The sequence below is a fragment of the Salmo salar genome, chromosome ssa07 (genome assembly GCF_905237065.1).
Source record: "Salmo salar chromosome ssa07, Ssal_v3.1, whole genome shotgun sequence".
NCBI classification, from domain to species: domain Eukaryota; kingdom Metazoa; phylum Chordata; class Actinopteri; order Salmoniformes; family Salmonidae; genus Salmo; species Salmo salar.
The window spans coordinates 45,444,728-45,588,108 of NC_059448.1; the positions used below are offsets into that span (position 1 = coordinate 45,444,728).

Consider the following 143,381-nt stretch of genomic DNA (forward strand, 5'->3'; position numbering starts at 1 on the left):
TCAGATTAAGGTACAAATGTCAAATGTCTGTCAACAATCCTTCCTCCAAAGGACTCTTCTATGGATGACATTTCTTGGTTTAGTTTTGTGAGCAACCACCCATAAACCACCCATAAATCTAACTGCCTGTAGCTCAGGACCTGAAGCAAGGATATGCATATTCTTGATACCATTTCAAAGGAGAAACTTTGACATTTGTTGAAATGTGAAATTAATGTAGGAGAATATAACACATTAGAACTGGTAAAAGATTATACAAAGTAAAAAACATGTTTTTTTATTTTTTTATTTGTACCATCATCAAGAAAATGGCCATAATATATTTTTCCAGCAACGGGGCAATTTAGATGTTGTCCACTAGATGGCAGCAGTGCATGTGCAAAGCTTTAGACTGATCCAATGAACCATTGCATTTCTGTTCAAAATGTGGTATCAAGACTGCCCAAATGTGCCAAATTGGTTTATTAATAACTTTCAAGTTCATAACTGTGCACTCTCCTCAAACAATAGCATGGTTTTCTTTCACTGTAATAGCTACTGTACATTGGACAGTGCAGTTAGATAAACAAGAATTACATTTTTCTGCCAATAGCAGATATGTCTATGTCCTGGGAAATGTTCTTGTTATTTAAAACCTCATGCTAATCACATTAGCCTACGTTAGCTCAACTGTCCCGTGTGGTCCCACCGATCCTGTAGAGGTTTTAATTTAAAACCACATTGGATTTATCTCAATTTAGAGCTTTTTTGCAACTCCTTGACAATGTGAATGCTGACAATATGTTTAACAGTTCTCTATTTTCGATAGAGATGCCACAGAAGGAGAACAAATTGTCAGACAGGGCACTTCCTGTATGGAATCTTTTCAGGTTTTGGCCTGCCATATGAGTTCTGTTATACTCACAGACACCATTCAAACAGTTTTAGAAACTTTATAGTGTTTTCTATCCAAATCTACTAATTATATGCATATTCTCGTTTCTGGGCAAGAGTAGTAACCAGTTTAATTCGGGTACATTTTTTTTATCCGTGCAAATACTGCCCACAAGCCCCAACAGGTTAAACGTGTTAACCCTCGCAAGGCTGCATGCCCAGACGGCATCCCCGGCCGCGTCCTCAGAGCATGCGCAGACCAGCTGGCTGGTGTGTTTACACACATATTCAATCAATCCTTATCCCAGTCTGCTGTCCCCACATGCTTCAAGAGGGCCACCATAGCTTTCCTGGGAACAGGAACAAAGGTAACTGAGCTAAATGACTACCGCCCTGTAGCACTCACTTCCGTCATCATGAAGTGCTTTGAGAGACTAGTCAAGGACCATATCACCTCCACCCTACCTGACACCCTAGACCCACTCCAATTTGCTTACCGCCACAATAGGTCCACAGACGACGCAATCGCCATCACACTGCCCTAACCCATCTGGACAAGAGGAATACCTATGTAAGAATGCTGTTAATCGATTACAGCTCAGCATTTAACACCATAGTACCCTCCAAACTCGTCATTAAGCTCGAGACCCTGGGTCTCGACCCCGCCCTGTGCAACTGGGTCCTGGACTTCCTGACGAGCCGCCCCCAGGTGGTGAGGGTAGGTTACAACGTCTCCACCCCGATCCTCAACACTGGGTCCCCACAAGGGTGCGTTCTCAGCCCTCTACTCTACTCCCTGTTCACCCATCACTGCCTGGCCATGCACACCTCCAACTCAATCATCAAGTTTGCAGACGACACTACAGTGGTAGGCTTGATTACCAACAACGATGAGACGGCTTACAGGGAGGAGGTGAGGGCCCTCGGAGTGTGGTGTCAGGAAAATAACCTCACACTCAATGTCAACAAAACAAAGGAGATGATCGTGGACTTCAGGAAACAGCAGCGGGAGCAGCCCCCTATCTACATTGATGGGACAGTAGTGGAGAGCTTTAAGTTCCTCAGCGTACACATCACAGACAAACTGAAATGGTCCACCCACACAGACAGCATGGTGAAGAAGATGCAGCAGTGCCTCTTCAACCTCAGGAAGCTGAAGATATTCGGCTTGTCACCAAAACCACTCACAAACTTTTACAGATGCATAATCGAGAGCATCCTGTTGGGCTGTATCAACGCCTGGTACGGCAGCTGCTCCGCCAATAACCGGAAGGCTCTCCAGAGGGTAGTGAGGACTGCACAACGCATCACCGGGTGCACACTACCTGCCCTCCAGGACACCTACACTACCCAATGTCACAGGAAGGCCAAAAAGATCATCAAGGACATCAACCACCCGAGCCACTGCCTGTTCACCCCGCTATCATCCAGAAGGCGAGGTCAGTACAGGTGCATCAAAGCGGGGACCGAGAGACTGAAAAACAGCTTCTATCTCAAGGCCATCAGACTGTTAAACAGCCATCACTAACATTGAGTGGCTGCTGCCAACATACTGACTCAACTCTACACACTTTAATAATGGAAAAATTGATGTAATCAATTTATCACTTTATTATATAATGTTTAGTTACCCTACATTACTCAACTCTTATGTATATACTGTACGCTATACCATCTACTGCATCTTGCCATCTGATGTAATTAAATGTATCAGTAGCCACTTTAAACAATGCCACTTCATATAATGTTTTCATACCCTGCATTGCTCATCTCATATGTATATACTGTGCTCTATACCATCTACTGCATCTTGCCTATGCCGTTCGGCCATCACTCAGTTATATATTTTTATGTACATATTCGTATTCATTCCTTTACACTTATGTGTATAAGGTAGTTGTGAAATTGTTAGGTTATATTACTTGTTAGATATTACTGCATGGTTGGAACTAGAAGCACAAGCATTTCACTACACTTGCATTAACACCTGCTAACCATCTGTATGTGACAAATACATTTGATTTGATTTAAAGCATACTTGAGAAATGGAAGTTGGAGTATTTGTGACATTTTGGCCTTACCCAGGGCTCCTTTAGGACTCCATAGATTAATCTGTAGGTGCTACAAAGTTAAAGTTGGAGTCAAACGAAGCTTTACCGCATGCTATGTCATGAGTTGTATTTTGATTTCAATAGCAAATTTCTTACATACATTTATGCATATTGAAAAACATGACCATGAATATTAAAAATATATGATTTTAGATTATATACATTGTTCAATATATGATCACTTTATCCATCCCATAAAGCTAATACTAGTAGAGATCCCACTCTGGAAATCTAATATGGATGTAGAATACAGATGATTCAGAAAGTATTCACACTACTTGACTTTTTCCAAATTTTGTTGTTTTACAGCCTGCTTTTAAAATTGATTAAATTAAGATTTTCTTTGTCTCCAGCCTATACACAATACCCCATAATGTCAAAGTGGAATTATGTTTCTAGACATTTTTACAAACTAATTCAAATGAAAAGCTGAGATGTCTTGAGTCAATAAGCATTCAAACACTTTGTCATGGCAAACCTAAATAAGTTCAGCAGTAAACAAGTCACAGAATAAGTTACATGGATTCTTTGGGAAATACTATTGTTTAACATGATTCTGGAAGCGAGTATAGATACCAGTGTTTACTTTGGTTAGCGAGGGGAGGAGCACGGCTGAAGCCCAGAAGTTCTGCAGGGAGTACTACGATGAACTGGCCACCATCTTCAATGCTGAGGACCAGAAAGCAGCTCTGAGAGCAGTGTCAGCACAGAGCCTCACTGACGCTGTCTGGGTCCACTTCCAATACCATGCCAGAAAAGTACATTTAATTTGCATCCCTTCTCCCTTCTACACCAAAGTAATGAAAACACTTTACTTGAAGGGGGATAGTCATTCTTAACACCTTGGTAAAGTACATAGTACATTTCAAATAATGTCACCTTTATGAGTTACTGTATCCTTTGACAAACGTCTAGGCGCATTTATTTAACATCAATGTCCAAGGCTTTAAAAATGACCCTACTTTTGTTTAGTCTGTTGTTCAGAGTCCCTTGTACAGTGTGTTAGGTTTTGCACCCACTGACAGTATGGAAATAAAGTAAGGTGTTCATGAACTAGTTCCAGTGAGAGTCTTTGTACTGTTGTGTTTGTTTTCTAAGGTCAGTGTGGGTCAGGATGAAGAGGACCAGCCATGATGATGCAGCAGGAGAGGCATGGAGGTCCAAGGAAACCAAATTATATATTATATACCTTATAATACAATATTATTTTTGTTAATGTTATTCAAGTTATGATAGTTCAATTTATGAAGGTAAAATATGAAGTCAATTTATACATTTACATTTTTACATTTAAGTCATTTAGCAGACGCTCTTATCCAGAGCGACTTACAAAATGGTGCATTCACCTTATGATATCCAGTGGAACAACCACTTTACAATAGTGCATCTAAATCTTTTAAGGGGGGGGGTTAGAAGGATTACTTTATCCTATCCTAGGTATTCCTTAAAGAGGTCCTTTATATAAGGATTGATTTAGTTTTACTATGTTAGACTAATATAACATCAAATTATAATCTAAGATTTTTGTTGGTTTATGAATGTAATGTAATAATAATGTTTGTTGGACATCAGGGCAATTTGATTAGAGAAGAGGAGTAAAAAGGACATTTCAGTCAGGGACTTGCATTGTAATGAAAAATAATGTTACACACTCAATTATGGATGTGACTGTTGACATTCTTCAATAAAAGATGTTTGATTAGTGACATCAGTATTACCATTATTTTCAACCTCCAGCAAGAATGCTGAGATGGAGGCAGTAATCACAACAGAATTATGTAGAATAATGTGCCAAGATGCAAGCGGCAACCTTCAGGGAACAGTAAATATAGAGACACACACAGACAGACAGACTGTTGTGGGTGTGACAGTATCCATGTTATGAAGCTAATCAACATTTGTATATCATTAGAGTTTTCCCTGGTGTCATGGTGTGTTGTGGCAGCTATTACAGTCAAACACAGACTCATGCATAGCAGGGGAGAGGTGTGGGGTTCTTGCCCTTATTCATGTAGTTCATGGCTGTTATACATAAATCAACTTGATAAACCAAGTCATCATGTAGGCCTAGTTATTTAGCAAATGCTTTTATCCAATTTGACATAGACCAGGAAGTAAAACCACATCCTAACTACTTGTACCGTAGCACTAAACCCCAACCAAATAAGCTATCAGTATGGATTACAACGTGTCCAAACCAGGAACTATGGGCTCTTGTACATCCAGAATTACATTGCACTTTGTTTACACAATTGGGGATTAGGTTGCCATAACCCTGCAGGTACCACATAGAAAACAAAACCTTAATTACAATGCATTGGGCTGAAGGAAGATGACCTGCTTTGCCTGGCACTGGGAGAACTCACAGGTTACAAATCAAATCACATTTTAGTAGTCACATGCACCGAATACAGACCTTACAATGATATATTTGGTGTTTTCTTTGATTCTTTAACCACGTATCTTCATGTCTCGTCAATCAGTGGATATTGTACTGAACCATGCTCTTTAGTGAAGCCCATGTCCAGTGGAAATAATAATGAATTGATTCCTATTTACCAAATGTACTGCAAATTAGATAAAATACATTGAGTCTATTGGTCAGTGTTTGTTTATGTGGAGGGAGGGGTTGGAGCTGAAGTTTCAGCATCTCCTGGGTGTGTTCACCTGGTCAGCAGAGAGGGAGGAGAGAAACTCTATAAACTCATCTCTCTTTCCCCGGTCTCCCCATCTCACAACCAAACTCTGGAGAGGACAGCTAACTGGGTAGGTGTGCCATCATTTCAAGCTGCATTAAAAATGTTTGATCAATTGAAAACATCAAATGATTTTGCACTCTGTGCTTTTCTTTTAAGAGATATTCATATAACAACCTTTTGTAACAGTTTGGTACAGTATGTCTTTTAAATTATTTGAATGGAGCTCTTTGTTAATTTTCTGACTAGAGGTAAAATCTAATATTAAATCAAAGTTTGTGAGTTTCTTTTAATATACAGTGAGGGAAAAAAGTATTTGATCCCCTGCTGATTTTGGACGTTTGCCCACTGACAAAGAAATGATCAGTCTATAATTTTATTGGTAGGTTTATTTGAACAGTGAGAGACAGAATAACAACAAAAAAATCCAGAAAAACGCATGTCAAACATTTTATAAATTGATTTGCATTTTAATGAGGGAAATAAGTATTTGAACCCTTCTCAATCAGAAAGATTTCTGGCTCCCAGGTGTCTTTTGTACAGGTAAGGAGCTGAGATTAGGAACTCACTCTTAAAGGGAGTGCTCCTAATCTCAGCTTGTTACCTGTATAAAAGACACCTGTCCACAGAAGCAATCAATCAATCAATCATATTCCAAACTCTCCACCATGGCCAAGACCATAGAGCTCTCCAAGGATGTCAGGGACAAGATTGTAGACCTACACAAGGATGGAGTGGGCTACAAGACCATCGCCAAGCAGCTTGGTGAGAATCATGTAGTAACCAAATAGTGTTGACAAATCCAAATATATTTTATATTTAAGATTCTTCAAAGTAGCCACCCTTTGCCTTGATAACAGCTTTGCACACTCTTGGCAATCTCTCAACCAGCTTCAGGAGGTAATCACCTGGAAAGGATTTCAATTAACAGGTGTGCCATGTTAAAAGTTAATTTGTGGAATTTCTTTCCTTCTTAATGCGTTTGAGCCAATCAGTTGTGTTGTGACAAGGTAGGGGTGGTATACAGAAGATAGCCCTATTTGGTAAAAGACCAAGTCCATATTATTGCAAGAACAGCTCAAATAAGCGAATAGAAATTACAGTCCATCATCACTTAAGACATGAAGGTCATTCAATGCGGAACATTTCAAGAACTTTGAAAGTTTCTTCAAGTGCAGTCGCAAAAACCGTCAAGCATTATGATGAAACTGGCTCTCATGAGGACCGGCACAGGAAAGGAAGACCCAGAGTTACCTCTGCTGCAGAGGATAAGTTCATTAGAGTTACCAGTCTCAGAAATTGCAGGCCAAATAAATGCTTCACAGAGTTCAAGTAACAGACATCTCAACATCAACAGTTCAGAGGACACTGCGTGAATCAGGCCTTCATGGAAGAATTGCTGCAAAGATATCACTACTAAAGGACACCAATAAGAAGAAGAGACTTGCTTGGGCCAAGAAACACAAGCAATGGATATTAGACTGGTGGAAATCTGTCCTTTGGTCTGATGAGTCCAAATGAGAGATTTTTGGTTCCCATCACCGTGTCTTTGTGAGACGCAGAGTAGGTGAACGGGTGATCTCAGCATGTGTGGTTTCCACCGTGAAGCATGGAGGAGCAGCTATGATGGTGTGGGGGTGCTTTGCTGGTGACACAGTCAGTGATTTATTTAGAATTCAAGGCACAGTTAAACAGCATGGCTACCACAGCATTCTGCAGCGATACACCATCCCATTTGATTTGCGCTTAGTGGGACTATCATTTGTTTTTCAACAGGACAATGACCCAACACACCTCCAGGCTGTGTAAGGGCTATTTGACCAAGCAGGAGATTGACGGAGTGTTGCATCAGATGACTTAGCCTCCACAATCACCCGAACTCAACGCATTTGAGATGGTTTGGGATGAGTTGGACCGCAGAGTGAAGGAAAAGCAGCCAACAAGTGCTCAGCATATGTGGGACCTCTTTCAAGACTGCTGGGAAAAAATTACTCATGAAGCTGGTTGAGAGAATGCCAAGAGTGTGCAAAGCTGTCATCAAGGCAAAGGGTGGCTATTTGTTTAACACTTTTTGGGTCACTACATGATTCTATATGTGTTATTTCATAGTTTTGATTACTCTACAATGTAGAAATTAGTAAAAATAAAGAAAAACCCATGAATGAGTGGGTATGTCCAAACGTTTGACTTGTACTGTATATTACATAGAACTGTATTGGTTTACCCATGTAGAAAATAGATTTACTGTCTTGACTCTCATGTCAGCTCTATGCAATGTATTACTTTATGTAATGCTCTAAATATACCTCCCTATTGAATAAGACCATTTTGGGGCGAGATGTCTTTAACTCCCTCCCTTTAACAGAGTCTAGAATCACTCTACTAGTAATAGTCTTTAGAATGAGCCAAAACATAATGACAAGGCCTGGTCATATAAGATACTGTACATTGATGTCCTCTAATCCTGTGTATGATGTTTCAACAGATCTCCACTAGAGGGCTCTCCGTGTCATTATGGACAGTCTGCAGACAGACACCACACTGATCTGCCAGAAAGACTACCACCTGGTCATTATATTATTACACTACGATTACTAATATTATTACTACTTTTACTTATTATAATCTCTATTACATGATATTGCTTAATGATAGTCTACTTACATATACTAACTCATAAGCATTGTTATTTGACCTATAATTTAATATAATACTTTAATTGTTTAAAAACTGTGTGATCTGTACTTTTTGAGAACGCTATTTAGTTAGAATGTAATTATTTTTAATTTTCCTTTCATCTCTGTTCTGAATAAACAACCATTTAGAGTTTGATCAGTGTGGAATTTAATTCTTCATAGAAAGTGCATTGAGTGATGAATCAAAAGCAATTAAAATGGTCATAATGTAACCTTATTATTTGAGAGGTGTTCAATGATGTCTAGACTAAATCCACTTTATTAATATTTCAAGCAGGACTGAAGGAGTCCATCCAACTGTCAGCGACAACTTTTGACCTAATACTGCCATTCGATTTTTAGGGGGATGAGATGTCTGTGACATTTGTAATGTTGACATACAATTGCACTGATGGGCTGTACTTATGCAACACTGCTTTCCAAACCATAAGCTCAAATCTATTTTTCCCAGGTGCAGCCCCTGATCTCTTCTTCAGCCAGCAGTCCTTGGATGTGTCCTTCAGTGACACCTGAGCAGTCTATCCATGTGAGTGTTTATGCTTATATACTATATCCTTAATGCTTTAGTGGAAATCAATCTAATGTTGTAATATTGAGCACAGACAATCAGCCTCAACTGGGTGGTAGTAACTGCGGCTCTCTGACCCGTAAGGGCCATGGACAGACTGAACACTCCTCTATGGACAATAGAGACTGCTCTCAGAAGAGATTGTTCCTTTGCATTGAAAGTAAGACTATCATATTTTTCTCATCTACGTATATCTTTTTTAACAGAAAGAGAGGATGACAGTAGGGAAAGATAGACAGAGGTTGCATCAACGTGCACTAGGCCAGATTCAAACCTACGCTGACACCATAGATGTGTTCCAGAGGATGTGGCATTACCGTTAGACTAGACAGGCCACAAGACTGCTGTCTTATTGGGGTTATATCTGTAAGACAGGTGAAGGGGTGACATTTTAGCCCCAATAGGGTCCCACTTGAACAAGCACTGTCAGATGCCAGAAACATTGATGCTTCATGTAGACAACACCACTGTCAGCTGCCACCTCTCTCTCCCCACTCTTACCAGGGATTAATTAAAATATATGTGCTCATGTGGTTTCTAATATCGGATAATATTTCCATACTGGTAAACTTAGCCTTTAAAGGACATTGGAAGAAAAGCTTTTTTGTAAATAAACTGAATCTCATTTGAGTGGCTGTCTCATTTTACCAATCCTATGTCCCTCTAGAAAAGAGAATCAAGCAGACAATTGTAAGGATGTCTCTGAAATATAACTTAGGAGCTGACCTCAATGACCCAGTGGTACAGTTGTCCTACATCTCCCACATCAGAAATCAATGTCATGCTCACTCATTTCACTCTTCTCATATGATCTCAAGTTTATATTCCTATTGAACATATTAATAAATCAAAATGCTCGATTAAAATAGGAGGGCTGCTGGCTTTGATCTCATAGATAAGAAAGGAGTTTGCTAAGAATGGGAACTTCATCCTAGGCCTAAAGCAACATTTGGATATAATTTGAGTTTTCCCTGTTATCATTGTTTGTTGACTGTGTCAGCTATTACAGTCATAAGCACAGGCTCATGGATAGCTGGGGAGGGGTGTGGGGTTCTTGCCCTTATTCATGTTGTTGATGTCTGTTAGACATTAAACAACTTGATAAATCAACCACCATGAATCATTTATTGGGTTGTTGGAAGCCGCTGGGAGAACTCACTGACACAGGTTAAAATGATATCAGTGGTGGTTTTCTTATTTAAAAAAAATCTTATCTCATTAATCAGAGGTCAGTGGATATTGTATTGTGCAATGCAGTTGTTTTGTGAAGCCCATGTCCAGTGCAAATACAATGAATTGATTAGTGGTTATCAAATGTAATGTAAATTATTGTGACAAATGTAAACTTGATACACCAACAGAAACGTACATTCAATCAGGCAACATAGATGTACTTTATAAAAAACATGTAAGAAGTTAACTGTAATAACAGAGAAAATACATTAGGCCTATTGGTCAGTGTTTTTTATACATGGAGGGAGGGGTTAAAACTGAACTTTCAGCATCACCTGGGGTGCATTCAGTACGATAGAATGGTGTGCAACGTTGAATTCAATGGAAATGGTACTGTACTGAATGACCAGTTGAAAAACGTTGTGATTACTGTTGCTCAGAGGGCGAGTACCATATGGTGTGCTGAACGAGATGTGATTTCAAATGGTCACACCCATACTGATCAGGCCACACCCCACCACACCCACCAAACGGGAGAAAACATACCTCAAAGGCTGTTGAAGAACTGCTCACCATTTTGGGGAAACATGTTGATCAGTACAAACCGTCACGCAACGTAGCAAACTTTGAATCGAACTGAACGCACCCCTGGTTACCCTGTCAGCAGAGAGGGAGGAGAGAAAGACACGTCTATAAACTCATCTCTTTCCCATGTCTCCCTATTTCACAACCGTCCTGGGGAGGGAAGAGCAAAGCTAACTGGGTAGGTGTGCCATCATTCCAATGATTTTGCACTCTATGCTTTTCTTTGAAGCGATACTTACTCACATATGATTAACAACCTTTTGTAACTGTTTTGTACAGTATCTCTTCTAAATTATTTGAATGGTGCTCTTTGCTTAATATGTGTATTTAAATGAAGTTGAGACTGACTAGAGGTCAAATCTAATACTGGAACAAAGCTTGTGAGTTTTATTTATACCTATTATGCATATCATAGACAATGTGGGAATCAATAGATTTAAATCTCCATCACGTATTTTACTTCAACTTACATTATACATTTAACTGCTATTTTCAAAGTGCGTGTTCAGTTATTCAAAGTTAATGCCATGTAGCTGTTCCATAGAGTAACTGCAATATTACTTTGGTAGTCAAATCACCTTATCATAGCTTCCTTGTCGTTTTGTTTCCCTTGAAAGGTACAGCACTGCCTGTGTACTCTCAGAAGGAAATTGTGCACATTAGTTCAGACTTATTGAAATGAACAAAATGTGGAAAAAGTCAAGGTGTCTGAATACTTTCCGAATGCACTCTATCTTGATTATATCAATACGTATTAAAGCCCCTACGTCAATACATGTTAGAATCACCTTTTGCAGTGATTACAGCTCTGAGTCTTTCTGCGTAAGTCTCTATCCACACATGGAATGTGCAACATTTGCCCATTATTATTTAACAAATTCTGAAATTCTTTGTTGATCATTGCTAGACAACCATTTTCAGGTCTTGCAGTACATTTTCAAGCAGATTTAAGAGAAAACTGGCAACTCAGGAACATTCACTGTCTTCTTGGTAAGCAACTCTAGTGTAGATTTGGCCTTGTGTTTTAGGTTATTGTCCTGCCGAAAGATGAATTAATCTCCCAGTGTCTGGTGGAAAGTAGAATGAACAAGGTTTTCCTCTAGGATTTTGCCTGTGCTTAGCTCCATTCCGTTTATTTTTTGTCCTGAAAAACTTCCCAGTCCTTACCGTTTACATAACATGATGCAGCCACTACTATGCTTGAAAATATGGAGAGTGGTACTCAGTAACGTGTTTAATTGGATTTGCCCATAACATAACACTTTGTAATCAGGAACAAACGTTTGCAACAATACTTTAGTGCATGTTTTAGAATATTTTCATTCTGTACAGGCTTCCTTCTTTTCACTCTGTCAATTAGGTTAGTATTGTGGAGTAACTACAATGTTGTTGGTCCATCCTCAGTTTTCTCCTATTACATCCATTAAACTCTGTAAGTGTTTTAAAGTCACCATTGGACAATCCCTGGGCGGTTTCCATTCAATGTCTGGAAAGGTACAACACTGCTTGTTAACTCTCAGAAGGAAATTGTGCACATTAGTTCAGACATTGAAAAAAAACTTAGACAAAGACAATTCTTTCTTAGATATTTTCTTCCACATGAAATCTTTCAAACAGGTCTGGATTGATAAATGATTGTGTTTTAACATTTGTTCACAACAACAATGCTTCTCTTGAGTTACAATATAAGGGTTGGGAGCATTAAACCATAATCTCTTCACAGTGGCCATGATTCAGCCAGCACTTCTACTCCTGCTACTGGGTAAGAGATCAGATGGGATGAATATTCCTCTCTTGGTATTATAAACCAACCTGCTATGACTTATCTAGTTGACCATGTATTCAAAGTAGTTGGGTAGTGGTTCAGAACCTGTCAACATCTATTTATGTACAATGAGCTTCAGTTTAACCAACATTTAAGATGACATCTACAGAACTCTCTTCTTGAGTTGACACAGAATTTTAGTACAGTGATTATGAAGTTGAAATGCTAGTCCTAAGGTTGATGTCGGTGTCACAATCTAAACAGAGAAAGAGACTGACCACCCCAAAAATAACATCTTTCTGATGTGACATTTATCCCCACAGCAGCCATGTCCTCACCAGTGTTTGGGACTGAGATATCAGTGCATCACTATTGTGTATCAGTTTGTTCTCTCACTACCAAAGTCTGCACTACTGGTAATATCATTTTGCTACCTAGTTGTACTTTATCCTGTGTCCCTTTCTGATGGTCTGTGTGGTGAAATACAGTATGTCTTGGTTACAGGTTGTGTGAGGGACCTACTGGACGAAGTCAGTTTTCTGGGGAACAATATTGCGAATCAGCCATTTACAACCGAAAATGCAAGTCAGTGCAGGCAGGAATGCACCAAAAATGTCACGTGCCAGTACTTCACATTTGTTGATGAAAATGCAGGAATAGAAGTCCACAGGTACATGCTCAAAAATTATCTTTATTATGCTTGGGCAAATAAAGACAGCAATATCATTTTTGAATCGGCACCATTCGGATAACTACTACCACATTCTTTGTGATATTTATCTGACAGAAACAAATGTTTCCTGAAGGCCTCAACTGGTGATACGCCCGAAATTACAATACAGCACCTCCAACATGCAACCTCAGGCTACTCTCTGAGAAACTGCAGTGGTAAAGGTGAGTACATACAATGACATGATTTGATTCATAATTTCTTTTGGCCATTGAATATCTAGCCAATATCTAAAAATCACAGAGGTAGACTTTGTTAATAGGCCCTCTTAAACAGGATAACATAGACATGGATATCAAACTTTGTCATGTTGTGTTTCTGTTTATTCCATCATCTCTGTTGAAGGTGTAACTTATTGAACGTCATCAATCAAGCATCAGAGCTCTTAAAATAGAGCCTTTACAGACCAATGACGTGTAAAGTCTATATTCTGTATTCTATTGAATACTATGCAGTACTATCACTAATATGTATTCACTTTTAGTCATTGATGCAGAGTACACATCTATATTCATAAAACAAATTGGTTGGAGGTTTGAATGAGTTTGCAAATGAATGAATTTGCCTCTGTCACGTCTATATTACTCTGCTATCAAACATTGTGTTGCCTTTATTTTAGAATAAATAGTGGAAGCTAAAGATGGTAATGTTTTCCAATCAACACAACAAGCATTTTCTCTGTATTTCAAACAGTCACCTACTCAGCCAAAAAGTACAGCCTTGTCCCTGAGAAGAAAAATTGGACCGAAGCACAAGAGTACTGCAGACAACACTACACAAACCTCGCCATCATACGCACAGAAGAGGATTGGAAGGCAATTCAATCCTCTTTGGGTAATTTCAGTGGTGATGTGTGGATTGGGCTCCATAGGTCTGGTCCAACTGAAAAGTGGAAGTGGTCTGATGGAGAGGACTTCATGTTCTTTAACTGGGAAAAATCTTTTGGTGTCCACACTGAGGGTCATAACTGCGTCTTTTCCCTTTCATCTCATTGGCAACCAGTGGATTGTGCAGCTCAAAGACAGTATATGTGTCAACGAGGTAAGGACTGACTCATTGTCTCCTTTTATCAATGGAAAATCCAACTTGTCATTTAACAAATGGGATTGATTGATTGCACAACAATCAATCAATAATACTGTATTCTTCATCTAATCCGATCTCAAGCACTTTATTAATTAGGTTAAGACCTGTGACTTCCGGGTTTATTTCTTATTGTGCGAAGTCATTAACTGTCTCATGAAATCTGATGTGTCACTTTTCACCTTCCCTCCTATAAGTTCATCATGGTAATGGAACAACAGAGAAGGTGTATGATCTGATGCCTGGGCCAAAGACTCAGCAGGATGCTGAGACAGACTGCAGGACAATAAACGGCAGAGAACTGGCGAGTATCTGTAACCAGAAAGAACAGGAAGCCTTTGATGAGTTGACTACAAAGGAGACCTGGATTGGACTTGAGCACAACAAAAACAACACACTATGGGAATGGTCAAACGGAGAACCATTTCAGCAAAGGGAACTTACCTGGGGAGATGGAAACTGTCAACAGCTGAACTCAGACAGAAAATGGACTCCAAAAGATTGCTCTAATCAAAGTGCTTTCTTTTGCTATGCAGGTGAGTTCAACATTGTAAGAGCGTTTTCAAACTTTTCAAACAGTCAATGATATGACTAAGTTGTATATAATCTCCACAAAGAAAATCCTAGTTTACTAGCAGTACTTTGTTTTTGTATCAATGATAAAAATGACAGGAAACTTCAAATGTACTTAAATGTATATGTATTCTACTTCATTGTGACAGATGAACGTCCACTTAACACCACTGGGGATTTGACCATTCCTGTTACCCCTGAAACCACCAGCCCTACTTCAACTGGACCTACCTCTATCAAGACGTCCACCACAACACCTACCACTTTACTACCTACTACTACAATTGGACAGTCCATCACCTCACCACCAACCTCAACTTCCAGTGGACAACTGACCTCATTAGGTCCTAACTCCCCAGACAGGAATTCCACATCCTCCCCCAGTTGTACAACTTCTCCACTCCATCCTGGTGAGTGTCAGACAAGGAGCTACATTCTGTACCAATCTGCACAAAGGTGTACAAGTGACAGTTGTTGGGTTTTTAATGACAGACAAGTCCTTGAGAGAATTTGTGGTTCTGTGTTAGTGCACTTCCATTAACATGTGTGCAATTTCATGTTTGTGTCTTGTCCATGCAGATTACCTGCACTACTTCAACGAGTCCAAGAGTTGGATCAATGCCCTGAAGATCTGTAAAAGTCGTCACTCCAACCTGGTACACATCACCAACCAGACTGTGCTGACTGACTTGACCCAGCTCCTGGCTAATGTGGAGCTGCCATGTGGGGGGGTGTGGATTGGTCTGGAGCGGTCCATCTTTGAGTGGAGCGCCCCCTGGCTGTGGACCAGTGGGGATGTTGATAAGGTGGTGAAGTACAGTGAGTGGCACAGCTGCTTCCCCCTCAACCCCATCAATTACCACTGTGGTAAGATGGTCTGGGTTGGTAACGGAGAACTGAAGTGGCTGGATGCTTCCTGTCATCAGGAATTACCCTTCATCTGTCAAGGTGCGTTGCTTAACTTTGGAGCTCCTATGTTGGGGCTTGTTCATTGGGGTGGTACATTCAGAACGTAGCAGATAGACAAATTATTACATAGAAGTGTCATGGTTTACTGCGGAAGAGAGATTTACTGTCTTGACTCTCATGTCAGCTCTATGCAATGAATTACGTTATGCAATACTCTCATTATACCTCCCTCTTGAGGCTCAACATACATCCCAGACACCCCCTCTCTACTGCTGGCTACTATCTGAATTTCTCTTTTCTCCCTTTATCTCCCTCCCTTTAACAGAGTCTAGAATCACTCTTCTAGTAATAGTCTTTAGAATGAGCCAAAACATAATGACAAGGCCTGGTCATATAAGATACTGTACATTGATGTCCTCTAATCCTGTGTATGATGTTTCAACAGATCTCCACTAGAGGGCTCTCCGTGTCATTATGGACAGTCTGCAGACAGACACCACACTGATCTGCCAGAAAGACTACCACCTGGTCATTATATTATTACACTACGATTACTAATATTATTACTACTTTTACTTATTATAATCTCTATTACATGATATTGCTTAATGATAGTCTACTTACATATACTAACTCATAAGCAATGTTATTTGACCTATAATTTAATATAATACTTTGATTGTTTAAAAACTGTGTGATCTGTACTTTTTGAGAACGCTATTTAGTTAGAATGTAATTATTTTTAATTTTGTATTTCCTTTCATCTCTGTTCTGAATAAACAACCATTTAGAGTTTGATCAGTGTGGAATTTCATTCTTCATAGAAAGTGCATTGAGAGATGAATCAAAAGCAATTAAAATGGTCATAATGTAACATTATTTGAGAGGTGTTCAATGATGTCTAGACTAAATCCACTTTATTAATATTTCAAGCAGGACTGAAGGAGTCCATCCAACTGTCAGCGACAACTTTCGACCTAATACTGCCATTCGATTTTTAGGGGGATGAGATGTCTGTGACATTTGTAATGTTGACATACAATTGCACTGATGGGCTGTACTTATGCAACACTGCTTTCCAAACCATAAGCTCAGATCCATTTTTCCCAGGTGCAGCCCCTGATCTCTTCTTCAGCCAGCAGTCCTTGGATGAGTTCTTCAGTGACACCTGAGCAGTTGATCCATGTGAGCGTTTATGCTTATATACTATATCCTTAATGCTTTAGTGGAAATCAATCTAATGTTGTAATATTGAGCACAGACAATCAGCCTCAACTGGGTGGTAGTAACTGCAGCTCTCTGACACGTAAGGGCCATGGACAGACTGAACACTCCTCTCTGGACAATAGAGACTGCTCTCTGAAGAGATTGTTCCTTTGCATTGAAAGTAAGACTATCATCTTTTTTTATTCTATGTATATCTTTTTTAACAGAAAGAGAGGATGACAGTAGGGAAAGATAGACACAGGTTGCATCAATGTGCACTAGGCCAGATTCAAACCTACGCTGACACCATAGACGTGTTCCAGAGGATGTGGCATTACCGTTAGACTAGACAGGCCACAAGACTGCTGTCTTATTGGGGTTATATCTGTAAGACAGGTGAAGGGGTGACATTTTAGCCCCAATAGGGTCCCACTTGAACAAGCACTGTCAGATGCCGGAAACATTGATGCTTCATGTAGACAACACCACTGTCATGACGTTGGCCTGTGGGTAAGGTTTATGACCCCCCCCCTCCCCATAAATACCTTTCTCCCTTCCCCTCTCTGAATCTACTGAAGGACTTGAATAGCCTGTGTAAATATAGAGAGTCTGGGAACATCAAACAAATGGGGAAAGGTACCACATATTTTGTTAATAAAACCAGTTGGAAATATGCTTGATAACGTAATGAGTATGGATTTCATTTCAGTTGTCATCTGAGACATTATGATTGATGACAGGACGACATAAACTGTACCTGAGAAAGTATACGCCCTCTAGTTATCAGAGTCACATGGAATTGTTATGCAATTGAAATGTTTGATATTGAAAATGTTTGTTAGGAGATGAAATGTAATTTTAGCTTCCAAATGAGAGAATTGGGTTTTCATAAGGAAAGTGCCCTGCTCGATCAGTGGCCCAACCCTGTGAAGAGACAGGGGTTATAAACGATGAAACACCTCCCTCCCCCTCTCCACTATATAAGCCTTTGACGAAAAGATAACCAGTGGTTCCAGTACGGGAGGTCTGCAGCCTCTACGTTAGAAGGACACACATGTCAAGTACAGAACTAAGCCAACCTCGGCGTGAGCTCTGGTATGAACTGGTATGAACTTTGAGCTTATTCACTACAGAAGTGCTACTTCCTAGCCGTTGAGTTAGCAGCGGCCGCTGTAACGTGGGCTAGGAAAGGACGGACGACGGATCCAGTCTAACAGACGGACGAAGATACCACCACGTATCCAATTTACCACCAGAGACATTCTTGCGAGGACAGGAAGGTCTGTTGGCCAACCCGGCCAGCATCTACGACCAATCTACCGAAGCGCAGATCAGAGTAAATATTTATTGCATTTTCCTTTTCGAAATGGGCGGTAATTTAGAATGCATAAGATAATGTATTTACGATAGCATAGCTGCTGTTTCTGTGTTCCTAAATCTTCCCGCTCTTTCATTCAAGCCCAACCCCCTTTCCTTTGTGTAACCAGCTTTCATACAGGTTCCGTCCACCAGGACGTTTTCTGTATGACATCATTGTATTCTGTGTATTTGTAATTCTGTGTAATTAGTTAGGTATTTAGTAAATAAATAATTAAACCCAATTTTGTATTGCTGATTCAACTTGTTAGCCAGGGTTCGTGAAGATAACCAAGAATTTACAACTTTCATTATGAGACTGAAAATAAAACAAGGGTTAATATTGACTGCTATCGATGTAAAATATTACAAAGTATTTTAAGAGTTTATTCGGAAGATAACGGCTCTATAAACGTTCTTCCGTGGTGCCCCGACTTTCTAGTTAATTACATTTACATGATTAGCTTAATCAGGTAATATTAATTACAGAGAAATCATTTTATAAGTTAGCATGTCATATCACTTAATCCGGCATAGCCAAAGACACGACATATGGAGCCCCCGTGCGAGGAATCTAAAATAGGATGAAGCTTTCATTTTGATTCAGCATATATAAAATTGAAAAGCAGATTACATAATATACCAAGTTGATTATATACATTATGGGAATTGTAGACTGGAATTATTGGTGCGTGTGTATTCCGGAGAATAGCCTCCGTGTTGTGCTCTGACGTAGTCAGTGGGTAGCATAAACTATACATGTATGTATGATGGCTGATAAAGCTATCTGAGAAATAGCGCGTTTGGCCAAACGCTGGGCTATTTGTGCCTCGCGCGTTTCAGACGCGTGTTGGCTAGGTCATTATTAATTTATCGAGCGAGGACAAAGAGCCAGCCGATTGAAATTTAGGAGAGATTAGCTTGACCAGCGATAAGTATCTCTCTGTCTCTCTCGCGTTTCGATGCGAGTAGACCACGGTGCATTTTGTTGTTTCCCGCGAGTTCCGGTTAAAACATCGTCAAATATCGCCGAAAAGGGTTTGAACATAATACGTTATAAGTAAAACCTTTCCCTTGCCAAGGGAATCCTATGTTGAGCATTTTTCAGGCATAAAGTAGCATTAGCTTGCTCGAGATGCTAAGCTAACAAAAGGGAAAACAGCCATTGTGTTTTGTGCCACATTGTAAATCATCCGACTTGCGGAACGAAGTCCCGCCCTGGGTACTTCCGTTTGATTTCAGTGTGTGCCAGCAGGGACCTCTGAAGAAGTCACCAATACTTTCCTTCAAATAATTAGTCAGGTGACACTCAAGTCGTTACTCGTGATATCCAGACGGATATCGATGTCTTTTTCAATTGAACTAATAAGTGAAATTGCCAGATTTACATTCTCAAGTTTAAATAATATCCAAATTGATGAGTTTTCTAAATGAGACATTGTAATCTTTTTCCACATTAACCTAGATGAATAAACCTCTCAGGTTAATTAAAGTTTAAATCCCAAATAGCCTATACAGGTTTGATTTATCGTTAAAATGGATCAATCAGAAAAATTTGGTTTTTGCAAAACCCATTCAGTAATCCAGTACTGACAGAAGTCCCGACCCCGCGGGAATCCCATGTGGCTTCGGCCCAAGGAAGAAGTGTACCATAGTGGGGAGTGTTCCCAACATTTGATCTACTGTTTACACTTATGATATCCAATCAATGGAGATTGTATGGATTATCGTCTCATTCAATTTAATAAGTTAAATTGTTGAACATACCTTAATGTTCTTCCAATCAAATGAGACACTTTTAAACTTCCCATATTAACCTGGATGAAGCAACCTCTCAGGTTAATTCAAGTTTAATACCCAGATAGCCTACCCAGGTAGGATTAATCATCCACATTGATTAACTAATTCAATTTGCTTTTGCAAATTCATTCACGTCCAACTTCCACATTACTGGTACAGTACTGATGGTTCGTCAACATCTATAAATAGATTAAACTTGTCTTTGCAGCTTCCAATGAATTCCAAACCCAAACATAAAAAATAAAAAAATAGGAACATTTTTCCTCTAAATTTTTCTAATAATGTGCAAGCTACCAAAGGAGGTGGTCACCACTCCTCTGCTAATTAGTGAACCTCCACCCATAAAAGGATTGATCTCTGACCTCAGCAGTGATACCAACCCTAATTATGCCATTAGAAAAACAACAGCCGAAATTGCGAACGCTCTCCAAAATCAACCATCAAATACAGGCTTTGTGACTGTTCTCTCCACTTTAGCACTTATGTATCGCCATCAGAGGTTGGCATCGGTCCAATACCACAGTGCACAGCTGAAGCACGTGCAAGACATGGCTAACATGAGGGCACAGGTGGAGAGAACTGAGCAACTATTGACAAAAGCAGGAAATGAAAACATTCTGCTAGTCGAGGAACTGCGTTTGAAATCGGAACAATTAAAAGTAATTGCAAATACTTATGACGATGAACGAGCACAAACTCTCCAACAAAATCGTCATCTGCAGGAACAACTCGATTTAGCCAAAACTAAATGCGATGTAGTCCACGCCAAACTAGATAAATCTGTCGAGTTATCTACAAACAGGAACGCGCAATTTGATAACATGCAGGCAGTTTTGTTGAGCGTTACTCAAGGTAACAATGTTCTACTCCAAATTCTGCAGACCAAAGACGATCAGTTGATGAACACAATGACAAAGTTGGATGACAAATCAGCAGAATTATTGAAGTCGCTGACCAAATGAATGATGAGAGAACTCAGGTGATGAGGATGGAAATATTGATTTCTAAGCAAGCAAAGGAAATCTCATCACTGAATCTCTCGCTCCGTACTCGAGACCTCTATCTGCAAACCATGACAGATAAGTTTGAGACCGAAAGGAGCAGGTGTGACACTCACGTGTCCAAAATTGGTACTCTAAGCACTCAAGTGGACTCTGCAATGCAGCAGAAGACCACCCTTAGGTACCATCTGGAGGAAGTCCAGAATGGTCACGCTCGACAGCATGACTACCCATCCAAGCAACCGGAGTCCGGTACTCAAAGGAGTGAAGATGATAGGTTTCAGACATTGCCTCCATCATGTGTCCCTCAGTCTTCTCCTCTTGGCCATTCGGCACTGAGTAATATGGAGCCTCTTGGCCAACAAAGCCAAAGCTTGGCTTCTCCTCTTGGCCTGTCGGCCCCAATTTCTCCACAGGATGAAGCCAACCCTCTCCGCCCGCTTGGCGCGGAATACCTTGACAAACTCGTCAAGAATTTCCCCACCTTTGACCCCGTTCCAGGTCAGCCAAACGATACTGAGACGTTCCTAGCTGACATAGAGGACGCGTTGGGTGGCTACCCGATTGCTACGGGTTCTGACAGGGTTTACCTATTGAAGCGAACGTCGAATAGACACATGACGAGGTTCATTCGCCTACAACAGCAACACGTGCTAAATGACTACGCTAAACTTGCCACAGCTTTGAAATTAGAATTCAGTGGTTCTGCGACTCGCAAACACGGTAGCTCACTGGCTAACACGGTCAAACAAGCTCGGAACGAACACCCACAAGCTTTCTATCATAGGCTTCGTTCAGCTTACTTTGGCCTACTCACGGAAACAGGAATGGAAGAGCTGTTACCATTCAAACAAATGTTTCTGTCGAACATGTATCCCACCTTCATTACCTTCTTGGGCCCTGCAGCCCACGTTGGCTTGCCTATCTTACAACTCAGAGAGCTTGCAAGCACAGCTTTTGAGGCATCAAAAGCTCGTAACGCTAAGAGCCCTGACCACTCGGTTTTGAAGTTTAACCAGGAGCACTCACTCCAGTTAGAGGGTGCATTATCAGGTATTTGAGCGTCGAGAGATGACGCACAACAACAGTTTCTACCTCGAAACCATGATTCCAATAACCTCCGCGGTCGAAATAACTGTAAAGTACGTAGCCATTAACATGACTACCGCTACAAACGACCCGTTCGCTACGTTCCTGCACCCAACCCACAAAAAGTGTCAGAGCACAAGGGTAACAAAGGGTTGAAGGACGATCAAAACGTAGACCAATGTTCTCCAGAAGTCCCACTACGGGAAGAACTTAAGCGAGAACAATTTGAGAAAAGGGTAAAAGATAAGTCACAAGGACTAGACGGGGAATTACCGGACACCAGGTCCGCAGGAATTAACACCCATAGCAAGGACGTTAAAGTTCAAATTTCTCCCGCTCTCATTCAAGACCCTATCCAGGGCCCGCTTGATCAAGAAACAAGCCCCGGGCTCTGTCTATAGACTCTGATACAAAAGTTGCGAAGAAAAAGGTCAAACGCTTCGTTAAAGCCAAGCCCACTCAAAATCGGAAAAGTCAATCTGCTTCCACCTTGAACAGAAATGGCACATCACGTCGTTGCGAACGACCACTCCACTTTGTGGGGAATATGTCCACTAACCACGAATCTAAACGGCCATACCTGGAAACAGTCCTGGAGGACTGCTTAGCTTGTCATGCGCTAATTGATTCGGGTGCGACAATATCACTCATCTCTCAAACATTGTTTGATGATCTCAAAAGGGCTTTGAAGCCAACTAAACGTTGGTTAAAAGTGGAACGATGCGACACTACATTTCGAGGGGTCACTCAGACTACCTCACCTCTCACATTGAGAGTCATGCTGAAACTACACTTCCAGGACGTATCGCTCGTTCACCCTGTGTATGTTACCAGCCTCGAAACTGTAACCCTGCTACTTGGAGCAGACTTGATGGATCGGTTACTCCCATTGATGGATTGGAAAACCAACTAGGTATGGTCACAGGCCACAGTGCCTTCTCCACTGACCACACTGTCTTCCCCTAACGCTAGCTGCAATGCAGTCATTCACGAGGGGTATCTGTCGAAAGCACCCCTTTGGGAAAAGATATTTTAGAAACCTCTTGGTACAAAATCCGATCCAAGGAGATATTACGATATCTCGACACATTCCATCAGCCAATCTGATTGACCAGTCTTTTCATGATTTCGAGCCAGCTGTCTCTGTGAATGAGCAACTTCCCTCCTCCTTGCAGTTGTGCAATACGGTAGTTGAGATGAACTTCTCTTGCTCTTCGGACACTTCCGCAAGCACTGCGGCCGTCTCAGCAAGAAAAACATTGATGCGCAGAGTACACGCTGCTTCCGATGATACACCTTCTGCTTTGTTGGGGACTGTCACCCCTTACAATGACACTAATGGCGTCAGTCCAGCAACTGACCCGATGACTCCCACTGGTGAAACACTTTGCGATATCACAGACCGATATCCTCGTCTCAGTTTGCAGGTACTGAAGAGGTTGCCACACGCGGACGCGGTGGTGACTGACAGACCTCGACAGCCACTGAGGGTGTTGAAGCACAAACACCAGGAGATTTGGTTGAAAGGCTACAGCCGTTCTCATAATAACGCGGCCACGGACAACTCGTACATAGGGTCCGACCTTTTCGTTTGCGCCTCAGACACCAACACCACCCGCTGGTGGGGGGGTCCCGAGACACAAAGGGGGGAATAGTAGCCCAGACCCATGATGAGCCTCATCGAGGCCGGTGGGGGGGTCGAGACTACGGACAACACCGTACAAGGCCGCCAGAGCATAAATCAAATCTAGTTGTAAACTCCCCTATGAGAACAGTGAGGAGCAGACAGGCCCCTAGACGGGGATTATCTTAGAACACGTCTAAGATAGTACTGAGGTGTACCACACTGGTCGTAAAGGAAGTCCAATGGACTTGTCCACCTCCAAAACAAATGGCAACAATAATCATTCCTTGCCATGTGTAGGTTCAACTACAATACAACTAGTAATATGCTCCAATCATGTGTTCCGGTAAATAATAGTTCAGAATAAATCGGTAGGACAACTGGACCCCTTGAATACCAGTACCAATACCACAGTCAGTCCAGCAACACTCAGTAAGAGGATTAGTAACCTCACAAGTTAAATTGCTATTGATAATAGCGACATAGGAGTCACTCAGAGTGCAACACGGGGAAGGGAATCTCCATTGCACTCTTCCAATGGTTAACACATGCCACTAATAAATAGAACCCTCCGTTCAGGAGAAAATTATTAGAAGTCATGAACCATGATCACACCACGTACGACTGGTCTAATACTTAGAGTACTTCCGTCGTGAGGTTAGCTCCTCCGTGGATAACATAGCTATGAAATTGACTTCATACCTACTGCCACTACAATAGTGGAAGACACAGTGACTTGTAGAAAATTACTACAGACTCCCTTGACACCAATTCTGACTGACCTCCAGGCATTGACCTGAAATTTACCTGACTACGTCAGACTCATTCTGAAGAAGTTGTAGTCTGCCAGGATACTTGGTTTTCTTCCCTTGACATGCGCGATTGTGTAAGCATAAACGCACATGCACAACGGAACTTCCAATTAGGATTTATGCTAGGATCACTTAAGTGTCCAAGCAAAATACCAGCCTTAGTAAAGTTGAACATTTACTTCTAGGCCTTTGACTCTACAGCACTCACCAGTTTTCTAACCAGAAGTCCATAGGTCATCCTGTAGACTGCCCAAAACTAGTGCCTTACAGCTGTAGACTTATCATATAGTTGTCAACTTAGGATAGTACCCTAAGCGCCACATCGCAAATTAGGAAAGCCCTAGATATGACATTAGACAATGCCATGATAGGGTCATTTTGCCAAGACCATGGACGTAGATAGAATACAGTCCAATTAGATGATTAAGGTGGCATAACTATATTTTGTTTTGTTTATGCTTTCATTCATTTTGTTTCATTTTCTTCGGCACATAGAAAGTGATAGAGCCATAAACAACTCCCCCATACAACCATCAGTTAGTGCCACAACGCCGCTCATTTGGGGGGAAATGTAATGATATATTTCATGAGTGTGTGTGCGTTGTTAACATCTGCCTAAGTTACTGCCTAGATATTCCAGTCTGGACGACCAGACGACGGGTCCGGAACGGCGATCCCAATCCGGACATCCGCTGCCGAGCCATGGAACGGACTTCTTTATTTGCAGAGACCCTACCCGGGTCGACCACCAGAGGGGGGACTGCAATAGCAACCACCAACTGGACATCTGCTGCCCAGCCTTGGAGCGGATTTCTTCATTTGCAGACACCCTACCCGGGTCGACCACCAGATGGGGACCACAACGATGATCCACAACCAGGACAACCCATGTTCATTGTTATGTTGGTTTATAACATGCAGGTTAATCGCAAGATTGAACCCAACATGGGGGGGACTGTCATGACGTTGGCCTGTGGGTAAGGTTTATGACCCCCCCCCCCCATAAATACCTTTCTCCCTTCCCCTCTCTGAATCTACTGAAGGACTTGAATAGCCTGTGTTAAATATAGAGAGTCTGGGAACATCAAACAAATGGGGAAAGGTACCACATATTTTGTTAATAAAACCAGTTAGAAATATGCTTGATAACGTAATGAGTATGGATTTCATTTCAGTTGTCATCTGAGACATTATGATTGATGACAGGACGACATAAACTGTACCTGAGAAAGTATACGCCCTCTAGTTATCAGAGTCACATGGAATTGTTATGCAATTGAAATGTTTGATATTGAAAATGTTTGTTAGGAGATGAAATGTAATTTTAGCTTCCAAATGAGAGAATTGGGTTTTCATAAGGAAAGTGCCCTGCTCGATCAGTGGCCCAACCCTGTGAAGAGACAGGGGTTATAAACGATGAAACACCTCCCTCCCCCTCTCCACTATATAAGCCTTTGACGAAAAGATAACCAGTGGTTCCAGTACGGGAGGTCTGCAGCCTCTACGTTAGAAGGACACACATGTCAAGTACAGAACTAAGCCAACCTCGGCGTGAGCTCTGGTATGAACTGGTATGAACTTTGAGCTTATTCACTACAGAAGTGCTACTTCCTAGCCGTTGAGTTAGCAGCGGCCGCTGTAACGTGGGCTAGGAAAGGACGGACGACGGATCCAGTCTAACAGACGGACGAAGATACCACCACGTATCCAATTTACCACCAGAGACATTCTTGCGAGGACAGGAAGGTCTGTTGGCCAACCCGGCCAGCATCTACGACCAATCTACCGAAGCGCAGATCAGAGTAAATATTTATTGCATTTTCCTTTTCCAAATGGGCGGTAATTTAGAATGCATAAGATAATGTATTTACGATAGCATAGCTGCTGTTTCTGTGTTCCTAAATCTTCCCGCTCTTTCATTCAAGCTCAACCCCCTTTCCTTTGAGTAACCAGCTTTCATACAGGTTCCGTCCACCAGGACGTTTTCTGTATGACATCATTGTATTCTGTGTATTTGTAATTCTGTGTGATTAGTTAGGTATTTAGTAAATAAATAATTAAACCCAATTTTGTATTGCTGATTCAACTTGTTAGCCAGGGTTCGTGAAGATAACCAAGAATTTACAACTTTCATTATGAGATTGAAAATAAAACAAGGGTTAATATTGACTGCTATCGATGTAAAATATTACAAAGTATTTTAAGAGTTTATTCGGAAGAAAACGGCTCTATAAACGTTCTTCCGTGGTGCCCCGACTTTCTAGTTAATTACATTTACATGATTAGCTTAATCAGGTAATATTAATTACAGAGAAATCATTTTATAAGTTAGCATGTCATATCACTTAATCCGGCATAGCCAAAGACACGACACCACTGTCAGATGCCACCTCTCTCTCCCCACTCTTACAAGGGATTAATGCAAATATATGTGCTCATGTGGTTTCTAATATCGGATAATATTTCCATACTGGTTAACATAGAATACAGAGGCTTGCTACTACACAGTTCCAAAGTAATTTACAGCCTTTATAGGACATTGGAAGAAAAGTTAATTATTTTTTGTATATAAACTCAATATCATTTGAGTGGCTGTCTCATCTTACCATTCCAATGTCCCTCTAGAAAAGAGAATCAAGCAGACCATTGTAAGGTTGTCTCTGAAATCTAACTCAGGAGCTGACCTCAATGACCCAGTGGTAAAGGAACAGATGTTGGACCAGGTACAGTAGTCCTACATCTCCCACATCAGAAATCAATGTCATGCTCACTCATTTCACTCTTCTCATATGATCTCAAGTTTATATTCCTATTGACCATATTAATAAATCAAAATGCTCGATTAAAATAGGAGGGCTGCTGGCTTTGATCTCATCGATAAGAAAGGAGTTTGCTAAGAATGGGAACTTCATCCTAGGCCTACGCTGGAGAGAACTGCCGAGTGGAGACGGTTTTCTCAAAACAGTTGAACTTGGAAGGCCTGAAGAATGTACACACTTTTTTCCCATATTTATGAAAAGTCTGTTGTTCAGTCCCTTGTATAGTGTCTTGTTAGATTTTGCACCCATTGACAGTATGGAAATGAAGTAAGGTGTTCATGAACTAATTCCAGTGAGAGTCTTTGTACTGTTATGTTTGTTTTCTAAGGTCAGTGTGGGTCTGGATGAAGAGGACCAGCCATGATGATGCAACAAGAGAGGGATGGATGGTCCAAGATAACTAAATTAGACCATTATAAATAATATATTCAATAAGATTAAATCATTTTTGTTTGCGTTATTCAAGTTATGAAAGTTAGCTTTCTCTTATGAAAGAAATATAGGAAGTATATTTATATTAGACTAGATTTGACAATGTTTTACTGTTGGTGTTTGGATGTATTGTGATAATATAGCTTGTTGTACATGAGGATAATTTGATTAGTGAAGAGAAGAGGATTTTCAAGTTTGTAATAAAACATGTATGGTGACATCTTTCAGAGATTTTCAGAGAGTAAAAATCTTCATAATGAGAACAATGAAGTTACACACTCACTTATGTATGTAACTGTCGACGTACTTACATAAAATATGTTTGATTAGTGACAACAGTATTACCATTATTTTCACCCTCCAGCAAGAATGGTGAGACGGAGGCAGTAATTACATTTACATTACATTTAAGTCATTTAGCAGACGCTCTTATCCAGCGACTTACAAATTGGTGCATTCACCTTATGATATCCAGTGGAACAACCACTTTACAATAGTGCATCTAAATCTTTTAAGGGGGGGGTTAGAAGGATTACTTTATCCTATCCTAGGTATTCCTTAAAGAGGTGGGGTTTCAGGTGTCTCCGGAAGGTGGTGATTGACTCCGCTGTCCTGGCGTCGTGAGGGAGCTTGTTCCACCATTGGGGTGCCAGAGCAGCGAACAGTTTTGACTGGGCTGAGCGGGAACTGTGCTTCCTCAGAGGTAGGGGGGCCAGCAGTCCAGAGGTGGATGAACGCAGTGCCCTTGTTTGGGTGTAGGGCCTGATCAGAGCCTGAAGGTATGGAGGTGCCGTTCCCTTCACAGCTCTGTAGGCAATCACCATGGTCTTGTAGCGGATGCGAGCTTCAGTGGAGAGAGCGGAGGAGCGGGGTGACGTGAGAGAATTTGGGAAGGTTGAACACCAGACGGGCTGCGGCGTTCTGGATGAGTTGTAGGGGTTTAATGGCACAGGCAGGGAGCCCAGCCAACAGCGAGTTGCAGTAATCCAGACGGGAGATGACAAGTGCCTGGATTAGGACCTGCGCCGCTTCCTGTGTGAGGCAGGGTCGTACTCTGCGAATGTTGTAGAGCATGAACCTACAGGATCGGGTCACCGCCTTGATGTTAGTGGAGAACGACAGGGTGTTGTCCAGGATCACGCCAAGGTTCTTAGCACTCTGTGAGGAGGACACAAGGGAGTTGTCAACCGTGATGGCGAGATCATGGAACGGGCAGTCCTTCCCCGGGAGGAAGAGCAGCTCCGTCTTGCCGAGGTTCAGCTTGAGGTGGTGATCCGTCATCCACACTGATATGTCTGACAGACATGCAGAGATGCGATTCGCCGCCTGGTTATCAGAAGGGGGAAAGGAGAAGATTAATTGTGTGTCGTCTGCATAGCAATGATAGGAGAGACCATGTGAGGATATGACAGAGCCAAGTGACTTGGTGTATAGCGAGAATAGGAGAGGGCCTAGAACAGAGCCCTGGGGGACACCAGTGGTGAGAGCGCATGGTGCGGAGACAGATTCTCGCCACGCCACCTGGTAGGAGCGACCTGTCAGGTAGGACGCAATCCAAGCGTGGGCCGCGCCGGAGATGCCCAACTCGGAGAGGGTGGAGAGGAGGATCTGATGGTTCACAGTATCAAAGGCAGCAGATAGGTCTAGAAGGATGAGAGCAGAGGAGAGAGAGTTAGCTTTAGCAGTGCGGAGAGCCTCCGTGACACAGAGAAGAGCAGTCTCAGTTGAATGCCCAGTCTTGAAACCTGACTGATTAGGATCAAGAAGGTCATTCTGAGAGAGATAGCAGGAGAGCTGGCCAAGGACGGCACGTTCAAGAGTTTTGGAGAGAAAAGAAAGAAGGGATACTGGTCTGTAGTTGTTGACATCGGAGGGATCGAGTGTAGGTTTTTTCAGAAGGGGTGCAACTCTCGCTCTCTTGAAGACGGAAGGGACGTAGCCAGCGGTCAAGGATGAGTTGATGAGCGAGGTGAGGTAAGGGGAGAAGGTCTCCGGAAATGGTCTGGAGAAGAGAGGAGGGGATAGGGTCAAGGGGGCAGGTTGTTGGGCGGCCGGCTGTCACAAGACGCAAGATTTCATCTGGAGAGAGAGGGGAGAAAGAGGTCAAAGCACAGGGTAGGGCAGTGTGAGCAGGACCAGCGGTGTCGTTTGACTTAGCAAACGAGGATCGGATATCGTCAACCTTCTTTTCAAAATGGTTGACGAAGTCATCCGCAGAGAGGGAGGAGGGGGGGAGGGGGAGGAGGATTCAGGAGGGAGGAGAAGGTAGCAAAGAGCTTCCTAGGGTTAGAGGCAGATGCTTGGAATTTAGAGTGGTAGAAAGTGGCTTTAGCAGCAGAGACAGAAGAGGAGAATGTAGAGAGGAGGGAGTGAAAGGATGCCAGGTCCGCAGGGGAGGCGAGTTTTCCTCCATTTCCGCTCGGCTGCCCGGAGCCCTGTTCTGTGAGCTCGTAGTGAGTCGTCGAGCCACGGAGCAGGAGGGGAGGACCGAGCCGGCCTGGAGGATAGGGGACAGAGAAAATCAAAGGATGCAGAAAGGGAGGAGAGGAGGGTTGAGGAGGCAGAATCAGGAGATAGGTTGGAGAAGGTTTGAGCAGAGGGAAGAGATGATAGGATGGAAGAGGAGAGAGTAGCGGGAGAGAGAGAGCGAAGGTTGGGACGGCGCAATACCATCCGAGTAGGGGCAGAGTGAGAAGTGTTGGATGAGAGCAAGAGGGAAAAGGATACAAGGTAGTGGTCGGAGATTTGGAGGGGAGTTGCAATGAGATTAGTGGAAGAACAGCATCTAGTAAAGATGAGGTCAAGCGTATTGCCTGCCTTGTGAGTAGGGGGGGGAAGGTGAGAGGGTGAGGTCAAAAGAGGAGAGGAGTGGAAAGAAGGAGGCAGAGAGGAATGACATTAATCACATCAATGTAGAATGATGTGTCCACTTCCAGGTGGCATCGTTCAGAGAACTGTAAAGATGGAGACAGACAGACTGTTGTGGGTGTGACAGTATGACAGCATCCATGTTATACCTACAGTAAGCAACATGACTTGTTAAAGGTTAAATAAAATAAAAAAGCAACATTTGGATATCATTAGAGTTTTCCCTGTTATCATTGTTTGTTGACTGTGTCAGCTATTACAGTCATAAGCACAGGTTCATGGATAGCTGGGGAGGGGTGTGGGGTTCTTGCCCTTATTCATGTTGTTGATGTCTGTTAGACATTAAACAACTTGATAAATCAACCACCATGAATCATTTATTGGGTTGTTGGAAGGCGCTGGGAGAACTCACTGACACAGGTTAAAATGATATCAGTGGTGGTTTTCTTTATTTTTTAAAACACATCTCATTAATCAGAGGTCAGTGGATATTGTACTGTGCAATGCAGTTGTTTTATGAAGCCCATGTTCAGTGCAAATACAATGAATTGATTAGTGGTTATCAAATGAAATGCACATTATCGTGACAAATGTAAACTTGATACACCAACAGAAATGTACATTCAATCAGGCAACATAGATGTACTTTATAAAAAAACATGTAAGAAGTTAACTATAATAACAGAGAAAATACATTAGGCCTATTGGTCAGTGTTTTTTATACATGGAGGGAGGGGTTAAAACGGAACTTTCAGCATCAACTGGGGTGCATTCAGTACGACAGAATGGTGTGCAACGTTGAATTCAATGGAAATGGTACTGTACTGAATGACCAGTTGAAAAACGTTGTGATTACTGTTGCTCAGAGGGCGAGTACCATATGGTGTGCTGAACGAGATGTGATTTTAAGTGGTCACACCCATACTGATCAGGCCACACCCCACCACACCCACCAAACGGGAGAAACATACCTCAAAGGCTGTTGAAGAACTGCTCACCATTTTGGGGAAACATGTTGATCAGTACAAACCGTGACGCAATGTAGCAAACGTTGAATCGAACTGAACGCACCCCTGGTTACCTTGTCAGCAGAGAGGGAGGAGAGAAAGACACGTCTATAAACTCATCTCTCTTTCCCATGTCTCCCTATTTCACAACCGTCCTGTGGAGGGAAGAACAAAGCTAACTGGGTAGGTGTGCCATCATTCCAATGATTTTGCACTCTGTGCTTTTCTTTGAAGAGATACTTACTCACTTATGATTAACAACCTTTTGTAACCGTTTTGTACAGTATCTCTTCTAAATTATTTGAATGGTGCTCTTTGCTTAATATGTGTATTTAAATGAAGTTGAGACTGACTAGAGGTCAAATCTAATACTGGAACAAAGCTTGTGAGTTTTATTTATACCTATTATGCATATCATAGACAATGTGGGAATCAATAGATTTAAATCTCCATCACGTATTTTACTTCAACTTACATTATACATTTAACTGCTATTTTCAAAGTGCGTGTTCAGTTCATCAAAGTTAATGCCATGTAACTGTTCCATAGAGTAATGGCAATGTTACTTTGGTAGTCAAATTTCCTTATCATACTTTCCTTGTCGTTTTGTTTCCTTTGAAAGGTACAGCACTGCCTGTGTACTCTCAGAAGGAAATTGTGCACATTAGTTCAGACACATTGAAATGAACAAAATGTGGAAAAAGTCAAGGTGTCTGAATACTTTCCGAATGCACTCTATCTTGATTATATCAATACGTATTAAAGCCCCTAAGTCAATACATGTTAGAATCACCTTTTGCAGTGATTACAGCTCTGTCGTCCGCGTTAGTCTCAATCCACACATGGATTGTGCAACATTTGCCCATTATTATAAAAAAAAATCTGAAATCTGTTGTTGATCATTGCTAGACAACCATTTCCAGGTCTTGCAGTACATTTTCAAGCAGATTTAAGAGAAAACTGGCAACTCAGGAACATTCACTGTCTTCTTGGTAAGCAACTCTAGTGTAGATTTGGCCTTGTGTTTTAGGTTATTGTCCTGCCGAAAGATGAATTAATCTCCCAGTGTCTGATGAAAAGTAGAATGAACAAGGTTTTCCTCTAGGATTTTGCCTGTGCTTAGCTCCATTCCGTTTACTTTTTGTCCTGAAAGACTTCCCAGTCCTTACCATTTACAAGCATACCCATAACATGATGCAGTCACTACTATGCTTGAAAATATGGAGAGTGGTACTCAGTAATATGTTTTATTGGATTTGCCCAAAACATAACACTTTGTAATCAGGAACAAATGTTTGCAACAATACTTTAGTGGATGTTTTAGAATATTTTCATTCTGTACAGGCTTCCTTCTTTCCACTCTGTCAATTAGGTTAGTATTGTGGAGTAACTACAATGTTGTTGGTCCATCCTCATTTTTTTCCTATTACATCCATTAAACTCTGTAAGTGTTTTAAAGTCACCATTGGACAATCCCTGGGCGGTTTCCATTCAATGTCTGCTTTAAAAATGTGTACCCATCTATCAATAGGTACCTTTCTTGGCAAGGCATTGGATAACCTCCCAGGTCTTTGTGGTTGAATCTATGTTTGAAATGTACTGTACTGCTCTATTGAGGGGCTTCTTTGGTAGTCAAATCACTTTATCATCACTTTGTCATTTTGTTTAACTGGAAAGGTACAACACTGCTTGTTAACTCTCAGAAGGAAATTGTGCACATTAGTTCAGACATTGAAAAAAAACTTAGACAAAGACAATTCTTTCTTAGATATTTTCTTCCACATGAAATCTTTCAAACAGGTCTGGATTGATAAATTATTGTGTTTTAACATTTGTTCACAACAACAATGCTTCTCTTGAGTTACAATATAAGGGTTGGGAGCATTAAACCATAATCTCTTCACAGTGGCCATGATTCAGCCAGCACTTCCACTCCTGCTACTGGGTAAGAGATCAGATGGGATGAATATTCCTCTCTTGGTATTATAAACCAACCTGCTATGACTTATCTAATTGACCATGTATTCAAGTATTTGGGTAGTGGTTCAGAACCTGTCAACAGGTTCAGTTTACCAACATTTAAGATGACATCTACAGAACTCTCTTCTTGAGTTGACATAATATTTTAGTACAGTGATTATGAAGTTGAAATGCTAGTCCTAAGGTTGATGTCGGTGTCACAATCTAAACAGAGAAAGAGATTGACCATCCCAAAAATAACATCTTTCTGATGTGACATTTATCCCCACAGCAGCCATGTCCTCACCAGTGTTTGGGACTGAGATATCAGTACTAGAGGGAACCGCTGTTACCCTTGTCTGCTCATACCTTTGGGATAGAAAGCTTGAGACATGCTGGGGCAGAACTTGTGGAACATTTCAGTGTACTGATCCCATAGAGGAAGATCAATCCAAATATGAAGTTAATGCTGGAGATCGAACAGTGAATCTCACCATTTTAAACCTAAAGCCTGCAGACAGTGTGAGCTACTGCTGCAGAGTTCATGTCCCTGGATGGTTCAATGATCTTAAACAGTCATATAGCCTGAGGGTAGTCAAAGGTAAGTGTTGTTCACTTCAGACTATAGGTTATCAATGGGTTTTGCTCAGTGCAGATGTCACCTTACAGTAGGACGGGACATGAAGGGTTAAAAGTCTTCTCCATGTTCAGTGGGGGAAAAGGTTTTTGATCCCCTGCTGATTTTTTACGTTTGCCCACTGACAAAGAAATTATCTGTCTATAGTTTTAATGGTAGGTTTATTTGAACAGTGAGAGACAGAATAACAACAAAAAAATCCAGAAAAACGCATGTCAAAAATGTTATAAATTGATTTGCATTTTAATGAGGGAAATAAGTATTTGACCCCTCTGCAAATCATGACTTAGTACTTAGTTGCAAAACCCTTGTTGGCAATCACAGAGTTCAGACGTTTCTTGTAGTTGGCCACCAGGTTTGACCACATCTCAGGAGGGATTTTGTCCCACTCCTCTTTGCAGATCTTCTCCAAGTCATTAAGGTTTCAAGGCTGACGTTTGGCAACTCGAACCTTCAGCTCCCTCCACAGATTTTCGATGGGATTAAGGTCTGGAGACTGGCAAGGCCACTCCAGGACCTTAATGTGCTTCTTCTTGAGCCACTCCTTTGTTGCCTTGGCCGTGTGTTTTGGGTCATTGTCATGCTGGAATACCCATCCACAACCCATTTTCAATGCCCTGGCTGAGGGAAGGAGGTTCTCACCCAAGATTTGACGATACATGGCCCCGTCCATCGTTCCTTTGACGCGGTGAAGTTGTCCTGTCCCCTTAGCAGAAAAACACCCCCAAAGCATAATGTTTCCACCTCCATGTTTGATGGTGGGGATGGTACTCTTGGGGTCATATGCAGCATTTCTCCTCCTCCAAACACGGCGAGTTGAGTTGATGCCAAAGAGCTCCATTTGGTCTCATCTGACCACAACACTTTCACCAGTTGTCCTCTGAATCATTCAGATGTTCATTGGCAAACTTCAGACGGGCATGTATATGTGCTTTCTTGAGCAGGGGGAACTTGCGGGCGCTGCAGGATTTCAGTCCTTCACGGTGTAGTGTGTTACCAATGTTTTCTTGGTGACTATGGTCCCAGCTGCCTTGAGATCATTGACAAGATCCTCCCGTGTAGTTCTGGGCTGATTCCTCACCGTTCTCATGATCATTGCAACTCCACGAGGTGAGATCTTGCATGCAGCCCCTGGCCGAGGGAGATTGACAGTTCTTTTGTGTTTCTTCCATTTGCGAATAATCGCACCAACTGTTGTCACCTTCTCACTAAGCTGCTTTGCGATGGTCTTGTAGCCCATTCCAGCCTTGTGTAGGTCTACAATCTTGTCCCTGACATCCTTGGAGAGCTCTTTGGTCTTGGCCATGGTGGAGAGTTTGGAATCTGATTGATTGATTGCTTCTGTGGACAGGTGTCTTTTATACAGGTAACAAGGTGAGATTAGGAGCACTCCCTTTAAGAGTGTGCTCCTAATCTCAGATCGTTACCTGTATAAAAGACACCTGGGAGACAGAAATCTTTCTGATTGAGAGGGGGTCAAATACTTATTCCCCTCATTAAAATGCAAATCAATTTATAACATTTTTGACATTTTTGTTGTTGTTGTTGTTGTTATTCTGTCTCTCACTGTTCAAATAAACCTACCATTAAAATTATAGACTGATAATTTCTTTGTCAGTGGGCAAATGTACAAAATCAGCAGGGGATCAAATACTTTTTTCCCTCACTGTATGAATGTTGAATTTATGCATCACTACTACTAATTTTGCTGGTGCCTAGTTGTGCTTTATCCTGTGTCCCTTTCTGATGGTCTGTGTGGTGAAAAACAGTACATCTTTGTTACAGCTTGTGGGAGGGACCTACTGTATGGAGTGGATTTCCGGGGGAACAATATTGAGTATCAGCCACTCAAAACTGAAAATGCAAGTCGTTGCAGGCAGGAATGCACCAACAAAGACAACTGCCAGTTCTTCACATTTGTTGGGGAAAAGGCAGACATAATAGACAACAGGTACATGCTCAAAAAGATAATTGGGGCTGGGCCGGTTTTATGACACCTCACGTCAATCATAAATCTTATGCAGCAGAGAACCCTCTCATGCTCTTCAGTACCAACCAAAGGAATGCCTTTGTCCTCCAGGAAACTTTTGCCGCCCAAACTATAACTTCCAAAAAAGTGAATATTTCAACATTATCTCTAAGATAGGAATGTTAAGAATGGTCAGTGGGGATCTAAAGTACAATCATGTCATATTGCTTTTAATTTTGTGATGTTATTAAAAACTCTATGAACCAAATAATGTAATTTAGGAAGGAAACCCCCTTCGGCTGTTAAGTTTCCATCCAATATGATGTTAATACAGTATGAAGAACAATGAAACTTTTTTTGTTAAGATAGGAATGTGATTGTAGTTTTCTAACGAGATCATATTTTTCATGTCCCTTGCACATTAACTAAGCCATGCCCCAAATGAGGTCAGTAGAGCGTGTCAGTGTGATGGTACCGTCCTTTTTGGCCAGAGTGCTTAAAATGACTCGCTAAGAATTAACATGTAGCCCAGCAGACGTGAAGCTGTGGCTACACGTTGAAATGGTTGGAAACTCTGAAACTCAACACGAGGTGAAGAAAAACTCACTAGACCAAAACATTGACAGTCTGCAGCTGTGCATGTAAAGGGATCTAGAACTTTGACTAAAGACACGAGGTGGGAAGGAAGAAAACCGCATCTCAGTCAATCACGGAGTATCTGTTCTATTTGAACATTCTACTACAAGACCAAAACTAAGACTCTGACCTCTGGTGGACAACCAGAGCCTTACACCCATTGAGTGAATCCGCATAGAAGGATCGGTTGGTTTCAACAGAGAGACGAGAGATAAAGACATATACACGTAAATACATTGCATTTCTTACCCAAATGGTCGTTGGCTCGTGTGCAAGGTACAGTTGAAGTCAGAAGTTTACATACACCTTAGCCAAATACATTTAAACTCAGTTTTTCATAATTCCTGACATTTAATCCTAGTAAAAATTCCCTGTTTTAGGTCAGTTAGGATCACCACTTTATTTTAAGAATGTGAAATGTCAGAATAATAGTAGAGAGAATGATTAATTTCAGATTTTATTTCTTTCAACACATTCCCAGTGGGTCAGAAGTTTACATACACTCAATTAGTATTTGGTAGCATTGCCTTTAAATTGTTTATCTTGGGTCAAACAAGCATCCCACAAGCATCCCACAACTAGATGGGTGAATTTTGACCCATTCCTCCTGACAGAGCTGGTGTAACTGAGTCAGGTTTGTAGGCCTCCTTGCTCGCACACACCTTTTCAGTTTCACGTTTTTTTGCTTTTTCAGCCCACAAATTTTCTATGGGATTGAGGTCAGGGATTTGTGATGGCCACTCCAATACCTTGACTTTGTTGTCCTTAAGCCATTTTGTCCATTTGGAAGACCCATTTGTCACCAAGCTTTAACATCCTGACTGATGTCTTGAGATGTTGCTGCAATATATCGACATAATTTTCCTCCCTCGTGATGCCATCTATTTTGTGAAGTGCACCAGTCCCTCCTGCAGCAAAGCACCCCCACAACATGATGCTACCACCCCCGTGCTTCACAGTTGGGATGTTGTTCTTCGGCTTGCAAGCCTCCCTTTCTTTCCTCCAAACATAATGATGGTCATTATGGCCAAACCGTTATATTTTTGTTTCATCAGACCAGAGGACATTTCTCCAAAAAGTACGATCTTTGTCCCTATGTGCAGTTGCAAACCGTAGTCTGGCTTTTTTATGGCGGTTTGGAGCAGCGGCTTCTTCCTTGCTGAGCGGCCTTTCAGGTTGTGTCGATATAGGACTCATTTTACTGTGGATATAAATACTTTTGTACCTGTTTCCTCCAGCATCTTCACAAGGTCCTTTGCTGTTGTTCTGGGATTGATTTGCACCAAAGTATGTTCATCTCTAGGAGACAGAACACGTCTTCTTCCTGAGCGGTATGACGGCTGCGTGATCCCATGGTGTTTATACTTGCGTACTATTGTTTGTACAGATGAATGTGGTACCTTCAGGCGTTTGGAAATTGCTCCCAAGGATGAGCCAGACTTGTGGAGGTCTCCAATTTCTTTTGTGAGGTCTTGGCTGATCTCTTTGATTTTCCCATGATATCAAGCAAAGAGGCACTGAGTTTGAAGGTAGGCCTTGAAATACATCCACAGGTACACCTCCAATTGACTCAAATGATGTCAGATAGCCTATCAGAAGCTTCTAAAGCCATGACATAATTTTATGGAATTTTCCAAGCTGTTTAAAGGCACAGTCAACTTAGTGTATGTAAACTTCTGACCCACTGGAATTGTGATACAATGAATTATAAGTGAAATAATCTGTCTGTAAACAATTGTTGGAAATATTACTTGTGTCATGCACAAAGTAGATGTCCTAACCAACTTGCCAAAACTATAGTTTGTAAACAAGAAATTTGTGGAGTGGTTGAAAAAGGAGTTTTAACCTCTGGACGGGCTCGTCCCGTATGCGGGATCAACATCCAGCGAAAAATCCTATCGCCATATTCTTAACAGAATTGAATATTTTTTTTTCTTCAAATATAGGACTATTTTATATCGTTTTATAGATACACCTCTCCTGAATCGAACCACGTTGTCCGATTTCAAAAAGGCTTTACAGCAAAAGCAAAACATTAGATTATATCGTAAAAGTAGCCACATAGCCATTTTCCAACCAACCACATCCATCACAAATAACCAAAAAACAGCTAAATGCAGCACTAACCTTTGACAATCTTCATCAGATGACACTCCTAGGACATCATGTTACACAATACATGCATTCTTTTGTTCGATAAAGTTCATATTTATATATAAAAACAGCATTTTACATCGGCGCGTAACGTTGACTAACTATTTTCCCTCAAATGCATCCGGTGAAACAGCGCTACAATTTACTAAATTACTATTCGAAAACATTTTTAAAATGTACTATTGTCATTCTAAGATTTATAGATTAACATCTCTTGAAAGCACCTGCAATGCCAGATTTAAAAATAACTTTACTGAGTAATCACACTTTGCGATAAAAGGGGATGCGATACTCAGAAAAATAGGCTACCGTTACAGGTCAGCGCCATCTGGGAACAATCGCATATCAAATCTACTCTTGTATACTATTGTCAATAATCCCTTACCTTTGATTATCTTCATCAGAAGGCACTTCCATGAATCCCAGGTCCACAACAAATGTATTTTCGTTCGAAAAAGTTAATCATTTATGTCCCAATAGCTTGTTGTTGTTAGCGCGTTCTGAAGGCTGCACCAAAAGTACCGTCATCCGCAGGACTCCTCTCTTACCAAAATGGAAAAAAATATACTTAAGTTCGTTCAAACATGTCAAACGTTGTATAACATAAATCTTTACGGCCTTTTTCAACCAGAGCTCCAATAATATTCAAGGGGGACGGTTGCATTGTCTTTCTAAACGTTTCGAAAGGGGAGGGTAGCCAGGGGCGCCGGCGTCATAATGGTGATGGCCCTCCCCATGTGACCACGTTCCACAGACTCTCATTCTGTCAGTTTTCACAGTAGAAGGCTCAAACCACTTTGTAAAGACTGGGGACATCTAGTGGAAGCAATAGGAAGTGCTCAATGAACCATAGCTCACGGTGTGATTTATAGGCATAGTGATGAAGTTGAGTCCGCAATTCAGAATTCCACATCCTGTTACGATCTGTCTCAGGGTTTTGACTGCCATATGAGTTCTGTTATACTCACAGACACCATTCAAACAGTTTTAGAAACTTTAGGGTGTTTTCTATCCACAAGTATTAATTATATGCATATCCTAGCTTCTGAGTTTGAGTAGGAGGCCGTTTAACCTCTATGGGCTAGGTGGGACGCTAGCGTGCCACCCGTGGTGCACTCCATCAACAGCAGGTGCATTTCAAGAGCGGCAAATTTGAATCCAAATAAATGTCAAAATTCAAATTTTTCAAACATACAACTATTTTACACCCTTTGAAAGATAAACATCTCCTTAATCTAACCACGTTTTACGATTTCAAAAAGGTTTTACGGCGAAAGCATAAATTTAGAGTATGTTAGGACAGTACATTTACAAGAGTTGTGTGTAATGTTTTGTCAAGTCAAAGACAGGGTCACCAAAACCATAAAACCAGCTAAAATGATGCACTAACCTTTTACAATCTCCATCAGATGACACTCCTAGGACATTATGTTAGACAATGCATGCATTTTTAGTTCTATCAAGTTCATATTTATATCCAAAAACAGCGTTTTACTATGGCATTGATGTTGAGGAAATCGTTTCCCTCCAATAACCGGCAGTCAAGTCAGCGTCACAAATTAAATAATTAAAATTAGAAAACATTGGTAAAATATTATATTGTCATTTAAAGAATTATAGATTTACATCTCTTGGAAATCACACTTTGCAATAATCTGAGCACTGCGCCCAGAAAAATACGCGTTGCGATACAGACTAGACGTCATGTTGGGGAGATCTAAAATCGAAAATACTATGTAAATAATCCATTACCTTTGATTCTCTTCATCAGATGTCACTTCCAGGTATCACAGGTCCATAACGAATGTAGTTTTGTTCAAAAAAGCTCATCATTTATGTCCAAAAATCTCCGTCTCGTTAGCACATGATGTAAGCCAGCCGGACTTCTCGTCATGAACGAGGGGAAAAAATATATTTCCGTTCGTTCAAACATGTCAAACGTTGTATAGCATAAATCATTAGGGCCTTTTTAACCAGAACATGAATAATATTCAAGGTGGACGAATGCATACTCTTTTATAACGTATTGGAACGAGGGTACACAACATGAACTCGCGCGCCAGGTGTCTAATGGGACATCATCGTTCCATGGCTCTTGTTCGGTCAGATCTCCCTCCAGAAGACTCAAAACACTTTGTAAAGGCTGGTGACATCTAGTGGAAGCAATAGGAAGTGCCAAAATATTCCTAAACCCCTGTGTTTTTCAATGGGATAGGTTTAAAGTCAATACAACACATCAGGTATCCACTTCCTGTCAGAAAATGTCTCAGGGTTTTGCCTGCCAAATGAGTTCTGTTATACTCACAGACACCATTCAAACAGTTTTAGAAACTTTAGAGTGTTTTCTATCCATATATAATAAGTATATGCATATTCTAGTTACTGGGTAGGATTAGTAACCAGATTAAATCGGGTACATTTTTTTTATCCAGACGTGCAAATGCTGCCCCCTAGCCCTAACAGGTTAACCTCTCTAGGGTCGGTGGGACGAAATCGTCCCACCTACTCAACAGCCAGTTGAATCCCGTGGCGCGTTATTCAAATACCTTAGAAATGCTATTACTTCAATTTCTCAAACATATGACTATTTTACACCATTTTAAAGACAAGACTCTCGTTAATCTAACCACATTGTCCGATTTCAAAAAGGCTTTACAACGAAAGCAAAACATTAGATTATGTCAGCAGAGTACCCAGCCAGAAATAATCAGACACCCTTTTTTCAAGCTAGCATATAATGTCACATAAACCCAAACCACAGCTAAATGCAGCACTAACCTTTGATGATCTTCATTAGGTGACAACCCTAGGACATTATGTTATACAATACATGCATGTTTTGTTCAATCAAGTTCATATTTATATCAAAAACCATCTTTTTACATTAGCATGTGACGTTCAGAACTAGCATACCCCCCGCAAACTTCCGGTGAATTTACTAAATTACTCACGATAAACGTTCACAAAAAACATAACAATTATTTTAAGAATTATAGATACAGAACTCCTCTATGCACTCGCTATGTCTGATTTTAAAATAGCTTTTCGGTGAAAGCACATTTTGCAATATTCTGAGTAGATAGCCCGGCATCACAGGGCTAGCTATTTAGACACCCACCAAGTTTAGCCCTGACCAAAGTAATAAGAAAAATGTTATTACCTTTGCTGTTCTTCATCAGAATTCACTCCCAGGACTTCTACTTCAATAACAAATGTTGGTTTGGTTCAAAATAATCCATAGTTATGTTCAAATATCCTCTGTTTTGTTTGTGCGTTCAAGACACTATCCGAATGGTAAAGAAGGGTGACGCGCACGACGCATTTCGTGACAAAAAAATTCTAAATATTCCATTACCGTACTTCGAAGCATGTCAACCGCTGTTTAAAATCAATTTTATGCAATTTTTCTCGTAAAAAAGCGATAATATTCCGACCGGGAAAGCGTGTTTACGTTCAAAGAGAGAGAAAGTAAAAACATGGGATCCCCTCGTGCACGCGCCTGAGTCTCATAGTACTCTGACCGGCCACTATCCAAACGCGCTAATGTTTTTCAGCCAGAGGCTGGAATTACATCATTCAGCTTTTTCCCGGGTTCTGAGAGCCTATGGGAGCCGTAGGAAGTGTCACGTTACAGCAAAGATCCTCAGTTTTCAATAAACAGAGCCAAGAAGAACAAGAACTTGACAGACAGGCCACTTCCTGTAAGGAATCTTAGGTTTTTGCCTGCCATATGAGTTCTGTTATACTCACAGACACCATTCAAACAGTTTTAGAAACTTTAGGGTGTTTTCTGTCCAAAGCCAATAATTATATGCATATTCTAGTTACTGGGCAGGAGTAGTAACCAGATTAAATTGGGTATGTTTTTTATCCAGCCGTGCAAATACTGCCCCCTATCCCCAACAGGTTAAAATGGGCACAATTCTTTTTCAAAAATCGCTGTAGCGCCCCCTATCCTAGGCGACCGTCAAGAGGTTAATGACTCCAATCTAAGTGTATGTAAACTTCCGACTTCAGCTATATATGGTTACTGTGAGGGTAGTTACCAAATGTACGATACATGTCCCTTTCTCCCTATCTCTCTGTTTGCCCCAACCCATTTTCCATCTCTGTGTAATAAGCTATCATATCTTGTCAGTCCACTAGGGAATTTTGTCTCATGTAAGTGTGCATGTGTATTCTGTGTTATTATTTATAGTCTGTAAATAAATAATTAAATCAATTTGTGGAGAATTGAATTATCAGAAAAGGCTGGGGTTCTTGTGGATTCAAGAAGTTTGCGACGTTCAGAATGAGACAAATATGAGGTGTCGTGACGTGACAATCATTATTGTGATGACTGTTATTTATCGAATCAACAAACGATCTTAAATTGTTACCCGATTTAATTAATCATGTTAGAATTAACTCATTAGGAATTTGGGGCACCACGGAATAAGTTTTTTAACGAGTTACCATCTCCTGAATTAAACTCGAAGATATATATAAATTATATATCGATAACAGCCACTTATTAGTCATTACCTCATATCAGTCTCATTCTGAATGTTGCATAATCCTTGGATCCACAAGAACCCCAGCCTTCCTGAATATTCAGTACTACACAAATTGATTTAATCATTTATTTACTAACTAAATAATAACACAGGATACACATACACACTTACATGAGATAAAAGTCCCTAGTGGACTGACAAGATATGATGGCTTGTTACACATGTGGAGAGGGAGGGGTAGGTAAAGAGAGGGATATATTTGGATGCTACTCTCATAGGACTAGTAATAGTTTGCACATGAACCACCGCTCATTCAGATAAAAAATGCAATGTATATATTTACGCGTAGATGTCTTTCTCTGTCGTCTCTCTGTTGAAACCAATCGATCTGTCTATGGGGAGTGGCTCGATGTAAGGATCTGGTTGTCCACCAGAGGTCACAATGTCCTTCTTAGTTGTAGAGCTTCTCTGGTAGGGAAGTGTTTGTTAGAAAATACCCTTCAGATGCACCAACGGTTGTCTGAGATGGGATTCTTCCTTCCCACCGCGTGTCTTTTACATGCACAGCTGCAGACTGTCAAATGTTCCGGCCTAGTCTTTATCTTCCTCACTCGTGTTGAGAGTTTCTTACCATTTCAATGTGTAGCCACCGATCCACGCTTTCTGGTCTGGTAGTTTCAACCATTCGTAATGTCCGGCTCACCGTCCGTCTGCTTGGTATAGTGTACATTTCCTTACCAAGGCTTTTATCCTTGGGTAAAAAGGAGGCGTTCCATGACGCCGACACAATGACTGTGTTCACTTGGTTGTGGTTACTGACTGAGCAAAAGTTTATATAAAATAATTCTCATTAGAAGAATGAAATCCCATTGCTATCTTCACAAAAGTACTCTCATACTTAATCATATATTTTCTACAACATTTAGATGTAAACTTGATACATAGAACGTGTACACTTTCAGAGGTACAGTTATTTAGTTATATCATCCTTAATGACATCACAAAATAATAAACAATATGACATGATTATTCTTTAGATCCTCACTAACCACTCCAAACATTTGGATGTCAGGAATAATGTTCTAATGTTTACTAAAATAAAAAGTTTTGGCGGCAGGAGTCTCTCAGTATCAAAGGATATTTCAGCCTTCCAATACTAGAGACCAAAAGGAGTCCTTTTCTGCAAACTATTTATAATCGGGTGTGGGGGGGGGGTCTGGCTATCTGTCAGCCATTTGCCAAGCTGATCTGGCACCTTTGATCCTTACCAAGGAGAGAGAGTCATGACAGAGGTAATGATTAATAAATGACTGTTATCGATATATCTTGAGTTTAATTCGGGAGGTGGTAACTCATTAAACAACTTCTTCCGTGGCGCCGCAAATTCCTAATGAGTTAATTGTTACATGATTCATTTAAATCGGGTAACAATCAGACATAGTTAGTTGATTCGATAAATAACAGTCATCACATTAATCAAAGTCACGACACGACAGGGAGCAATATAATTTTTAAACCAGCACTATTCTGATAACTACTACCACATACGTTGTGATATTTATTCCACAGAAACAAGTGTTTACTGATGGCCTCAACTGGTAAAATTACAGTACAACCCCTCGAACATGCAACCTCAGGCTACTCTCTGAGACACTGCAATGATAAAGGTCAGTACATACAATGAAATTATTGGATTCATCATTTGTTTTGGCCATTGAATATCTAGTCAACGGGTGTTTCTCAATATACCTTTACAGACCAATGATGTGTGAAGTTCATTTACTGTAGTCTATAGAATACTATACAGTACAAGATAGTGGAAGCTAAAGATGGTGGAAGCTAAAGATGGTGGAACATAAAGATGGTCATATTTGCCACTCAACACAACAAGCAATCTAATAAACATTTTCTCTGTATTTCAAACAGTCACGTATTCAACCAAAAAGTACAACCTTGTCCTTGAAATGAAAAACTGGACTGAATCACAAGTGTATTGCAGACAGCACTACACAAACCTGTCCATCATACACACAGAACAGGATTGGAAGGAAGTTCAATCCACTCTGAGTCATTTCAATGGTGGTGTATGGATTGGGCTCCATAGAGATAAACCTAATCCAGATGAAATGTGGAGGTGGTCTGATGGGGAGGACTTCATGTTCTTTAACTGGAAAACGGGCTATGGTGGCCAGAACAATCATGACTGCACCATTTCTTATTCATCTCAATGGATGACAGTAGGGTGTACAGCTGAATATCAATACATGTGTCAACGAGGTAAGGACTGACTCACTGACTAACCCACTGTCTTTCTTTAACTCACTCACTCTTTCATCAATGGAAAATCTAAATTGTCATTGAACAAATGGGTTTGATTAATTGCACAACACCTACTCTAATACTGTATTCTTCATCTAATCAGTGTCATGTCTTGACTATCATTAATGTGATTAACTGTTATTTTATAAAAATAATTACATACCACGTTAAATTATTACGTGATTAAATTACTCATGTAACAATTAATTAACTAGTAATCTGTGGCACCATGGAAAAGTTATTTAACGAGTTACTATCTCCTGACTAAACTCTAAAGATATAAACATCTCTTACATCAGTCACAGTCAATTAATGAATTGTTATTTACCTTCTATCAGTCTCATTCTGAATGTCGCAAAATCCTTGGATATCTGCACGAACCCTAGCATAAAATGATGAATCAGCGATATACAAATTGGCTTAATTATTTATTTACTAACTAACTAACTAATCACACAGAATTACATAAACACACAAACAGAATAGCTTACACATTGATTACTACATAATTCAATGAAAAGTCCCTAGTGGACTAAACCCGATATGACGGCTTGGTAGACAATGGAAAGGGGTGGGGACAGATAAAGAGAGGGAAAGACAGAATGGACCCACTACATACATACAGCTGAGAACTATGCTCCTGGAAATGTGAATACTTTGCACATGAACGGCTGCTCATTCGAAAGAATTGCAATGTACATATTTACATGTGTATGTGTTTGCTGTCTCTCTATTGAAAACACTCGATCCGTCTGGGGAGTAATTCGACAGAAAGTCTCTGGTTTGTCCACCAGAGATCAAAGTCTTTAGTCGTTGTAGCTCTGTTATAATGTCTACGTCAGACGTACCAATGGTCGTTTGATAGGGAAATGTTCTTTAGAATGAATCTTTCAGAGTACCACCCAGTGATACTCAGTTGAGGTTACTAGACTAAAGTACTTATTAAACAGCTGCAGACTGAATGTTCCTTTGAAGTCTTCATCTTCTTCACTCGAGAAAGTTTCAGAGTTTCTAGTAATTCCGTACCTTTCAGCTCACGTTGTCGGTCTCGCTGGCCTATAGAATGGTAACCATTTCAGTGTGGGGACGCACGTTCTCTAGTCTTTAGTTTTGTAGATTTCTTAACCATTCGTGATGTCTGGTTCACACCCTCCGCCTGCTTGGTTTTATGTAAATGTAGGCAAAAAGGGCGTTCCCTCCTTTTGTCATAACGTCTGTGCTCACGTGGGCGTGGCCACTGACTTGGTTCAGACTTCACATGAAAAACAATTATCTCATTTAGGTGTATATGATCCTCACCCAAAGGGCAAGTCATGACATCAGATCTCAAAGCACTTTATTCATTAGTTCATCACCTGTAACTTCCAGGTTTATTTCTTATTGTGCAAAGTCATTAACTGTCTCATGAAATCTGATGTGTCAGTTTTCACCTTCCCTCCTATAAGTTCAACCTGGTAATGGAACAGCAGAGAAGATGTATGAGCTGATGCCTGAGCCAAAGACTCAGCAGGATGCTGAGACAGACTGCAAGAAAATAAACGGCAGAGAACTGGCGAGTATCTGTAACCAGAAAGAACAGGAAGCCTTTGATGAGGTGACTACAGGGAACACCTGGATTGGACTTGAGAAGAACGACAAACTATGGAAGTGGTCAAATGGAGAACCATTTCATCAATGGAAAAATAACACGGGAGATGGAAACTGTACAGCTGGACTCAGACAGAAAATGGACACCAAAAGATTGCTCTAGTCAAAGTGCTTTCCTTTGCTATGGAGGTAAGTTGAACCACGTGAGACTGTTATTAAACTGAAGCGTTTTCAGTCAGTCATAATCAATGACTAAATTGTACATAATCTACACCAAGAAAATCCTAATATATGTTTTAATATGATGACATTTTATATAGAGTAGGCCTACTTTGTTTTTCTATCAATTATAAAAATGTGCCTAAATGTATATGTATTCTACTTCATTCTGACAGATGAACGTCCACTTAACACCACTGGGGATTTGACCACTCCTGTTACCCCTAAAACCACCAGCCATACTTCAACTGGACCTCCCTCTATCAAGACATCCACCACAACACCTCCCACTTTACTACCTACTAAAACTACTGAACAGTCCACCACCTTAACACCCACCACTACTAATGGACAGTCCACCACCTCACCACCTACCACTACTAATGGACAGTCTACCACCTCACGACCTACCACTAATGTACAGTCCACCACCTCAACACCTACCACTACTAATGGACAGTCCATCACCTCACCAACTACCACCACTAATGGAAAGTCCAGCACCGCAACACCCACCACTACTAATGGACAGCCCACCACCTCACCACCTACCACTACTAATGGACAGTCCACCACCTCACCACCTACCACTACTAATGGACAGTCCACCACCTCACCAACTACCACTACTAATGGACAGTCCACCACCTCACCACCTACCACTACTAACGGACAGTCCATCACCTCACCACCTACCACAACTAATGGAAAGTCCATCACCTCACGACCTACCACTACTAATGGACAGTCCATCACCTCACGACCTACCACTAATGTACAGTCCACCACCTCACCACCTACCACTACTAATGGACAGTCCATCACCTCACCACCCACCACTACTAATGGACAGTCCATCACATCACCACCTACTTCTACTAATGGACAGTCCATCACCTCACCCCCTACCACTACTAATGGACAGTCCAGCACCTCACCACCTACCACTTCTAATGGACAGTCCACCACCTCACCACCTGCCACTACTAATGGACAGTCCATCACCTCACCACCTACCACTACTAATGGACAGTCCACCACACCACCACCTACCACTACTAATGGACAGTCCACCACCTCACCACCTACCACTACTAATGGACAGTCCACCACCTCACCACCTACCACTACTAATGGACAGTCCACCACCTCACCACCTACCACTACTAATGGACAGTCCACCACCTCACCACCTACCACTACTAATGGACAGTCTACCACCTCACCACCTACCACTACTAATGGACAGTCCACAACACCACCAATCTCAACTTCCAGTGGACAACTGACCTCATCGTGTCCCACCTCCCCAGACAGGAAGCCCACATCCTCACCCAGTAGTACAACTTCTCCACTCCATCCTGGTGAGTGTCAGACATGGAACTACATTCTGTACCTATCTGTACAAAGGTGTACAAGTGACAATTGTTGGGCTTTTAATGGTAGATAATACCATAAGTGTATTTGTGGTTTTGTGTTCATGAACTTGCATTTACATTTGTGCAATTTCATGTTTTTGTCTTGTCCATGCAGATCACCTGCACTACATCAACGAGTCCAGGAGCTGGATCAATGCTCTGGAGTTCTGTAAAAGTCATGGCTCCAAGTCCAACCTGGTGCACATCACCAACCAGACAGTTCAGGCTGACTTGACCCAGCTCCTGGCCAATGTTGAGCTGCCATGTGGGGGGGTGTGGATTGGTCTGGAGCGGTCCATCTTTGAGTGGAGCGCCCCCTGGCTGTGGACCAGTGGGTATGTTGGTAAGGTGGTGAAGTACAGCGAGTGGCACAGCTGCTTCCCCCTCAACCCCATCAATTACCACTGTGGTAAGATGGTCCGGGTTGATAACGTAGAACTGAAGTGGCTGGATGCTTCCTGTCATCAGGAATTACCCTTCATCTGTCAAGGTGCGTTGCTCAACTTTGGAGCTCCTATTTTGGGGCTTGTTCAGTGGGGTGGAACATTCAGAACGTAGCAGATAGACAAATATTACATAGAAGTGTCATGGTTTACTGCGGAAGAGAGATTTACTGTCTTGACTCTCATGTCAGCTCTATGGAATGTATTACTTAATGAAGTGCTCCCATTGAATAAGGCTCAACATACATCCCAGACACCCCCTCTCTACAGTTGGCTACCATCTGAATTGCTCTGAGGGGCTCAGAGTCTATACTCACTACACTCAGTGGTATACTGTAGCTTAATAATCTAAAACAAAATGCAAGGCCTGGCAATATAAGATACATTGATGACCTCTCCTCCATGTCCACCCATACTGTATATGATGTTTCAACAGATCTCCACTAGAGGGCTCACCATGGCAGCCTGGACAGTCTGCAGACAGACACTATGTAACACCATAGCTGATCTAATCTACCAGAGAGACTACCACACTCAAGGTCTGGAAGGAACCTGCATTTCAATTCATTATATTGTTACACTACTATTACTATTGTTATTATTATTATTACTGTTATTATTATTTATATTATTATTATTATTATTATGATGATTACAACTTTTTATTACTTGTATTTATCATTTTCACTATTCGATTGTATTACTTAATGATACTGTATGTTCACTCATAACCATTGCTATTTGACTGTTATTAACTGTACTACTTTGTTTGTTTAAAAATAGAGTAGATAACTCTTGTGTGATCACTATAGCCTACTGTAGAAGATGACTAGTTAGCCAAGTGGTTAGAGCGGCAGGTAGCCTAGTGGTTAGAGCGTTGGACTAGTAACCGAAAGGTTGCAAAATCGCATCCCCGAGCTGACAAGGTAAAAATATGTCGTTCTGCCCCAGAACAAGGCAGTTAACCCACTGTTCCTAGGTCGTCATTGAAAATAAGAATATGTTCTTAACTGACTTGCCTAGTTAAATAAAGGTAAAATAAATAATTACATTTGGTATTGTGTTAAGATGTATGCATTTCATGCGACTTCTGTGAAATTGACACTGATGGGCTGCTATATTGATGCAACAATGTGCCATAAACTCTGAGCTTTGCAAAAACATGCGTTTTGGAGACATAAGAAAAGGGAAATGAATAAGGTTATGGGTAAGAATATTATTTGCAGTAGCCTATCCTAATAGATCAATAAGAGGAATCGCTCCCCTATCTCATCCCCCCTTTCCGCTCAGCAACCCCATGTCTGAGACATCGTGCTCAGAATCTATTACCAGCTCTCTCTCTCTACTTACTACCCCCTTCTCAGAAATATCGAAAGAGATAGAGAGAGAGAGCAAGAGAGAGAGAGAGAGAGAGAGAGCGAGAGAGAGAGACGGCCAAGCAGCTCCCCTCTGTGCATCAGTTACCGCGGATTGTGCAGACAGAGCTATCAGTCCAGTTCTAAAAAATTTATTCACGGTAAAAATGTCGGCCAGACCAGGCTACTATCGGCAGGAGCTGAACAAGACTGTATGGGAGGTTCCCGAGCGGTACCAGAACCTGACTCCCGTGGGCTCTGGGGCCTACGGTTCGGTATGGTGAGTAGGCTATATGAAAGAGGGAGGGGCGAGGCTGTCCATACACACAATACAATGCAGATGGAAAACATAATTTAGCCTTATGATTTGTATTATGAATATGCATTATTGGATAATATTGGAAAAACAACAGGCCTATTTATAGCCTATTCTCATTATTATTGTGCAATTGCCAGCATATTATCATTATTATTACTGAGGATGTTTTTATTGTTATTAGGCAGTTATTAGGCCGATTTAAATTCAAATAGTCTAATATAATTCATGTTCATGTAGCCTAGTTATTTTAGTTGTTATGCACGAGAAAATCCTCAATGTTATTTTCATGTTTGTTAAATGTGGATTTACTAGACTACTCTATTGGTATCAATATGATGCTGTCATTTAGGCTACGTTTCCAATTGTATTGGTTTATCTGTCGTTGACACCATTCCCAAATAGTGGGCGTCATCAGTCCAACGGCAGACTGTCTACAGTTGTTGCCTCTCGGTGCGGAGACTTTAAACACCTTAGCTGATTCAGTCTGCCCCATACGATTCCTGTACCGAAAGGAAACAACAAGGAGTTATCGGAGCATCGCACCTGCAACCACGCGCTACGGAAGATCCTCTCAATCGTGACAGTTCTCAATAGGATACATTTAATTTCTATAAGGCTTTTTGAGCTACTGATAACAGGGACAGCACTTCGGCGGGATCTGCACTGAACAACCGAAGGATGCATGACACATCTGTATAGCCATGGGCATGTGTAGGGGCCACCTCAGTGTTGCTGACTGCAAATATGTTGAATTTTTTTGTTTTTATTCAGACATTTATGCTGTTATGGACTTTTATCTTTGATATGTGTATGTTCACTTCAGATAGTGAAGAGGGACCTACGGAAAAGATCTCAACATCTCATCTCAACATCTCAACGGAAGAGATCTCAACACACACACACACACACACACACACACACACACACACACACACACACACACACACACACACACACACACACACACACACACACACACACACACACACACACACACACACACACACACATCTGTCTAGTCCATTGAGGTGCTTCTTATAGGCTACATTTCCACATGAATGAGTTCCTCTTTTCTCACAAGTGGGTTGGGCAATATTTCCTTGTTTTAATTTTGGATCTTTGTCTGTTGCGGGAGAATAGACACTGTTGCCATGGCGAGGTGTCATGGTGATGTGTGCACCTCGGCTTGAGTGTCATACACGCAATCCATATTGATCCATGCATGGGAAGGGAAATGAAGTGCTTGCCGGTTTCAAAATCAACTTTACTGTAACAGCACTGGTAGATAGATTAGATTTACATTGTGGGCACAGCTCTCTTTGTTGTTTATATGCTGGTAAAACAGCCAACAATGGCCTGTCAATCCAAGGCTTTTGCATCTCCTAGGACAGAGGGATGTGAGGATGTGATCTTCTGAGGATCAGCCCAGGGAGACAAACAACAGACATCTGTGATGCAGCAGACATGGAAGAGAAGGAAGGCACAGAAACTACATGTTAGCAATATCTAAGCCTTTATTGGTCAATTAGATTTAATGGAAGCTTAGCCTAGCTGATTGATGGGAAGAACTGCAGTGTTTTACTACTCCACTGAGGAATCATGGTGAAATCGGCACAGTTATGTCTGTTTGATTTGATGAAGACCTTGGAAGCTGAGTAGATAGACATGATTGCTCTAGCATTGCATTGCTCTAGCAACAATGCAAACAGCAACAATTCAAAGACTATCCCTGTGTCTGCTTCTTTTGACTAATACAATTCTCAACAGTTAAAAACAAAACTCATTATTTATGTGGATTCACAAACACATCTAATACACCATCAACCAAGATGCAGAGCAATGCAGTCACATGATCTGTTAAACCTACAAAATGGCACCACTACTCATAGTACCAGTCTAGCAAGCAAGGACACTCACATTCTTGCACACAATCTCCCTCTCTCTCTCTCTGAGACCTGCATTGTTCAGGCTGAGCTCCAGCCATTGTCACCGTCTTCTCCATGGCAGAGCTGATTGATTAGCAGAGGGGTGGGGGTTTGTGAATTGGGGAGGTATTTTATAGGGGGTTGGGACTGGGAGAGCCTTGGGGGTCCAGGGACATTATTTCTGAGGAACTAGAGGATTGAAGAATTGGAGTCATTATATTAATCCTTGCTGCTCCTCAATCTCTATGCACAGCCTCCAAAGGATTGTTTGCCTGAGGTCAAGGATCTGATCAGAAAGGCTCATATAATGAATATCAGATCAAATCTAAATCAAATATTTGTCACATGCGCCTAATACAGATGTAGACTTTACTGAGAAATGCTTACTTACGAGCCCTTTCTCAACAATGCAGAATTAAAAAGTAATAAAAAATATATACAAGGAGCACCGGTACCGAGTCAATGTGCAGCGGTACGAGGTAGTTGAGGTAATCCAGTATGCACAGTACATGTAGGTAGGGGTAAAGGTGAATAGGCAATCCGGATATATGATAAACAGAGTAGCAGCAGCATATGTGAAGAGTGTGAAAGTGTGTCTATCCGTGAGTGTGTGTGTGTGTTTGTGTGTGGCGTCAATATGCATCGGTGTGTGTTTTGTGTGTGTGAGCGTACGCAGTGCGTGTGTGTGTTGGAGTGTCAGTGTAGTATGTGTGAGTGTGTGAGTGTGTGGTAGAGTCCAGTGAGTGTGCATAGAGCCAGTGCAACAGAGTCAGTGCAAATAAAAAGGTGATCAATGCAAATAGCAGTGGTGGGAAAAGTACCCAATTGTCATACTTTGAGTTAAAGTAAAGAACCTGTTAGGGACAGACGTTCCGCTAGCGGAACGCCTCACCAATATCCAATGGTATAGCGTGGCGCGAAATACAAATACCTCAAAAATGCTAAAACTTCAATTTCTCAAACATATGACTATTTTACACCATTTTAAAGACAAGACTCTCCTTTATCTAACCACATTATCCGATTTCAAAAAGGCTTTACACCGAAAGAAAAACATTAGATTATGTCAGGAGAGTACCCTGCCAAAAATAATCACACAGCCATTTTCAAAGCAAGCATATATGTCACAAAAACCAAAACCACAGCTAAATGCAGCACTAACCTTTGATGATCTTCATCAGATGACACTCCTAGGACATTATGTTATACAATACATGCATGTTTTGTTCAATCAAGTTCATATTTATATCAAAAACCAGCTTTTTACATTAGCATGTGATGTTCAGAACTAGCATACACACCGCAAACTTCTGGTGAATTTACTAAATTACTCACGATAAACGTTCACAAAAAACATAACAATTATTTTAAGAATTATAGATACAGAACTCCTTTATGCAATCGCGGTGTCAGATTTTAAAATAGCTTTTCGGTGAAAGCACTTTTTGCAATATTCTGAGTACATAGCCCGGCCATCATGGCTAGCTAATTTGACACCCACCAAGTTTGGTGAGGGCCAAACTCAGATTTACTATAAGAAAAATTGGATTACCTTTGCTGTTCTTCATCAGAATGCACTCCCAGGACTTCTACTTCAACCACAAATGTTGTTTTGGTTCGAAATAATCCATAGTTATATCCAAATAGCTCCGTTTTGTTTGTGCGTTCATGTCAGTATCCGAAGGGTGACGCGCGGGTGCATTTCGTGACAAAAAATGTCAAAATATTCCATTACCGTACTTCGAAGCATGTCAAACGCTGTTTAAAATCAATTTTTATGCGATTTTTCTCGTAAAATAGCGATAATATTCCAACCGGGCGACGTTATATTCATTCATAGACTGAAAGAAAAACATGGAGTCGTCTCGTGCACGCGCACTCCATTGTCATTGTTCCCTGCCTGACCACTCACAAAAACTCCTGCTTTTTTTCGCCCAGCGACGTCATTCCGCTTTCTGGCACCTTCTGAGAGCCAATGGAAGCCTTAGAAAATTTCACATTACAGCACAGATGCTGTATTTTTGATAGAGATGCCCTAGAAGGAGAACAAATTGTCAGACAGGCCACTTCCTGTATGGAATCTTCTCAGGTTTTGGCCTGCCATATGAGTTCTGTTATACTCACAGACACCATTCAAACAGTTTTAGAAACTTTAGAGTGTTTTCTATCCACATCTACTAATTATATGCATATTCTAGTTTCTGGGCAGGAGTAGTAACCAGATTAAATCGGGTACGTTTTTATCCGGCCGTGAAAATACTGCCCCCTATCCCAAACAGGTTAATAGAAAATGACTCAAGTAAAAGTAAAAGTCACCCAGTAAAATACTACTTGAGTAAAAGTCTAAAAGTATTTGGTTTTAAATATGCTTAAGTATCAAAAGTAAATGTAGTTACAAAATAATACTTAAGTATTAAAAGTAAAAAGTATAAATCATTTAAAATTCATTATATTAAGCAAACCAGACGACACTTTTCTTTTTTTAAATTTACGGATAGCCAGGGTCACACTCCAACAGACATAATTTTAAAAAAAAAGCATTTGTATTTAGTGAGTCCACCAGATCAGAAGCAGTAGGGATGACCAGGGATGTTCTCTTGATACGTGTGTGAATTGGACAATTTTCTATTGTAACGGTCGTCGTACGGAGTGGACCAAAATGCAGCGGGTATATTTATCATCTTCTTTTTTTATTGAAAGACAAAAAAACACTTAAACAAAACAAATGACGAAAACAGTCCCGTAAGGTGCACAGACTATACAGGAAACAACCACCCACAAAACACAAGTGAAACAAACCCCAACTAAATATGGCCTCCAATTAAAGCCAACGACAACCAGCTGCCTCTAATTGAAGGTCCTACCAAAACCCCAACATAGAAATAGAAAAACTAGATAAACACACAGAAATATAAAATGTAGAACATAAACCAAAAAACCCGAACCATACAAAACAAACACCCCCTGCCACACCCTGACCAAACTACAATAAGAAATAACCCCTTTTACTGGTCAGGACGTGACATCTATCCTGCTAAGCATTCAAAATGTAACGAGTACTTTTGGTGTCAGGGAAAATGTATGGAGTAAAAAGTACATCATTTTCTTTAGGAATGTAGTGAAGTAAAAGTTGTCAAACATATAAATATTAAAGTAAAGTACAGATACCCCAAAAAACTACTAAGCGTACTCTAAAGTATTTTACACCACTGGCAAATAGTCAGTGTAGCCATTTGATTAACTGTTCAACAATCTTATGGCTTGGGGGTAGAAGCTGTTCAGGATCCTTTGGTGCTCCGGTACCGCTTGCCCTGCGGTAGCAGAGAGAACAGTCTTTAACTTGGGTGGCTGGAGTCTTTGGCAACTTTTAGGGCCTTCCTCCTACAACGCCTAGCTTGGCCCCAGTGATGTACTGGGCCATACACACTACCCTCTGTAGCGCCTTATGGTCGGATACCAAGCAGCTGCCATACCAAGCGGAGATGCAGCCAGCCAAGCTGCTGTCAATGGCGTAGCCATCAGACAGATGTATTATCGTACCTGCACTAAAGCAGACTCATATCACACATTCACTGCATACCATGCAGAACATCACATAGACACACGTATTAGTTTTCCATCATTATACCAGCAGACATCAAAAATCATATATAAGTGAAAATGCACATTTAAAATGCATTGGAATGTCTGAGATTTTCACAAATGTGGTTGCTACTTAAAATAGACTTTATTCCAATAACCGGAAAGCTTTTCATAGACTGCAAAACATCAGTCACACGTAATGACAACAGTTGTCATTCTTGAGACATCGTACTGCCACTTCCCTTCGCTTTCCCAAGTCGTATCATTTCTCATTTCCCGCTCAGCATGCAGACTGCAAAGCCCTAATTCAATCTCAATGCTTACTTCTCCTTCCATCTGTCTCCTGAAAGGAAGTTGGAACGTCTTGGCCAGTAATATAACTCTAAATCATTCTGACTGATGGGTTTAGAACTTGTCCATGATACAGAACATATTCTTCACAATGGAACTGGGAAACTCTCTGTTGGTGTAACGTTATGTAACAGTAATTTAGCGTTGTGCAAATGTTTGCGCTTGCATCATGAATGTTTCATTTAGTCAAAAGAACTAATTTCGATGTGCCTATTTCAACTGTTGCAGCAACACTATGCAAATCATGGCTACTGTGAGTGTGTGGTTGTCGTAGGATGAAGGAGCGGACCAAAGCGCAGCGTGTGTATCGTTCCACATTTTCTTTATTAAACTGTGAAACTATGCAATAAATAAACTGAATGAACAAAACAACAAACCGTGACGAAGAGTTACAACATACACTTACTCAAAAACAATCTCCCACAAACCCAGGTGGGAAAAACAACTACTTAAGTATGATCTCCAATTAGAGACAACGATGACCAGCTGCCTCTAATTGGAGATCATCCCAAAAAAAGCCCAACATAGAAATACAAAACTAGAACATAACCACATAGAAAATCTAAACTAGAAAAAAAAACTGTCACGCCCTGACCTACCCTACCACAGAAAATAACAGCTTTCTATGGTCAGGACGTGACAGTGGTATTTGTCAGCACATTGTGTAACCTTGGAGATGGCATATCCATATGAATTTGTTTGTAGGGGCTCGGCTGCTTAAAGTGCTATTATCATGTCACTTCGGTGCCATTTAGCCGACGCTGTTGTGCAGAGTTTGTTTACAACGTGAGAGGACAAGCGATGGCCACCAAAGCTCTTGGATGAAAGCACACATGAAATATAATATCAAGTACATGGAACTGTCTAACAGTATTAACAAGCTGCTGTGGGGAGCAAGATGCTGGAGAATAAAAGCAAGCATCCTTCATTTTGAATTTTAGGTGCAAACAAGATGCTCTGGCAGATGCTTTCATGTATGCCCCACTATTTCCTTTGAATGATTGTATATGCATAAGACTAAAGTCAATATAGATAGCTAGATTACGAGAGAGAGAGAGAGAGAGAGAGTGAGATAGAGAGAGAGTGAGATAGAGAGATAGCAAAATTACTTTGCATCAGATATTGCGTTGCCTTTGACGCCACCCTTCCCCCTCACCCACTCTTTCTGTTTTTGAAACTTGAGGTGCATTAATGTAACAGCTGATAAAACATTCTGAGATGGAAGACAGAGGCAGTTGCAGAAATCGATGCATAGACTGCTTATGGAGTTGTTGGCAGTGAGGTGGACAGTCATGTATGGAAGATGAGATGGCAGAGGACTTGTGTGTGTGTGTGTGTGTGTGTGTGTGTGTGTGTGTGTGTGTGTGTGTGTGTGTGTGTGTGTGTGTGTGTGTGTGTGTGTGTGTGTGTGTGTGTGTGTGTGTGTGTGTGAGACGGAAATGTCTGGCTTGTGTCATGGAAAGATGATGGTATGCTAGCTGCCTGTTTGGCAAACATTTAACACGGGCATCTGGGGTAGCAGCAGGTACTTCTGTGGCTGTGAATGAAATGAATGCACTTGGCCTTGTCTGAAGGCGATGTGGTCTGGTTATGGTGTGTACATGGCCTTGTGTTGTACACATGGCAGGCCCCAGGTAAGGACATAGTAATGGTGTAGCGCTCCTCACTATCTGGTTAAGGGGTTAGCGGTCAGGTTGATAATGACAGTGATTTACATGAATGTTGTTTTAGCTTCTTGTGGCGTTGTGGCTCTGTGCTGCCTCTCCTTCCTCTTTTCTTCACACTTCCTCTTTATCATCTCCTTTACTGCTTCTTCTTTCCTTCCGTCTAGTTTCTTTCGATTTCTCAAACACTTTTATTTCCTGTCTGGTACTTCCTGTCCCCTCCCTCATCTCTTGCTCTCCCTCAATCTCTCTCTGACCTCCTCTTCTCTTTCTACACTCCTTTGTCTCTTCATTCCTCTATAATGTTATTGCCTAGTCTCTTTTTCATTTCCCCTAACACTCCTTCTCTCTGTGCAACATTGGAATTGAGTAAGATGTTGCTCCAAATGCTGCCGAAGTAGAAATAACACTGTCAACAACGGAGACGGCAGCGCAACACCAATACACTACCCAGACATACATTTGCACTAATAATGAATCTAATAATTTAATGAGCAACATGTTTAGAAGCAATGCATTTCATTTTGTAATCTGCTGTTGCTCATCTTTCTGTCTCCCTCTCTCTCTTCTTTGCTCCCCACAGCTCAGCGTATGACGTGCGGCTACGGCAGAAGGTGGCGGTGAAGAAGCTGTCCCGGCCTTTCCAGTCCCTTATCCACAGTAGGCGCTCGTACCGCGAGCTCCGGCTACTCAAGCACATGAAACATGAGAACGTGAGTAAGCAGTGGTTGAAGACCTCCCATTTTGGCTAGTTGACCTAAATTGCCTTGATAATGCACAATAGAGTTGTAACTATTTGGCATCAACCTTCTCCCTGAACAGGTGATAGGACTACTGGATGTATTCTCCCCTGCTGCATCGCTAGAGGACTTCCATGAAGTGTGAGTGGCTACTGAACGAGCACTAGGATGTCCAACATAACCCATACAGTAATTATACTGTCATGATTATTCTGATGATGACATATTGCATTTAAATAGAGCTTTTCACCAGGATTCAAGGCGTGTACTGTATAACTGAATTGGAACATCACCACGCACGGTTCTAAAAGTCCCCTCCTCCTCTTTCCAGCTACCTGGTAACCAACTTGATGGGGGCAGACCTGAACAACATAGTCAAATTCCAGCGTCTCTCTGATGAGCATGTGCAGTTTCTTATTTACCAGTTGCTCAGGGGCCTCAAGGTAGTTAACCCCCCAACGTATCATGTTTAGACATATTTTTTTTACATACTATCCCATACACTCACAGTACAAAGCAACCTTCCCTGATTATAATTGTTTTTACTCACAAAGACAACTGTTACGTATTTCAAGATGCCACAATTAAACCTCAAACACCATCATGATCATTTTTATACTATAAATCTACTGGCTATAATTTACTAGAATATCCCTTAACATCCTCTGAAATGGTATATACTGTACCTTCACATTTGATTACAAACTCAGATATACTGCTAAGTTTGAAAGCTACATTATGCCTGCCTCACTAGGCAACACAGTTAACAGGGACTGACCAGCCAGCCTAGTAGCTAGCAAACCTAGTTACCAAGGAATGAACAAAAAAATGTAGACCCTTTTAGACAGGGGCCAATGTTAGAATACACTGTTGACCTCTCTCTCTCTCTCGCACTCCTTTCTTTCCTCTCTCCTCCCACTCCTCCCCCCATCCTGCTGCCATGTCCCTTTTCCGTCTCCCCCTGAACAGTACATCCATTCAGCAGGACTGATCCACAGAGTGAGTGGTGGCTTTCCTCTTTTCTTCTCTTCTTGCCCACTCTTTTCATTTTTCCTCATCCCCTCTTTTCATAAAGGCAGTCTTCTGGAGAGCAATTGCCTCTCCTGAGTGCTTTGTTGTCTTTAAAGGCAGTTCTGTATTTAGAATGTACCGGTATGTGTGTAAGTAGATAATATCATATTGTGTGAGTGTGTCAGAGAGAGATTGTGTGCTGAGAGCTTCTTGTTGCATGTGCCTGTAGGCCTTACACCCAGCTTGTAAAACCCAGTATATATATATATATATATATATATATATATATATATATATATATATATATATATATATATATGTCTGTCTGTCTGTCTGTCTGGCTTTCTCCCTTTCTTTTCCCCTGTCCTTCAGACAGTCTTTGTGTTGACCGGTCTGTCTTTTCATGTGTCTTACTCACAGGACCTGAAACCAAGTAATGTGGCAGTGAACGAGGACTGCGAGCTGAGGGTAAGACCAGTGACCCAGCCGCCCAACTCCTCAACGCCTCAGACTATCACAACACAACCTTCCCCCACTCGGAAATGGCTATCACCATGACAACCTGTGTCTCTCTCTCTCTCCCCCAGATCCTTGACTTTGGATTGGCCAGACAGACGGATGATGAGATGACGGGGTACGTGGCGACTCGCTGGTATCGAGCGCCAGAGATCATGCTTAACTGGATGCACTACAATCAGACAGGTACAGATCCACACTCACACAACCCAAGAAGGATCATAAACCCAAAATCCTCATTTCACACCACATCTTGCCAAACACCTAATATTTCAACCAAACACATACTCTATCATCATACAGTTCTATCCAGAAAGAAAAAGTATCTAGCTATATCTGTGCTGTTATGGCTAATCATAAAATCCTGTTGTTATGACGACTGAATGTTAACGCCTCTGTTACAGTGGATATCTGGTCAGTGGGATGCATCATGGGAGAGCTGCTGAAGGGGAAGGTCCTGTTTCCCGGCAACGACTGTATCCTTCACTAACACGGACATGGCTTGAAACGGAGTGCACTACACTCCCCAACCACTCTCCTGCGCTGTTACCACCAATACTGCTGTATGGACACATATCAGCTCCTCCCAGATTTGCATCACAATCCCATCTAGAGATATAGCCTTTCTGTCTGAAGGGGAGGTGTATTGAGAGTGACTGAAAGGAAAGGAAGTTCACAATGGACTGAATTGTATTGGCTGTCACTGTACAGAGTCAAAGACTGAAACAAATAGGAATGTGATTTCGTGCTTTGTATGTATGTATTGGGTCCTCAAATGTTGGAGTATGTAGGAGTATGTAGGAGTCTGCTGTCTGCATAAAACTAACACTAGAACACTGTTCTAGCAAAGTCAAGTATGCCTAACCTCAGTCAGTTGTTCTACCTAAAGAGTTGGTCCTGCCAACCAAATGACTTTTTCACAACCATGATGACCCTTAATTAACCCTTCCTGATCTAAGATATCGACCAGCTGAAGAGGATTATGGAGGTGGTGGGCACCCCGGCCCCTGACCTTCTACAGAAGATCTCCTCTGAACATGTGAGAAGATGGAGAAATAGAGGGAGAGATGGGAAAGTTGAATGGATCATTAGCTATATCAATGCAAATTGCTTTAATGACACTGAAGATCCCCTGACATGCATTGATAGGTGTAATTGATTGACTAATTTGATGATCGATTATTCAATATTTTGCTTGTAGCATGATTGATTTCTCAATTGATGGATCAATTGGCCCTGCAATGTACTGTACACATTGTCACGTGTGTTGTTGTACATTGCTTCCTATTCATAGGCTCAGAAATATATCCAGTCTCTACCCTTCATGCCCCAGCAGGACTTGGAGAAGATATTCAGAGGAGCCAACCCAATGGGTGAGACTGAGTCATACCCGATAACTGAATTTGCTGGAGGCTAATTTTAACCCAAGGCTATAGTCATCCAAGGCTATGGATTACATAATGCAGCTTTGTTAGTATTTTTCACTTTGTGCCTGCATCTTAATCTCGGTCTCCATCATTCTCTCTGCATCTCCATTCTTCTCTCTCTCCCTCTCCCTCTCTCCCTCAGCTGTGGATCTACTGAAGCGCATGCTGGTTCTAGACTGTGACGGGCGTATCTCGGCCAGTGAGGCTCTCTCCCACCCTTATTTCTCCCAGTACCACGACCCGGACGACGAACCAGAGGCCCTGCCCTACGACCAGACGCTGGAGAGCAAGGACCGCACGCTAGAGGAGTGGAAAGGTGAGAGAGTGAGAGAGAGAGATGGATGGTGACTGGAGTGGAGGAGGTTAAGAGGGATTGTCTTTTTTAAAGATTCAACCGTTATTTTCTGCTATGTTCTTGACCAGAACTAAACGTTCTCTCTTCCTCCTCACCTTTTGTTCATCCCTCTTTCTTCACCTCATCTTCTTTCTCTTTCTCTCTCTCTCTCTCTCTCTCCATCCCCCTATACAGAGCTGGTGTTTGAGGAGATGAATGGAATCAAAGCGCCTGTCAGCGAGACGAGCAGTCTACAGGTGGAACAGTGAAAGACAAACCCTGCCTCCTTCTGCTCCGTCAGCTGAGGAAGGACCGCCGCCTTGTCTCCGTCTGTCTGCCGGCGTTGGGGAGGCGGGAGGATCCGAGAGAAAGAGAGACTTCGGGCCAATCAGAGACAACCCTGTGTCCCCTAGAGGCATGACACCCCTCCCCTTGCTCACTGTGACTGGCTATTTGACTGCCTGTCATGAGTTTTGTAAAAGGGGAGCAGGGAGAGGGGAGGTCTGGTTGAACTGATAGGGATGAGAATACGCACATTACGACGATTACAGGGAGCATGTTTTGATAGGTATATGTTTACAGTCTGTTGAAGAGAGGTAGGAGAGAGAGACAGAGAGAGAGAAAGTAGCACTAGGATTTTCAAACCTACCTAAGGGTCCAACTGATAAATAGGCATTGGCTACAGGTCACTGGAAATCTTTGTCATAAAGACATTTTATAAGTAGTCATAATGGATGTCAGTTTAAGTCTGCTTATAACACCTGTAATGTCATGGTAATGACAGTTTAATGACAGAGGGTTCTAGTGAATTGTTGTCAAGAATTGTCCACGCATTTCGCTGTCGTAAGTGTTCAGTTGGGTTGAGATCTGGTGACTGAGACGGCCATGGCATATGGTTTACATCGTTTTCATGCACATCAAACCATTCAGTGACCATTCGTCCCCTGTCGATGGGGGCTTTGTCATCCTATGGGGGCATAGTCATGGTGGCCAAAATAATGGCCAGCCCAGAATTTTTATACATGACCCTAAACATGTTGGGATGTTAATTAATTAACTCAGAAACCACACCTGTGTGGAAGCACCTGCTTTCAATAAGATTTGTATCGCTTATTAACTCAAGAGTTTCCATTATTTTGGCAGTTACCTGTATGTAGGCTATGCATTTGTTGCTGGTATCACCCATTTCAGATTCCACTAGGCTCTAGTCCAACAGGTTTTACTAGTCCCTGGCTCTGTTGAGAAACCCAAACCTATAGCTGAAGTTTACATCTGAACATTCAGCAGATACCATTACCCACAGTTACTCCCACAGATACCATTATCCACAGTGATTCCCACAGAGATACCATTACCCACAGTGACTCCCAGATGCATTATGCAGTTTAAATTGGATTTACAATAGGTCTGAATGTTGTAGTTTCAGAGGTCTAATATTCAGCATGTTTTAAAGGGGCGTACTGAGGTGAACGAATTACAGGGGAATAAAATAATTACATTTTTTTATAAAAAAACATGTCCTGGAATTGCAACATATATTACCCCAAGAACTACAACAACAATCATATACACAATGCCTCAATTACAGTAGAGATAATCCAAAATACTCTTTCTCGGTTGATGTTTGACTATTTACGGTCCTGTATGTGTCATGTACAAATGTTGATATTGGAAACTTGGTGGATTTAAATAGAACTGCAAAAAAGATGAATGTATACAAAACTGTATGTTTAAAAAAACAAGTGTCTTTTCATTCTATGGTGGCATGAATTTTAACTGTAAAATTTATGCCATATGCATTTCCAATCAATAACCAAATGTCAACTCTGTGTCATAATGCCATGACAACTCATGACAGTTGACGTCAACCAGCTCAACTCTATTACAACAGTTATTACACCATTATGCAAGCATGAACAAGTAAACATTTGGTTACACATATTCAGGATAAATCAAATCGATCTATTCCCTGTCTTGTTAACGTCATGAATGCATGCATCAATCCAGCCTTGTTTACTCCCAAAATGATTAAGTCTGTTGTTGTATGGATAAATTCCTTTATGTTTTCCAAGTATCACGCATCAGCCTATCAGCCGGTATGCAGCACTATGTCAGTGGTGAGAATCTGTCATGGGCATAGCATGTTGTGGCATTATGAAAGACCACTTTACTCCCGAGTTATGGCCTACTCATTCCTCCTCCACATCTATACTCCCAGCCCACACACACAGTAGCTTTCCAGTGCTTTATGGGTTCCAAGTCTGAGTATATATGGCCTTTTGTGTGTGTGTGTGTGTTTGTGTGTGTGTCAATTTGCCTTCAAGGTCCATTCTTGCATGTTTCCAACAAACATGCCTGCAGGCATCGAACTATGCCATAATCTCTCAGCCACAGAACAGAGACAGTATTATGAGAGACCACCCTTCTGATCATCATGACGAAGCATGTATCCTCTTCTTCCTCTTGTCATCAATAAAAGCTCAATTCCTCACCAGTTATCTTACTGTGTGTGTCATAGACTTATATAATAATTGTGTGTGTGTGTGTGCGTGTGTGGCCTACATGTACATTTTTACTTCTGAGCCTGCATAAAAACAGCATCAACACTATCATCAAAGCTTAAAGGAAGTGCAACCATGGAGGCCAGGAAAATACTAAAATAACTTTCATCCCTATTTTTAGGCTAGGCTAGCTCTCTTTGCTATCTCATGGCAACAGACAGCATTTTGGCAACATTATTGTAAGACAATAAGGAGCCAGGGCGGCAGGTAGCCTAGCTGTTAAGAGTGTTGCTGGTTCGAATCCCTGAGTCGACTAGGTGAAAAATATGCCAATGTGCCATTGAGCAAGGCTCTTAACCTTAATCTGGATGAAGAGCATCTGCTAAATTACTAAAATGTAAAAATGAGTCTGGACAAAGACACACCCATCAATAGCACAGGGGACTCTAGTGTTTACCTTTTTCCGACAAAAGACAGAGAGGTCATGCCACCAGGCGATGGTGTGTTCACCAGCGATACCATTGATGTATAAAAAACGAGTGAGACCAGTCACTGGTTACGGTTCTTCAGTCGTGTCACTGGAGACCACTGTCGGACAACAGAACGCATTGCGCATTTGCCGGGTGATAGAGAGTGTGTAGGTGGTGGTGACGGCTACATGAGAGCAAGTGAACGAAGTGTCTCGTGCACAACAGCGGGTCATTATCCCTGAATTAAGAGTTAGCTGGGGATACATTGACCCCCATATCGATTTGGATATGTCGGTCCGCACGCGGGCAGGATTTTACCGTCAGGAGGTAAACAAAACGGCATGGGAGGTTCCAGAGCGATACCGCGAGCTAAAGCAGGTGGGGACTGGCGCCTATGGGACAGTATGGTGAGTTTTATACGAGTTTAATCATCAAACATGGGTGGTAGGCTACTCTTCGTAAATGTCGAATTTGGAGTTTGGCAATACAAACCAAGCCACAACAAGACGTGACTCGTTCTTAAAATAAGCATCGCGGTTGTTTTTTTTAGGAACTGTTCATCTCATTCATTCTTCATGTGGTTATATCAAAATGAAGTTTTTGTGCAGTGGCGCGCTGGATTGTGTCCGAATTAAGTCATCAACAAACATCGGTGCCATTTGATGAATAGTGAAGACATAACTGTTACATTATGCGGTTTATGTTTCTTTCCTAAGCATAGCTTAAACGGCAGGGACTTTTTTGGTTTTGTTTAGTCGGGAAAAGCATAACAAAGAACCCCCATTGGCCTCATTGTTTGTTGGATTTTAGTGAGCAGAAGATTTAGATTTAAGTGCATCGGCCTACAAGGCTACATCTGTTCTGGGTCTTTGCGCAATGTTTCTTGGGATATGCCTACCCCAAATGTTTCTACTTGAAATACCCAAGAATGTCATTGTAGTATGCATAACCACTTGATTATAAAACATGATATTTGGATGTAAATTATTTTAAATAAATAATTAATCAAGCACTTAATAAAACATAAGAGTTGGGTCCTTCTTCAGTAGGCTACCACCAATGGCCTACATTGCTTAAATGTTTTCTTCCCTGTACCTATATTTCTTGCTGCAGCTCTGCCCAGGACCGCAGGACTGGGGTGAGGGTGGCCATCAAGAAGCTCCACAGACCCTTCCAGTCAAAGCTCTTTGCCAAGAGGGCCTACAGAGAGCTCAGGCTTCTCAAGCACATGAAGCACGAAAATGTGAGGGCCTTTCCTGAAATACGCACCTCATGATTAATGCACATAAATAGAAAAGGTGTCTGTTTCACACCGCTAATTAGGCCTTGTCTAAAAATGTAAGGACTCAACTCTACAGTACTGCATTTAAAACTCACTTTTGTCCATAGCAAACAGTTAAAATCCTTATGGCCTAGGCTGCATGCAGAGAGCAGTAACATTTTTTTTTTTGCACTCAGTGAGATAAACACAGCTGTTCCTTATGATTGGCAATTAGTCAGTAGCAGAGTTGTCAGAAAGATCACATTGGTAATATTCACATCACAACCCATAATACTAAACAGAAACACATCATATCAAGATTATAGAGATGTTCATTTGAGGCAGGCACAGGTTCTGAGTCTTGATTTGAGAAGTTGAATCAGGCATTCAACTTGGGGCGGCAGGTAGCCTAGTGGTTAGAGTGTTGGGCCAGTAACCGAAAGGTTGCTGGATTCAAAACTCGAGCTGACAAGGTAAAAATCTGTCGTTCTGCCCCTGAACAAGGCAGTTAACCCACTGTTCCCCCGTAGGCTGTCATTGTAAATAAGAATTTGTTCTTAACTGACTTGCTTAGTTAAATAAAGGTTAAATAAAAAAAATATATATATTTTTTTAAACATGTACACGTTGTAGCTCTCCTGGGCCAGGGTTGGACTTGGTATACTGGGTATACAGGGAGTAGGTAGAGTTTAATAAGGGTACACAAGGAAAGTCTGAGAAGGAAGCCAATCCGTGTTGTGGAAAAATTGCCTCATAGCAACATCTACTTTAGTCAGTGGCTCACACTATAATGACAGAGACACACCCCATATCACAATTGTGTGTGTGTGTAACTTCAAGTGGGAATCATTTCCTGATACTGTAATTGAGATACATGATGCACCAAAAAAATTCTCCAGTTAATCTATAATTGAGCTATTCTATTTATTTTCTGTTATTCTTTGATTGGCTTGGATTAGGTGATTGGACTGCTGGATGTGTTCACTTCTGAGATCTCATTGGACAGGTTTCATGACTTGTAAGTACCTCTTTGTCCAGTACCCTTCCTGTTCATATATTGAATGTTTTTATTCACAATAAAGTATTTTTTTTGCTTTTCCCCTGTCATTCTCAGTTACCTAGTAATGCCATTCATGGGTACTGATCTGGGGAAACTGATGAAGATGGAGAGATTGTCACAGGATAGGGTGCAATTCCTTGTCTATCAAATCCTGAAAGGACTCAAGGTTAGAGTTGCATACATACACATGCACAAAAAAAAAGAGATATACTTAGAAATGCTAATTTTATCTCCAACATTCAAATATGATACAAAGTTAAGGCAGTTTATACAGAAGGTTTAAATGTTTCCCAGAATATACTTGAATACCAACCTCTTTTTCTAATTTTATGACTTTCTCTTTCTATGGTCTTTCGTGTCTCCCCACAGTATATCCACTCTGCAGGGATCATCCACAGGGTGTGTAACCCTTGACCTTTCAACTATGTGCATTGGGGTTGGGGCCCTTGCACTTTTTCACGCCCACTGCTATTCATGCCATTTTCCATATCATAAGGTCTTTGTGTGGGTGCTTGCGTGTGTTTGCGTCAGTCTGGCAGCATGATAATGTAATATTTCTAAATACCAACAGGATCTCAAACCTGGAAATTTGTCGGTCAACGAAGACTGTGAGCTGAAGGTACTACATATACGTATTGCTACCAGACCTGTGATAAGCACTGTGCTCTCCCTGTTCAGTCTCACTCTCTCAATTTAACTGAAAATCACTTTATTGCAATGGAGGCTGCTGGGTGGGGGGGACAGCTCAACAGCTCTTACTAATGGCTGGAACGGAGCAAATAGAATGGCATCAAACACCTGGAAACCATGGATTTGATACCATTCTACTATTCCGCTCGTGCCATTACCACGAGCCCGTCATCCCCAATTAAGGTGCCACCAACCTGTGCTTTATTGTCATGAAAGGGACAATCCAATGAAGCCAAACCAATTCTCTCTCTGTCTGTCTCAGATCCTTGACTTCGGGCTGGCTCGGCAGACGGACACAGAGATGACTGGGTACGTCGTCACTCGCTGGTACAGAGCCCCAGAGGTAATCCTCAATTGGATGCACTATACCCAGACTGGTGAGTCTCTCTCATAAACTTATTCGTGGCTGCCTTCTTTGTCCACAAGATGGCAGTACTTTCTAATGTAAAAAACAGTGTTATCGCCATGATTAATCATGCTATTGTATACAGAAAAATATCCTAAAGTATGAGGTCCTATGGAGATCTATCTCTTTGTACAATTTGTGTACAGTATCTTTGTAACTGAACTCACTGGTATGGTAGCAGTTTGGTAGCAACGTGATACTGAAAGACCATTCAATCCTATGGCAATCCTATGTATGTCTGTCCTCTATCCTCAGTGGATATCTGGTCGGTGGGCTGCATCATGGCGGAGATGCTGCTGGGGAAGCCGCTGTTCAGAGGAAATGACCGTATCCTTTTTCAGTGTTTACTACTCTCTGTCATCACCCCACACACCTACTGCAGAGAGAGAGACACTAGTCTTTGTACTTATAATGATCCTGCCAGGCAAGTCAGCGGGTGCATTAGTCATAATTATTTGTTAACGACCAGTCAAAGACTAGTTCTGTAAGCTTATTATGGCTAAGCATATATAGTATGAGCAGCATGTGAATGTGACTTCCTGTACCACATGAGCTATGACACTTGACCCCTGGGTGAGCACAGACCTGGACCAACTGAAAGAGATCATGAAGATCACTGGTACACCAACTGCAGACTTTGTTACGAAGCTACAAAGCCAAGATGTAAGTCATGTGGGCACTCAAAATACAGTTGAAGTCGGAAGTTTACATACACCTTAGCCAAATACATTTAAACTCAGTTTTTCACAATTCCTGACACTTAATCCTAGTAAAAATACCCTGTCTTAGGTCAGTTGGGATCACCACGTTATTTTAAGAATGTGAAATGTCAGAATAATAGTAGAGAATGATTTATTTCAAATTGTATTTCTTTCATCACATTTCCAGTATGTCAGAAGTTTATATATACTCAATTAGTATTTGGTAGCATTGCCTTTAAATTGTTTATCTTGGGTCAAACATTTCAGGTAGCCTTCCACAAGCTTCCCACAATAAGTTGGGTGAATTTTGGCCCATTCCTCCTCACAGAGCAGGTGTAACTGAGTCAGGTTTGTAGGCCTCCTTGCTAGCACACACTTTTTCAGTTCTGCCCACAATTATTCTATGGGATTGAGGTCAGGGCTTTGTGATGACCACTCCAATACCTTGACTTTGTTGTCCTTAAGCCATTTTGCCACAACTTTGGAAGTATGCTTGGGGTCATTGTCCATTTGAAAGACCCATTTGCGACCAAGCTTTAACTTTTTTAGGATAGGGGGCAGCATTCGGAATTTTGGATGAAAAGCGTGCCCAAAGTAAACTGCCTGCTACTCAGGCCCAGAAGCTAGGATATGCATATAATTGGATAGAAAACACTCTAAAGTTTCTAAAACTGTTAAAATAATGTCTTTGAGTAAAACAGAACTTATTTGGCAGGCGAAACCCCGAGGACAAACCATCCAGGAATGTTTTTTGTTGTTGAGGTGACTCAGTTTTCAATTAGGTTTCTATGGGAACCTAGATTTCTGTGGCACTTGGTTGCAGTTCCTATTGCTTCCACGAGATGTCAACAGTCTTTAGAAATTGGTTGATGTTTTTCTTTAGAGAAATTAAGAAGTACGGCTATTCAGAACGAGGGTCCAGCCTAGTGGACTATACTGTTTTGATGTGCACTGCAGGTCACGCGCTTCACGTTGTTTTTATCCGGTATTGAACACAGTTTATCCCGTCTTAAATTTTATCGATTATTTACATTTTAAAATACCTAAAGTTGGATTAGGAAAGTTGTTTGAAATGTTTGGACAGCGTTTACAGGTAACTTATTGGATATTTTGTAATCATGCTGGGCGAGTTGGAACCGGTGTTTTTCTGAATCAAACGCGCCAAATAAATTGACATTTTGGAGATATAACGACGGAATTAATCGAACAAAAGGACCATTTGTGATTGACTCAAATGATGTCAATTAGCCTATCAGAAGCTTCTAAAGCCATGACATCATTTTCTGGAGTTTTCCAAGCTGTTTAAAGGCACAGTCAACTTAGTGTATGTAAACTTCTGACCCACTGGAATTGTGATACAGTGAAATAATCTGTCTGGAAACAATTGTTGGAAAAATTACTTGTGTCATGAACAAAGTAGATGTCCTAACTGACTTGCCAAAACTATAGTTTGTTAACAAGAAATTTGTGAAGTGGTTTAAAAATGAGTTTTAATGACTCCAACCTAAGTGTATGTAAACTTCCGACTTCAACTGTACATTCAGATAGTACACATTCAAAGCAAACACAGCCTACTGGCGTACATACCAACAGAATACCATATACACTCCCATGTAAATCTGCTCCTCTTCCAACAGGCCAAAAACTACATACGGAGCCTTCCCAAAGTACCAAAGAAAGATTTGCACTTTCTTTTTTCCAAAGCTAGCTCAGACGGTGAGCAGACATTCAATACTATGATGTGAACACGCAGTTAGTTGAATTTGACAGTCTATTACTAAAGGATAAAAAAAAGTGGTTTACAAAACAACAACTGTTTCTAACTATTGTCAGGAGTGTCCTTCTGAACATAACACCACTAAAGACAATGTATACCTCTGTGTGTGGCAGCGGTGTGTGTGCTGGAGCGCATGCTGTTGCTGGACCCTGAGCGGAGGGTGAGTGCGTCGGAGGCGCTGGCCATGCCTTTTTTCAGCGAGTTCAGAGAACCAGAGGAGGAGACTGAGGCCCAGTCCTACGATCACTCCATGGACAACACAGACCTGCCTCTGGAACAGTGGAAACGTGAGAGATGGATGGATGGATGGAGGGAAGCTGAAGAAAGAGATGGAGAGCACAGGGAGGGAGGAGGAAGAGATGGGGAGAGAGAGATGGCTGGGGAGCAGGGAGGGAGAGAGAGAGATACGGGCAGAGGAAAAAAGGGGCAGAGATGGAGGATGGGGTGGCAGGTAGCCTAGAGGTTAAGACCATTGGGGATGTAACTGAAAAGTTGCTGGTTCGAATCCCCAAGCTGGCGAGGTAGAAAATGATGCAATTCTGCCCGTGTGCAAGGCAACAACTGCTCCCTGGGCGCCAATGACATGGAAGTCGATTAAGGCAGCCCCCTGCAACGCTCTAATTAAGAAGGGTTGGGTTAAATGGAGAAGACGCATTCAGTTGTGCAACTGACTAGGTATCCCCTTTCCCTAGGAAGAGGGTTTAAGGAAAAAAATTCCTTTGCTCATTCCACATGATAAAGGGAGAGAAAGATGACAAGGAAGAGATGAGGGAGATGGATGTGTGATAACACATTCAGCTTGAGAGAAAGAAAGGGGAAGAAAAAGCTATACAGTACAGAGTAACTAATTAGTAATTTCTTGTGATATCTCCTACAGGTCACACATTCACAGAGATTCTGTCCTTCAGGCCTGCAGCAACAGAGACCAAGGACCCCAAAGAGACATCACTCTGAGAGTACACCCACACCTGTCAATTATTATTATAAGGTGTTGTTGTATTGTGCAGATAGATCGAATGCAATGTACAGAATGTAGTTTATTGATTATAAATAGATTTTCTGCCAAATAAACATTTTCAAAGATATTGTCAATCTTGTGTAATTGTGGAACTACTGTAACAGCCAACCAATGAGCCCCTGGGAAAGAAATTCTTACTTGCTTCCCCGTAAACCATGACTGTAAACTGAGAGTTTAGAGGGATAGTTCATCAAAATGTCGTCAAATGTTAATCAAAAACAAAAACCCTTTCTTGTGAGATGTTGCAAACTATACTGAACAATAATATACTGCTCAGAAAAATAAAGCGAACACTTAAACAACACAATGTAACTCCAAGTCAATCACACTGGTACAGGGCACTGTTGCCGGAAGTCCTAGACAGGGAATGCGCACTGGAAGCCTGGTGCGTGGTGCTGGCTTTGGAGGCGCCAGACTGGAAACACGCACTACAGGGCTAGTGCGAGGAGCGGGAGCAGGACGAACTGGACTATGGGTAAGCACTGGAGCGCACAGCCTGCACAACCCTTCCTGGCTGAGTGTTCAATGTAGCCTGGCCACGCTGAGGAGCTTCCACCGATCGCACCGGCCTTTGAATGCTTCTTCTCACTACAGTGCGCATATCCCCATAGCTCGGTGCTTTCTTGACTCGATGCTCCCCATAATAAGCACGAGGAGTTGGTTCAGGTCTATTGCCTGACTTTGCCCAACTCCCGTGTGCCCCCCCCCTGGGGCTGCCTCTCAGGCTCCCGTAGCTCCCGTAACTTGTCCTCCCATAATTGCCGTTCCTTCAGTCAGGTCCATCCTTCAGGCCGGTGCTCCAATCCCCGCTGCTTGGTCATCTTGTGGTGGGTGGTTCTGTAACGGCCATCGAAGGGAGTAGACCAAGGCGCAGCGGGTTGAGTGCTCATTTTTTACTTTTATTGAACACGAAAACAAAACAAGAAATGAACGACAGCTGAACAGTTCCGTCAGGTACAAAACACTAGACTGAAAACAACCACCCACAAACACAAGCTGAAAAACCTCTACTAAATAGGACCTCCAATCAGAGGCAACAAGAAACAGCTGCCTCCAATTGAATGTCAAACAAAAACCCTAAACATAGAAATAGAAAAACTAGACACGGACATAGAAATATACTAACATAGAACATATACCAAAACCCCCGAAACACATAAAACAAACACCCCCTGCCACGCCCTGACCAAACTACAATAACAAACAACCTCTTTTACTGGTCAGGACGTGACATTGTCATCTAAAACACTCATAAACTTTTACAGACGCACAATCGAGAGCATCCTGTCGGGCTGTATCACCGCCTGGTATGACGGCAATTGCACCGCCCTCAACCGCAAGGCTCTCCAGAGAGTAGTGCGGTCTGCACAATCACCGGGGGCAAACTACCTGTTCTCCAGGACACCTACAGCACCCGATGTCACAGGAAGGCCAAAAAGATCATCAAGGACAACAACTACCCGAGTCATTGCCTGTTCACCTCGCTATCATCCAGAAGGCGAGGTCAGTACAGGTGCATCAAAGCTGGGAACGAGAGACTGAAAAACAGCTTCTATCTCAAGGCCATCAGATTGTTAAACAGCCATCATTAACATAGAGAGGCTGCTGCCAACATACAGACTCAAATCTCTGGCCACATAAATAAACAGACTTAATAAATATATCACTAGTCACTATAAATAGTGCCACTTTAATAATGTTTACATATCCTACATTACTCATCTCATATGTATATTCTGTATTCTACACCATCTACTGCATCTTGCCTATGCCACACGCCATCACTCATCTATATATTTAAATGTACATATTCTTATTCATCATTTTACATTTGAGTGTATTTGTGTGTATAAGGTAGTTGTTGTGAATTTGTTAGATTACTTGTTAGATTTTACTGCGTAGTCGGAACTAGAAGCACAAGCATTTCGCTACACTCGCATTAACATCTGCTAACCATGTGTATGTGACCAATAACATTTGATTTGATTTGATATGTAAAGTCCCTCAGTCGATGAGTGAATTTCGAACACAGATTCAACCACAAAGACCAGGGAGGTTTTCCAATGCCTCGCAAATAAGGGCATCTATTGGTAGATAGGTAAAAATAATGTAAAGCAGACATTGAATGTCCCTTTGAGCATGGTGAAGTTATTAATTACACTTTGGATGGTGTATCAATACACCCAGTCACTACAAAAAGCCAAGCATCCTTCCTAACTCAGTTGCCAGAGAGGAAGAAAACCACTCTGGGATTTCACAATTTTTTATTTTACCTTTATTTAACTAGGCAAGTCAGTCAAGAACAAATTCCTATTTACAATGACAGCCTAGGAACAGTGGGTTAACTGCCTTGTTCAGAGGCAGAACGACAGATTTATACCTTGTCAGCTCAGGGATTCGATCTAGCAACCTTTCAGTTACTGGCCCAATGTTCTAACCACTAGGATACCTGCCATGAGGCCAATGGTGACTTTAAACATTTAATGGCTGTGATAGGAGAAAACTGAGGATGGATCAAGAAATATTGTAGTTACTCCACAATACTAACCTAATTGAGTAAAAAGAAGGAAGCTTCCAAAAACATGCATCATGTTTGCAACAAGGCACTAAAGTAATACTGCAAATAATGTGGCAAAGCAATTAACTTTTTGTCCTGAATACAGTGTTATGTTTGGAGCAAATCCAATACAACACATTACTGAGTACGACTCTCCATATCTTCAGTCATCATGCTGGGTGCATCATGTTATGGGTATGTTTGTAATTGTTAAGGACTGGGGAGTTTTTCAGGATTTTTCAGTCAAGATGCTCTCAATGGTGCAGCTGTAGAACTTTTGAGGGATTTTAGGGCCCTTTCCAAACCTTTTCAACTTCCTGAGGGGGAAGAGGCGCTGTCGCACCTTCTTCACGACGGTGCGCATGTGAGTGGACCATTTTAAATCCTTAGTGATTTGGACACCAAGGAACTTGAAGCTCTTGACCTGCTCCACTGCAGCCCTGTTGATGTTGATGTGGGAATGCTCCCACATGAGATGTAGTCAATGAACAGCATTCTCACATAGGTATTCCTCTTATCTAGATGGGTGAGGGCAGTGTGGAGTTCAATTGACATTGCGTCGTCTATGGACCTATTGGGGCGGTATGCAAATTAGAGTGGGTCTAGGGTGTGTGGGATGATGGAGTTGATGTGTGCCATATTCAGCGTTTCAAAGCGCTTCATGATTACAGATGTGAGTGCTACAGGGCGGTAGTCATTGTGGCATGAAGCCTTAGATTTCTTGGGAACAGGAATGATGGTAGTCATTTTAAGGATTACAGATTGGGACAAGGAGAGGTTGAAAATGACTGTGAATATGCCTGCCAGCTGATCTGCGCATGTTCTGAGAATGCACCCTGGAATATCTCTCAAGGGCACATTCTAGCAGCTTCTCTCTGTGCGATTCTCCGCATGATCCTAATGCCAGCCGATCAGTACGCCAAACAGCCGTTGCATTTTAACCTGTTTGGGCTAGGGGGCAGTATTGAGAATTTTGGAAAAATATGTGCCCATGACAAGGTTTCATGCAGGAAGTGGCCTGTCTGACAAGGAGTCGTGCGTCTTGCATCTGTTTATTGAAGAGTAAGGATCTTAGCTGTAACGTGACAATTCCCAGGGCTCCAATAGGCTCTCAGAACCCGGGAAAAACCTGAACGATGACGAGGCAGATTATCGCCTTATCCAAGTGGCCGATCAGAGGACCATTGAATGAGGCGCGTGCACGATTCGCCCCCGTGGAGAAATTTCATTCGGCTGTTTAGCTTATTGCAGATTCCCGGTCGGAATATTATCGCTTTTCTACGAGATAAATGGCATAAAAATTGGTTTTAAACAGCGGTTGACATGCTTCGAAGTACGGTAATGGAATATTTAGACATTTTTTGTCACGCCATGCGCCATGCGCACGACCGTTATTTACCATTCGTATAGTGTCTAGAACGCATCGAACAAAACAGAGGATATTTGGATATAACGATGGATTATTTGGTACCAAACCTACATTTGTTATTGAAGTAGAAGTCCTGGGAGTGCATTCTGACGAAGAACAGGAAAGGTAAGAACATTTTTCTTATAGGAAATAGGATTTTGGTGAAGGCTAATCTTGCCGGGTGTCTAAATAGCTAGCCGTGATGGCTGGGCTATGTACTTAGAATATTGCAAAATGTGCTTCATCCGAAAAGCTATTTTAAAATCGGACATATCGAGTGCATAGAGGAGTAATGTATCTATAATTCTTAAAATAATTGTTATGCTTTTTGTGAACGTTTATCGTGAGTAATTTAGCAAACTGTTAGTAAATTCCCCGGAAGTTTGCGGGGGTATGCTTTTTCTGAACGTCACATGCTAATGTAAAAAGCTGTTTTTTGATATAAATATGAACTTGATTGAACAGACATGCATGTATTGTATAACATAATGTCCTAGGTGTGTCATCTGATGAAGATCATAAAAGGTTAGTGCTGCATTTAGCTGTGGTTTGGGTTTTTGTGACATTATATGCTAGCTTGAAAAATGGGTGTCTGATTATTTCTGGCTGGGCACTCTCCTGACATAATCTAATGTTTTGCTTTCGTTGTAAAGCCTTTTTGAAATCGGACAGTGTGGTTAGATTAAGGAGAGTCTTGTCTTTAAATAGCTGTAAAATAGTCATATGTTTGAGAAATTGAAGTAATAGTATTTCAAACGATTCAAAAATCGCGCCACTGAATTCAGGTGGCTGTTACGTAGGTGGGACGAATTCGTCCCGCCTTGCCCATAGAGGTTAATCCAAACTGGAATGATTTGTTTGTTAAGACACAAACAATATAGCTCTGTGATATTTAACAAGTAGTGTTTATCTGTCCTGTGTGGCTCAGCTGGTAGAGCATGGGTGTTTGCAACGTCAGGGTTGTGGGTTCAATTCCCATGGGGGACCAGTACGGAGAAAAAAATGTATGAGATGTAAGTCGCTCTGGATTAGAGTGTCTGCTAAAATGTCAAATGTATTGTCATGACGTTGGCCTGTGGGTAAGGTTTATGACCCCCCCATAAATACCTTTCTCCCTTCCCCTCTCTTTCTGACCCTACTGAAGGACTTGAATAGCCTGTGTTAAATATAGAGAGTCTGGGAACATCAAACAAATGGGGAAAAGCAACCATATTTTGGTAATAAAACCAGTTGGAAATATGCTTGGGAACGTAATGAGTATGGATGTCAGTTCGGTTGTCATCTGAGACATTATGACTGATGACAGGACGACATAAACTGTACCTGAGAAAGAATACACCCTCTAGTTATCAGAGAAACTTGGAATTGTTATGCAATTGAAATGTTTGATATTGAAATTGTTTGTTAGGAGATTAAATGTAACTTTAGCTTCCAAATGAGAGAATTGGGTTTTCATAAGGAAAGTGCCCTGCTTGATCAGTGGCCCACCCCTGTGAAGAGACAGGGGTTATAAACGATGAAACACATCCTTCCCCCTCTCAACTATATAAGCCTTTGATGAAAAGATAACCACATGTTCCAGTATGTGAGGTCTGCAGCCTCTACGTTAGAAGGACACACATGTCAAGTACAGAACTAAGCCAACCTCGGCGTGAGCTTTGGTGGCGAATGGTATGAACTTTGAGCTTATTCACTACAGAAGTGATACTTCCTAGCCGTTGAGTTAGCAGCGGCCGCTGTAGACGTGGGCTAGGAAAGGACGGACGACGGATCCAGTCTAACAGACGGACGAAGATACCACCACGTATCCAATTTAACACCAGAGACATTCTTCCGAGGACAGGAAGATCTGTTGGCCAACCCGGCCAGCATCTACGACCAATCTACCGAAGCGCAGCTCAGAGTAAATATTTATTGCATTTTCCTTTTCCAAATGGGCGGTAATTTAGAATGCATAAGATAATGTATTTACGATAGCATAGCTGCTGTTTCTTTGTTCCTAAATCTTCCCGCTCTTTCATTCAAGCCCAACCCCCTTTCCTTTGTGTAACCAGCCATCATGTATGACATCATTTGTATTCGGTGTATTTGTAATTCTGTGTGATTAGTTTAGGTATTTAGTAAATAAATAATTAAACCCAATTTTGTATTGCTGATTCAACTTGTTAGCCAGGGTTCGTGAAGATAGCCAAGAATTTACAACTTTCATTATGAGACTGAAAATAAGATAAGGGTTAATATTGACTGCTATCGATGTAAAATATGACTAAGTATTTTAAGAGTTTATTCGGAAGATAACGGCTCTATAAACGTTCTTCCGTGGTGCCCCGACTTTCTAGTTAATTACATTTACATGATTAACTTAATCAGGTAATATTAATTACAGAGAAAGGATTTTATAGGTTAGCATGTCATATCACTTAATCCGGCATAGCCAAAGACACGACAGTATCTTAAGGAATGTAATTCATTGACCACTAGATATACAGTTGCTGTTGGAAGTTTACATACACCTTAGCCAAATACATTTAAACTCAGTTTTTCCATTTTCCTGACATTTAATCCTAGTAAAAATTCCCTGTTTTAGGTCAGTTAGGATCACCACTTTATTTTAAGAAAATGAAGAAGATAATGATTTATTTCAGATTTTATTTCTTTCATCACATTCAAAGTGGGTCAGAAGTTTACATACACTCAATTAGTATTTGGTAGCATTGCCTTGAAATTGTTTAACTTGGGTCAAACGTTTCGGGTAGCCTTCCACAAGCTTCCCACAATAAGTTGGGTGAATTTTGGCCCATTCCTCCTGACAGAGCTGGTGTAACTGAGACAGGTTTGTAGGCCTCCTTGCTCGCATATGCTTTTTCAGTGCTGCCCACACATTTTCTATAGGATTGAGGTCAGGGCTTTGTGATGGCAACTCCAATACCTTGACTTTGTTGTCCTTAAGCCATTTTGCCACAACTTTGGAAGTATGCTTGGGGTCATTGTCCACTTGAAAGACCCATTTGCGACCAAGCTTTAACTTCCTGACTGATGTTTTTTGTAAGTTACTCTGGATAAGAGCGTCTGCTAAATAACGTAAATGCAAATGTAAATGTAATGATGTCTTGAGATGTTGCTTCAATATATCCACATCATTTTCCTCCCTCATGATGCCATCTATTTTGTGAAGTGCACCAGTCCCTCCTGCAGCAAAACATCCCCACAACATGATGCTGCCACCCCCGTGCTTCACGGTTGGGATGGTGTTCTTCGGCTTGCAAGCCTCCTCCTTTTCCCTCCAAACATAATGATGGTCATTATGGCCAAACAGTTATATTTTTGTTTCATCAGACCAGAGGACATTTCTCCTAAAAGTACGATCTTTGTCCCCATGTGCAGCTGCAAATCGCAGTCTGGCTTTTTTTGTGGTGGTTTTGTGGCAGTGGCTTCTTCCTTGCTGAGCGGCCTTTCAGGTTATGTCGATATAGGACTCGTTTTACTGTTGATATAGATACTTTTGTACCTGTTTCCTCCAGCATCTTCACAAGGTCCTTTGCTGATGTTCTGGGATTGATTTGCACTTTTCGCACCAAAGTACGTTCATCTCTAGGAGACAGAACGCGTCTCCTCCTGAGTGGTATGACAGCTGTGTGGTCCCATGGTGTTTACACTTGCATACTATTGTTTGTACAGATTAACGTGGTACCCGTTTGAAAATTGCTCCCAAGGATGAACCAGACATGTGGAGGTCTACAATTTTCTTTCTGAGGTCTTGGCTGATTTCTTATGATTTTCCCATGATGTCAAGCAAAGAGGCACTGAGTTTGAAGGTAGGCCTTGAAATACATCCACAGGTACACCTCCAATTGACTCAAAATGTCAATTAGCCTATCAGAAGCTTCTAAAGCCATGACATAATTTTCTGGAAATTTCCAAGCTGTTTAAAGGCACAGTCAACTTAGTGTATGTGAACTTCTGACCGACTGGAATTGTGGTACAGTGAATTTTAAGTGAAATAATCTTTCTGTAAACAATTGTTGGAAAAATTACTTGTGTCATGCACAAAGTAGATGTCCTAACCGACTTGCCAAAACTATAGTTTGTTAACAAGAAATTTGTGGAGTGGTTGAAAAACAAGTTTTAATGACTCCAACCTAAGTGTATGTAAACTTCCGCTTTCAACTGTATTATCTTACATTAAGTGCTATTTGAATATGCAGATCATATAGAATGCACCCTGAAATATTGTTCTATTGTTTTTGAGGTGACAGAAAACATTCGATTTCATAGTTCATATTTTCAATTGACAATAAAATACTGTATGTGCACTGGGTAGATTATTTTATCATTGTACATTTAATGTTTATTACAGTCATGTAGAATGGCTTAAACTTCAGAAAGTTTGCATAGACGGAATCAACAACAAAAAAGTGTGCCACTTTGTGTGGTAAGTTACTGGCTTGATAAGATGGCTCATGCAATGTTTATTATACAACAGATGCTACTTCGCATTCTTCAAAATGTTGTCACAGGTATGTAGCTATGCCTTCTTGCCTTTTACCAGAGATATCTGATCTATCAGATGATTGGGTAAGTAGATTTAATCACATATGTGATTATTACCTAATGTAAGGGTAGAAAATACCATCCCTTGTCTGAGGAGACAACATTCCCTGCAGAGGGCCAAACATAGAGAATCCCTTCATCAGGCTTCACATCTCTCTGCTTCTTATCCTTATGACAGGTAAGAGCAGTCATCTCAATCCATTTCCTGTAGTGTATGGATAACATTCCCAATGGTTATGTTCCAATGTCCATACTAGCAGACCACTTAGAATGAACAAATTCATTTGACATGCATTCTAAGTAGTATGATGGTGTGAATTTTGGAACAGAGCTCTGGTGCCAACAAATTGGTCTTTCCCAGCAGGATATAGAGTTGCAGGGTGGGATAATGACTTTGATGCACCGTTTTTGTCCTTCCAAATCTATGTAGTTAATAAGGTAAAAGGGGTGACTGGTAGGAAATATGTGTGTTTCATGTGTTATGGAAAACATTATTTTGCCCCAATTGTAACTGTTGTGCTGAAGAGATGCTTAAATCAGTATCAGCCATACCTTTTGTTTTATAGTGATGTTTGATGACTTATACCATCTGATATTGTTTTGTTTCAGTTACCACAGTAACCACCACGAGCACAGGAGGTGGGCCTCTTCTTTTTCAGTATTTAGAATAATCACATTCAGATTCAGGCATTTAGTGAATTTCTTAGGAACACAAATTTCAATTTGAGCAAGGCTGAGGAACAATTTACATTGTAATAAGTCAGATGAGGCCTAAGAAACATTACCTTCTTTACTCATTTTCATTATTATCCTCAGTTACAAATGTCTGAGAATCCTGATCAACTACCAACAAGATCAGTGCCCTCATGTTACTGCAAAGACAGATTTAGCCACTCTCCAGTACTTAACTGCCAAAATAAATGTTGAATGAAGGGAGAAAATAGTCAATTAACCAACATTAATATGGATTTATTTTCTGTCCCTTTTCAGATGGAGGTTTTACTGCTGTGCTGTGCTGTGCTGTCCTTGGGATTTGTACCTTTGACTTCCATATTACACCCTGGGTCAACTGAAGTACACTACTGGGTTGAGGCATTCACCTACAAAGCCACCGGTGCCAAGTGTCACGTTGCATAAGGATGGGAGACAGGTGCAGGAATATGTAATAGGGTTTTTAAATTCTCGACCCAAAACATAAGAGAGAGGTGTAAACCTCTAATATAATTCACGGGATGAAACCTGAGTGGCGCAGTGGTCTAAGGCACTGCATCTCAGTGCAAGAGGTGTCACAGCAGTCCCTGCTTTAAATCCAGGCTGCATCACATCCGGCTGTGATTGGGAGTTCCATAGGGTGCCGCACAATTGGCCCAGCGTCGTCTGGGTTTGGCTGGGGTAGGCCATCATTGTAAATAATAATTTGTTCTTAACTGACTTGCCTAGTTAAATAAAGGTTAAAAAAATAACAAGTGCACAAAAATATACGTAGCACCAAAAACGGAATAAAACAGAGCACAGGTACTCACAAGACCAATGGACATAGGACAATGATCGACAAGGAAAATGGGTAACAGAGGGCACATATATGCACATACTATCAGGGGGAATGGGAACCAGGTGTGCGTAATGAGACAAGACAGTCCGGGGTTGGGGGTGATGATCCAGTTCAGTGACACCTAGAAGGCCAGTGACGTAGACCTCCGGAGCTGGTGAATGGAATGAGCAGCAGTACCGGGGGAATCCGTGACACCAACGGTCTCATTATTCCACATTTTGTTGTGTTACAGACTGAATTCAAAATTTATTAATATATTTTTTTTCTCACCAAACTAACTACACACAATATCCCATAGTGGAATTATGTTTATAAAAATAACAAAAATCTATAAAAAAGGAAAAACAGAAATATCTAATTTACATAAGTATTCACATCCCTTAGTAGATTTGAATATACCCTTGAATATACCCTTGATTACATTTTGGATGGTGTATCAATACACCCAGTCACTACAAAGATACAGGCGTCCTTCCTAAGCTAGTTGCCGGAGTGGAAGTAAACCGTTCAGGGATTTCACCATGAGCCCAATGGTGACTTTAAAACAGTTATAGAGTTTAGTGGCTGTGGTAGGAGAAAACTAAGGATGGATCAACAACATTATAGTCACTCCACAAAACTAACCTAATTGGCAGAGTGAAAAGAAGGAAGCCTGTACAGAATACAAATTTCCAAAACTGCAATAAATGTGGCAAAGCAATTCACTTTTGGTCCTGAATACAAGGTGTTATGGTTGGGGCAAATCCAATACAATTACAGAGTACCACTGGTGGCTGCATCATGTTATAGGTATGCTTGTAATCGTTACAGACTGGGGAGTTTTTCAGGATAAAAATAAACGGAATTGACCCAAGCACAGGCAAAATCCGAAAGGAAAATCGAAGTGGTTCAGTCTGCTTCATAAAGCTAAAGTAAAAGTATGTTTCATACACAACTTTGAGGTCAAATGTAATTACATTAAAATAACAAAAGGTATGACATCATTGCACTCTATTTGACTTTCGATAAGAGATTCTGGTAAAAGCCATGCCCTGAAACCAAGTTCTTGACACTCCTATATTTGTCATACACTCATGTTCTACACATATGGTCTCTAATCTTTCCTCCAATTGGTTCTGTCTATTACAAATAGTGAATTAATTGACTTCAGCTCTCAAGGACCAGGGAAAGAGAGTTGGAGACCACCAATTTTATACCTCAGTACATTGCCCTCTACATGTTAGTTCACAGTAAAAGCTGCCAGTTCTGTTGCACCCTATTTAATGGTCACTACAGAAATAATGTATTTTAAATGGGCAGGTTTAAATGGGCAGGGCAGGTTTGCTCCCAGTCTGTTCTCTCTGATAAGATGTGTTTGTTTACCTTCTCACTCTACTACTTGACTCTGTAACAGTCCCAAATTTCCTGGTGTCCATTCAATTCACTCCATCGCTGCGAGACAATGAAGGATACACACACCCTGCTCATTCTGCTTCTGCTGCTAGTGTACCTAGCAGGTAATATGATTTAAAAAAATATATAACAACATTGTTTTATGATAATATTTTGTGAACATTTATTTTTGAGGATGCAAAAGTCGGTTTGATATCAGTCAGTAGGTCTGGACACTTCCTGTTAAGCTTTGTAATTATATATACCTTCAATGTCTACAGAGGTCCAGCTTTTGTTTGGGTGAAAATAGTGAAAAACATTATAATGTGTTGATGATAGACTGTGGCTATTTTAATGAACTTCCAGGATCAGCTTTTACCACTGATGGAGGGAGTGGCAGTACCAGTAAGTAAACCACATCACATAATAGCCAGCCAAATTATACAGGATGGAACACATCGCTGCATTGATGGGAATGTTGGGTACTTTGAATAATGACTGTGGTAGTAGGGTAGTACTATCACCTATCAGCTAACTACAGAAGTGAAGGCCTTTTGTTGGATTATCGTTGAAGTAATGTATAACTGTTACAAGAATACATTTACACCCTGTATCAAATAAATCCTTCATTCTAAAACCGGTAGGCCTACATTGCCTGATTGTGCACTGTAATTTTCAGATGGTCCCTTGGAACTAACCATAGTGGGACCTGACTTTGTTAAAGTGGGCGTGCCACGCAGCTTTGACTGTGCCGCCCAGTGCTCTCCCTCCTGCAGCTACAGAATGAGTATCTACGGGCAGATTTGGCAGGGCAACAAGCTATTGTTCACAGCTCGCCAATGGGAGGAGTCCCTAAACCTTACATGCACTGCAAGGAATGATGACTCTGGGAGGTCCTCTACAGTATCAAAGATACTCCAGGTTTTAGGTGTGTGGGTGGTTGTTGGTTTTTATGCCACTTCACCTGATATTAGGAATGGATTGATAATTCAATGTGTTGTAATTTACTCACAAGATGTCTGGATTACATGATTAGTGCTAAATTAAATGATTTTGCTCACGTTATTTACATTGGTTGTAGGATCTAGACTATTATCTAAATGTGTATGTGCTCCTCCATTTAGCTGGACCAACAAACGTATCGATCACAGGCCCTGCCCTGATGACCCCAGGGGCCCCTCAACGCTTCCAATGTAACGCCGACTGCCGTCCCTCCTGCAACTACACCTGGAAGATAAAAGGCCGATGGCTCGGGGGACAGGGGAACGAGATTATCGTAACTCCCGAAGAGTTGGCCACATCTGTTACCCTGAACTGCAAGGCCATCAACAGTGTGTCTGGGTTCTATGCCATGGCAACCAGGAAAATACCTGTGACATGTAGGTTATTGGGAGATTTAGAGTTTCCTCTAACAATTGTAGTTTCCCTCTTGTTGTTAGTGTAATGCAATTGTCCATCTCCACATCAATAGCTTCATCTATCAATATACACACGTTCCCTTACATAGTATATAGTGTATATTTGATGATTCAAGAGTGATGTTGGGGTTTTGGTGGAAATTATATTTGAACCAGTTTCTTCCTTTAATTTTTGTCTCCTACCAGCTGGTCCATCAGAGGTCCACATCATAGGCCCAGAATCTGTTGCAGTCGGCTTCAAGTCCATGTTTCAGTGCATTGCCAAATGCACTCCCGCTTGTGACTACCACTGGACCATTGATGGTCACACTGTCCATGGCAGTGAGATGGAGATGACGGTCGAGCAACATGTGAAGCCAGAGAAGATTATGTGCCACGCTCAGAATACGATCTCAACTCATTTTGAGGTGGTCACCAAGACCGTACGAGTGGAAGGTACAACAGAAATCTCATGATTATACGTTTTAGCAACTACCTTAATTTTAGGAGACTAAATCTTTAACTGATGTATATGGTCTTTATGATGCTGTCATAAACATTATTTGTCCTAATATCATGGTTTTTTGTGTTCCTTTTGGAATGTTTTTGTGCGTGTGACAGACAATGACAAAAAAAAGATCCTCTCAAAACAATATGCTTGTCAAGCTGTGTCCAGGTTGTGTTTGTACAACCAGACCATCTCTGGGAGGAAGCGTCAGCATTGGACAGCAGCTGAAACCGGGTCCCGATTGAGTACGAACACTCCTTGCTGACAACAACACCAGGCTCCAAAGCATTAAAGCTGTAAAACAGGAAAATAGACTGAAAATAGACAAGACATTATAACCTTGCATACCAGCTACAGTGCCTTCAGAAAGTATTCACACCCCTTGACTTTTTCCACATTTTGTTGTGTTAGTCAGAATTTAAAATGTTATACATTTACATTGTTTTGTCACTGGCCTACACACTACCCAATAATGTCAATGTGGAATTATGGTTATTTGTATTTTTTTTTAACTAATTATTTAAAAATGAAAAGATTAGATGTCTTGAGTCAATAAGTATTCAAACCCTTTGTTATGGCAAGCCTAAATAAGTTCAGGAGTAAAAATGTGCTTAAAACCTCTTGGGGCTAGGTGGGACGCTAGCGTGCCACCCGTGGTGCACTCCATCAACAGCAGGTGCATTTCAAGAGCGGCAAATTTGAATCCAAATAAATGTCAAAATTCAAATTTTTCAAAAATACAACTATTTTACACCATTTGAAAGATAAACATCTCCTTAATCTAACCACGTTTTACGATTTCAAAAAGGTTTTACGGCGAAAGCATAAATTTAGAGTATGTTAGGACAGTACATTTACAAGAGTTGTGTGTAATGTTTTGTCAAGTCAAAGACAGGGTCACCAAAACCATAAAACCAGCTAAAATGATGCACTAACCTTTTACAATCTCCATCAGATGACACTCCTAGGACATTATGTTAGACAATGCATGCATTTTTAGTTCTATCAAGTTCATATTTATATCCAAAAACAGCGTTTTACTATGGCATTGATGTTGAGGAAATCGTTTCCCTCCAATAACCGGCAGTCAAGTCAGCGTCACAAATTAAATAATTAAAATTAGAAAACATTGGTAAAATATTATATTGTCATTTAAAGAATTATAGATTTACATCTCTTGGAAATCACACTTTGCAATAATCTGAGCACTGCGCCCAGAAAAATACGCGTTGCGATACAGACTAGACGTCATGTTGGGGAGATCTAAAATCGAAAATACTATGTAAATAATCCATTACCTTTGATTCTCTTCATCAGATGTCACTTCCAGGTATCACAGGTCCATAACGAATGTAGTTTTGTTCAAAAAAGCTCATCATTTATGTCCAAAAATCTCCGTCTCGTTAGCACATGATGTAAGCCAGCCGGACTTCTCGTCATGAACGAGGAGAAAAAATATATTTCCGTTCGTTCAAACATGTCAAACGTTGTATAGCATAAATCATTAGGGCCTTTTTTAACCAGAACATGAATAATATTCAAGGTGGACGAATGCATACTCTTTTATAACGTATTGGAACGAGGGTACCCAACATGAACTCGCGCCAGGTGTCTAATGGGACATCATCGTTCCATGGCTCTTGTTCGGTCAGATCTCCCTCCAGAAGACTCAAAACACTTTGTAAAGGCTGGTGACATCTAGTGGAAGCAATAGGAAGTGCCAAAATATTCCTAAGCCCCTGTGTTTTTCAATGGGATAGGTTTAAAGTCAATACAACACATCAGGTATCCACTTCCTGTCAGAAAATGTCTCAGGGTTTTGCCTGCCAAATGAGTTCTGTTATACTCACAGACACCATTCAAACAGTTTTAGAAACTTTAGAGTGTTTTCTATCCATATATAATAAGTATATGCATATTCTAGTTACTGGGTAGGATTAGTAACCAGATTAAATCGGGTACATTTTTTTTATCCAGACGTGCAAATGCTGCCCCCTAGACCCAACAGGTTAACAAGTCACAAAATTGTTTAACATGACTTTTTGAATGACTACCTCACAAATACAATTATCTGTAAGATCCCTCAGGAGAGCATTTCAAACACAGATTCAACCACAAAGACCACAAAGGTTTTTCAACGCCTTGTACAGAAGGGCACCTATTGGTAGATGGGTATAAATGAATAAAAAAGCAGGCATTGAATATACCTTTGAGCATGGTGAAGTTATTAATTACACTTTGGATGGTGTATCAATACACCCAGTGACTACAAAGATACGTGACCTTCCTAACTCAGTTGATGGAGAGGAGGGAAACCACTCAGGGATTTCACCATGAGGCCAATGGTGACGTTAAAACAGTTACAGAGTTGAATGGCTGTGATAAGAGAAAACTGAGGATGGATCAACAACATTGTAATTAACAAAACTAACCTAATTGAAAGAGTGAAAAGAAGGAAGCCTGTACAAAATAAAAAATATTCCAAAACATGCATCCTGTTTGCAACAAGGCACTACAGTAATACTGCAATTCACTTTTTTGTCCTGGGGCAAATCCAATACAAGTAAAGAACAAGACGGCCCACACACTGTTGAAGCTCCCAATTCACCGCTTTATTGACAATGTTTCGATCCGAAACGGATCTGTCAGGTCAAATCCAATACAGCACATTACTGAGTACCACTCTCCATATTTTCAAACATAGTGGTGGCTGCATCATGTTATGGGTATGCATGTAATCGTCAAGGACTGTGGAGTTTTTGCAGCTAAATAAAATCATGGAATGGAGCTAAGCACAGGCAAAATCCTAGAGGAAAACCTGGTTCAGTCTGCTTTCCACCAGACACTGGGAGATGAATTCACCTTTCAGCAAGGCAATAACCTAAAACAAAACTAAACAAGAGTTGCTTACCAAGAAGACATTGAATATTCTGAGTTAAATCTGCTTGAAAATCTATGGCAAGACCTAAAAATGGTTGTCTAGCAATGATCAACAACAAATTTGACAGAGCTTGAAGAATTTTGTTGCACAGTCCAGGTGTGGAAAGCTCTTAGAGATTTACCCAGAAAGACTCACAGCTGTAATCGCTGCCAAAGGTGATTCTATTGTATTGAATACTTATCTAATCAAGATATAAGTGTTTTATTTTCATATTTTATTTGCAAATGTAGAATTTCTTCCCGACTTTGACATTATAGAGTATTTTGTGTAGATCGTTGACAAAAAAAGTACAGTTAAATCAATTTTAATCTCACTTTGTAACACAACAAAATGTTGAAAAAGTGAAGTTAATCTGATATGAATAAGCTCATACAATGCAATGACAATGAAAATGACTGGTCCTGCTTGGTCTGTGGCATCGGCCTGAAGTATGGAGTCAGTTGTTGTTGCCAATCCTAACTTTCCACCAGTGGTGGAAAAAGTACTAAATTCTCATATTTGAGTAAAAGTAAAGATACCTTAATAGAAAATGACTCAAGTAAAAGTGAAAGTCACCCAGTAAAATACTACTTGACTAAAAGTCTAAAAGTATTTGGTTTTAAATATACTTAAGTATCAAAAGAAAATGTAGTTGATAAAATATACTTAAGCATCAAAAGTAAAAGTAAAAGTATGAATAATTAAAATGTCCTTATATTAAGCAAACCAGACGGCACAATTTTCATGTTCTTTTATTGGATAGCCAGGGTCACACTCCAACACTCAGAAATAATTTAAAAACAAAGCATTTGTGTTTAGTGAGTCCGCCAGATCAGAGGCAGTAGGGATGACCAGGGATGTTCTCTTGATAAGTGTGCAAATTTGACCATTTTCTGTCTTGCTAAGCATTGAAAATGTAACAAGGACTTTTGGGTGTCAGGGAAAATGTATGGAGTTAAGATAACATAATTTTCATTAGGAATGTAGTGAAGTAAAAGTAAAAGTAAAAGTTGTCAAAAATATGAATAGTAAAGTAAAGTACAGATACCCCCAAAAACTACTTAAGTAGTACTTTAAAGTATTTTTACTTAAGTACTTTACACCACTGCTTTCCACCAGCACTGTACTGCACTGTACCATCCTCCGGTCCAACCAGCTGTGGGATATTGAGCACAATGATTTCTATAAACCCTGGATTGCTGATGCTACGTATTGACCATTGAGAGGCTATGAAGCCATCGGTCGGCCATATTGGCACTCCCCAGTAGGAGCAGTCCTCCATAGGAATGAATGGAATTTACTGAATATATAAATAATTGGTCTACCCCTGTCACAGTGCTGTCCTTCATCACGCCAGCAATCTCTCACAAAGTGTTCACTCTGGTCTTTCTGCTGAAAGACAAATTCCAGAACAAAAAAATATTTTGTAAAATATGAGGCTTACCCTGACACACATGGGTAAGTTGATGGGTCATGTAAACAAATTCAATAGAATGTTATATAGATAGGGGATACAATCATCCCAGCTCTGCAGATTTTGCTGCAAAGAGACAGAATTATTAGATCATTTGTTTTGTTACTGTCCATATGTACAGTACTGTAGCTTGTTTCGGTTGCAGGTTCAGGAATGGCTGAAGAATTGCAACATTTACCGGTAGCTAACTCTGCAAATAGAACTGCTGGGTGATTTAAAAAGTCATAGTCAATCGATCAATAATATAATAATAATCTTAGCAAAAATGTTTATCTTTAATTTACAATCTGTATAAACTATGAGAATAGAAAGATTCTGAACTTTTGTGAAACATCACAGCACAGTTAAAAAATATATGCCAAATAGAAATCAAAACTGTTCAGAAATAGATCGGAGGGGTGGAGTGGAGCTGAAGGTTGGGACTAAAAACAAACAAAATATAACTATTGTAAAAGATACTGTGTCTGTAAAATGTAAACGCTGGAAGTAGTAGCCTAAGTGTTGTTGTCCATTAGTTTACTCCAATTAGGGGAGGGGTGGTAGGGTTAGGGGAAAATAACAAAGGAAAAAACAAACAAAAAAAACATATATATATATATATATATATATGATTATATATGATTATATACACTGTATATTTACAAAAAATATATTTATGGGGGATTGGAAAGGATGCAGACAATTACATTGATGGAAGCCACAACCTATCTGTAATATTAAAGCTGTCAGATATTCCAGTGAGTTTAATTAGCTCCCAATTAGTGTAATTTGTTCAGAAATAAAGTAAAATAAAAATCATTTGAAATAAGTTCCACTGGATATCATAAGGTGAATGCACCAATTTGTAAGTCGCTCTGGATAAGAGAGTTGGATATTTTTCTATTTTAGCAGACACCGATGCAGCACCCCAGGTTGAATACCCCTGATCTAACCCGCTGGCTTCTGAAGCCCCCATGAGCTCCCGAGTCGAGAAGCAGTCTAGCTAATGAGCTAGTGTCGCAAATTAGCATTTTGCTAGCTAGTTGAGCTGGTTTACAAGAAAACATATTTTTGCTAACAGATGATGGGGTTTCCTTGGTCGCCGGTTTGCCTGGTCCCTGGGCATGAAAAGGTTGACGACCTTGGGTTAGATGATTCCCCCAGACACTGTAGCTAGCTAGCAAGACCTGCTCAGCAAAAATGTTATTGGGATGCGGCAATGTTGGATTAGTCTTTTAATTTTGAGTTAAATGTAATTGAAGTAAGTGGTTACTACTGGTTCAAATCCGAGGTGAGAGAAACTATCATGTCCTGTATTTTGGTAAGAGCTCAGAGTGATGTCACACACCCAATTCTTAATAGTTTCCTTATTAGGGGTTCACAGTGAAGCTACCTATTGTTATTCTTAGATTTAATTTTACTTTTACATCTTCAAATATTTCAAGCATAGATTGGTAACTTTTTTCTAATTTGACACACTGGAGCTATGTTGGCCTATAGGTGGTGCTGTTAAAAGTGGTCCCATTTAAACCCTCATATCCACCACCCCGTTTGATTTAGAGACTTGAAACTTTGTATGTAGGTGTCTTTCCTTACACTGAACAAATTTGCCTCAAGGACAGTGGTGGAAAAATAACTCAATTTTCATACTTGAGTAAAAGTAAAGTTACGTTAATAGAAAAAGACTCAAGAAAAAGGGAAAGTATCCCGGGAAAATACTACTTATACATCAGGTTTTAATATGCTTAAGCATCGAAAGTAAATGTATTTGCTCAAATATACTTTAGTATCAAAAGTAAAAGTATAAATAATTTCAAATGCTCCTGATGAGGTGGCGGATGGTCTCCTGAGGGATCTCCTCCCAGACCTGGACTAAAGCATCCGCCAACTCCTGGACAGTCTGTGGTGCAACGTGGCGTTGGTGGATGGAGCGAGACATGATGTCCCAGATGTGCTCAATTGGATTCAGGTCTGGGGAACGGGCGGGCCAGTCCATAGCATCAATGCCTTCCTCTTGCAGGAACTGCTGACACACTCCAGCCACATGAGGTCTAGCATTGTCTTGCATTAGGAGGAACCCAGGGCCAACCACACCAGCATATGGTCTCACAAGGGGTCTGAGGATCTCATCTCGGTACCTAATGGCAGTCAGGCTACCTCTGGCGAGCACATGGAGGGCTGTGCGGCCCCCCAAAGAAATGCCACCCCACACTATGACTGACCCACCGCCAAACCGGTCATGCTGGAGGATGTTGCAAGCAGCAGAACGTTCTCCACGGCGTCTCCAGACTCTGTCACGTCTGTCACGTGCTCAGTGTGAACCTGCTTTCATCTGTGAAGAGCACAGGGCGCCAGTGGCGAATTTGCCAATCTTGGTGTTCTCTGGCAAATGCCAAACGTCCTGCACGGTGTTGGGCTGTAAGCACAACCCCCACCTGTGGACGTCGGGCCCTCATACCACCCTCATGGAGTCTGTTTCTGACCGTTTGAGCAGACACATGCACATTTGTGGCCTGCTGGAGGTCATTTTGCAGGGCTCTGGTAGTGCTTCTCCTGCTCCTCCTTGCACAAAGGCAGAGGTAGCGGTCCTGCTGCTGGGTTGTTGCCCTCCTACGGCCTCCTCCACATCTCATGATGTACTGGCCTGTCTCCTGGTAGCGCCTCCATGCTCTGGACACTACGCTGGCAGACACAGCAAACCTTCTTGCCACAGCTCGCATTGATGTGCCATCCTGGATGAGCTGCACTACCTGAGCCACTTGTGTGGGTTGTAGACTCCGTCTCATGCTACCACTAGAGTGAAAGCACCGCCAGCATTCAAAAGTGACCAAAACATCAGCCAGGAAGCATAGGAACTGAGAAGTGGTCTGTGGTCCCCACCTGCAGAACCACTCCTTTATTGGGGGTGTCTTGCTAATTGCCTATAATTTCCACCTGTTGTCTATTCCATTTGCACAACAGCATGTGAAATTTATTGTCAATCATTGTTGCTTCCTAAGTGGACAGTTTGATTTCACAGAAGTGTGATTGACTTGGAGTTACATTGTGTTGTTTAAGTGTTCCCTTTATTTTTTTGAGCAGTGTATTAAGCAAACCAGGCTGCACGATTTTCTTGTTTTAGGGATGACCAGGGATTTTCTCTTGATAAGTGCATGAATTGGACCAGTTCCCTGTCCGGCTTAGCATTCAAAATGTAACGAGTACTTTGGGGTGTCAGAGAAAATGTATGGAGTAAAAAGTACATAATTTTACTTGGAAATGTAGTGGACTAAAAGCAAAAGTTGTCCAAAATATAAATAGTAAAGTACAGATACCCCAAAAACCTTAGCACTGGGATTAAAATGTCATTTTTGTAAACATATATAACGGTTTTAAACACACAAAATAAAGGAGTCTAGTGATTAAATATGTAGACATTGAGTGTAGATGCATGAAGACACATTGACATTTATCTTTTTTGAATACTGTGGAGCTCCAAGGATTCAGGGTTATTGTATCCAGAGTCCACTTCCAACACGACAACTAGTATAACTTGTGATGGGCTCTACAATGTGAAAAGCATTACATGGATGATGGAATACAACTGCAAGAAATGGTTGTGTGAAATGTTTATGCGAAATTAGGTTCAAACCAGAGTTCCTGACACTGTTGACACAACCAAGTCAAAGACTATTTCATACTGTCACGTCCTGACCAGTAAAGGGCCTATTTGTTATTGTAGTTTGGTCAGGACGTGGCAGAGGGTATTTGTTGTACATGTTTTTGGTTATGTGTTTATATAGAGGGTTATTTTGTGTAGAGTGTTTCTGGGTTTAGTGGTGTATCGATGAGAAAGGGTATTTGATTTAAGTGGTTCGTGGTTTATTAGATATGTATTTATGTAAGATGGGGTGTTTGATTTAGGTGTTCCGGGTTGTTGGGTATGTTCTTGTATTGTATTTCTAGGGGGCTGGTCTAGTGTTGTATTTCTGTGTTGGCCTGGTGTGGCTCTCAATCAGGAACAGCTGTACATCGTTGTTGCTGATTGAGAGTCATACTTAGGTCGCCTGTTTTCACCTGTTAGTTTGTGGGAGATTGTTCTTGTTTAGCTGTTTGCGTGACAAGACTGTCCAGTTCGTTTGTGTTTTGTATACGTTTCTTGTGTTTTCCTTCTTCACCAAATAAAAAGAAGATGAGTATATATTTTCCCGGTGCGTCTTGGTCTCTAACCTACGACACTCGTGACACATACAAAACTGTGTGAGGTTAAATGTAATTACATTAAAAGAACCAAAAGTATGACATCATTGCACTGTATTTGACTTTGACTAACAGATTCTGGTACAAGCCACGCCCTGAAACCAAGTTCTCGACACTCCTATATTCGTCGTACACTCATGTGTTACACATATTGTTTCTAATCTTTCCCTCCAATTGGTTGTCTATTACAAATAGGGAATTAATTGACTTCAGCTCTCAAGGACCAGAGATGGAGAGTTGGAGACCACCTATTTTATACCTCAGTACATTGCCCTCTACATGTTAGTTCACAGTAAAGCTGCCAGTTCTGTATCGCCCTATTTAATGGTCACTACAGAAGTAATGTATTTTAAATGGCGTGTTGAGGTGGACAGGCTCAAGGCAGGGCAGGTTTGCTCTCAGTCTGTTCTCTCTGATAAGGTGTGCACCTTCTCACTCTACTACTTGACTCTGTAACAGTGCCACATTTCCTGGTGTCCATTCAATTCACTCCATCACTGCGAGACGATGAAGGATACACACACCCTGCTCAATTTGCTTCTGCTGCTAGTGTACCTAGCAGGTAATATGATATGAAAAAAACTACATATTTGGGTCTAAGCTTAATGATATTTTTAGTGTTACATATACATTATAATGTCTTGATGATAGACTGTGAGGCTGTTTTTATGAACTTCCAGGATCAGCTGTGACCACTGATGGAGGGAAGGACAGTACCGGTAAGTAAACCACAGACACATACCAGTCAACGTATTACAGTATGGCAACATCATTATTTGGAGTGTTGGGTCCTCTGGATTGTACCTGTGGTAGGGCGGTAGTGCTAGCAGCTAGCAGCTAACTACTGTACAGAAATGAGTGGTCAATTTGAAATGCCATGACTTTTTATTTTGTTATCGTTGTAGTAATTTATCCCTATTACAAGTAAATTTACACACTGTGTGCCGAAAATCCGGTAGGCCTACATTACCTGATTGTGCACTGTAATTTTCAGATGATCCCTTGGAACTAACCATTGTGGGACCTGACTTTGTGACAGTGGGTGTGCCATGCAGTTTTGACTGTGCCGCCCAGTGCTCTCCCTCCTGTAGCTACAGAATGAGTATCGACGGGCAGATTGGACAAGGCAACGAGCTGTTCTTCACAGCTCGCCAATGGGAAGAGTCCCTAAACCTCACATGTACCGCAAGGAATGATGACTCTGGGAGGTCCTCTACAGTATCAAAGATACTGCAGGTTTTAGGTGGGTGGGTGGTTTGTTGGTTTGTGTTTATGACACTTAACCTGAAATTAGTGGTGCATGGTCTTTGTGATATTTGGAATGGAGTGATAATTCAATGCCTTGTAATTTACGGACATGATGTCTGGATTACTGGATTAGTGCTAGATTCAATTATTTTGCTCATGTTTTTCACATTGGTCGTAGGATCTAGACTATTATGTAAATGTGTATGTGTTCCTCCATTTAGCTGGACCCACCAACGTATCGATCACGGGCCCTGACTTGATGACCCCAGGGGCCCCAAAAAGCTTCCAGTGTTACGCCGATTGTCATCCCTCCTGCAACTACACCTGGGGGATAAAGGGCAGATGGCTCGGAGGACAGGGGAACGAGATTACCGTAACTCCCGAAGAGTTGGCCACCTCTGTTACCCTGAACTGCAAAGCCATCAACAGTGTGTCTGGGCTCTATGACATGGCAACAAGGACAATACCTGTGACATGTAGGTTATTGGGAGATTTAGAGCTTACTCAAACAATTGTAGATTCTCTATTGTCATTAGTGTAATGCAATTGTTCATCTCCACATCCAGGGCCAGATTAAGAAATCATAGGCCCCGGCGCTTTGTTTAATAGGCCCCCTGGTAGGATTTTTTGGGGGGTCCTCTCGAACCCCATACAGGCTTCAGCCCAGGGGCTTCGGCCCAGGTAAGCCCCTGCATTATTCCGGTAGGCCTACATTACCTGATTGTGCACTGTAATTTTCAGATGGTCCCTTGGAACTAACCATTGTGGGACCTGACTTTGTGACTGTGGGTGTGCCATGCAGTTTTGACTGTGCCGCCCAGTGCTCTCCCTCCTGTAGCTACAGAATGAGTATCGACGGGCAGATTGGACAAGGCAACGAGCTGTTCTTCACAGCTCGCCAATGGGAAGAGTCCCTAAACCTCACATGTACCGCAAGGAATGATGACTCTGGGAGGTCCTCTACAGTATCAAAGATACTGCAGGTTTTAGGTGGGTGGGTGGTTTGTTGGTTTGTTTTTATGACACTTAACCTGAAATTAGTGGTGCATGGTCTTTGTGATATTTGGAATGGAGTGATAATTCAATGTCTTGTAATTTACGGACATGATGTCTGGATTACTGGATTAGTGCTAGATACATGAGAGTACATGAGTACATGGCCATTAAGGCTAGATTGTTCTTCAAGATGTTCATTCATAGATCACCAGCAAGTTCAAATAATAATCACAGTGGTCGTAGAGGGTGTAGCAGGTCAGCACCTCAGGAGTAAATGTCTGTTGGCATTTTGGTGTTCCTTTTGTAATGTATTTTTTTGTGTGTTACAGATGATGAAAAATCCATGGCCACACAGGCTGAACAGACTATAGACCTGCTTCTGTTCACCTTCACACTCTCACTCTACACCGTAATATCACCATAATCCAGGAGAAGGTGGTTTTATACAAGGAAGTGATCTGTTCTCCACACGCATATCTGAATAATTTGAAAACATGTCATCATTATTACAGACAGTGATGGAACATGTGGTTTATTGGTAAAGAACAAAGAACAAACAGTGCCTCTCATATCAGGATGTTAACCATATTTGCTGATGATAAGTGAAGTGGAAAGGCTTGGCTGAATCTTTCACTATCAAAGCACTATGTGTGTTTGTGCAAGCATCATCACGTGTATAGCCTATCTGGATTAAATATTTAATAAAGAAACATTTACATTAATTTAGTAACATGTCTTTTTTGCAATGTGTAACTTTTTCCAGACTTGAGATGGAGTTGAAACCTGCAAGCATGCCATCTTCATGGAAGGCACAGACTTTGAAGTAATGTATTTTAAATGACGTGTTGAGGTGGACAGGCTCAAGGCAGGGCAGGTCCAGATCAACACACCCTTTAAAATACATTACTTCAAAGTCTGTACCTTTGGAAAAGAAAAGTTACATTTATATAGATCTTGTTGCCCAAATAATTTACACTCCCAATATTTGTCTACAAACTGCATTACTGCAATAAACTACATGACAAACTGTTTTTGAAATTCTTAGTATTTTCTCTCAAATAACTTCTGAAACAAGTACCTTAAATCAATTACCATCATAGTGAATTAAATATTTGAAATGTGAGATAGTTCCGGATTGTTAGTTGAAGTGCTATGTTCACATATCGTCTGACTGATGAGTAGCATTAACTTCTCAACAGATGAGGGCCCCACCCTGCATCTACATCTACATTTTGCTCTTGAATGTAATCAACACGAGTAAATATTAAAACACACTTGACCATGGAGTGCGATTAGTCCGTTTTTGATTATCACTGATTATATATCACGAGTTTCTTTTATGGTACATAAGAACAATCAATGTTCCAGAGAGGCAATGGTATCACCTACACACACACCCTCTCTATCTTTTCAAGTTTTTCCATGCATAACCCTTTTATCATCTTGAATTACAGTTATAGTTACAGTGAATTAATGCATTTTAAATGGAAAAACAATAAGTATCCTTTACTAATATAATTATTATACCAACAACCTCTGTATCTACATAAGAGCTATTCTACATACTTTCTTTTGTCTGTAACCTTCACCTGTCTGAATGGACGAGAAGAAGACAAGGTGAATGCTCCCTAGCTCAGAGACATGTCACTTGGCAGTATCAAAAGGCTCAGTCGCAGTAGATCAACGCCTATGAACACAAGAAACTAGCACGCACACCCTAACCAGAACACAATGCCTTGAAGCTGATAACCCACATAAAGGTCCAAACACTAGCGGCGCTTTTCTGGCACTGTTGGATAATGTCTTGTTTTTGAATTGGTTCCTGATAAGATTGTCAGCCAGTTTTTTCTGAGGTATAAGGGTAGAACAGCTGTTGGGTGGACATTTCAGCCACTTAGTAACCTGGATCTCGGCAGCAGAACCATGGTTCTCCTCTGCACATTTAGTCTGTCTCTGCTGCTCACCTGCCTGGCAGGTAAGATGCCACATTCAACTGAATCTGTTAGTGTTGAGGTCAAATCTTCTTCAAGTCAGGAATTACATTTGCTCATGCAATTTGTATTGTAAAACAAATTCTGAATTTTTCTGAATTGTCAAAGTAGCCAATAACAAATTGTTTTGTAATGAAAATCCAAATGTTTTAAACAGTAAACAGCATGTAATGTGGATCTCGGGCCTAGGCCATTTAAACGTTATTAATGCTTTATAAGATAGTTCATGTAAGGTGAACCATTGTGATGGCATGGGATTATTTTTCTTTATGTGTTTCTGTAGGAACACTTGCCAGTGAGAGAGAGCAGGGCAGGACATCGGAGGAAACCACACCATGTAAGATACATTAGGTTTCTGGCATAATTTCTAAGTGTACAAAATAAATGTATGCCATAAATCTATATGCATTCATCACCCATTGTTTATCCTTACGCTAACATTATAACATTATGGTGAACAATAAAACATTCAAATCCACTTCGTCCTAATTTTGTTCACATTATGTGTATGACTCAGGGGCTTGTTTTCCATTCTGTCAGATGGGCCGTCCTTTGTGAAGATCAGTGGGGTGAACACAGTGACGGTGGAAGTTCCTTATGGCTTCCAGTGCTCAGCCAATTGCTTTCCAGCCTGCACCTTCACCTGGACCAGAGGAGGGCTCACCACCCAGGGCCCAGAGCTCAACCTCCAGCTGAAGGAGCAGGTTCCTCCACAGGTCCTGATCTGTACGGCTATAAACCCCACCACTGGGAAGTCAGTGACGGTCAGCAAAACAGTCAACGTGACGGGTAGGCTACTTATAATCAGTTTTTATCAATCTAAACAAATATTTAGAAATCATACTATGCCAACAGATGTTATGCTTTTGAGCCTCTGTACTGCACATGCAAAGTTTGCGGAGCTCTGTTCTACACTCTCCAACCTAATTCAACCCACGACAATTATCTATTTTCTAGCTGGACCGTCCAATATAAAGATCACAGGTCCTGATACACTGTCCAGTGGAGTGACGTCCAACTTTTCCTGCTCTGCTGATTGCTACCCGTCCTGCTCCTACACCTGGACAATTAGTTCTGAAGCACAAAGCACAGTGACAACCAAATATGGTCAAACCATCTCCGTCACACCTGACTCCTGGGAGATTGCAGAGGAATTGATCTGTGAGGCTCAGGACACTGTCTCACTCCTCTTCATCTCAACCTATGTTACACCTTATGTGGCCCGTGAGTGGAATTGTCATTCTTTTCAACTTTGGAGTGGTCCATTGAAGTCACATTGGATAATTATTACTTTATTATGTTAGTCATATATTCTGTGTAAACTGTATTTTTAGAAAGTTCTAAGAGTTTACAATTAAACACACAATCAAGTGTTTACTTCTTCCTCTTCCCAGGCGGACCGGAGGCCATTTTGATCACGGGTTCCAGCTCAGTGACAGTAGGAGACACTTACAACTTTGTGTGCCTTGTTGACTGCACCCCCTCCTGTACGTTTACCTGGACATTCAATGGAAAGATCTTCAATGGCGACGAGATCCAGTTGCCCATTTTCCATAAGGGCGATAAGCCCATGGTTGGCAGTAAACTGGTGGTTACTGTTGATGAGTACAGGCACAATGAGGCACTGACGTGTGAGGCCAAGAATGTTGCCTCAGGGGTCACTGCTGTTAGCACCAAGATCCTGACCGTCACTGGTAAGTCAGAGTTTTTGTGACAAAAGAATTGTCACAAGTCATTATTTAGAATCAGATGTTTGAAGGTGAAACCCACCATTTTATAAAAGCCAACTCAAAAGCATTTAACTTGGTATCTCTCTGTTTAACTTCTGTCCTCTTCACCTCTTTTCCACTCCCCTGTCTTCCAGATCCTATCTCTGTACAGCCGGCATCCCAGAACAAGCCCTTGGCACACCAGCCCTTCTCACTGCAGTGTGTGGGCTCTCAGAATCCAGCCTCCATTTTGTGGTTAAAAAATGGCCTCCCTATAGCTGTGTCCGGCAGGGTCAGTCTCTCCCCCAACAACATCACTATGTCTTTTAGTCCTCTGCTCCAGTCTGATGGTGGGCTGTACCAATGCATCGTTTCTCAGGGGGGAGCACCCATCAAAGGGGTTGGGTACCAACTGAATGTAAATTGTGAGTATGAGTATGCAGAGATAAATTATATTTATACAGACATTTTTGCTCACCATACACCAGTATTTCAAGAAAGATCATAGAAGAGATCCAGAAACTATTTACAGGAGCAATTAGGGGTTAAGTGCTTTGCTCAATGGCACAACACAATTGTTAACCCCTAGGCTACCTGCCACCCCTGTGTGTGTGTGTGTGTGTGTGTGTGTGTGTGTGTGTGTGTGTGTGTGTGTGTGTGTGTGTGTGTGTGTGTGTGTGTGTGTGTGTGTGTGTGTGTGTGTGTGTGTGTGTTTACAAGCTAATCATAAAGATATTTCATTACATTTTCCAGATGGACCACTTCAAGCTGTTATCATCCAATCTGGCAAAGGCCCAGTAGGTAAAGTCCTGTATCTCCTGCCTGGATCAAAGACAGACCTTCAGTGTTCGGCCCTGTGCTACCCCACCTGTACCTACACCTGGATATACGAGGGGAGGCTGGCAGAGATGAACGCCTCCTTCTCCCTCACACCTGAGACCACCATGGACGGAGGACCACTCAGCTGTGTGGCTTACAATTCAGTGACCAATGACAACAGCACTGCCAATACCTCAGTTGTGTTAATTGGTGAGCAGCAGTTAGATTGTATTTGTCAAAAAATATTTCTGTGCAGACCTTGAAACTGAGTGGTCTTGTCACTGTTGTATGACGTATGAAATGAGGTAGTGCAGAACAAATGAGCCATGCTAAACTCAGCAAAAAAAGAAACTGACCTTTTTCAGGACCATTTCTTTCCAAGATAATTCGTAAAAACAGATCTTCATTGTAAAGGGTTTAAACACTGTTTCCCATGCTTGTTCAATGAACCATAAACAATTAATGAACATGCACCTGTGGAATGGTTGTTAAGACACTAACAGCTTACAGACGGTAGGCAATTAAGGTCAGTTATGAAAACTTAGGACACTAAAGAGGCCTCTGAAAAACACCAAAAGAAAGATGCCCAGGGTCCCTGCTCATCTGTGTGAACGTGCCTTAGGCATGCTGCGAGGAGGCATGAGGACTGCAGATGTGGCCTGGGGAATAAATTGCAATGTCCGTACTGTGAGACGCCTAAGACAGCGCTACAGGGAGACAGGACGGACAGCTGATCGTCCTCGCAGTGGCAGACCACATGTAACAACACCTGCACAGGATCGGTACATCCGAACCTCACATCTGCGGGACAGGTACAGGATGGCAACAACAACTGCCCGAGTTATACCAGGAACGCACAATCCCTCCATCAATGCTCAGACTGTCCGCAATAGGCTGAGAGGCTGGACTGAGGGCTTGTAGGCCTGTTGTAAGGCAGGTCCTCACCAGACATCACCGGCAATAACATCACCTATGGGCACAAACCCACCGTCGCTGGACCAGACAGGACGGGCAAAAAGTGCTCTTCACTGACAAGTCGCGGTTTTGTCTCACCAGGGGTGATGGTCGGATTCGCGTTTATCATCGAAGGAATGAGCGTTACATCGAGGCCTGTACTCTAGAGTGGGATCGATTTGGAGGTGGAGGGTCCTTCGTGGTCTGGGGTGGTGTGTCACAGCATCATCGGACTGAGCTTTGGCCGCTCCCCCCAGAAATGTCAGGGAACTTGCAGGTGCCTTGGTGGAAGAGTGGGGTAACATCTCACAGCAAGAACTGGCAAATCTGGTGCAGTCCATGAGGAGATGCACTGCAGTACTTAATGCAGCTGGTGGCCATACCAGATACTGTTACTTTTGATTTTGACCCCCCCCCCCTTTGTTCAGGGACACATTATTCCATTTCTGTTGGTCAGTTCATGTTCAGTTTGTCTCAGTTGTTGAATCTTATGTTCATACAAATATTTACACATGTTAGGTTTGCTGAAAATAAACATAGTTGACAGTGAGAGGACATTTATTTTCTGCTGAGCTTAAATCTAATGTTGACCTTTCTTTCAGATGGACCATCTAACGTGACCATCTCAGGACCAGGTGCCCTAGAGGTAGGGATCAAGGCCAGCTTCAAGTGTATTGCCCAGTGCTCTCCCTCTTGCAGCTACACCTGGAGTGTGTATGGTCGGACCATGCACGGCCGTGTGGTTGATATAACCGTCAACCGTTACGTGGCCACTGAGTCTTTCAGCTGCGAGGCACACAACACGATCACCGGGAAGACAGCCACAGCCAATGAGACACTCAGTGTCACAGGTATGGTCAAACTACTATGACTCATCAACTTAATTGGTCTTATAACACTTTCTACTACTCTATTCAACTGGGGACGGCATCTCAGGTAACAACTGTCATGCAACCGGCCAGTTACTGCCATAATTGTCATTTTAGTAGAAAAATGTTTTGAGCTTGTAATGAATCATAAAGCATGTTTGAAAATGAGCTAAAACAAACCTAATGAATACAACACAGCTTTGGTGAAACCGGCATCTCAATAACTAATAGTTGACTGCTTGGAACTTTTGGAAATGAAGCTTCTCCCGACCGTGCCGTTCTGCTCGTAAAATGATTATCAACTTCCCCCACTTTATAAAAATGAAAAACTGCCATTGGGTAAACTATTACCTGAGAAAAATGTTGAATCCCCCCATGCTAAAATATAGGCATTAAGACGATGACCATTTTTTTTTGTTCACGGTTATTCGCCATTATTGTCAGTTACACGCTAATACAATTATCATGTGTAGTAGACATGCCACAAAGTTCAGCCAGCTATTAACATTTCTCCCCTTATTCCCAAAGATTCTCACTGGTGTGGATGTTGAAAGTCAAGAGAAGAATTCCATTCAATGGCGGTGGGACAACAATGCAATCTAACAGTGTCTTTATTATCTTGTACTGCTGTTTGGAAAATGTGTGCTTTATTAATGAAGATCGACAGACTTCCTGTAATTGGTTTACTTTCCACAGTCTATACTTTCGTGCCAACCTTAGTCCATGTGTAGAGGACACAAAAACCTATATTTTACAGTTAATGTGTGAAAATGCTATTTGCTGAAAAGTATCTTTTCCGTATCTGCACTTCCAGTGATCATCAATAAAGATTGTCAATTTATTAGGTATTCACACTCATTCACTGCAATTAACGTCTTGAACATGAGATGGACAGTCCTGGACAGAAGAATTGAAAATAACAAACAAAAATTGTATTGGCAATCAGAGAGAGCGCCAGATGCATATCTGAACTATTACCCCTATGGTTCTGTTGGGCCGCAGTCAGAACATTCTTGTTTTGGCCATGCATAGTAAATGCTGTTCTCATACGAGGATGAAACTTTTACATGTTTTGAGCAATAGAAGAAAAAAAACAGTATAGCATTACATCAAATGTTATAGACCTTCCAATATGGCAGGCAAAATTAAGTGATGCATTGTGTACATACAGCAATGTTTGAATTAGTAACATGTACTAGAGCATTGAAAAACTACTTCAATCGACTGCTTGCTTAAGAAAAAAGCAATTTTGCTGTCTGTGGGGATGTCCATTTTTAGGGTTCGGCACTCACGTCACACTCCATACTTCTTTTGCAGTGCTCCTACTGAAGCGTCCTCAAGTCCTGCTTGACGAAGAAAGTCAAACAATTCTTGTAGAACTAGAAAAAAAACAAGAGTTTGCAGTTATCAATATCTGTTAATCATTTTGTATTGGGGTTAAATAATGTATCACAAACTGTGCCAGATCAACAACCAATCGGTACCTTTCTTCTCAGGGATGGACATGAACATGACAGCCATGTCGAACCGCCTCACACTGGCCAGATTCCTGAGGATCTCCAGTATGACAGATGGCTCTTCATTCCTTAATTTGATAAGGACAATGTGATAACAGTCACATTTCTTGTATGAGCTATAACAGTCGTAATAGCATGGTATTCGCACAGTACTTACTTGATGTAGAAGCTTTGTAACGTCCTTAGAATCTGATTGAGCATGTCTGGCTCCAGAGAGCTCTGGAAGATCTTTGCGTATGCCTGAGGCTGGATTTGCTAAAACAGAACACAGACACACAACAAATAAACATCAGTCCTTGGTGGCATCTACATGTTTTTCGTTGTATGGTGATTTGTTAGTGTACAAATAGAACCCCAAACAAGAGATCAGGTCTCTGTTGAAGAGTAGATGATCACAATAAGACAGGCATCTATATCTTATTAGTAGGTCACATGTCATTAGCAACCGTTTTGTATAGGCTATAAATAAAAGGTTACATAAAAAAAAGGACAGTAATAAAACCCATATTGTTTATTTTCCCCTTGGTACTTTATTTGCACATATGACATTTGAAATGTCTTTATTCTTTTGGATGTGTAATATTGCGTTTTTCATCATATTTTAATTCCACACCCACCTTCAAATACTTGTAGATAACTTCAGGGCCATTTCCAATCTTCCTTAGGTCTGCCTCTAGCTGGAAGCTGTTGGTGGGGGCAGGAGGTACGACCTCAGTTGAGGGTGTAGCAGGCGGTTCTGTTGGTTTACTGACGGTTTCCTCCCTGTGCTTCTGTGTCTGTGCTCTCACAGCATCCCCCTCAGGCCCTCTGAAATAAGAAAACAGCCTCAGTGGTGCTATTGTCAAAAGCCTAACTGTTGACAAAAGTTCTATTCAAAACATGTATCAAAATCCTCAAACTGTTCGGCTTGAGATTAAGCAATTAAACAATATCACTTACTTGACAGGGGAATGTGAGGGGATGTTTGATATTTCTTCTATCTTCAGGATCTTAGCGCTGGGGGAGGTAGAGGGAGGTGAGGCCTCTCTCACGGTGTCTGCGATGGATGTGGTCTTCTGGGGCCTAACACAGGGGGCTGTGGTTGAAGTGAAAACAGCTGAGGGCTCCTTCTGGACAAGGATCTTTCCACCAACCTCCTCAATGTCCACTCTCCTCAATGGTTTCTGAGATACAAAGAAATCCAATAGCAACATTGTTGTGTGAATCTTTAAAGCAAAGTTCAGAAACAGCCTACTGAGAATATTTTTACTGTTTTATCTGAGAGACTCACAGTTGACTGCAGGTGAGGTGGTTTGTTAACTGGCAGTATTGTTCTCCGCTGTGCATGCTCCTCTGTTGCCAGCAGACCACTGGTGCCCATGTCCTACACAAGAGCAGAGATGCTATGTCAAGGATTTGTCAACAAAGACAACAGGTGTAAGAACATTAACACAAAAACCTTAGTGAGCAGGGAACCACATACGTACAATTGCAATCTTCTTCATCTCATGAAATGCCTGCTTGTTTCCTGGTTCTAGCTTCAGGACCTCCTCAAAATCTAAAAAAAACATGGACATAATAACAGTTCCATGACTACTGCTACCATTCACATAAAGACTTCAACCTGCTCAAGGTAGTTACATAGAAACATGCCTAACCTACAAAAAATGGTTGCTAATGACATGTGACCTACTAATAAGATATAGCCTCTTGGATGCCTGTCTACTGTACCTTCTTTAGCTTGTTTTAGCAGTCCCAGAGCAGCCCTAGCTGTCCCTCTGCGGGCAAAGGCCTTTGAGTAGGTGCCATCCAGGGCTATGGCTTTACTGCAGTCCTCTTCAGCCTCTTTATATCTAGGGAGACAATCAAGCTTAATCAATGCACAGCTTTGACAGAACTTATACTTATCCAATACTCGCTTATCCTGCCTTCCCTGCTGCTTACCTCTGCAGCTTTAAGTAAGCCATGGCTCGGTTGGCAGGCAGGAGGACATTGGTGCTGTCTGCTTCCATGCCCTTGGTGTAGTACTCTACTGCAGCCTCATACTTCCCCTCTTTGAAGTATGCGTTCCCCTGAAAGAGTCAAGGTTTAGTGCCGTGGTAACCATTTAGAAAACAATGCACTTAAACACAGGCAAATAGCATGCTGTAGTACACCTGCGGTATGTCTTCAGCGCTGCAGTGTCTCAGAGTCACTGGGAAACTGGTTCCCAATATGTAGGGGGCCTACTCTAACATCGAAAGATACGTGTAGCTGGTGGCTCTACCCTGTCTTTCTGCACCACCGCCTCCTGTCTCCTCTGCTGTTCCTCCATGAGCTGCTGTTGCTTGACGTCCACCACAGGTGGCGTCACCACTGCAGCCTCTGGGCTTTCTGCCTTTCCACCCAGTTTAGCAATGACCTACCGATAGAGGAGAGGTTAGATACAGAGGTAGGCGGGGATACAGAGGTACAGTAATAGATCCAACACCAGATAATGTCTCACCTCTTTGCATTTCATCACTTCATTCTGTGCCTCCAGGTTCCCAGGATCCAGCTTGAGCACCATTACATAATCTAGTTATGTAGAGGAAGGAAGCAGAAATTGTTTTAAGTGACCAATTATTCTAAGATAATACAGCATATAAAAACGATACATCCTCTGCCGGCATTCTACCCATTTGAAAACATGTTTTGTTGTGTTACTACTCCTCACCTTCTAGGGCAGATTCATAATTTTGCAGGGCGAATCGAGACGCTCCTCTTCGTGCAAATGCTTTGAAGTAGTTACTGTCCAAAGCGATGGACAAGTTGCAGTCAGACTCGGCAACAGCAAACCTGACAGATATAGGTTCTCACGTTAATGTTGTCATTTAAAGTGTTACATATGTTGCTTATTTCCTTACATGTTGCTTACTTTTTGAGTCTGAAGAAGCAGGCAGCTCGGTTTGTAGGCAGAATGGGGTTATAAGGGTCTGCACCCATGCCTCTGGTGTAACACTCAATGGCATCCTCATACTTCCCTTCTTTAAACAGCTGATTACCCTGAAAAACAACCGTCAAATTCAGTACAGCAAATATAAGAATTTGCAATCTCTACATACAATAAAGTAGTAACATCTACTGACTACAGGTGACTACTGACTGAGTATTACTGACTACTACCACCAATGACTGGTGATAGTTGCTAACGAGGCCCCGATGGTGGTATATAGTATGGGTAATTGTCTAGGATCAAAATCACAACATACTGCAAACAAATGCCCTTCAATGGTGGTCCTTGTGTCATAATAATAATAAGTAATATTTTAAAATGACAACATTTACGTGGGAATTCATATTTCTGCATGTCTGTCAGGTTTGGTGTTGCTGAGTCTGACTTCAATACTAAAGGGTGAAGCCATACTTTCTCCTTCTCAGCAAGAGCTTTGTCTTGGTCAGTAGCAGGAACCCCAGAATCCTCAGATTCAGAGTCATTGGACTCAGCAGCGCTGTCCTCTTTATCCATGGACTCCAAAACCTTGTCCTACCAGAAGACAAAAACATTCCAAAAAATGTTTAGTGTAACAGCAAGCAGTACATACTGTTTAACAGGGTGCACTGCTGCCATTCAGCTTAAAACCAGAGACTTAGTTTAAAAACTCACTATTGAAATCAAATGAGAAACAGGCAAGATCCACCTAATCCATTACCACATCAAATTTGTCCCATGACTGATAGTCATAAGACTTTATCCTGGGTACTTGTTTTGGTTCAGTCTTTGCATTGTTGTCTGATGCCTTCTTTTTCTCCCTCTTCTTTTTGTAGTCCTTGTTTCGCACTGGTGGGAGGCTTTTCTAAGGCAGGAATACATAGTTCAGGATCTTTCTAACATAGCACAATCTCAACTCTATAGCTAAACATAAAACATACACATTTTCAAGTGTTACATACTTGAGACTCGACAACACTCCCACTTCTTAGTTGCTCATCCTTCTTCTTTATGTCAGTTTCCCAGCTGTCAAGATCTTTCATGAAGTTATGCAGGTCCTCTGCATTTTGTCGCATTTGCAGTTGGAGTTCAATGGCTTTGTTTTCAGACATGCCTACCTGTCAAATACATTGAATATACTAGGTTGACAAAACAGGAGATAGGATCACTTTAATTTAAGATGTTAGATAGCTAGCTGACTATCTAGTCAACGGCGACAGATATTCAATAGAAACACTAACTTAGTTAGCTAACAGTGAGTTCTTTGAGTTTACTCAAAAACGGTGGCGCTAGTAACGTTACGCTGCTGTTGACTAACTACTATAACACCAAGAAGCTAACGTTAGCTACAGTTGAGAAATGTGCTAGTCAGCTAGTCACGGCTGTCTCGCAAAAGCAGTAATTTATAGATGGTAACTAGCTAGCTAGCTGCCTAAACTAACGCAACGCTTTTAACGAGTTTCGACCTGCCAATAAGAGCTGATTACATTATAATATTTGAGTACCTGTCCCTTGCGTCCCAAATTGATTGTAATTTATCAGTTTAAGTTTAAACGAGGCTTACTAGCATTTAATATTAGCTACAAACTATCACCATTCTGTCGTTTTCTGTTTGTGTTGGGCGCCATGACAGCGTGTCTTCTTCTACTTCTTCGTCGATGAGGTTTAACGGCGGTTGACATCCAATAAATGTTGCATTACTGCCACCTACTAGACTGGAGTACTCCCTTATACTTTGCTTTAAAAAGTAACAAAAACACTACACTCACCAAAAAAATAAAACCACACTACTCCACTATTTAAATACACTGCTCAAAAAAATAAAGGGAACACTAAAATAACACATCCTAGATCTGAATGAATGAAATAATCTTATTAAATACTTTTTTCTTTACATAGTTGAATGTGCTGACAACAAAATCACACAAAGATAATCAATGTAAATCCAATTTATCAAACCATGGAGGTCTGGATTTGGAAAACCACACTACAGGCTGATCCAACTTTGATGTAATGTCCTTAAAACAAGTCAAAATGAGGCTCAGTAGTGTGTGTGCCTGTATGACCTCCCTACAACGCCTGGGCATGCTCCTGATGAGGTGGCGGATGGTCTCCTGAGGGATCTCCTCCCAGACCTGGACTAAAGCATCCGCCAACTCCTGGACAGTCTGTGGTGCAACGTGGCGTTGGTGGATGGAGCGAGACATGATGTCCCAGATGTGCTCAATTGGATTCAGGTCTGTGGAACGGGCGGGCCAGTCCATAGCATCAATTCCTTCCTCTTGCAGGAACTGCTGACACACTCCAGCCACATGAGGTCTAGCATTGTCTTGCATTAGGAGGAACCCAGGGCCAACCGCACCAGCATATGGTCTCACAAGGGGTCTGAGGATCTCATCTCGGTACCTAATGGCAGTCAGGCTACCTCTGGCGAGCACATGGAGGGCTGTGCGGCCCCCCAAAGAAATGCCACCCCACACCATGACTGACCCACCGCCAAACCGGTCATGCTGGAGGATGTTGCAGGCAGCAGAACGTTCTCCACGGCGTCTCCAGACTCTGTCACGTCTGTCACGTGCTCAGTGTGAACCTGCTTTCATCTGTGAAGAGCACAGGGCGCCAGTGGCGAATTTGCCAATCTTGGTGTTCTCTGGCAAATGCCAAACGTCCTGCACAGTGTTGGGCTGTAAGCACAACCCCCACCTGTGGACGTCGGGCCCTCATACCACCCTCATGGAGTCTGTTTCTGACCGTTTGAGCAGACACATGCACATTTGTGGCCTGCTGGAGGTCATTTTGCAGGGCTCTGGCAGTGCTCCTCCTGCTCCCTTGCACAAAGGCGGAGGTAGCGGTCCTGCTGCTGGGTTGTTGCCCTCCTACGGCCTCCTCCACGTCTCCTGATGTACTGGCCTGTCTCCTGGTAGCGCCTCCATGCTCTGGACACTACGCTGACAGACACAGCAAACCTTCTTGCCACAGCTCGCATTGATGTGCCATCCTGGATGAGCTGCACTACCTGAGCCACTTGTGTGGGTTGTAGACTCCGTCTCATGCTACCACTAGAGTGAAAGCACCGCCAGCATTTAAAAGTGACCAAAACATCATCCAGGAAGCATAGGAACTGAGAAGTGGTCTATGGTCACCACCTGCAGAACCACTCCTTTATTGAGGGTGTCTTGGTAATTGCCTATAATTTCCACCTGTTGTCTATTCCATTTGCAGAACAGCATGTGACATTTATTGTCAATCAGTGTTGCTTCCTAAGTGGACAGTTTGATTTCACAGAAGTGTGATTGACTTGGGAGTTACATTGTGTTGTTTAAGTGCTCCCTTTATTTTTTTGAGCAGTGTATATTTAGTCCTTCCTCAGGCCAACAACCTGAAAGGATTGGACACCACCACTTAACACACCCTGTAAGTCTTCTGATGTCTTGCACACCCAAATACCTCTTTGCAGCTGCCACCACAACCTCAATTTTCTGCGATTTACATTCCATCCCTGCAGTACAGTTGATAACCATTGCTATATATGCAAAAAATCTAATCTTACTGAAAAATATATCACTTGTTGGCCTATCCATCTGTACTGGTACAGATCTACTACTCACACCACTCCTCTCAGGATCTGTCCCCCTTCACTGCCTCAGCATATATGACAGCTTTTCCACTACTCTAAACCTGGAAACCTAAACCTGTCTTTCTCGCACAGGACATTTCTGATCCCCAGCCCCATGGGCACCCTTACAATTAACACATACCACTATTTTCCCAATGCTACACATTCCTTTGTCTCATGCCCTTCTGCACACTTTCACACATAGGAACCTCCCTCCTACTCACTGCTGCCACATGCCCATAAGCTTGACACCTGTAACAACGTAATGTATTTGGCACAAAAGCTAGTACAGGATAACTTATATATCCTAACATCCCTTTGTCGGGCAAAGACTCAACATCAAAACACAAAAGAACAGACAATGACTGTTTCACCACTCACGCCGCCCTGTATGCGTCGCACCAAACGACGAGCATCACAAACACTGGGAATCTTTCTCTTCAGTTGGTCAACTTTTACATTTACTGCTACCCCAGTAATCACTCCTTTCAATGGCACCCTTTTCTTGAGCAAAACAATTGACATTTCCTGCCCGCATTCGTTTTAACGCGGAGTGCCTTCTCCCTCTGACCAGCAGAAACAAACAATTATCACAAGACCACTTCTGGTTACCTTCACCAATTCCACAGCACCCAACTCTGTTTTCATCCACCCTGAAACCACAAATGGATCAGCCAAAAGGCAAGGGTCCCCTTTTTCCAAAAACTTCACTCCTACTGTCAGACTCATCTTTATCCTGACCTTCGGTGCAAGCCTCGGCTGCGAGAACTTCCCCACACCTACCACCTCCAATACTTCAACCTCATTCACTTCCATTTCTCCTCAGTTCACGCTTTCTACCATTCTTCTTCAACAAACCATCTCCCTTATCCGCACCATTTTTAACAGACTCAAGCGCTCTCTCTAAGTATACATCTCCTTATGATAATACTGCACTTCCCCTGACATACATATTGTAACGACCCTGGGTTTATAAGCGCGTATATCGACTCTGCTGCTCGAGCATGCTTTTGCGGCACACTCGATAGCGCGCTGGACTTCTGCCTAGAAGGGCGAGGGTTCGAGACATGCTCCCTGCCTGTTTCATTACAATATTGTTCTTGCCTTCTCAAAGGACGCCATTTAACCGACTGTCACAATCTCCATACAATCAGCACGAACTCCTCGGGATGTAGCGCTCATCTTATAAAGCAGCTGCTTCATCTTGATGTTCTTCTTTATCAAAAGCTACCGCGACGCTTTTCCATTTCAAATAAGCGCGCTCTTCCAACCACCATCTTCAGTCTCGCTTCATCCGACTCTCCCTTTGACAACACCTCCCAGCAGCGAACGTGCACACAGTCAATGTCACTTGCCAATGCATGGAGTAATGTGTTTCAATAAACCTTGTTTGCAATTATATTAGAAAAAGCTAATGTATTTTCTGTTAAAACTAGCTAGCAACAATGTTGTTGCAGACATTAATTGAATCGTTCACCTCTGGCTTACAAGGTAAAATTAGTTTTATAATAGATATTCTGTTTTCTCTTGTCAATAGCTATTGATCCAAGCATGCCGTGCCTATGAAAATGGTATATTCTGAATCAGCATGGGTGGATAGAAAAAAAAGGTGTGGGTTTTTCTCGATATATATGATTTGAAAAATACAGTATATCATTATCATAGTCATGGCACACTGTGTAAGAGCTATTGAAGATTGAAATACGAATCGCCACCGAATATCCCGTAAAAACTAATTTGACCTCGGTCTGGTTTACCACGTGATTTGAAAAACAAAGAATGACCCCGCGAAGCTAGGCAGTGCTTGTTCCTAGAAGCAAAAGTGGCTATTTTAGAAACAATTTCCATGCAATGGATCAAACTAAACAGCAAGAAGAGGACTATGGATATAACCTATTCCCGGAGAGGAATTCGGGAAAGTTCCAAAAGGGATCGATAGCAGAAAGCTTGTTCACTTTCAATCACAAATGTCAGGTCATGCTACAATTCGCAATGGAAACAAGTAAGCGAACAGGCTAGCAAGCTGATATGTCTGTCATCCTCCAAAATATATCTCATGGCAGTAGTTAGCTAGATGACCGTGTAACCATTGATGCCGTGTTTACATTTGTCATATACGTCATAGCCATGTTTCTAGCAAGCTTAGCTAGCAATCGTTGAACAATAAAGAGACTGTCATGAGTAAGCGAGTTAGCAATACGCTAACTGTTGAATTACCTGATTGCTGTCATGGTGCAGCACTGATTAGGCCTAATCTCATTCTATCTCCCTTTCAGGTCCATATGCAAAGCTTCTCCTTGGAGCCATGAAAAGTTCAGGATGGTAAGTGTCAGCCAGCCACAATCATCATCAATCACAACTCAACACAGCTGTCAGCTGCCATAATTCTTCTTCTTCCTCCTATCAGTTTTTGGCAGACTAGACACTGTAATGCGTATTGCTGCCTTTCTCAGGCTGGAGTGTGAAAAACACACTTAATTATCTAAATAGCCTAGGTGCAAGCCGGTGGAATAAAGAAACCACAACAGCTATTTTGCTCTGCCTGTCATTTGAGCCCAAAATAGTTACAAGTGAAAATGTGGTTACACCCAACTCAGTCAGCTCACAGAAAAATATCATCCTATCCTCAGCATACTGTCTGCTATAACAGAACATGCTTCACAGTAGTACAGTCTCTACCTCCCCACATTCCTCACACTTGCCATCTGGGTGTTTCTCCACTAACAATAACCCACTTCCCAATCCACAATGCCCCAACCTCAGCCTCGTCAACAGAACCCCATCCCTCCTTTCCCTTTCCGGATACCTACTGCCCTTCCTCACAGAATTCTGGATAGAGAAAAACTGCCTACCCCGCTCCTCTCTCTCCCACTCACATTGCCACTCCTGGGTCAACCCCTCTGCTATGATGCTCCTACATTCCATCCCCCCTAATGGGACCACCACATCTCCCTCCTCAAAGCGGCCTTTGCCACCATATCGGCTGCCTCATTTCCCCCTACCCCAACATGAGTTGGGACCCACAGAATACCTACCTTACACCCTTTCTGCCCCACTTTATAAAGTGCCATCATCAGCTCTATTATCAGGTCTGGGCGTGCCTTTGACTTCCCTTCTCTCAGTGCAACCAGGCTAGCTGCAGAGTCTGAACACAAAATTACAGTTTAGTCCCCACTTCTTCCACTCATCCCAATGCCTACACCAGTGCTAGCATTTCAGCAGAGAAGACTGAAACTCCATCAGACAGCCGCCTCCCCTGATGTATCCGAAACCGGGGAACATGTATCCCAAACTCTGCTCTCCCATCTGTGAAGATGTGCAAGTAGGGACCCCAGGCCAATGGCAGATGGGCCTCAACCACCAGAGAAGGCTCTCTACAGTCCTTATCCCTTATTACATCAAGAATGGTCATGTCAACATCAGGCTCTGGCAACAGCCACCGAGGAACATACGGCCAGCAGACAGGGACCCCCACTTCCAGACCTCCCATTGCCGACTCCACCCCCCATTCCTGCACTTGGGGCACATAGATTGGCCTACCTCTTCTCACTCCAGTTCCCTCTCCTCCCCATTCCCATGCCTCTCCCAACAGACACCTTGCAGGGTGAGATGATACATGCCCCTGCACTTTCATCCCATAGCGCATGGCCAGCTTAGCTTGTTGCAACCTCCTCCATTTCAATCAACAATGCAGGGATAGGGGTAGTTGGAAATGCCCCACAGCACAACTGCAGCGCAATTGCCTGTACCACATCCAACATCTGCAGTGTTGTAGCTGCTGCCGAACCAAATTCCGGCTCCCATAGTCCAGCACTGAGCGGATCATTGCTTGGTAAATCATTTTTATGGAGCGTCTGTCTGCTCCCCAAGATATCCTTGACAGGCACCATATTATATTAATAACTTTACCGTACCTTTCAACTATTTTTTTCCCCCCACATGGATCCTCTAGGTCATTCTCTTCCAACCAAACCCCCAGGAATTTGAACGCCTTGACCCGTTCCAGCGGTGAACCATACATTTAAAGCCCTTGCACCACCTTCTTTCTTTTATATCCCAAAATTACAAACTTGGTCTTTGCTGCTTAATTTCTAAATCCCCACCTATCTACCCAGTCCACCACCTTTTCCAATGCCTTTTGCACCTTCTGGACCACAAACAGGATATTCCTTCCTCTTTTCCAGAGCACCCTATAATCGAAAAACAGGAAAAGGCCAAAACCAGGCCCAATATCCTGGAACATGGAATTCACCGTTTATGTTAAACAAAACTGGACTAATTACACTTACCTGCGGTGTCCCTTTCTCTATCCCCACTAACTCAGAATAAGCTCCACCAACTCTGACCTGTATGGTCCGGTTCTTCAAGGAATCCTGGATCCAATTAAACAGCAACCCCTCACCCCAGCAGAATACAGCTCCAGCAGGTGTCCCCCTTACCAGAGCATGTCGTATGCCTTTTCAATGTCCAGAAACACCGCCACCACTCCCTCCTTGTTGGCCAGCTTGTTGGCCAGCACCTTCTTTATATCACAGTCCAGTGCTAGCACTGAGTCCATAGCACACCGTTCCAACCTAAATCTGCTCTGGTGTGAGGAAAACATAAATGTACTCTCAAACATATGTACTAATTTGTCTGTGACCATTCTTTCCATTACTTAACACAGTACAGAGGTCAACGCTATGGGTCTGTATGAACCCGGGTGTGATGCTTCTTTTCCCGGTTTTACAATTGGCACCACTATGGCATGTTTCCACACTGCTGGTAATGCCCCTTCTTCTCTTTCTGAGGACCCCATTTTTTTCCCCCCAAGAAAATTCAGATCAACAAATAACCTTAAATTCATTGCATCATCATCTCTTATCAAAATGAAAATAAACCAATAAAAACATTTACTTAATTGTATCTTTCAAATGATCTTTCTCCAAAACGTTTGTACATTGTCCCATACAATAATCTGTGCTCTTAATATTTGTATTCATTATTTATTTATTCATTTTTAATTGGCGACCACACTGCAGTTCGCCTAGTGGGGTCGCAACCACGACCTTGAATACCACTGATCTACGCTGATGTGAATTTAACAAGTGACATCGAAAAAGGATCAAAGCTTTCACTTGGTCAGTTTGTAATGGACAGAGCAGGTGTTCCTAATATTTTGTGTACTCACTATGTAATACAGGGGTGTAAAACTCATTCTATGGAGGGCCGAGTGTCTGTGTTTTTTTTTCTTCTTTTTTTTCTCCTTTCGATTAAAATCTAGACAGTCGGGTGAGGGGAGTTCCTTACTAATTACTGACCTTAATTCATCAGTCAAGTACAGGGGTTGAGCGGAAACCCGCAGACACTCAGCCCTCCGTGGAATGAGTTTGACATGTGATTTAATAGCTATGTCATGCCATTATATTGTTCGTTTTTTATGCTAATGTACACTTTCATGCTAATGTACATTTGACCTCATTATGGCGCCCCTTAGTAAAGTATTATCCTGTCTCTTCAGTGCAGTGTACAAAGACAGACATTTCTCCTGTGAAGACTGTGATGGGACTGTCAGTGGTGGTTTCGATGCAACGTCATCACAAGTAAGAAAGCTAGAACCGTTACCTTTGTGTACAGGTTCACATGCTACACTATGTACTTTGTATCACATCTGTAAGATACCATTTTTTTTCCCACTCCCAATTCTAGATTGTTTTGTGTCAGAATAATATTCACCAGCAGTCCCACATGAACCGAGTGGTTACACATGAGCTCATCCATGCCTTTGACCACTGCCGGGCGCATGTGGATTGGTTTAACAACTTCAAGCACTTGGCCTGCTCAGAGGTGAGACCAAGAGATAAACGTGCATGTTATGGGCGTTGTGTTTGTGCTCAGTTTTAATTGTGTTTTAAAGGAAGTCGTTAATTGTTTGGTTCTTATTTTTCAGATTCGAGCAGCCAATCTCAGTGGAGATTGCTCCTTCCACAATGAAGTATCCAGGTTCAACTTTGGCCTCAAGAAGCACCATCAGGTAATATCTGGAGATTATGTGAATTCACTGCAAACAAAATTACATTCTTACTTGCATGTATTTCAGTCAACTAGTATCCTTCATGGTATAGCATAACATGATTTTTCCAATCGTGTGAATTGGTATGTCTGAATTGACAACTGGTTTAGTTGAAACTGTAGTTGAATGTAATGTCAAGTATAGCACTGCCTTTTTCAGTGCTTAGCGATTAACAAGAAGTGTTTATGATGGCCAATATTCACATGAAGAACTCGCTACCTAACCCATCCACTACTACCTATCAGGAATGTGTTCGGGGACGTGCCTTGCGCTCCATCCTTGCTGTTAGGAAGGTGAGCCGAGAGGAGGCAGAGAAAGTGGTGGATGAGGTATTCGATACCTGCTTCAATGACCACGCCCCCTTTGGCCGCATCCCACATGACAAGAAGGATGCCAATTTTGCCTACAGAGATTTTGAGAACCGAGATCGGTATTACGCAAACCTTTAATGTGTTGTTACATGCACAAATTAATTGTAATTTAATTTCCATGGGTGCTATTGTGAGGATCTTTGCAGAAAGCTGGGCAACCTACCACTGCCCTCAGCCGAATGACTATGTCAAAAATGGTATGAAATTACCTCCTGAAGGGAAATATTCAGAGTTCTTTCTCTCTGTCATTTAAATAAATCAAAGGATATAATAAATTATATGTTTTTATGGCACACTTTTGTGGACTCTAATGCTATAACTAAAGAATGTGATGGAGTGGTTTCCTTTTGAACATTGATGTGACCCAAATATTTTTTTTGTCATCCTTTTAGAGAGGTTCCAAAGTTTGGTGTTTATGAAGGGTATATTATGCCTCTAAAACTTATTTCAAGACTGAAAGGTGGGGACAAATTTCCAAGGGGAAATGTGACTGAACATGTGACTGAACTGGGAGTTCACTGTAAATAGATTTTATTGTACTGTACTGAATAAGTCAACCTGTTGAAATAAATATGTGATTATTATGAATAATATGATATTGATCCTTGATTATTATCGCATTAGCATTTATGAATTGACAAAGACGTTTCAAAAACGAATTCTACAAAGTGCTCAGTTAATACCCAAGTTACATTAAACAGACACAGCATTCCCGAAGACGGTATGAAATCTAAATAAGCATGTTTTATGTTATCAAGAAATATGTTATCAAGAAGCATGCATTAGTCCATGTTAGCATCATTCCTTTATCCATCAAATGAGCAAATCATTTCTTGAACAAGTTGGGCAAGTGATGTTACTTCTCAAGACCTTAATATACAGTGCCTTCTGAAAGTATGCACGCCCTTCGACTTAAAAATAAATAAAATTGTGTTCCAAAGTAGGATTAAAATGTGTAAAAATATGAAAAATAAAACATTACTTATGTATTTATTAACCCTTTGAGTCAATACATGCTAGAATCACCTTTGTCAGCGATGAAAGCTGTGAGTCTTTCTGGGTGAAAGACGCTGCATGTTGAATCTGCATTGGCCGTGCAGAATTTATGGTTATATGGCCTCTGCAGAATCAGGGCATTCATACTTGCGCTTCGCCGAGCAGCTCCGAGCTGTTGTCAAGGAAGTGAGTTTGTGTTTATACAGGACCTCCTGCCCTCACCTACTGTCAACCAATCATGTCAATGCGGAGCTATACGGAGCCCTCAGTGTTGTTATAACATTTGAGGGACGCACGCCGATGCAGTACAGAGCTCAATTTTGCCTCCGCCAGGCTCCGCAATTGCGTCACACAAGCCATACTGCGCCTCCGACCACATCTTTGGAGCAAGGATAAATTGTCCATAAATCTCGAATAAGAGTTTTGCATCCCTGGATATCACAATATTTGCGCATCATTCTTTTGAAAATTATTCAAGCTCTGTCAAGTTGGTTGTTCATCATTGCTAGACAGTCAATTTTAAATCTTGCCATAGATTTTCAAGCAGATGTAAGTCAACGCTTTATACTAGGCCACTTAAGAACATTCAATGTCATCTTGGTAAGCATCTCCAGTGTCTGTTGGAAAGCTGACGGAACCAGGTTTTCCTCTTGGGTTTTGCCTGTGCTTAGCATTATTCAGATTTCTTAAAAAAAAATACTTCCTTGTCCTTGCAGATGGCAAGTACGCCAATAACATTATGCAGCCACCACCATGCTTGATAATATGAAGAGTGGTAATCAGTGATGTGTTGTGTTGGATTTGCCCGAAACATAACGCTTTGTATTCAGGACATAAAGTTAATCTCTTTGCCAATATTATTGGCAGTTTTACTTTAGTGCCTTATTGCAAACAGGATGCATGTTTGGGAAAAATTTTATTCTGTACAGGCTTCCTTCTTTTCCCTCTGTCATTCAGGTTAATATTGTGGAGTAATTACAATGTTGTTGATCCATCCTCAGTTTTCTCCTATCACAGCCATTAAACTCCGTAAATGTTTTAAAGTCACCATTGGCCTCATGGTGAAATCACTGAGCGGTTTCCTTCCTCTCCGGCAACATAACAAAGGGGTTGAATACTTATAGACTCAAGACATTTCAGCTTTACATTTTTTATTCATTTGTAAAAATGTCTAAAAACATTATTCCACTTTGACATTATGGAGTATTGTGTGTAGGCCAGTGACAACAAAATCTAAATTTCATAAATGTTTTGTTCGGGCTGTAACACAACAAAATGTGGAAAAGGGTGTGTGAATACTTTCTGAAGGCACTATAGAGACAATTCTCACCAGTGGCGGTCAGTCCCGTTTAAGATGAGGAAGGACGATTATTTTTTCATGAACCTGGCCTTATTTCTATTACAGAATATTGGATGACTCTCATTCATATTTCATTCACCCAGTTCAATGTAACAGCGATAGGTTTAGGCAACTACATGATACTCAAATTTTCCCTGTACCCATCACGAGGTTGCTACAACCTAGCCTATGAATTAAAGTTTACAACGTAGGTGCACACAGGTCGAGAGACAAATTTGAGGTGACAGACAGTGACATTCAATACAGCGTTGTACACTCTTGCCTACATCTAGCTGAGTTTCTATTGGACAAATTCAGGAATGTTTATCCTCATTTTATTCCGTTTGCGTCCGTTAATTTTTTTTTTTTCAACAGAATCGAGGGAAGAACACACCCCTGATCATGCGTAAACAGAGTACACTCTCATAACAGCCACGTTGTATTCCTTCTCTTTCCTTCGTTTGTGGACTTCGATGCATATGTACATGAATGTATAGTTAAAGTGACTGTGCATATATGATAAACAGAGAGTAGCAGCAGCGTAAAAGAGAGGTTGGGGGGGGGGACACGATGCAAATAGTCCGGGTAGCCATTTGATTACCTGTTCAGGAGTCTTATGGCTTTGGGGTAAAAACTGTTGAGAAGCCTTTTTGTCCTAGACTTGGCATTCCGGTACAGCTTGCCATGCGGTAGTAAAGAGAACAGTCTATGACTGGGGTGGCTGGGGTCTTTGACAGTTTTTAGGGCCTTCCTCTGACACTGCCTGGTGTAGATGTCCTGGATGGCAGACAGCTTAGCCCCAGTGATGTACTGGGCCGTACGCACTACCCTCTGTAGTGCCTTGCGGTCGGAGGCCGAGCAATTGCCATACCAGACAGTGATGCAACCAGTCAGGATGCTCTCGATGTTGCAGCTGTAGAATCTTTTGAGGATCTCAGGACCCATGCCAAATCTTTTTAGTTTCCTGAGGGGGAATAGGCTTTGTCGTGCCCTCTTCACGACTGTCTTGGTGTGTTTGGACCATTCTAGTTTGTTGGTGATGTGGACACCAAGGAACTTAAAGCTCTCAACCTGCTCCACTACAGCCCCGTCGATGAGAATGGGGGCGTACACGGTCCTCCTTTTCCTGTAGTCCACAATCATCTCCTTAGTCTTGGTTACGTTGAGGGATAGGTTGTTATTCTGGCACCACCCGGCCAGGTCTCTGACCTCCTCCCTATAGGCTGTCTCGTCGTTGTCGGTGATCAGGCCTATCACTGTTGTGTCGTCTGCAAACTTAATGATGGTGTAGGAGTTGTGCCTGGCCATGCAATCGTGGGTGAACAGGGAGTACAGGAGGGGACTGAGCAGGCACCCCTGGGGGGCTCCAGTGTTGAGGATTGGCGTGGCAGATGTGTTGCTACCTACCCTCACCACCTGGGGGCGGCCGTCAGGAAGTCCAGGATCCAGTTGCAGAGGGAGGTGTTTAGTCCCAGGATCCTTAGCTTAGTGATGAGCTTTGAGGGTACTATGGTGTTGAACGATGAGCTATAGTCACTGAATAGCATTCTCACATAAGTGTTCCTTTTGGCCAGGTGGGAAAGGGCAGTGTGGAGTGCAAAAGAGATTGCATCATCTGTGGATCTGTTTGGGTGGTATGCAAATTGAAGTGGGTCTAGGGTTTCTGGGATAATGGTGGTGATGTGAGCCATTACCAGCCTTTCAAAGCACTTCATGGCTACGGACGTGAGTGCTACGGGTCTGTAGTAATTTAGGCAGGTTGCCTTTGTGTTCTTGGGCACAGGGACCATGGTGGTCTGCTTGAAACATGTTGGTATTACAGACTCAATCAGGGACATGTTGAACATGTCAGTGAAGACACCTGCCAGTTGGTCAGCACATGCCCGGAGCACATGTCCTGGTAATCCGTCTGGCCCCGCAGCCTTGTGTATGTTGACCTGTTTAAAGGTCTTACTCACGTCGGCTACGGAGAGCGTGATCACACAGTCGTCCGGAACAGCTGATGCTCTCATGCATGCCTCAGTGTTGCTTGCCTCGAAGCGAGCATAGAAGTGATTTAGCTCGTCTGGTAGGCTCGTGACACTGGGCAGCTCGCGGCTGTGCTTGCCTTTTTGTAGTCTGTCATAGTTTCAAGCCCTGCCACATAAGATGAGCGTCGGAGCCGGTATAGTATGATTCAATCTTAGCCCTGTATTGACGCTTTGCCTGTTTGATGGTTCATCGCAGGGCATAGCAGGATTTCTTGTAGGCTTCCGGGTTAGAGTCCCGCACCTTGAAAGCAGCAGCTTTGCCCTTTAGCTCAGTGCGAATGTTGCCTGTAATCCATGGATTCTGGTTGGGGTATGTACGTACAGTCACTGTGGGGACGACGTCCTTGATGCACTTGTTGATAAAGCCAGTGACTGATGTGGTGTACTCCTCAATGCCATCGGAAGAATCCCGGAACATGTTCCAGTCTGTGATAGCAAAACAGTCCCGTAGTTTAGCATCTGCTTCATCTGACCACTTTTTTATAGACCGAGTCACTGGTGCTTCCTGCTTGAATTTTTGCTTGTAAGCAGGAATCAGGAGGATAGAGTTGTGGTCGGATTTACCAAATGGAGGGCGAGGGAGAGCTTTGTACGCGTCTCTGTGTGTGGAGTACAGGTGATCTAGAATTTTTTCCCTCTGGTTGCACATTTAACATGTTGATAGAAATTTGGTAAAACTGATTTAAGTTTCCCTGCATTAAAGTCTCCGGCCACTAGGAGTGCCGCCTCTGGGTGAGTGTTTTCCTGTTTGCTTATTTCCTTATACAGCTGACTGAGTACGGTCTTAGTGCCAGCATCTGTCTGTGGTGGTACATAAACAGCCACGAAAAGTATAGCTGAAAACTCTCTAGCCAAGTAGTGTCGCCTGCAATTTATCACAATATACTCTACTTCAGGTGAGCAAAATCTAGAGACTTCCTCAGATTTCGTGCACCAGCTGTTGTTTATAAATATGCACAGACCGCCCTCCCTCGTCTTATTGGAGTGTTCTGTTCTATCTTGCTGGTGCAGTGTATGTCCCGCTAGCTGAATATCTATGTCGTCATTCAGCCACGATTCCGTGAAACAGGATATTACAGTTTTTTATGTCCCGTTGGAAGGATATTCGTGATCGTACCTCGTCTAATTTGTTGTCCAATGATTGCACGTTGGCGAGTAATATTGACGGTAACGGCAGCTTTCCCACTCACCTTCTGCGGGTCCTCACGAGGCATCCCGCTCTGTGTCCCCTGTACCTGCGTTTCTTCCTCTTGCAAATAACGGGGATGTTGGCCCTGTCGGGTGTTTGGAGAATGTCCTGTGCATCTTGCTTGTTGAAGAAAAAATCTTTCGTCTAATCCGAGGTGAGTGATCACTGTCCTGATATCCAGAAGCTCTTTTTTGCCGTAAGATACGGTTGCAGAAACATTATGTACAAAATAAGTTACAAATAACATGCAAAAACCCACATAATAGCACTTGGTTGGGCACCCATAAAACTGCTGCCATTTCTTCCGGTGCCATTTTTTTCATGTAGACCTTCTTTGCAAAATAGTGTGTTTTAAACAGTTGTTTGGAGAAATGTGATTATATTTAATATAGTTTTATCTAAAAAGGATCACTTTTAAAAATGTTTTACAATTTACATTTTTATGAAATTCACTGAGGAAGATGGTCCACCCCTTCCTCCTCTGAGGAGCCTCCACTGTTGCCCTCTGAATGTCAGTGCAGCTGAGCTCTCTCTTTCTCAGTGTGTCTCTCTTTTTCAGTGTGGCTCTCTCTTTCTCAGTGTGAGAAATATATATTTTTAAACTTATTCCACAGACAGATGATGGCAAACGCTACCTCTACACCTTATGAACTTCTGTAAAATGTAATTGGGGACATTTTTATAGCACATTAGCATTTTGAGAATCCTTTATCCATCTTCTTTGGATTAATGAGGAACAGTTACGCGGGAATTAGCCTCATAATCTTCCACCACCATTTGCTGCATATGGTGGCTTTCAGGCTATCGCAAAGAGTCCAGACAATGACGCAAAGAGTCTAGACATCGACATTTGAATTGTAATTAAAAATTGTGTGGTGAAAGTTACACTGTACTTGTCTTTAATGTACACTCCACCAACAGGCACTACAGAGGGCATACAATTTACACGGGATCAAACAGCAAGAGGAGTTGGTTGAATAGGACAAAGAAATGAAGTAGTTTACAAAAACATTGCACCCTCATAGGCAAGCAGGGGATTAGTGTTAACTGCATAATAACTAGTCAACAACAGCAGTTAGAGGAGATTAACCAAAGGACTATGGGAATACAACACAATAAAATATACTTAACTATGTTAATTGCCATATTGAATGACACTGTGCTTTGTGACATTCTCCTTGTTTTTTTCCATACATGCACTTGAGTATGTGGATTTATGACTTTTATACTTGTTTGAATGGCTGGTGTAATTTGTACTCTAATTCAATAGGTCCTTATTTTAGGGTATTTTCCCAAATCTGCCTCATGTTAACTTTAGCAACATGATTTTGGAATTGGAACTGACTGACTTGGTGCACAAAGGACCAAGCAGTTGACTCCTGTACATATTGGGTGATTTCACACAACTCAGTTGAAGTGTAGTATACTTCACCAATGTCGAACATATAAATGCTCCGCACATCTGCATGCTCAAGTTTGATCCTTGCATTCAAGACCTATGACATATCATGAGTCATCTTATCTGTAGTTCCATCATTGTCCTCAGGATGGCAGTCTTGATGTATCAAACTTCAGGCTACAGTGGTCGATTAGACTCCATAAAGAAGACAGAAGAAAGTGCAATCACAGTTTTAGTGATACAGATGATTTAATCCATTTCAATGAGCCCTGGTTCAGGTGAATGCCAGGCCTTTATAGGGTAAAATAGAGCATGGTGATTAAGTTACCACTGAGAGAATGACTTATCTCATTACTCCATCCATTTAAACAGGCAGCTCCCACTGAGTTCTAATTAGAATGTTCCAGCATCATTTAAATCCCCTTGCCTTCTCTAATCTACTATAGGACAACACATTTACCCAGACCTCACTGATGAACTGATGTGTTTAATTTGAATAATTCCAGATTTGGTTGAGAGAGACACTAAAAACATTCACTTGTGTTTTTGGAAGTCATCTTTAAACTTGAAAAACAGAAGGAACTATGACAAGAATCTGGTTTGTGCCAAAATTCCACAAATAGGTTCCCAGCATTTTGAAAGCATGGCTCATTAGTAATGTTGGCACTGGGTTGTTCTTGACTTTTTGGCAGGGACAGCCCTGGGGAGATGCTTTGTGCCACGGTACAGTTTTGAAGAGGCAGGTGTGAAACCAAGCGTATTATGCCAGGACTGAAGCAGGTACTCGTTCTATTTGGATGGCTCTTCCAGTCCAGAGAGTGAGCTAAGAAGCATGCTGAAGTGTAATACACTACTTACCGGTAAACATGAAACATGGGTAAAAACCAGCTGGAGAGAGACTAGACCAGTAGAATTTACAGTATATTGATGTTATCTGTCTTTCAAAATACCCTGGCATGTGTCCACCATTATTTAAAGGTGTATTTTAGCTAATTATTGCCTGTTTCTCCATATCTGTTGTGTATGGTGATTACCATAAATGACAGTACATTCTCACACTTTTTAGGATGTTTTATGAGGTTTCATTTAAGCCCAAATTAAGAGTTCTGAGGAGTGATATAAAAGGTTAAGTCACTCTTTTTGCTAAGATGGTCATGCACCGCCCAATCTCCCTCGCTCGTGGGTAATGCTATAACAAAAGAAAAATATTGAGTCCATCAGTGCCTGTTCTTTAGTCTGAAGTGGACAATGACTTTCAGCTTATTGAGGACAAGGTTGCTTCTCTAAAGATGGATTCCTGAATCATTTAATGTCCTTGTAAATCACTCAATACATGAAAATATCATGATGTAATAAAACTAAACAAATATCAGCTGGTTTACTACCGCCTTAAAGGATGTTAAATTATCACTTATGTTATGAATTATAAAATTGAAATATATGTAATATGTAGGCCTACTGTAAATGAAGAAGTGCCCACATTGTGGCATTATGGGTATTAATATGATTAGGAAAACTGTTACCAGCTCACTCTGACGGAATTGAAACGACTAGCTATCATTATAATTCACAGCACAAAGGCACCTCAGGCTAAGCATCTAACCTGACGATTAACTTGCCCAGCAGGTAATTGCTGTAAGAGGTGCTCAGCATGGCCGTTGGAAATCAATTAATTATGTGTGTAGGGAATTTAATTAAGAAGGTGTTTATAGGTTGGCACAGACCCAATGGCCATCATCATCTTCTTTATATATATTTTAAAATGTAATGAAGGTTTGGTACTGAGTCTCGGGCTAGTTTTAACTGTGAACTGCACATATTAGCAAATCAATTACCTGGCTAAACAGTTCTTATGTGAACACAGAGGTCACTCAAATTACTGAGATCAATTTATAATTTAAAACACCTATATATTCAACCTCCCCCACAGAATGTGTTCATTACCAAGCTTCTGCAATGAACGATCCAATGAAACACTGTAGGCTTAGTATTCTTGCGAAATTATTTTAATGAGTGAAAAATATAATTAGGCTAGTCCCTTTTCAATTTAGTGTCCCTACTTTGGCTTGATCATTATGAAGTCATCACTGTATCTACATCACCACAGTATAATAAATGTGGAACTGTGTAACATAGTCAACAACAGTTGTATTAATCTCTGCTCTCAGACATACATAGCATGTAAGGGCAGGGCAGAACAACAGGTGGTTTAGTGATACGAAGCATCTTAGCACCGCACCTCATTGTGTCTGCTAGATGACAGAGATGAAACGAATGTTCATAAATGACTCTTGGCAGATTGTTAGCATTCATGGCAGAAATGCTCGACAAGTTCTTCAGCGGTAATTAATGTCTGCTGGCATTTGAATCTTCATTTTCCACTAATGATATGCGTGGTATTAATTAAGTGATTAGCATAACAACCATTGGACAATGTCCTGGGGGAAGAGCAAGGGGGCTGCTTTTTCTCTCTGTGAGCCATGTGCTCATTAATGAATGCTTTCAGCTAACTCCAATAACCTTAACAAACTTTCCTCCACAAACATTTTTGTCATTAATATTGGCTAATTCATTAATATTCTCTTTCCGTGAATCTGGAGGCAAATTTGATGTACCTCACTCGTCCACCTTGAAGCAACACCCAAGCACATAGTTGCAAAATAACACAGTTTGGCCTCGAATTACTGATGTTATTGATTAAAAATGCATTTGAATGAAAGCAAAGTTTTTCAAGCATCACTGAAGATGGAAATTTGTTTATCATTAGTGTATGTGTGCAGGGTCAAAATTAACAGGATGATTCAATCCATGTACGTTCAAGGCAAGGGGAAATTACTCAATGCCTATTCATATTTAATCAAATGTTTAAATATAGACATCAACAGCAGGAACAAGAATTAGGTAGAGTTACAGTGGGGGAAGGGTAGTGTAATCCATATTTACTATGTAGACTAATATGCCACAAGGATCAACATTCTGAGAGGACCAGGGCTATAGAATAGTATGACTCCTCTACAGGGAACTGAGAAAGAGATAATCGGCATTTGCTCCCCTCTGCTGTGCACAACAGGACTGTCCCAGAGCTCCACTGAGGAGGCATGGCACCCCAGTAAACACCACAGCCCACGGCTCTGCTTTTTCTCGCTGCTCTGAGAGGGAAGGAGGGATCCCCCTGATACTGGGAGGCAATTAGCTTGAAGTTTGTGCAGCAGAGCCTTTGCATACACTTGACTTTGAAACAGTGAATAAAACTTTCTCTCTGATCCCACTGTGTAGTGTCTGTGAGTAAGATGCAAGACAAGAAAGTCACTTTGACCATGGCTTTGATAGCCTGAGGTCAGAGCTTACTGTAGTGGCTATGATGTGAAATGTCCTGAAACATACTGTCGATATGAAGGCCAAACCTACCATCAAACTTCATATAACATAACAGTATGGTTGTGTTAAACGCTCCCCGACGTTGAGCTCTTTGTCAGTTTCTGCTCCAAGGACACAGAGGAGAATCACTCCATTCTCCTAGCTATCGCCCCATTTGCAAGACAGCGGTCGGCCTTCTCTGCGCCACAGAGTGGCCAGGGGAGTTACACATCATTGAAGGGAGGAGCAGGACTAGGATTGCCTTGAGGTGGTGGGCAGATTTCTCGTGAGCCAATTTAGAGTGACCTTGAGTTGTCCCCTGCGTTTGGAAGTCCTGATAAGTGTCCCCTCAATCTGGGGGCTTTGTCACACCCCTGTGCATGTGGTCCTGCAGCGATGAGAAGGAAGTGAACCTGAACAACTCTGACCAACAGGGATTTACCTTGACTTCACTGAGACGCAGAGCCAGGGACACAGATAAGAACAGATTTGATGCCTTTCACTGAAAATGTTCAGTACTTTGTTGGGGGAAAATGGATTGTATAACACATACTGCCTAGCACACAGTTACAGTAGGAATTAGTTTTATTTTGATGAAAGGTCAAACATTTTATCAACTTAGGATCAGAAGTGTACTGTGTGTTTACATTCATTAGCTACTACTAAGGTGATTAGAGAGACTCCAAGAAGTGGTGGATGAAAAACCCTCAGAATTATCTTTGAGCAATCCATAGCATGGAATTCTCCTGTCTACATCAATTTGATTGATTTTTGAAAAGGTGTTTCACAGTATAGACTGAGAGATGCTTTGGAAACTGATGGCACACTATGGAATCCCACCAAAATTCAGGATATCATTAAGCACACCTATCAAGGAACGCAGTGTCAAGTCCTTCATGAGGGAAGTCCATCAGAAAAGTTCCAAGTCCTTACCGGGGTCCGGCAGGGCAGCCTGCTCTGTTCCTTCCTCTTCCACCTTTGTGTCGACTGGATCTTGAAACAAGCAACCTGTCACGACTCCTGCCGAGGTGACTCCTCTCTCTGTTCGGGTGGCGCTCGGCGGTCGTCGTCACCGGCCTACTAGCTGCCACCAATCCCTTTTTCCTTTTCTGTTGGTTTTGCCTTTATTTGTTGCACCTGTGTTCTATTTAGTTATTAGATGGGTATTTAAGCCCGTCTCCCCACCTGTTCTGTGTGCGGCCTTGTTTCGTTCTTTCACCCTGTGTGTTGTGTAGTGGAACGTGTTTTGTGTGAGACTTTGTATTTTGATTACGCCCTGTTGTATTTTGGGTGAATACTCTTTTTGGTGGTGCGTCAAATAAAGCACTATGGTAAACGCTCTTGTTTCCTGCGCCTGACTCCACACCCACGACATCCAGCATTACACAACCAACAATAACCGAAGCCGTATTCAGAGGAGCCTGACCGAGCAGCTAGAGGATCTCTGCTGATGATTTGGCACTATTAGCACACACTCACCAGCAGAAACAGCACGACTCCCATACTGTAGAAACAATAGCAGCTGTGCTTGGACTTAAGATCAACCCCCCGAAAATGAAAGTCGCGAGGATCACCAATAAAGACAACGCACCAATAACCATGGAAGCAACCACCTAGAGGAGGTACTGTAGTCAGAGTATCCTACCTAGGTAGTGTGATAACTGTGGATGGAGGAAGATGGGAAATAAATAATTGGTAAAGCAAGAATAGCATTCAACACTCTACATTTTTATTTTGTATTTTTTTTATTTCACCTTTATTTAACTAGGCAAGTCAGTTAAGACCAAATTATTATTTACAATGACGGCCTACCAAAAGGCAAAAGGCCTTCTGCGGAGACGGGGGCTGGGATTAAAAAAGTATATTAAAAAAATATATAAATATAGGACAAAACACACATCACGACAAGATAGACAACACAACACTACATAAAGAGAGACCTAAGACAACAACATAGCAATGCAGCAACACATGACAACACAGCATTGTAGAAACACAACATGACAACAACATGGTAGCAACACAACATGGTAGCAGCACAAAATATGGTACAAACATTATTGGGCACAGAGAACAGCACAAAGGGCAAGAAAGTAGAGACAACAATACATCACGCAAAGCAGCCAGTAAGAGTGTCCATGATTGAGTCTTTGAATGAAGAGATTGAGATTAAACTGTCCAGTTTGAGTGTTTGTTGCAGCTCGTTCCAGTCGCTAGATGCAGCGAACTGAAAAGAGGAGCGACCCAGGGATGTGTGTGCTTTGGGGACCTTTAACAGAATGTGACTGGCAGAATGGGTGTTGTATGTGGAGGATGAGGGCTGCAGTAGATATCTCAGATAGGGGGAATGAGGCCTAAGAGGGTTTTATAAATAAGCAACAACCAGAGGGTCTTGCGACGGGTATACAGAGATGACCAGTTTACAGAGGAGTATAGAGTGCAGTGATGTGTCCTATAAGGAGCATTGGTGGCAAATCGGATGGCCGAATGGTAAAGAACATCTAGCCACTCGAGAGCACCCTTACCTGCCGATCTATAAATTATGTCTCCATAATCTAGCATGGGTAGGATGGTCATCTAACTCAGGGTTATTTTGGAAGCTGGGGTGAAAGAGTAGAGATTACGATTGAGGAAACCAAGTCTACATTTAGCTTAGCCTGCAGCTTTGATATGTGCTGAGAGAAGGACAGTGTACTGTCTAGCCATACTCCCAAGTACTTGTATGAGGTGACTACCTCAAGCTCTAAACCCTCAGAGGTAGTAAATCACACCTGTGGGGAGAGGGGCATTCTTATTACCAAACCACATGACCTTTGTTTTGGAGATGTTCAGAACAAGGTTAAGGGTAGAGAAAACTTGTTGGACACTAAGAAAGCTTTGTTGTAGAGCATTTAACACAAAATCCTGGGAGGGGCCAGCTGAGTATAAGACTGTATCATCTGCATATAAATGGATGAGAGAGCTTCCTACTGCCTGAGCTATGTTGTTGATGTAAATTAAGAAGAGCGTGGGGCCTAGAATTGAGCCTTGGGGTACTCCCTTGGTGACAGGCAGTAGCCGAGACAGCAAATTCTTTGACTTTATACACTGCACTCTTTGAGAAAGGTTGTTAGCAAACCATGCCAAAGACCCCTCAGAGACACCAATACTCCTTAGCCGGCCCACAATAATGGAATGGTCTACCGTATCAAAAGCTTTGGCCAAGTCAATAAAAATAGCAGCACAACATTGCTTAGAATCAAGGGCAATGGTGACATCATTGAGGACCTTTAAGGTTGCAGTGATACATCCATAACCTGAGCAGAAACCAGATTGCATACCAGAGAGAATACTATAGACATCAAGAAAGCCAGTAAGTTGATTATTGACAAGTTTTTCCAACACTTTTGATAAACAGGGCAAAATAGAAATAGGCCTATAACAGTTAGGATCAGCTTGATCTCCCCCTTTAAATAAAGGACGAACCGTGGCTGCATTCCAAGCAATGGGAACCTCCCCATAAAGGAGAGACAGGTTAAAAAGGTCAGAGATAGGGGCAGCAACCTTAAAGAAGAAAGGGTCTAAACCATCTCCCTCTTTTTTGGGGTCAAGTTTCAGGAGCTCTTTTAGCACCTCAGACTCAGTGACTGCCTGCAGGGAGAAACTTTGTATCGGGGCAGGGGGAAAAGAAGGAGAAGCATCGGGGATAGTCGCATTAAAAGGGGTGGGAGATGAGGAAATGTTGGACGGCCAAGAAGGCATGGCTGAGTCAAATAGGAATCCTGACATAATGAAGTGGTGATTAAAGAGCTCAGCCATGTGTTTCTTGTCAGTAACAAACACATCATCAACTTTATGGGACATGGGCAGCTGTGAGGAGGAGGGTTTATTCTCCAGGTCTTTAACCGTTTTCCAGAACTTCTTGGGGTTAGATCCACAGAGAGAGAACTGCTCCTTAAAGTAACTAACTTTGGCCTTCCGGATAGCCTGAGTGCACTTATTTATCATTTGCCTGAACAAGAGCCAGTCAGCCTGAGTATGCGTGTGCCGAGCCTTTCGCCAAATGCAATTCTAGAGGTGGATTAACTCTGCAAGATCACGGTCGAACCAGGAGCTGAACCTGTTTTTAATTCTCATTTTCTTTATGGGGGCGTGTTTGTTAACAATACCACTGAAAATATCTAAAAAGAAGGTCCAAATGTCTTTGACAGAGGGGATCAAGCTGATTCTATACCACTTTACAGAGGCCAGTTCATGAAGGAAGGCTTGCTCATTAAAGTTTTTTAGCAAGCGTCTATGACAAATCAGGATAGGTCATTTCACTGAGCAGCCATTACGAACACAGGCTGTAAAACAGTGATCACTAAGGTCATTACAGAAAACACCAGACTGATAACTATCAGGATTATTTGTGAGGATATCAAGAAGAGTAGCCTTTCTGGGTGTTTGGAGTCATACCTTGTGGGATTGGTAATAATCTGAGAAAGATTTAGGGAGTCCCATTGCTTTAGGACTTGGTCAGGTAGTTTAAGCATGTCCCAGTTTAGGTCACCTAGCAGGATAAATTCAGACTTAGTGTAAAAGGCCAGGAGAGAGCTTAGGGCATACAGGCCGGTGTTGATGGAGGACGATAGCACCCAGCAACAGTCAGCAAAGAGCTATTTGAACGTTCCATACTTAAAACCAGCAAATCAAATTGTTTGGGGACAGACTTGGTGGAGACAACCAAGCATTGAAGGTGATCCTTGGTAAATATTGCCACTCCCCCACCTTTGGAAGATCTGTCTTGCCGAAAAACGTTGTAACCAGAAAGGTTAATATCAGTATTCAAAACACTCTTCCTTAACCACGTCTCAGTAATGACCAACACATCTGGATTGGAGCTGTGAACCCACACTTTCAATTGATCCATTTTAGGTAATAAGCTTCTAGTGTTAACGTGGAGAAAACCCAGGCTTTTACGAGAGCAGAAATCAGTGAAGCAGATATCAGAGCACAAGTCAGAATTGGGGCTAGCAACAGTAGATGGGCCAGGATATACATGCACATTTCCAGTTATTATCATCAGTAGTACAATCAGGGCAGGGCATAGGACAGGGAGAGCTCTGCAGTGCTGATTTATGACATCTGAATGTGAATCAGATGGCAACAAGATCATATTGAACAGCAATTTCATCAGGTAACATGAATACAAAGCCGGCGAGAGGTGGTTAGAATGGGATGGGAGGCCAAAAGTCTGTGTAACCATTAGAGAGTCAGAGTCCTGAGTGTGGGAACAAACATAGTCTGTCCCACGATTGGGTAAAGAAAGTTTGTTGTCAACAAAGCATGCAGGAGTTATGAGGCAAATAGCAAAATGCACAAGACAAAAACAAAATGTATAATGACTTGGGGCTAGCCATTGTAAGTTCAGTCACTTTGGGATAAGCTTTTATTTGTGGAGGTACATTTCTTGTAGAACATGCCAGTGGATGGCCCTGAACAGCAGGAGGGGGCTTCAAGGCCTCTGGATTTGGGTAGGGTAGCCTGCCATTTGTTGGGCTCAAAGGCTTCGACACATCTCACTTCACACGTCAGTGCTAATTTAAGTTGTATCTCTTTGTCCTAGCAAGCTTGGTAGCCTTAGCATTCAGTCCTTATAAAATATATAATTGTAATGTATTTTTCTTCTTGGATTTTGAAAGTAAAAAATATAGCTTCAGACTAAGCATTACTCACCCAGTTCCAGGTTGGATGGTGTTTTGTTTGTTTGTTTGCCAGAGCATTTACTGTATAGCTTGAGAATAATAATCGTTGGGTGTAAGAAGCATTCCAGATAATTCCGTCCAAAATCAGGTTGTAGGTTTGGAGTTTTGATTTGGAGTGAAGGTTATATTGTTTAGGGTAGCATCCTGTATATGTCCCTGCCAAAAAATCCAAGTTTGTTTAACTCTAAATCTATCTATTTAAAAAAAAACATGCTATACAATGTGGGAGCTCATCTGCTCATGACCTCTCTCTATCTCTCTCTCTCTCTTGAATCTAAATAAGATCTGGAACACCAAAAACATCTCACTTTAAACAAAATGGAAAATCTTCAACTCAAAGGTGAAATCCATTCTTCTGTACGGATCTGAAACATGGAGAACCACCACTAACATACTGAACAAATTACAACAGCCACTGTCTCAGACACCTTCTGGGAGTCCACTGGCCAGAGATCATCAGCAACATCAAGCTGTGGGAAACAACTAAACAATAACCATTAGAAGAACAACTTAAGAGGAGAGTGAAGTCGGACAGGTCACACACTCTGAAGAAACAATAATTAAATAACAAAACAGGCCCTAACATGGAGCCCACAAGGCAAACGCATAAGAGGAAGACCTAGAATGGCCCGGAGACAAAGCACGGAGCAGGAGATGAAGGCTGAGGGTCTGACATGGCAACGCCTGGAGTGGAAGGCAAAAGACAGAAAGGGATGGAGGCGATTCATCGATGGCCTATGTTCCGTAAGGAACACAAAGGAACACACAAAAACAATCACAACTCTCTCTCTCTCTCATCCAACCAAACCAAACAACCATCCAATGTTTTGATCCAACGTCAAAGCAGAAAGACTTCTCACCCACATGAACTCCTCATCAACTTCTTTAGGGTGCCCCGGTCAAACGAGTCTCTAATTGCACTTTGCATGTTCGTTAACCTGCGCTGGCCCACAATCCACAGGGGGTTCATTATCCGGGAGGATGGCCCTCCACGGTACGTCTCTGACCCAGTCTTTGACCTGGCTCACGTCGACGTTGCATCTCACTCTCATTAGTAACAGCTAGGCGAGCGAGGCAGCCGAGCCACGAGCCCAGTGCTACAATACAACCCACTGTTATTGATCAGCCTTTGTATTATGCTGTGGTCGCCCCGAGGCAGTGAGCAATTAAAAAGCAAAAGCTGTGAAACCATACACACTTAGTGTGACATAATGAATGCATGCTAATTATTTCATTTGAGAGTAGGAAAGAAACTGTGCACTCTCAGACAGTGGTGTTGAGGAGAGAGTGAAAACAAACAAAGTACAGATGTAGGATCTTAATTTGATCATTCTTTTGTTGCTGAGAATCTTCCTGTGCTGCAGAAAATACAGGTGAGCTTTGTGATATACATAAAAAAATTAGTTACAGTTCATATACTGAAATCAGTCAATTGGAATAAATTCGTTAGGCCCTAATCTATGGATTTAACATGACTGGGCAGGGGCGCAGTCATGGGTGGGCCTGGGAGGGCATAGACTCACCCACTTGGGAGCCAGGCCTACACACTGGGGAGCCAGGCACAGCCAATCAGAATTCGTTTTTCTCCACTAAAGGGCTTTATTACAGATTGAAATACTCCTCAGTTTCATCAGCTGTCCAGATGTGTCACGCCCTGACCTTAGAGAGCCTTTTTATTTCTCTATTTGGTTAGGTCAGGGTGTGATTTGGGTGGGCATTCTGGTTCCCAGTCCGGAGCCTTCTGCTGCGATCTACGGTCCGGAGTCCCCGGCGACGATCTACGGTCCGGAGTCTCCGGAGATGACCCACGGTCCGGAGTTTCCGGCGATGATCCACGGTCCGGTTCCTCCAGCGACGATACACGGTCCGGAGCTTCCGGCGACGATCCCCGCACCAGAGTCGCCACCGAAGATGGCTGATCCGCGAGCGGAGCGGGGTCTACGTCCCGCACCGGAGCCGCCACCGAGGCTAGATGCCCACCCGGACCCTCCCCTATAGAGTCAGGTTTTGCGGCCGGAGTCCGCACCTTTGGGGGGGGTACTGTCATGCCCTGACCTTAGAGAGACTTTTTATTTCTCTATTTGGTTTGATCAGGGTGTGATTTGGGTGGGCATTCTAGTTTTTCTATTTCTTTGTTTGCCGGGTATGGTTCCCAATCAGAGGCAGCTGTCTATCGCTGTCTCTGATTGGGGATCATACTTAGGCAGCCTTTTTCCAACCTTAGTTTGTGGGATCTTGTTTTTGGTACTGTGCTGTATGCCCTACTGAACGTTCCGTTTTCTCTGATGATTCCGCAGGGAAACAGGCCGGATGTGGAGGTCATGGGCTGGTGTGGTTACACGTGGTCTGTGGTTGTGAGGCCGGTTGGACATACTGCCAAATTCTCTAAAATTATGTTGGAGGTGGCTTATAGTAGACAAATTAACATTCAATTATCTGGCAACACCTCTGGTGGACATTCCTGCAGTCAGCATGCCAAATGCCACTTCCTCAAAACTTGAGACATCTGTGGCATTGTGTTGTGTGAAACAACTGCACATTTTAGAGTGTTTTTTTATAGTCCCAAGCACAAGGTGCACCTGTGTAATGATCATGCTGTTTAATCAGCTTCTTGATACGTCACACCTGTCAGGTGGATGGATTATCTTGGCAGAGGAGAAATACTCACTAACAGGGATGTAAACAAATTTGTGCACATTTCTATGATCTTTTATTTCAGTTCATAAAACATGGGACTAACACTTTACATGTTGCATTTATATTTTTATTCAGTATATATTAACAGTATTGCACTTTTCATGTAGCTTACTTTTGTCCAGCTCACCACTGATCAAGCAACATTAAGGACTAAACAGTCAAATCCTTGCGCTGCAGGATTATTTTTCTACAACAGTACTGGTCAAATTAAGATCCTATATACGTATGTAATCATCATAGCATGTCTTGAAGAAAGTGAATCAAATATTTCCAGTGTAAAGGATAACCATGTAATGATAAGATCAGACAGACATTCTCAAACCAAAGATAAGATGAGATGAGATTCATTTTGTCTTGAAAAAGGTTCTGGCAGTAATTTTCTCAAAGCCACCAAATGTTACTATGGCGACACTTTACCTGCAGTGGTAAAGCGTCCTCACATCTTGTCCTCAAAGCAGCACAACCTTTCAATGTAAGGACCGACGCTGGAGTAGAGAAGCAAGTACTGGGAGTCAACATTTAATAAGGAACAGACATGGAACAGCGTCAGCACACGGGTAACACAATGACATACGACAATGAATGCGGAAGCGGGGAGCAGAGCGGGGGAACAGTTAGATATAGGGGAGGTAATGACAGAGGTGATTGAGTCCAGGTGAGTCCAATAATCGCTGATGCGTGTGACGGGGAAAGCATGTGTGCGCAATGATGGTGGCAGGTGTGCGTAATGTTGGTGGCAGGAGTGCGTAATGTTGGGGAGCCTGGCGCCCTTAAGCGCCAGGGGGGAAGAGCGGGAGCAGGCGTGACATTCACAGTGTTCATTACTGTTCTCAGCTTTACCCATAGCAACTGACTTTGTTCCTTAGACAGAAAGAGAGCCTCAAAACCTCCTAAATGTCATTCCATTGTATGGCCAAGTACAGTAATTATACAATCATTATGGTCAACCGTACTGTCTATCAAAGAGGTTCTGAATGGCCAAGGCACTGAAGAATTGTGAATATTTACAGGTGACGGAATGACATGATGATATCTATGCCAAAGAGGAGACCTTTCTCAACCTGCAAATGTCTTGTTTGACACTTCTTTTTTGTAGAAAGTTCACAGACAATGGCGATTCATGTTTATTTTCTACCAGACAATTAGATTGGGAGAGAATTAGATGACCAGGTGCTGTTGGGAATAGTATAATGCACAAAACACACTGCATTAACAAGTACTTTTTTCCCTCACTGTACTTGTCTTTCCGCATGTCTGCCCATCCATCCGTCCGTCCGTATGTCATAGAATTTGTATTCTAACATGTTTCACCAAGGCTGTGTTTTGCTGATAAAGGAAGGTAGGTACCATGCAGCTGACCAACCGCCACATGTTTTCTCACTTAAACTCTCTAGACTTCTCTGGCTTTCATCTACACCCCTCCCTCCCATTCTACTTGTTCCCTCGCTCCCCTACGCCCTCCGAAAGAAAAACGACTTTCTAACCACTTCTAATGGAAAATGCAGCTGTTTGCAAGTTTTCTCTGTGAGAGAGCATGGAAATGGTTTCTGAGGCACGTTCCATCAGACAAGAGCACTGTACAAGAGGGTGGAGAGAGCGGGGGGGAGAGGAGAGGGTTGAAGGAACCTTCACAAGGGCACTGGCCTGCGGTTGGCCTTGGGGTTGTGAGTCATTGACCAGAAACATGACTCTTCTCACATAGAATGGGGGAGTGTATCAACCCAAAATATTGCTGGACACATAATAGGATAATGTTCAAGAGGTGTGTACATGAAAATTTCAATCAGACAATATATAACACTCCTTATCAGGATTTGTGTCAAAGTTAACACAATAGGAGTCAAGTTGCTTGAAGAAAAAGTCAATTGAGTGAAATTAATTTGAGGTAAAAACCCTTTATTGTGGTGAAGTCAGATGCTAATCTGGGAATGCATGCTCCCCCTAAGCAGTACTTGCCACAAAAACTGAAAGACCATTTAGTTTTTGTTCTACGTGGTGATTAACAATAGGTTTTCATGTTATTTATCCAAGGCCATACAAGTTCATAACAACACGACCACTGATCTGAAGAACTGTGAATTTGGTGGGTATGATCTGGTTATACGGCCTACACAGAAACGAACAGTGTCACCTTCTCTGGTTACAGATACAAAAACCATTTCATGCCAGATAAACAACATAGTTCCCCTCTCTTTCTTTTCTTATCTCAAAATATAAGTTTGAACCACTTTGTGGGTGTCAGAATGAACATTGCAACCGTGGTGAAGTGATTAAACTTGGACGTTCTTCTTTGAGGGTTGATGCAATATGGCCCACATATGTGTTCTTGCACTCTGGTAATTACAACACTTTGAAAGCCGTGGAATTTGCCTTTTGATGTGCGTCCGTCTGCATCGACTTTGAAGAGTCCAACTAAAGGCCATCTGGGTTTGAAAAGAAAGACGTTCGTCAGGAAAAGAAAGGGAAAAAAGCCACTCAGTGACATTCATGTCTGAAAACGCAGTGCAACAAGTCGTTTGAACAGAGCCAAGAGTTCTCAGCTCTTGACTTTGGAGAGAGCTGTGACGTGTCCAGCATTTACATGACGTAGTGGACCATATGGTGGTTTTTAAGACTCATGGGTAGTTTGAGGCGGCTAGAGGGAGGTTTTCATATGGGTTATATGGAGCGTGGAGGTTTAAAGAGGTCAGTACACGGTTGGAACATGAGTAGTATGTCCATGCGGAAATGGTAGGGCCGTTTCCCTATAACCACATAAATGTGTGATGTAGTTGTAGTACACAGAAGTCTGAATGAAGCAGGATACCTAGTCAGTTGAACAACTGAATGCATTCAAATGAAATGTGTCTTCCGCATTTACCCCAACCCCTCTGATTCAGAGAGGTGCAGTGGGCTGCCTTAATCAACATCATCAGCACCCAGGGAACAGTGGGTTAACTACCTTGCTCAGGGGCAGAACAACAGATGTTTACCTTGTCAGCTTGGGGATTCGATCCAGCAATCTTTTGGTTACTGGCCCAACGCTCCTACCCACCAGGCTACAGATGAGGGATGTCACATTAAGCCAAGAGTGGATGTCTTCCCACTTGATTTTAGTAGGGAGTAGGAAGGCCATTGATCAAAAGTCTATTAGCAGTACTTTTCAGCCTTTATTGTACAAAGGAACAGCATGACCAAATGCTTTCAGAACTGAGTGCTGTTGTGGTGTCTGCTAGCTAACCGAGGGGGCATATCAAAGTCAATAGTGCTGGGCAATGGAGGGAGGTTGGAAAACAGTTTCATACACACGGGGTACATAACCTAGAATAATTTTAGGATATAACAGTGGGGATGGAAAGGAACAAACAGTACAAGGAAAGGATCTCCTCAGGGAGATAATCAGACAATTCTGCCACCAAACTGTGCATGTTTTCTCCCCAGATACCTCCTCTATTGTGGACATGATTAGTTTAACTCCAGCGAAGCAAGTTCCACCCACTACCATGGAAAGTAATGCTGTTTTTTCTGTAGGGAGTAATTTGTCCACCTGCACTTCTGAACACCAGGTTTGGTAACAATTACTGGCCCCAGGAGAGAAAACATTACAGAGCCATTACAATAATGATAGTAATTCAAGCCAGGATTGATGTAGAGCTCTGCAGGCTTTCTCTCTACCTCCTTCCCTCCACCTCTCTCTTTCTTTCTCTCCCCCTCTTGTCCGTTCACTTTCTCTCTCCCTCCCGTCCACTTTAATTCCTTTGTCTGTGTTTCACTTTAATATCTCCCAATACTTCTCACTCACTGTGAACACACACATTGGCATCTGAAATAGCACAGGTTAGCCCCACTCAAAAGCTGATTGAGGCCTTTGACTGAAGTGAATTAGTCTGAATGTATAATTGGAATCCCCCTAGATTCAAGGCAGGGATCAAATGTTATTTTACATGTGCATTGAGTTTTCCAGCAGGGGGCACAAGGCAGCAGAGACAGAGAGCTGCTGGACTCATTCTGCCATCACCACCACCATCTTTTATAATCATCTTATTTATGTTTCAGAAAGCTAGCAGTGCCAGGACATTATCTAACACACTGATGGAGCCACCACAGTGCTTGCTGCTGCTGCTTTTCCCCCCTTCGCTGGTCTGGAAAACATTAGAAAATCTTTGTTATGAAAAGAGTGTGATGCTCACCAAAATTAACTGCACGTTTGAGCTCCTCTGCCTCAGTCTTCATGTCGTAGAGAGTCTTGAAGAAGAAGAAGAAGAAAAAAAACGATAATTCCATTTGGATCATACTAAATTGATGTGGGGAGGAGGGGGTAATGTATACAAGACTTTGGCACCATACCCAGAAAGTCAACTCACAGAGAGGAGGGTTGTGTAACTTAATAAACATTTATTGTAATATTCTGCTGGGTGGGCTTCTCAGAAGATGTCTCCAGGGGCTTATTCTGTACTTCTCCATCATTTTGGGGTGAGAGAGAGCCATCAGCTTCAAAAAGACCCTGGCTAAGGTAGACCTATCCATCAACGGAGAGCCCCTTTGGACAAATTCACCTGATATGGAAACTCTTCATCTATCAACTGGAGTTGGTGTTATGTCTTAAACAGAACCAACAGACTGCTAGCCAAATGGCACACTATTCCCTATTTAGTGCACTACTTTTGACCAGGATCCATAGCACTCTGGTCCCAGGGTCCATGGGGCGCTTGTAAAAAGTAGTGCACTACATAGGGAATAGGGTGCCATTTGGGATGTACAGGTCTGGGCTGGGGGAAATCCCCCTTTCTCTGTCTCCACTGTGGGCCTTGTTGCTACTCAAGTCCAGTGTCATAATTCAGTGTTGTAACCCAAAACCAAACAATAAATATTAGACAGTTTAGTTGTTTTAAAAGCAGCAGTGTTTCTACAAAAGTACACGCCCGAACATGCTCGCTTTATGGCGACGTGGAGGCTTTTTCTATTGTCAACCACCAGCCTCAAAACATACTGTAACCTACTATACACAACCCAAATGAGGTTTCACACACAGGCTCTTACATAACTTTATTGCAAGTTCTCAAAACTATAGTTTTGGCAAGTCGGTCAGGACATCTACTTTGTGCATGACCCAAGTCATTTTTCCAACAATTGTTTACAGACAGATTATTTCACTTATAACTCACTGTATCACAATTCCAGTGGGTCAGAAGTTTACATACACTAAGTTGACTGTGCCTTTAAACAGCTTGGAAAATTCCAGAAAATTATGTCATGGCTTTAGAAGCTTCTGATAGGCTAATTGACATCATTTGAGTCAATTGGAGGTGCACCCTTGGATATATTTCAAGGCCTACCTTCAAACTCAGTGCCTCTTTGCTTGACATCATGGGAAAATCAAAAGAAATCAGCCAAGACCTCAGAAAAAAAGGTAGACCTCCACAAGTCTGGTTCATCCTTGGGAGCAATTTCCAAATGGCCTGAAGTTACCAGGTTAGTCTGTACAAACAATAGTATGCAAGTATAAACACCATGGGACCACGCAGCCGTCATACCGCTCAGGAAGGAGACGCGTTCTGTCTCCTAAAGATGAACGTACTTTGGTGCGAAAAGTGTAACTCAATCCCAGAACAACAGCAAATGACCTTGTGAAGATGCTGAAGGAAACCGGTACAAAATATCTATATCCACAGTAAAACGAGTCCTATATCAACATAACCTGAAAGGCCGCTAAGCAAAGGAAGAAGCCACTGCTCCAAAACCACCATAAAAAAGCCAAACTGCGGTTTGCAACTGCACATGGGGACAAAGATTGTCCTTATTGGAGAAATGTGTGGTCTGGTCGGATGAAACAAAAATATAACTGTTTGGCCATAATGACCATTGTTATGTTTGGAGGAAAAAGGGGGAGGTTTGCAAGCCGAAGAACACCATCCCAACAGTGAAGCACGGGGGTGGCAGCATCATGTTGTGGGGGTGCTTTGCTGCAGGAGGGACCGGTGCACTTCACAAAATAGATGGCACCATGAGGGAGGAAAATTACGTGGATATATTGAAGCAACATCTCAAGACATCAGTCAGGAAGTTAAAACTTGGTCGCAAATGGGTCTTCCAAATGGACAATGGCCCCAAGCATACTGCCAAAGTTGTGGCAAAATGGCTTAAGGACAGCAAAGTCAAGGTGTTGGAGTGGCCATCACAAAGCTCTGACCTCAATCCTATAGAAAATGTGTGGGCAGAACTGAGAAAGTGTGTGCGAGCAAGGAGGCCTACAAACCTGACTCAGTTACACCAGCTCTGTCAGGAGGAATGGGCCAAAATTCACCCAACTTATTGTAGGAAGCTTGTGGAAGGCTACCCGAAACGTTTGACCCAAATTAAACAATTTCAAGGCAATGCTACCAAATACTAATTAAGTGTCTGTAAACTTCTGACCCACTGGGAATGTGATGAAAGAAATTAAAGCTGAAATAAATAATTCTCTCTACTATTATTCTGACATTTCACATTCTTCAAATAAAGTGGTGATCCTAACTAAGACAGAGAATTTTTACTTGGATTAAATGTCAGGAATTGTAAAAAACGGATTTGAAATGTTTTTGGCTGTGTATGTAAACTTCCGACTTCAACTGTAAGATTTTATCAGTTCAATAGTCTTTAGGCACATGGTATATGTCAAGTGTGTACAGTTTCAGATTGACTGCACATATCATGATTAGCCTGGAAAACACACAAGTTATGTGTTTCAAATTGCTTTTTTTTGAGGGCAGCGGCGCATCAGGACTCCCCAGACAGCACCAGTAGAGCACGAGGCAAACAAATACACCATGGAGCCAAGAGTAGATTCTTTGCATGTGAAGGGATCGAACAGATCGTTCCATTAATCACTGGCAAAACCCAGAAAAACATTAGATAATTGCCTTAACATACTAGCGAAGACTT

The 143,381-nt window shown here is 41.8% G+C and overlaps 9 protein-coding genes across 18 annotated transcripts; 8 read left to right on the forward strand and 1 right to left on the reverse strand.

Moving 5' to 3' along the window:
* Positions 1 to 10,653: 10,653 nt before the first annotated feature.
* Positions 10,654 to 16,560, forward strand: LOC106609371 (secretory phospholipase A2 receptor). 4 transcript variants are annotated; one of them, XM_014208149.2, is made up of 11 exons: positions 10,655 to 10,880; positions 12,426 to 12,464; positions 12,791 to 12,883; positions 12,972 to 13,137; positions 13,255 to 13,361; positions 13,891 to 14,031; positions 14,200 to 14,238; positions 14,478 to 14,816; positions 15,003 to 15,263; positions 15,433 to 15,801; positions 16,208 to 16,560. In XM_014208149.2, exons 2-11 carry the CDS (start codon positions 12,431 to 12,433, stop codon positions 16,216 to 16,218), a joined length of 1,560 nt encoding a protein of 519 aa, XP_014063624.1. In that variant the 5' UTR covers positions 10,655 to 10,880; positions 12,426 to 12,430; the 3' UTR covers positions 16,219 to 16,560. The 4 variants fall into 4 exon arrangements, with proteins under 4 accessions (XP_014063621.1, XP_014063622.1, XP_014063624.1 ...); XM_014208146.2 differs by having other exon boundaries at positions 10,654 to 10,880; positions 13,891 to 14,238; XM_014208147.2 differs by having other exon boundaries at positions 10,654 to 10,880; positions 12,794 to 12,883; positions 13,891 to 14,238.
* On the forward strand, positions 10,889 to 48,190 carry LOC123743779 (macrophage mannose receptor 1). 3 transcript variants are annotated; one of them, XM_045722054.1, is made up of 7 exons: positions 10,889 to 12,196; positions 33,454 to 33,721; positions 36,158 to 36,323; positions 45,197 to 45,294; positions 45,554 to 45,904; positions 47,392 to 47,722; positions 47,929 to 48,190. In XM_045722054.1, exons 2-6 carry the CDS (start codon positions 33,688 to 33,690, stop codon positions 47,694 to 47,696), a joined length of 954 nt encoding a protein of 317 aa, XP_045578010.1. In that variant the 5' UTR covers positions 10,889 to 12,196; positions 33,454 to 33,687; the 3' UTR covers positions 47,697 to 47,722; positions 47,929 to 48,190. The 3 variants fall into 3 exon arrangements, with proteins under 3 accessions (XP_045578010.1, XP_045578011.1, XP_045578009.1); XM_045722055.1 differs by lacking the exon at positions 10,889 to 12,196 and adding an exon at positions 31,791 to 31,959 and having other exon boundaries at positions 33,683 to 33,721; XM_045722053.1 differs by lacking the exons at positions 10,889 to 12,196; positions 33,454 to 33,721 and adding an exon at positions 33,731 to 34,336.
* A 2,788-nt stretch (positions 48,191 to 50,978) lies between these two features.
* LOC106609456 (mitogen-activated protein kinase 11) lies at positions 50,979 to 65,335 on the forward strand. Its single transcript, XM_014208313.2, has 12 exons — positions 50,979 to 51,248; positions 59,393 to 59,522; positions 59,632 to 59,690; positions 59,881 to 59,992; positions 60,519 to 60,548; positions 60,981 to 61,028; positions 61,148 to 61,262; positions 61,481 to 61,552; positions 62,036 to 62,115; positions 62,371 to 62,449; positions 62,646 to 62,819; positions 63,033 to 65,335. The coding sequence occupies exons 1-12, from the start codon at positions 51,136 to 51,138 to the stop codon at positions 63,104 to 63,106; spliced, it is 1,086 nt and encodes a 361-aa protein (XP_014063788.1). The 5' UTR covers positions 50,979 to 51,135; the 3' UTR covers positions 63,107 to 65,335.
* A 510-nt stretch (positions 65,336 to 65,845) lies between these two features.
* Positions 65,846 to 72,795, forward strand: LOC106609457 (mitogen-activated protein kinase 12). Its single transcript, XM_045722056.1, has 12 exons — positions 65,846 to 66,215; positions 66,922 to 67,051; positions 68,029 to 68,087; positions 68,184 to 68,295; positions 68,499 to 68,528; positions 68,701 to 68,748; positions 69,082 to 69,196; positions 69,481 to 69,552; positions 69,809 to 69,888; positions 71,564 to 71,642; positions 71,817 to 71,990; positions 72,581 to 72,795. The coding sequence occupies exons 1-12, from the start codon at positions 66,097 to 66,099 to the stop codon at positions 72,655 to 72,657; spliced, it is 1,095 nt and encodes a 364-aa protein (XP_045578012.1). The 5' UTR covers positions 65,846 to 66,096; the 3' UTR covers positions 72,658 to 72,795.
* An 11,234-nt stretch (positions 72,796 to 84,029) lies between these two features.
* On the forward strand, positions 84,030 to 86,129 carry LOC106609459 (uncharacterized). Its single transcript, XM_014208323.2, has 5 exons — positions 84,030 to 84,285; positions 84,527 to 84,565; positions 84,840 to 85,088; positions 85,285 to 85,539; positions 85,765 to 86,129. Exons 1-5 carry the CDS (start codon positions 84,231 to 84,233, stop codon positions 86,031 to 86,033), a joined length of 867 nt encoding a protein of 288 aa, XP_014063798.2. The 5' UTR covers positions 84,030 to 84,230; the 3' UTR covers positions 86,034 to 86,129.
* Positions 86,130 to 94,949: 8,820 nt separating this feature from the next.
* LOC106609460 (uncharacterized) lies at positions 94,950 to 97,643 on the forward strand. Its single transcript, XM_014208324.2, has 6 exons — positions 94,950 to 95,239; positions 95,358 to 95,396; positions 95,672 to 95,920; positions 96,147 to 96,401; positions 96,667 to 96,915; positions 97,251 to 97,643. Exons 1-6 carry the CDS (start codon positions 95,185 to 95,187, stop codon positions 97,343 to 97,345), a joined length of 942 nt encoding a protein of 313 aa, XP_014063799.1. The 5' UTR covers positions 94,950 to 95,184; the 3' UTR covers positions 97,346 to 97,643.
* A 1,024-nt stretch (positions 97,644 to 98,667) lies between these two features.
* LOC106609441 (hemicentin-1-like) lies at positions 98,668 to 104,104 on the forward strand. The gene is made up of 9 exons (XM_045722059.1): positions 98,668 to 98,896; positions 99,196 to 99,249; positions 99,453 to 99,701; positions 99,870 to 100,136; positions 100,307 to 100,606; positions 100,777 to 101,046; positions 101,375 to 101,650; positions 102,997 to 103,245; positions 103,792 to 104,104. The coding sequence occupies exons 1-9, from the start codon at positions 98,845 to 98,847 to the stop codon at positions 103,812 to 103,814; spliced, it is 1,740 nt and encodes a 579-aa protein (XP_045578015.1). The 5' UTR covers positions 98,668 to 98,844; the 3' UTR covers positions 103,815 to 104,104.
* LOC106609438 (RNA polymerase II-associated protein 3) lies at positions 103,857 to 112,622 on the reverse strand. Of its 5 annotated transcripts, none has more exons than XM_014208279.2 (17): positions 112,430 to 112,622; positions 108,672 to 108,827; positions 108,431 to 108,574; positions 108,145 to 108,264; positions 107,656 to 107,783; positions 107,455 to 107,576; positions 107,245 to 107,315; positions 107,026 to 107,160; positions 106,704 to 106,831; positions 106,491 to 106,612; positions 106,247 to 106,317; positions 106,051 to 106,143; positions 105,720 to 105,943; positions 105,398 to 105,587; positions 104,938 to 105,035; positions 104,748 to 104,848; positions 103,857 to 104,642 (listed from the first exon to the last, which is right to left on the reverse strand). In XM_014208279.2, exons 1-17 carry the CDS (start codon positions 112,445 to 112,447, stop codon positions 104,557 to 104,559), a joined length of 2,007 nt encoding a protein of 668 aa, XP_014063754.2. In that variant the 5' UTR covers positions 112,448 to 112,622; the 3' UTR covers positions 103,857 to 104,556. The 5 variants fall into 5 exon arrangements, with proteins under 5 accessions (XP_014063754.2, XP_014063755.2, XP_014063756.2 ...); XM_014208280.2 differs by lacking the exon at positions 112,430 to 112,622 and adding an exon at positions 109,304 to 109,552; XM_014208281.2 differs by lacking the exon at positions 112,430 to 112,622 and adding an exon at positions 109,215 to 109,381.
* A 48-nt stretch (positions 112,623 to 112,670) lies between these two features.
* LOC106609469 (mitochondrial inner membrane protease ATP23 homolog) lies at positions 112,671 to 118,339 on the forward strand. Its single transcript, XM_014208334.2, has 6 exons — positions 112,671 to 113,327; positions 113,602 to 113,647; positions 116,826 to 116,907; positions 117,014 to 117,151; positions 117,255 to 117,338; positions 117,623 to 118,339. The coding sequence occupies exons 1-6, from the start codon at positions 113,177 to 113,179 to the stop codon at positions 117,824 to 117,826; spliced, it is 705 nt and encodes a 234-aa protein (XP_014063809.1). The 5' UTR covers positions 112,671 to 113,176; the 3' UTR covers positions 117,827 to 118,339.
* Positions 118,340 to 143,381: the final 25,042 nt, after the last annotated feature.

Excerpts from the sequence above, each read along its gene's own strand:
- LOC106609371 (XM_014208146.2), top strand. The coding sequence starts at position 12,431 with ATGATTCAGCCAGCACTTCTACTCCTGCTACTGG. Across the intron at positions 13,138-13,254 it reads GCAGGAATAGAAGTCCACAG|AAACAAATGTTTCCTGAAGG; the intron begins GTACATGCTCAA and ends TTTATCTGACAG. Across the intron at positions 14,239-14,477 it reads ACAGTATATGTGTCAACGAG|TTCATCATGGTAATGGAACA; the intron begins GTAAGGACTGAC and ends CCCTCCTATAAG.
- LOC123743779 (XM_045722053.1), top strand. The coding sequence starts at position 34,033 with ATGTCCTCACCAGTGTTTGGGACTGAGATATCAGTACTAGAGGGAACC. Across the intron at positions 45,295-45,553 it reads GAGACACTGCAATGATAAAG|TCACGTATTCAACCAAAAAG; the intron begins GTCAGTACATAC and ends TATTTCAAACAG. Across the intron at positions 45,905-47,391 it reads TCAATACATGTGTCAACGAG|TTCAACCTGGTAATGGAACA; the intron begins GTAAGGACTGAC and ends CCCTCCTATAAG.
- LOC106609456 (XM_014208313.2), top strand. The coding sequence starts at position 51,136 with ATGTCGGCCAGACCAGGCTACTATCGGCAGGAGCTGAACAAGACTGTA. Across the intron at positions 61,263-61,480 it reads GATGCACTACAATCAGACAG|TGGATATCTGGTCAGTGGGA; the intron begins GTACAGATCCAC and ends CCTCTGTTACAG. Across the intron at positions 62,820-63,032 it reads CACGCTAGAGGAGTGGAAAG|AGCTGGTGTTTGAGGAGATG; the intron begins GTGAGAGAGTGA and ends CCCCCTATACAG.
- LOC106609457 (XM_045722056.1), top strand. The coding sequence starts at position 66,097 with ATGTCGGTCCGCACGCGGGCAGGATTTTACCGTCAGGAGGTAAACAAA. Across the intron at positions 68,749-69,081 it reads ACGAAGACTGTGAGCTGAAG|ATCCTTGACTTCGGGCTGGC; the intron begins GTACTACATATA and ends TGTCTGTCTCAG. Across the intron at positions 71,643-71,816 it reads TTCCAAAGCTAGCTCAGACG|CGGTGTGTGTGCTGGAGCGC; the intron begins GTGAGCAGACAT and ends TGTGTGTGGCAG.
- LOC106609459 (XM_014208323.2), top strand. The coding sequence starts at position 84,231 with ATGAAGGATACACACACCCTGCTCATTCTGCTTCTGCTGCTAGTGTAC. Across the intron at positions 84,286-84,526 it reads GCTGCTAGTGTACCTAGCAG|GATCAGCTTTTACCACTGAT; the intron begins GTAATATGATTT and ends ATGAACTTCCAG. Across the intron at positions 85,540-85,764 it reads CAGGAAAATACCTGTGACAT|CTGGTCCATCAGAGGTCCAC; the intron begins GTAGGTTATTGG and ends GTCTCCTACCAG.
- LOC106609460 (XM_014208324.2), top strand. The coding sequence starts at position 95,185 with ATGAAGGATACACACACCCTGCTCAATTTGCTTCTGCTGCTAGTGTAC. Across the intron at positions 95,921-96,146 it reads AAAGATACTGCAGGTTTTAG|CTGGACCCACCAACGTATCG; the intron begins GTGGGTGGGTGG and ends TCCTCCATTTAG. Across the intron at positions 96,916-97,250 it reads AAAGATACTGCAGGTTTTAG|ATGATGAAAAATCCATGGCC; the intron begins GTGGGTGGGTGG and ends TGTGTGTTACAG.
- LOC106609441 (XM_045722059.1), top strand. The coding sequence starts at position 98,845 with ATGGTTCTCCTCTGCACATTTAGTCTGTCTCTGCTGCTCACCTGCCTG. Across the intron at positions 99,250-99,452 it reads ATCGGAGGAAACCACACCAT|ATGGGCCGTCCTTTGTGAAG; the intron begins GTAAGATACATT and ends CCATTCTGTCAG. Across the intron at positions 101,047-101,374 it reads GTACCAACTGAATGTAAATT|ATGGACCACTTCAAGCTGTT; the intron begins GTGAGTATGAGT and ends TACATTTTCCAG.
- LOC106609438 (XM_014208279.2), bottom strand. Across the intron at positions 106,832-107,025 it reads CGGTGGTGCAGAAAGACAGG|GGGAACGCATACTTCAAAGA; the intron begins GTAGAGCCACCA and ends TGACTCTTTCAG. Across the intron at positions 105,588-105,719 it reads CCCTCACATTCCCCTGTCAA|AGGGCCTGAGGGGGATGCTG; the intron begins GTAAGTGATATT and ends TTCTTATTTCAG.
- LOC106609469 (XM_014208334.2), top strand. The coding sequence starts at position 113,177 with ATGGATCAAACTAAACAGCAAGAAGAGGACTATGGATATAACCTATTC. Across the intron at positions 113,328-113,601 it reads ACAATTCGCAATGGAAACAA|GTCCATATGCAAAGCTTCTC; the intron begins GTAAGCGAACAG and ends TCTCCCTTTCAG. Across the intron at positions 117,339-117,622 it reads GCCTCAAGAAGCACCATCAG|GAATGTGTTCGGGGACGTGC; the intron begins GTAATATCTGGA and ends ACTACCTATCAG.